Consider the following 142,186-nt stretch of genomic DNA (forward strand, 5'->3'; position numbering starts at 1 on the left):
AAGTGCAGTGGTGTTCGGGCAGTGTACGGGGTCATGCTGGGGGGTGTTTCAGGGATTAGGGCAGTGCAGTGGTGTTCGGGCAGTGTGAGGGGTCGTGCTGGGGCTGGTGTTTCAGGGCTTAGGGCAGTGCAGTGGTATCGGGCAGTGTAGGGGTCGACCTGGGGCTAGATTTTTAGGGTTTAGGGAAGTGTAGTGGTGTTCGGGCAGTATAGGGGGTCGTGCTGGGGCTGGTGTTTCAGGGTTTAGGGCAGTGGTGTTCGGGCAGTGTAGGGGGTCTTGCCGGGGGTGGTGTTTCAGGGTTTAGGGCAGTGCAGTGGTGTTCGGGCAGTGTAGGGTGTTGTGCAGAGGTTGGAGTTTCAGGGTTTAGGGCAGTGCAGTGGTGTTTGGGCAGTGTAGGGGGTCGTGCAGGGGGGTGTTTAAGGGTTTAGGGCAGTGCAGTGATTTTCGAGCGGTGTAGGGGGTCTTGCTGGGAGTGGTGTTTCAGGGTTTAGGGCAGTGCAGTGGTGTTCGTACAGTGTAGGGGGTCTTGCTGGGAGTGGTGTTTCAGTGATCAGGGCAGTGGTGTTAAGGCAGTGTAGGAGGTCTTGCTGGGGGTGGTGTTTCAGGGCTTAGGGCAGTGCAGTGGCATTCGGGCAGTGTAAGGGGTCATACTGGGATGGTGTTTCAAGTCAAGTCAAAAATAACTTTATTTCGGAGAAATTCTCCATAAAAGGTACATAAGATAGGAATATAAAAACGTTAAAAACATACATTGAATAGTTAAAAAATGGTACATAAAAACATACATTGGATAGTTAAAAAATGGTTACAACATTAAAAACACCAGGATTGCTATATGTCCGCTAAATCCAAAAAATCATGTGCAATTTAACCCAGCACAAGTTTAATCAGGTAAGCATTTTCAGGTACCGTTTTCTCATATGCCAGAAAGCCCCCAGAAATTTGGCCACAGCAAACACAATGTGAGCAGCCATTTCACTCCTAAAGATTCTGAAGGCTTCGTGACACCTAGTAAAACCCAAATTCCTACAAATGGGAATAATCCATTTTCTGCGCGCCTCACTATAGCCCGGAGAAAAAAATATAATGTGCAGCTCGGTTTCGTCGCTTACTCTGCATGCCGGGCAAGTGCTGGGTGTAGACGCAGACCAATGACTAGTAAGTGCACGTATTGGCAGGGACCCGTGCCTCCATTGTAGATAGAGCTTCCTAATTAATACAGGGTAAATATTGTCTAGAGTTAATTCCAAGTTGTAGACATTTTTAATACAAAGAAATTGATCCGTTAGAGTCCCTAGGGTTGTGGAAGGTCGGGATATGGGAGCCTTGGAGTTGTAGTGCAATTTAGTTAGGACCTTTTTTGAGAGCCTGGGGCAAGCATCCAGGGGGTCGTTCCAGAGAGCGTCAAGGCCTAAGCCCACCAGACTGTTCCTTACAAATTTGAACCAGGCAATGTTCCCCGAATTTGGAAGACTAAGGACTTCCTGCAAGCCCTGTCTATAGTGAATCAATTTGGGCACCGCCCACAATCTATGCCAGTAGATCAGAGGGCGGAGCGCCAATTCTTCTTCCAGGGGTCTAATGCCTAGGTCGAGTCTTAATGGCACTAGGGGTGTGCTGGGTGGGAGGGCTACTAGGCACCTAAGAAACCTATTCTCCTCTTTTCTCAGACTTGGCAAGACTTTATGACCCCATAGTTCGCTGCCATAAATAACGGCTCCTCTGGCTTGGACCCTGTAAATGTGGAGCGGAGGGCCTATGGGTTTGAGGGTCGACCTATTCTTCCCCGCCAACCTTAGTATCCCACCCACGTGTTGCGCTAGTTTCAGCCTTGCTTTCTCCTGGTGTGAACCCCACCCCATTTTCTCATTGAGGGTTACACCAAGATATTCAAAGGTGTTGACTCGTTCTAGCATGTTGTTCCCTATGCGTGGGATACGGTGAAACCTAGGTGGCGGATTGAAGGCCATAAATTTGGTCTTTAGAGTGTTAATCTCCAAACCGTGCTCTCGACAGAAGTCCCCAAAGCCATCTAACACACGCTGAATTCCCATCGGCGACTTGGAGAGAAGGAGGGTATCGTCCGCAAACATAATTGCCGGAACCCTCCTTCCCGCCAACTTTGGTATGTCGGAATTGGGGACCTCGTTAAGGTGATCAATGACCCCGTTGACAAAGAGGCAGAACAGGGTCGGTGCAAGTACACACCCCTGTCTTACCCCTCTTTCAACGGGAAACTTGTTTGATAAGGCGCCAAGCCTACCACACCTCACTTGAGCATAGGTGTTGGTATGGAGGCGAATGATCATTGACAGAAGATCACCTGGCACCCCAGCTCTAGCCAGCACTTCCCACAGCTTACCACGTGGAACCAGGTCGAAGGCCGCCCTTAGGTCCACAAATACAGTATAGAGGCTGCCACCCTCCAACTGTATTGTTTTCCAATATAAAAGGGACAGCCTGAAGACCTGGTCTATGGTAGAAGTCTTTTGACGAAACCCGGCCTGGAGGGGGCTCAAGATGTCCCTATCTTCGATCCAGTCCAAGAGACGATCCAACAGAAGCCTCGCAAAAAGCTTCTGGGGGACGTCTATCAGACTGATCGGTCTATAATTAGCCGGGAGTAGAGGTGAGCCCCTTTTAAAAATAGGCACGATCTCCGCCCCAAGCCAATTGGGGGGGACCGCCATACCGTGGGCAATGGCATTGAACAATACCAGGAAGTAGGGGGCTCAGATTCTAACCTCGTGCTTTAGAAGGTCGCCTGGGAGCTTATCAAGACCTGGCGCTTTTCCCGAGGAAAGGCGAGTAATTGCCATTTCCAATTCCTCCATATTGAAGTCTCCCATCGCTGAAGAGTTATCAGTTGTTAAGTAGTCTATTACCCCAGCCTGAGTTCCTAGGTGGTCCAGCCCAGCTGCACTATAGAGCGATGAAAAATGTTCCTCCCACACTTCAGGCGCAATGTTTCCCTCTATAGCCATAACAGGCTCAACTGAGCCATGTTTGACTATTTGCCAGAATTTCCTAGGGTCTCTGACATTGAGTGCGGATGTCATTTCTGACCAATTCTCCCTATCCCACGCTTTTTTGGCATTTTCAAGAAGGAGCTTATAAGCAGCCCGCTTTTCCCTAATTACCGAGGAGGCCTCCTTACTTTTAAATGCCTGGAGAAGGTCTGCCTTGGCTTTCCTAAAGCTAGAGTTGAACCATGAGGCTCTTTCTCTCCTCACTTTCCTGTCCCGGACCACAGGGTTCAATACCTCAGCGAGGTTATTGCACAGGTTCAGATGAATGTCCCCAAGAGAGATGCACCCATCAGGCGAGGGCAGTAGTGGGAGAAGTCTTCCCACCTTTTCAAGGGCTGATGCCACTAGCTCATAGATAGTCCTAATGCAGTTTGGTTTTTCTAAGAGTTTGTCCCACCTTATTCTTCGCCTATTGCTAGATAAGGTTAGACTTGGAGCGGATACTGTATTTTCTGCGGCAGCAGCATTTAGAAATCCGTCAGCAGCCAGGGAGAGGGTCAGGCCATTATGGTCACTGTCCAGCCTGGAAACTATTTTAAAATCTAGAACTAGTTTCCAGTCCTGAAGTTTGATCAATATATAATCCAACCGGGACTCCTGGCCTAATCTGTTGAAGGTTGGTTGCGGAGGTGTGTCCCCTTTGAACCTGCCATTGCAAGCTCTAAGTGAGTTTGCAAGGGTCATTGTTATTATTTGGAGTAGGAGTGGTGAGCATGACCTGACCGGCGGACCCACAATACTTGGGATATCCCAGAGATCATCCTCCTCGCTACTAACCCCATCTAAGTGAATCGGGAATGGTTCGTACTGGGTGTTGAAGTCACCTCCAACCAGGAGTGTTGCTGAACTAGAGAGAGAATCAAGGAATGTCACCAAGTCCTCCATTGTCCCTGAAGTACCCGCAACTCCAACCGGTCTGGAATATACATTTACCAGTGTTAGGCCCATCACGGTGGGCCAACGTAAGACCACACACAAGATGTCAACTGAATTGGTTTCTACAATCTCGGCCTTGCAGCCAAGATGGGAGCCAATCCATATTGACAAACCACCGGACGGGCGTCCCTTCCCTCCCCATCTGGCTAAGATATTGAAGGTTGCAAACCCAGGGTAGCAATAGTTCTCTCTAGCCCACGTCTCCTGGAACATGCATATATCATAATTCTTTATGAAGGTTGCCCATTCACCGCAATCTAATTTGTTGGGTAACCCAGCAATGTTCCAAGATAGGATTTCTAGCGACCTCAAATCCTTAGCTGTACTTGTAACAATCTCATCAGGAATACTTTGTGCTGGCCCTAAGGGGGCCCAAACCCCGATATCAGAGCATTCCCTGGCTGGGACAACCTGTGTTGGGAGGATCTGTCTTAGTAAGCGCCCACCCACCGCATTTTTCCTCTCCCCCCGAGTACGGGACTGGATGGATTTGTAGCTAGTCCCTCTGCTAACACAGAAACATGTTCATGGAGCAATACATAGGGGTCAGGTGGAAGTAGAGCTAGCCCAGAGGGAGTAGATTGTTGCGGGGAAGAAATCTGCAGTGGGGGAGTCAGATCAATATCCACAACTTGTTGCTCCAGAATACTAGACCCATTATTGGAGAGGCTCCTCTGTCAATCGCAATCATCAACGCCTGATAGGGCATCAAATCTGTTTACGACTTCCAGGGGGGTAAATGGTGATCTGTAGTTGACCCTCCTAGGGCCATGTCGATGGCTCCCGAGCGGCACTGTGACCCAATCTGGTACGTTTTCGTGGACTGCGGGAATGGGTGCATAAGTATAATGATGGTTAACAAAGGGTACGGAAAATGCAAGGGGGTATGTCGGCATTCGGGCGAGGGCCCTGGGATGTGCGTTGTGAGAGACTGGGGGTCTTGGATAAAAGTATGACAATTCGCGAGGTATAATGGGCCCACGAGTATTACCCAGAGGATAATCAAGGATGTGGATAACTGCTCTGGGGTCTCTAAAATTAATGATAATTATGTCCCCCTCAATATCCTTAGTTCTGCAACCCAACCAAGGGAGTCTCCGGACATGTAATATCTCCCCGTTGACATTAAGGGGAAGGGGCCTATTTAGCATGAGCCAGTGCATGGTTTTATTTTTAAGCTCATGGAAGCCTTCCTTTTTGCCCTTTTCCAGAAGCGGGACTCTTGTGAGCACTACCACATATGGGACTGCTTCTGGGGGTAAGTCAACTTGATGCCTTAGTCGATCTCTTGCCCTAACTAGAGGATGAATACCACCCCTCACATTTGGAATCATTCCTGGGGTAAGGTCTGGTATTTCCTTTATTGTTTCACCCGCATCATTTTGTACTTGGTGGTATTGAACTACATTGGAAGATGTGACCATAGACTGGCTATCAAGACCAACCAAATCGTTTTTCCTGGTGTAGATAGAAGGTGACACTGGTACCACGGGGGGGGGGGTAGGACTGGCTGTACGTTGTCTTTAAATACCCCCGCGTGTTTAGTGATAGCCAATTCTAAATCCCCTAAGCGTTGCTCAATATTTTTTAATCTTTCAATTAAAGGTAAAACAAGTGACCTTATCAGTTGTTCGATGCCCTCAAGAGGGGCTACCATCGAACCTTCTTTAGTTAGGCAATGCGGGGGACAGATCGGGTCAGAAAAGGAAGGTACCGATAAGGTAGAGGTACTTGTGGCCATGGTGTGTGCTGTGGATAAAATAGGTGTTACCTTTGGCAAGGATACAGATTCTAGAGTATGAATGGGTCCTTTGCCAAAATCAGAATGATTAATCTTATCCCTTGGCGGATCACCTAACCTCTTTCTTCTTTTGATGGGAGGGAGCCTTGGAGCCTTAGGCACCGCAACCCTCCCCACCTTCTTTTTAGTGACTTTAACCCCGGATTGAGAAGGGACAATGATCGTATCAGTTCCCTTAGTAGAAGTGCTAAAGGGAAGTAAATCAGTAGAAACATACGGACAATTAAGTTTATCAGGTGGAGATTCAGTGTCTCGGAGCAACATAGGAACATTGTCAATAGCTAATGCCTCCTGAGTAAGAGTGGGAGGACTCAGCACAAGCGGGGTAGTCGGAAGCTGGTTATCCATAGGCATCCTATTTTTTATATATTCTATGGACCGACGTCGCTCAGCCCTCCGTTCAGCTAACATAGTCTCCTTCCCAATGGCCGTAGCAGCCTTAAAAAAATAATCGTCCAGTGTACCTTGGTTTATACCACCAGTAATTATGGGCGTGTTTGTGGACAAAGTCTCGGCCATGATGTATAATACAATCAACTGAATCAGAACTCACGATTACTGGCAGGAAGAAGGGGTTCCCCCGGTCCGGTCTCCTCGTGCCTCAGAGGGCCTCAGAGGGCCCGCCCTTTGCCCGGGCTTAGCCCGGCGCCCGCCCGCGCGCGGTCCCCGCGTGGCGGTGGCAGGTCCTGGATTTAAGCGCCTCCTGGCGCGAGAACACAGTTGACAGGTTCCGGTTTGGCGCTAAGGCTCTCGGGAGAGGTAGTCCCCCACCACACTGCGGCCGCGTATTGAATGGCGGCGGCGGGAGGGAGACAGCGCTCGTTTCGCTGCTGTTCTGGTGAGTAGAGCGTCAGGGATTAATCACAGCCCTCATGTGCAGGAGTCAGCCTCGTGTGCAGGAGCTACTGCTGAGGTATGAGATGGATCAACAGGCACCCAGGTAATAGTGGACGCAAACATTGCTGTTGCTGATGGTGTTTCAGGGTTTAGGGCAGTGCAGTGGTATCTCCCCAATGTAGGGGGTCATGCTGGGTGTGGTGTTTTATGGTTTAGGGCAGTGCAGTGGTGCTAGGGCAGTGTGAGGGGTCGTGCTGGGGCTGGTGTTTCAGTGTTTAGGGCAGTGCAGTGGTGTTCAGGCAGTGTAGGGGGTCATGCTGGGATGGTGTTTCAGGGTTTAGGGTAGTGCAGTGGTATTCCCCCAATGTAGGGGTCATGCTGGGTGTGGTGTTTCACGGTTTAGGGCAGTGCAGTGGTGCTTGGGCAGTGTGAGGGGTCGTGCTGGGGCTGGTGTTTCAGGGTTTAGGGCAGGTCAGTGGTGTTCTGGCAGTGTAGGGGTCGTGCTTGGGCTGTTGTTTTAGGGTTTTGGGTAGGTCAGTGGTGTTCGAGTAGTATAGGGGTTGTGCTGGCGGTGGTGTTTTAAGGTTTAGGGTAGTGCAGTGGTGTACGGGTACTGTAGGGGGTCGTGCTGGGGTGGTGTTTGAGGGTTTAGGGCAGTGCAGTGTTGTTCGGGCACTGTAGGGGTCGTGCTTGGGGTGGTGTTTTAAGATTTAGGGCAGTGAAGTGGTGTCCGGGCAGTATAGGAGGTTGAGCTGGGGGATTGGTGTTTCAGGGTTTAGGGCAGAGTAGTGGTTCTCGGGCAGTTTAGGGGGTCCTTCAGGGGGTGGTGTTTCAGGGTTTAGGGCAGTGCAGTGGTGTTTGGGCAGTATATGGGGGTCGTGTAGGGGGTGGTGTTTCAGGGTTTAGGGCAGCGCAGAGGTGCTCAGGCAGTGTAGGGGTTCCTGCAGGGGGTGGTGTTTCAGGGTTTAGGGCAGTGCAGTGGTGTTTGGGGAGTTTAGGGGGTCAAGCAGGGGGTGGTGTTTCAGGGTTTGGGCAGTACAGTGGTTTTCGGGCAGTATAGGGGGTCGTGCATGGGGTGGTGTTTCACGATTTGGGCAGTACAGTGATTTATGGGCAGTGTAGGGGGTCTTGCTGGGAGTGGTGTTTCAGGGTTTAGGGCAGCGCAGTGTTGTTTGGGCAGTGTAGGGGGTCATGCTGGGGGTGGTGTTTCAGGGTTTAGGGCAGTGGTGTTCGAACAGTGTAGTGGGCATTGCTGTGGCTGTTGTTTCAGGGTTTAGGGCAGTGCAGTGGTGTTCGGGCAGTTTAAGGGGTCATGCTGGGGGTGGTGTTTCAGGGTTCTGGGCTGTGCAGTGGTGTTCGGCCAGTGTAGGGGGTCGTGCTGGGGTGGTGTTTCATGGTTAAGGGCAGTGCAGTAATGTTTGGGCAGTGTAGGGGGTCTTGCTGGGGTTGATGTTTCTGGGTTTAGGGCAGTGCAGTGGTGTTCAGGCAGTGTAGGGGGGCTGGTGTTTCAGGGTTTAGGGCAGTGCAGTGGTGTTCAGGCAGTGTATGGGGTTGTGCTGGGGCTGGTGTTTCAGGGTTTAGGGCAGTGCAGTGGTGTTTGGGCAGTGTAGGGGGTCGTGCTGTGGCTGGTGTTTTAGGGTTTAGGGCAGTGCAGTGGTGTTTGGGCGGTGTATGGGGTCATGCTGGGGGTGGTGTTTTAGGGTTTAGGGCAGTGCAGTGGTGTTCGGGCAGTGTGGGGTGTCTTGAGGGGGTGGTGCAGTGGTGTTTGGGCAGAGTATGGGGTCGAGCAGGGGGGTGGTGTTTCAGGGTTTAGGGCAGTGCAGTGGTGTTCGGGCAGTGTAGGGGGTCTTGCTAGGGCTGGTGTTTCAGGGTTTAGGGCAGTGCAGTGGTGTTCGGGCAGTGTGGGGTGTCTTGAGGGGGTGGTGCAGTGGTGTTTGGGCAGAGTATGGGGTCGAGCAGGGGGTGGTGTTTCAGGGTTTAGGGGAGTGCAGTGGTTTTCGGGCAGTGTAGGGTTTCTTGCTGGGGGTGAAGTTTCAGGTTTAGGGCAGTGGTGTTCGGGCAGTGTAGGGGGTCTTGCTGGGGTGGTGTTTCAGGGTTTAGGGCAGTGCAGTGGTGTTTGGGCGGTGTATGGGGTCATGCTGGGGGTGGTTTTTTAGGGTTTAGGGCAGTGCAGTCGTGTTCAGGCAGGGTAGGTGTTCGTGTGGAGGGTGTTTAAGGGTTTAGAACAGTGCGGTGGTGTTCGGGCAGTGTAGGGGGTCATGCTGGGGATGGTGTTTTAGGGTTTAGGGCAGTTCAGTGGTGTTCGGGCAGTGTGGGGTGTCTTGAGGGGGTGGTGTTTCAGGGATTAGGGCAGTGCAGTGGTGTTCGGGCAGAGTATGGGGTCGAGCAGGGGGGTGGTGTTTCAGGGTTTAGGGCAGTGCAGTGGTGTTCGGGCAGTGCAGGGGGTCTTGCTAGGGCTGGTGTTTCAGGGTTTAGGGCAGTGCAGAGGTGTTCGGGCAGTGCAGACGGTCGTGCAGGGGGTGGTGTTTCAGGGTTTAGGGGAGTGCAGTGGTTTTCGGGCAGTGTAGGGTTTCTTGCTGGGGGTGAAGTTTCAGGTTTAGGGCAGTGGTGTTCGGGCAGTGTAGGGGGTCTTACTGGGGGTGGTGTTTCAGGGTTTAGGGCAGTGCAGTGATGTTCGGGCATTGTATGGTGTCCTGCTGGGGGTGGTGTTTCAGGGTTTAGGGCAGTGGTGTTCTAACAGTGTAGGGGGCATTGCTGGAGGTTTTGTTTCAGGGAGTAGGACAGTGCAGTGGTTTTCGGGCATTGTAGGGGGTCATGCTGGGGGTGGTGTTTCAGGGTTTACGGCAGTGCAGTGGTGTTCAGGCAGTGTGAGAGGTCGTGCTGGAGCTGGTGTTTCAGCGCTTAGGGCAGTGCAGTGGTGTTCGGGCAGTGTAGGGGTCGTGCTGTGGTGGATTTTTAGAGTTTAGGGCAGTGCAGTGGTGTTCGGGCAGTGTAGGGGGTCGTGCTGGGGCTGGTGTTTCAGGGTTTAGGGCAGTGGTGTTCGGGCAGTGTAGGGGGTCTTGCTGGGGCTGTTTTTTTAGGGTGTAGGGCAGTGCTGTGGTGTTCGGCAAGTGTCGGGGGTCGTGCTGAGGCTGGTGTTTTATGGTTTAGGGCAGTGCAGTGGTGTTCGGGCAGTGTAGGGGGTCTTGCTGGGGGTGGTGTTTCAGGGTTTATGGCAGTGCAGTGGTGTTCGGGCAGTGTAGGGGGTCGTGCTGGGGGTGGTGTTTCAGGGATTAGGGCAGTGCTGTGGTGTTCGGGCAGTGTAGGGGGTTGTGCAGGGGTTGGTGTACAGGGTTTAGGGCAATGCAGTGGTGTTTTGGCAGTGTAGGAGGTCATGCAGGGGGTGGTGTTTCAGGGTTTAGGGCAGTGGTGTTCTAACAGTGTAGGGGGCATTGCTGGAGGTTTTGTTTCAGGGTGTAGGACAGTGCAGTGGTTTTCGGGCATTGTAGGGGGTCATGCTGGGGGTGGTGTTTCAGCGCTTAGGGCAGTGCAGTGGTGTTCGGGCAGTGTAGGGGTCGTGGTGTGGTGGATTTTTAGAGTTTAGGGCAGTGCAGTGGTGTTCGGGCAGTGTAGGGGGTCGTGCTGGGGCTGGTGTTTCAGGGTTTAGGGCAGTGGTGTTCGGGCAGTGTAGGGGGTCTTGCTGGGGCTGTTTTTTTAGGGTCCAGGGCAGTGCTGTGGTGTTCGGCAAGTGTCGGGGGTCGTGCTGAGGCTGGTGTTTTATGGTTTAGGGCAGTGCAGTGGTGTTCGGGCAGTGTAGGGGGTCTTGCTGGGGGTGGTGTTTCAGGGTTTATGGCAGTGCAGTGGTGTTCGGGCAGTGTAGGGGGTCGTGCTGGGGGTGGTGTTTCAGGGATTAGGGCAGTGCTGTGGTGTTCGGGCAGTGTAGGGGGTTGTGCAGGGGTTGGTGTACAGGGTTTAGGGCAATGCAGTGGTGTTTTGGCAGTGTAGGAGGTCATGCAGGGGGTGGTGTTTAAGGGTTTAGGGCAGTGCAGTGGTTTTCGGGCAGCGTAGGGGGTCTTGTTGGGAGTGGTGTTTCAGTTTTTAGGGCAGTGCAGTGGTGTTTGGGCAGTGTAGTGGGTCCTGCTGGGGGTGATGTTTCAGGGTTCAGTGCAGTGGTGTTTGGGCAGTGTAGGGGATCTTGCTGGGGGTGGTGTTTCAGGATTTAGGGCAGTGCAGTGGTATTCCGGCAGTGTATGGGTTCGGGCTGGGTGTGGTGTTTCATGGTTTAGGGCAGAGCAGTGGTGTTCGGGCAGTGTGAGGGGTCGTGCTTGTTCTGGTGTTTCAGGGTTTAGGGCAGTGCAGTGGTGTTCGGGCAATGTAGGTGGTCGTTCTGGGGCTGTTGTTTTAGGGTTTAGGGGAGTGCAGTGGTGTTCGGGCAGTGTATGGTGTTGTGCTGAGGATGGTGTTTTATGGTTTATGTTAGAAGGGCTAGCCCCAGGGGAGGACAGAATCTGTGCTGGACCACCCTGCGCCCACCCTTCCGGGAGAAATAGCCGAGCACCGGTCGGAGACCCCCTTTAGGACTGGGTCTCACACCTAGGATCGTACACGCTGCTTCAGCACCAGGTAACACAGAGACACCACAACGTAGATTCTGGAATACGTGTGCTTTATCTAGCAATATCAGGATCTTTATGATCCGCAGGAGTATGTACAAGTAGAGCAAGGGCTCACAAAGTCTCGGTTGGGGTAGGGGTAGCGGGACAGTCTTAGGATCTGGGTCAATGCGGAAGCGTATCTGGCGCACAGCTCTCAATCCTCGAGCCGGGAGATACGAGATGATCTTTGGGGTCCAGCCAGACCGGAATGTCTCTTGAGTGTGTCCGCTCTGCAGGACTCGAGTCTGGGTGTCGGAGGTCGGACAATCTTCCAGGAGCCACGAGTCACTCAGCAGGGCTCAGAGTTCTCTAGGGTGCAAGGTGAGCCGCGACCACGTCAGCAGGGCTCGGATGTCGTTAGGCAGAAGTCTGTCTCTGCCAGGTAGAGCCGCGACGCTGTCTGCAGGGCTCACCAAGGTTCCACGAATTCCGTAGGATGTTGTGGGGATGTTCTTCAGCCGCGACCACGTCAGCAGGGCTCGTTCGTTCCAGGATTCAACTGCCGAGGGTCCCAGGGCACCCGTTGTTATAGGTCGACTCCTCTTTGATGTCTGGAGTCCTCATGGGCAGGGGTCTTAGTGCCTGGGGGTCGTTTGTTGGGGGTTCCTGCCACGCGGCCCTTTGATCCTTTCAAAGCGGGGTCAGGAGGGATCCCAGACAAGCAGCAGGCATGGAGGCAGCCCTCAGGGTGGCCGGAGGGCGATCAAAACCATCTCTTGGGAGGAGGCCAGATGTGAATGAAACTACTCCTCCCTCTCCTGCTCACCAGGAGCTCTCTCTCCCCCCAGCCGACATGGCACGACTAGGCCGGGGTTGCGCTTGGGTCGAGGCGGCCATCGGGGGTGCTGGGCCGGGTACTGGAGGCCACGAGGCTGAGGGAATGGGAAGGGTGCCTGGTGTCGCTACGGGTCTGAATGGGCCACGCCACGAGGCTGGGTCCAACAGTTTAGATCAGTGCAGTGGTGTTCGGGCAGTGTAGGGGGTTGTACTGGGGGTGGTGTTTTAGGACCCGATTCACAGAACTCACTTAAGACAAAATCCTAGACTTACTACTTTTGGTATTCATAGAAGTTAGGATATTGTCTTAAGTTTATCTTAAAACAAACTTAAGACCGACTTAAGACAGACTTAAGACAAACTTAAGACCGACTTAAGACAGACTTAAGTTAAGACAGACTTAAGACAGACTTAAGACTGATTTAAGACAGACTTAAGTTAGGGTTTTGTCTTAAGTTTGTCTTAAGTCTGTCTTAAGTCTGTCTTAAGTTTGTCTTAAGTTTGTCTTAAGTTTGTCTTAAGTCTGTCTTAAGTCTTTCTTAAGTGTGTCTTAAATTTGTCTTAATTCAAACTTAAGACACAATTCTAACTTCTGTGAATCCCAAAAGTAGTAAGTTTAGGAATTTGTCTTAAGTTAGTTCTGTGAATCGGCCCCATAGGGTTTAGAACAGTGGTGCAGTGGTGTTCGGGCAGTGTAGGGGGTCTTGCAGGCGGTGGTGTTTCAGGGTTTAGGGCAGTGGTGTTCGGGCAGTATAGGGGGTTCTGAAGGGGGAGGTGTTTCAGGGTTTAGGGCAGTGGTGTTTGGGCAGTGTAGGGGGTCTTGCTGGGGGTGATGTTTCAGTGTTTAGGGCAGTGCAGTTGTGTTCGTGCAGCGTAGGGGGGCTGGTGTTTCAGAGTTTAGGGCAGTGCAGTGGTGTTCAGGCAGTGTATGGGGTTGTGCTGGGGCTTGTATTTCAGGGTTTAGGGCAGTGCAGTGGTGATCGGGCAGTGTAGGGGGTCGTGCTGGGGTTGGTGTTTTAGGGTTTAGGGCAGTGCAGTGGTGTTTTGGCAGTGTAGGGGGTCATGCTGGGGGTGGTGTTTTAGGGTTTAGGGCAGTGCAGTGGTGTTCAGGCAGGGTAGGTGGTCATGCGGGGGGTGTTTTAGGATTTAGAGCAGTGCAGTGGTGGTCTGGCAGTGTAGGGGGTCATGCTGGGGATGATGGTTCAGGGTTTAGGGCAGTGGTGTTTGGGCAGTATAGGGGCATTGCTGAGGGTGGTGTTTCAGGGTTTAGAGCAGAGCAGTGGTGTTCGGGCAGTGTAGGGGGATGTGCTGAGGCTGGTGTTTTATGGTTTAGTTTAGTGCAGTGGTGTTTGGCAGTGTAGGGAGGTGTGCTGAGGGTGGTGTTTTAGGGTTTAGGGTAGTGCAGTGGTGTTCGGGTACTGTAGGGGGTGATGCTGGGGGTGGTGTTTTAGGGTTTAGGGCAGTGCAGTGGTGTTCGGGCAGTATAGTGGGTCATGATGGGGGTGGTGTTTAAGGGTTTAGAGCAGTGCAGTGATGTTTGGGCAGTGTAGGGGCTCATGCTGGGGATGGTGTTTTAGAGTTTGGGGCAGTGCAGTGGTGTTCGTGCAGTTTAGGGGTCGTCCTGGGGGTGGTGTTTCAGGGTTTAGGGCAGTGCAGTGGTGCTCCCGCAGTGTGGGGTATCTTGCGGGGGTTGGTGTTTCAGGGTTTAGGGCAGTGCAGTGGTGTTCAGGCAGTGTAGGGGGTCGTGTAGGGGGTGGTGTTTCAGGGTTTAGGGCAGTGCAGTGGTGTTCGGGCAGTGTAGGGGGTTGTTCAGGGGGTGGTGTTTCAGGGTTTAGGGCAGTACAGTGGTGTTCGGGCAGTGTAGGGGGTCTTGCTAGGGCTGGTGTTTCAGGGTTTAGGGCAGTGCAGTGGTGTTCAGGCAGTGTAGGGGGTGGTGTTTCAGGGTTTAGGGCAGTGCAGTGGTTTTCGGGCAGTGTAGGGGGTCTTGCTGGGGGTGGTGTTTCAGGTTTAGGGCAGTGGTGTTCGGGCAGTGTAGGGAATCTTGTTGGGGCTAGCGTTTCAGGGTTTAGGGTAGTGCAGTGATGTTTGGGCAGTGTAGGGGGTCCTGCAGGGGTTGGTGTTTCAAGGTTTAGGGCAGTGGTGTACGAACAGTTTAGGGAGCATTGCTGGGGTTGTTGTTTCAGGGTTTAGGGCAGTGCAGTGGTGTTCGGGAAGTGAAGGGGGTCATGGTGGAGGTGGTGTTTCAAGGTTTAGGGCAGTGCAGTGGTGTTCGGGTAGTGTGGGGGGTCGTGCTGGGGGTGGTGTTTCAGGGATAAGGAGAGTGTAGTGGTGTTTGGGCAGTGTGAGGGGTCGTACTGGGGCTGGTGTTTCAGGGCTTAGGGTAGTGTAGTGATGTTCGGGCAGTGTAGGGGTCATGCTGGGGCTGGATTTTTAGGGTTTAGGGCACAGCAGTGGTGTTCAGGCAGTGAAGGGGTTCGTGCTGGGGCTGGTGTTTCAGGGTTTCGTGCAGTGGAGTTCGGGCAGTGTAGGGAGTCGTGCTGGGGCTGGTGTATCAGGGTTTAGGGCAGTGGTGTTCGGGCAGTGTAGGGGTTCCTGCTGGGGGTGGTGTTTCAGGGTTTAGGGCAGTGCAGTGGTGTTCAGGCAGTGTATGGGGTCGTCCTGGGGGTGGTGTTTCAGGGTTTAGGGCAGTGCAGTGGTGTTCCCGCAGTGTGGGGTATCTTGCGGGGGTTGGTGTTTCAGGGTTTAGGGCAGTGCAGTGGTGTTCAGGCAGTGTAGGGGGTCATGCAGGGGCTGGTGTTTCAGGGTTTAGGGCAGTGCAGTGGTGTTCGGGCAGTGTAGGGGGTCTTGCTAGGGCTGGTGTTTCAGGGTTTAGGGCAGTGCAGTGGTGTCCAGGCAATGTACGGGGTTGTGCAGGGGGTGGTGTTTCAGGGTTTAGGGCAGTGCAGTGTTTTTCGGGCAGTGTATGGGGTCCTGCTGGGGGTGGTGTTTCAGGTTTAGGGCAGTGGTGTTCGGGCAGTGTAGGGAATCTTGCTGGGGGTAGCGTTTCAGGGTTTAGGGTAGTGCAGTGATGTTTGGGCAGTGTAGGGGATCCTGCAGGGGTTGGTGTTTCAAGGTTTAGGGCAGTGGTGTACGAAAAGTTTAGGGGGCATTGCTGGGGATGATGGTTCAGGGTTTAGGGCAGTGGTGTTTGGGCAGTATAGGGGCATTGCTGGGGGTAGTGTTTCAGGGTTTAGAGCAGAGCAGTGGTGTTCGGGCAGTGTAGGGGGATGTGCTGAGGCTGGTGTTTTATGGTTTAGTTTAGTGCAGTGGTGTTTGGCAGTGTAGGGGGTTGTGCTGAGGGTGGTGTTTTAGGGTTTAGGGTAGTGCAGTGGTGTTCGGGTACTGTAGGGGGTGATGCTGGGGGTGATGTTTTAGGGTTTAGGGCAGTGCAGTGGTGTTCGGGCAGTATAGTGGGTCATGATGGGGGTGGTGTTTCAGGGTTTAGAGCAGTGCAGTGATGTTTGGGCAGTGTAGAGGCTCATGCTGGGGATGGTGTTTTAGAGTTTAGGGCAGTGCAGTGGTGTTCGTGCAGTTAAGGGGTCATCCTGGGGGTGGTGTTTCAGGGTTTATGGCAGTGCAGTGGTGTTCCCGCAGTGTGGGGAATCTTGCGGGGGTTGGTGTTTCAGGGTTTAGGGCAGTGCAGTGGTGTTCAGGCAGTGTAGGGGGTCGTGCAGGGGGTGGTGTTTCAGGGTTTAGGGCAGTGCAGTGGTGTTCGGGCAGTGTAGGTTGTCATGCAGGGGGGTGGTGTTTCAGGGTTTAGGGCAGTACAGTGGTGTTCGGGCAGTGTAGGGGGTCTTGCTAGGGCTGGTGTTTCAGGGTTTAGGGCAGTGCAGTGGTGTTCAGGCAGTGTAGGGGGTCGTGCAGGGGGTGGTGTTTCAGGGTTTAGTGCAGTGCAGTGGTTTTCGGGCAGTGTAGGCGGTCTTGCTGGGGGTGGTGTTTCAGGTTTAGGGCAGTGGTGTTCGGGCAGTGTAGGGAATCTTGTTGGGGCTAGCGTTTAAGGGTTTAGGGTAGTAAAGTGATGTTTGGGCAGTGTAGGGGGTCCTGCAGGGGGTGGTGTTTCAAGGTTTAGGGCAGTGGTGTATGAACAGTTTAGGGGGCATTGCTGGGGATGATGGTTCAGGGTTTAGGGCAGTGGTGTTTGGGCAGTATAGGGGCATTGCTGGGGGTGGTGTTTCAGGGTTTAGAGCAGAGCAGTGGTTCTCGGGCAGTGTAGGGGGATGTGCTGAGGCTGGTGTTTTATGGTTTAGTTTAGTGCAGTGGTGTTTGGCAGTATAGGGGGTTGTGCTGAGGGTGGTGTTTTAGGGTTTAGGGTAGTGCAGTGGTGTTCGGGTACTGTAGGGGGTGATGCTGGGGGTGGTGTTTTAGGGTTGAGGGCAGTGCAGTGGTGTTCTGGCAGTATAGTGGGTCATGATGGGGGTGGTGTTTCAGGGTTTAGAGCAGTGCAGTGATGTTTGGGCAGTGTAGGGGCTCATGCTAGGGATGGTGTTTTAGAGTTTAGGGAAGTGCAGTGGTGTTCTTGCAGTTTAGGGGTCATCCTGGGGGTGGTGTTTCAGGGTTTAGGGCAGTGCAGTGGTGTTCCCGCAGTGTGGGGTATCTTGCAGGGGTTGGTGTTTCAGGGTTTAGGGCAGTGCAGTGGTGTTCAGGCAGTGTAGGGGGTCGTGCAGGGGGTGGTGTTTCAGGGTTTAGGGCAGTGCAGTGGTGTTCGGGCAGTGTAGGGGGTCATGCAGGGGGATGGTGTTTCAGGGTTTAGGGAAGTACAGTGGTGTTCGGGCAGTGTCGTGGGTCTTGCTAGGGCTGGTGTTTTAGGGTTTAGGGCAGTGCAGTGGTGTTCAGGCAGTGTAGGAGGTCGTGCAGGCAGTGGTGTTTCAGGGTTTAGGGCAGTGCAGTGGTTTTCGGGCAGTGTAGGGGGTCTTGCTGGGGGTGGTGTTTCAGGTTTAGGGCAGTGGTGTTCGGGCAGTGTAGGGAATCTTGTTGGGGCTAGCGTTTCAGGGTTTAGGGTAGTGCAGTGATGTTTGGGCAGTGTAGGGGGTCCTGCATGGGGTGGTGTTTCAAGGTTTAGGGCAGTGGTGTACGAACAGTTTAGGGGGCATTGCTGGGGGTGTTGTTTCAGGGATTAGGGCAGTGCAGTGGTGTTCGGGAAGTGTAGGGGGTCATGCTGGAGGTGGTGTTTCAAGGTTTAGGGCAGTGCAGTGGTGTTCGGGTAGTGTGGGGGGTCGTGCTGGGGGTGGTGTTTTAGGGTTAAGGAGAGTGTAGTGGTGTTCGGGCAGTGTGAGGGGTCGTACTGGGGCTGGTGTTTCAGGGCTTAGGGCAGTGTAGTGGTGTTCGGGCAGTGTAGGGGTCATGCTGGGGCTGGATTTTTAGGGTTTAGGGCACAGCAGTGGTGTTCAGGCAGTGTAGGGGTTCGTGCTGGGGCTGGTGTTTCAGGGTTTCGTGCAGTGGAGTTCGGGCAGTGTAGGGAGTCGTGCTGGGGCTGGTGTATCAGGGTTTAGGGCAGTGGTGTTCGGGCAGTGTAGGGGTTCTTGCTGGGGGTGGTGTTTCAGGGTTTAGGGCAGTGCAGTGGTGTTCAGGCAGTGTAAGGGGTCGTCCTGGGGGTGGTGTTTCAGGGTTTAGGGCAGTGCAGTGGTGTTCCCGCAGTGGTGGGGTATCTTGCGGGGGTTGGTGTTTCAGGGATTTGGGCAGTGCAGTGGTATTCAGGCAGTGTAGGGGGTCGTGCAGGGGCTGGTGTTTCAGAGTTTAGGGCAGTGCAGTGGTGTTCGGGCAGTGTAGGGCGTCATGCAGAGGGGTGGTGTTTCAGGGTTTAGGGCAGTACAGTGGTGTTCGGGCAGTGTAGGGGGTCTTGCTAGGGCTGGTGTTTCAGGGTTTAGAGCACTGCAGTGGTGTTCAGGCAGTGTAGGGGGTTGTGCAGGGGGTGGTGTTTCAGGGTTTAGGGCAGTGCAGTGGTTTTCGGGCAGTGTAGGGGGTCCTGCGGGGGATGGTGTTTCAGGTTTAGGGCAGTGGTGTTCGGGCAGTGTAGGGAATCTTGCTGGGGGTAGCGTTTCAGGGTTTAGGGTAGTGCAGTGATGTTTGGGCAGTGTAGGGGATCCTGCAGGGGTTGGTGTTTCAAGGTTTAGGGCGGTGGTGTACGAACAGTTTAGGGGGCATTGCTGGGGGTGTTGTTTCAGGGTTTAGGGCAGTGCAGTGGTGTTCGGGAAGTGTAGAGGGTCATGCTGGAGGTGGTGTTTCAAGGTTTAGGGCAGTGCAGTGGTCTTCGGGCAGTGTAGGGGGTCGTGCTGGGGGTGGTGTTTCAGGGTTTAGGAGAGTGTAGTGATGTTCGGGCAGTGTGAGGGGTCGTACTGGGGCTGGTGTTTCAGGGCTTAGGGCAGTGCAATGGTGTTCGGGCAGTGTAGGGGTCATGCTGGGTCTGGATTTTTAGGGTTTAGGGCAGTGCAGTGGTGTTCAGGCAGTGTAGGGGTTCGTGCTGGGGCTGGTGTTTCAGGGTTTTGTGCAGTGGAGTTCGGGAGTGTAGGGATTCTTGCTGGGGGTGGTGTTTCAGGGTTTAGGGCAGTGCAGTGGTGTTCAGGCAGTGTATGGGGTCATGCTGATGGTGGTGTTTCAGGGTTTAGGGCAGTGCAGTGGTGTTCGGGCAGTGTAGGGGGTCATGCTGATGGTGGTGTTTCAGGGTTTAGGGCAGTGCAGTGGTGTTCGGGCAGTGTAGGGGGTCATGTGGGTGCTGGTGTTTCAGGGTTTAGGGCAGAGCAGTGGTCTTCAGGCAGTGTAGGGGGATGCACTGGGAGTGGTGTTTCAGGGTTTAGTGCAAGGCAGTGGTATTCAGGCAGTGTAGGGGTTCATGCAGGGGGTGGTGTTTCAGGGTTTTAGGGCAGTGCAGTGGTGTTCGGGCAGTGTAGGGGGCCGCGCAGGGGGTGGTGTTTTAGAGTTTAGGGCAGTGCAGTGGTGTTCGGGCAGTGTAGGGGTCGTGCTCCGGGTGGTGTTCGGGCAGAATATGGAGATGTGCTCCTGGTGGTGTTTCAGGGTTTAGGGCAGAGCAGTGGTGTTCAGGCAGTGTAGGGGGCCATGCTGGGGTGGTAGGTTTAGGGCAGTGCTGTGGTGCTCGCGCAGGGTAGGTGGTCCTGCAGGGGGTGGTGTTTCAGGGTTTAGGGCAGTACAGTGGTGTTCAGGCAGTGTAGGGGGTCATGCTGGGTGTGGTGTTTTAGAGTCTAGGGCAGTGCAGTGTTGCTCAGGCAGTGTAGGGGGTTCTGCAGGGGGTGGTTTTTCAGGGTTTAGGGCAGTGCATTGGTGTTCAGGCAGTGTAGGGTGTCATGCTGAGGGTGGTGTTTCAGGGTATAGGGAAGTGCAGTGGTGTTCTTGCAGTGTAGGGGGTTGTGCTGGGGTTGGTGTTTCAGGGTTTAGGGCAGTGCAGTGGTGTTCGGCCAGTGTGAGGGGTTGTGCTGGGGCTGGTGTTTCAGGGCTTAGGGCAGTGCAGTGGTGTTCGGACAGTGTATGGGTCATGCTGGGGTGGATTTTTAGGGTTTAGGGCAGTGCAGTGGTGTTCGGGCAGTGTAGGGGGTCGTGCTGGGGCTAGTGTTTCAGGGTTTAGGGCAGTGGAGTTGTGTTCGGGCAGAATAGGGAGATGTACTGGTGGTGGTGTTTCAGGGTTTAGGGCAGAGCAGTGGTGTTCAGGCAGTGTAGGGGGTCATGCTGGGGTGGTGGGTTTTGGGCAGTGCAGTGGTGCTTGTGCAATGTAGGTGGTCCTGCAGGGGGTGGTGTTTCAGGGTTTAGGGCAGTGCAGTGGTGTTCAGGCAGTGTAGGGGGTCATGCTGAGGGTGGTGTTTCAGGGTTTAGGGCATTGCAGTTGGGTTCGGCCAGTGTGAGGGTTCATTCTGGGGCTGGTGTTTCAGGGCTTAGGGCAGTGCAGTGGTGTTCGGGCACTGTAGGGGTCGTGCTGGGGTGGATTATTAGGGTTTAGGGCAGTGCAGTGGTGTTCGGGCAGTGTAGGGGGTCGTGCTGGGGCTGGTGTTTCAGGGTTTACGGCAGTGGAGTTCGGGCAGTGTTAGGGGTTGTGCTGAGGCTGGTGTTTCAGGGTTTAGGGCATTGGTGTTCGGGCAGTGTAGGGGGTCTTGCTGGGGGTGGTGTTTCAGGGTTTAGGGCAGTGCAGTGGTTTTCAGGAAGTGTAGGGGGTCATGCTGGGGGTGGTGTGTCAGGGTCTAGGGCAGTGCAGTGGTGTTCGGGCAGTGTAGGGGTTCGTGCTGAGGCTGGTGTTTTATGGTTTAGGATAGTGCAGTGGGGTTCGGGCAGTGTAGGGGGATGTGCTGGGGATGGTGTTTTAGGGTTTAGGATAGTGCAGTGGTGTTCGGGTACTGTAGGGGGTCATGCTGGGGGTGGTATTTTAGGGTTTAGGGCAGGGCAGTGGTCTTCGGCATTGTTGGGTTCGTGCTCGGGTGGTGTTTTAAGGTTTAGGGCAGTGCAGTGGTGTTCAGGCAGTACAGTGGGTCATGATGGGGGTGGTGTTTTAGAGTTTAGAGCAGTGCGGTGGTGTTCGGGCAGTGTAGGGGGTCATGCTGGGGATGGTGTTTTAGAGTTTAGGGCAGTGCCGTGGTGTTCGGGCAGTGTATGGGGTCATCCTGCGGCTGGTGTTTCAGGGTTTAGGGCAGTGCAGTGGTGTTCGGGCAGTGTAGGGTGTCGTGCGGGGTTGGTGTTTCAGGGCTTGGTCAGTGCAGTGGTGTTCGGGCAGTGTAGGGGGTTGTGCAGGGGGGTGGTGTTTCAGGGTTTAGGGCAGTGCAGTGGTGTTTGGGCAGTGTAGGGGTTCTTGCTAGGGGTGGTGTTTCAGGGTTTAGGGCAGTGCAGTGGTGTTCGGGCAGTGTAGGGGGTTGTGCCGGGTCTGGTTGTCCAGGGTTTAGGGCAGTGGTGTTCGGGAAGTGTAGGGGGTCTTGCTGGTGGTGGTGTTTCAGGGTTTAGGTCAGAGTAGTGGTGTTCAGGCAGGTTAGAGGGGTCATGCTGGGGGTGGTGGGTTTAGGGTGGTGCAGTGGTGCTCGCGCAGTGTAGGTGGTCCTGCAGGGGGTGGTGTTTCAGGGTTTAGGGCAGGGCAGTGGTGTTCAGGCAGTGTAGGGGGTCATGCTGAGGGTGGGGTTTCAGGGTATAGGGAAGTGCAGTGGTGTTCGGGCACTGTAGGGGTCGTGCTGGGTCTGGTGTTTCAGGGTTTAGGGCAGTGGAGTTCGGGCAGTGTAGGGAGTTGTGTAGGGGTGGGCGGAATTTGCGAAATCCACTTTCGCAAATTATCGCGAAAATGTTAAAAATTATCGCAAACACGGGGAAATATCGCAAAGATGCGGAAGGTTTTTTCCCGCATGTTCACGAGATTTTCTGCATGGTTGCGGCTCACCAACTTACCCATGTGGTTGCTCGGTTGCGCGGCCATCTTGTTTTCAGTTGTCTCACGGTGCATGATCGCGAGAAGAAAGACGTGATCGCGCGACGCATGACGTCACTGCGGGCGCGAACTGTCGCGAGACAGCGCAAATGGCTAAAAAGAATACAACATCTCATGGAGAACGCGACCGGATCAAGAAAACTTGTTGGCGAACGCAGGGATTCAAGTAAGGCGATCGCGCGTGCGTGAGAATGTATTATTTTACAGCGCGAGTAAGAAACAAATTATCGCCAAGCTGCAGAATGCTGAAATTTTGACATTTTTGCGCTTTCTGCGGAACGCTAAAATGTCAAATTATCGCAATTTCCGGGAACGGAACGAAATTTTAGCCCAGGCCTAGAGTTGTGTTGGGGCTGGTGTTTCAGCGTTTAGGGCAGTGGTGTTTGGGCAGTGTAGGGGGTCTTGCTGGGGGTGGTGTTTCAGGGTTTAGGGCAGAGCAGTGGTTTTCAGGCAGTGTAGGGGGCCTTGCTGGGGGTGGTGTTTCAGGGTTTAGGGCAGAGCAGTGGTTTTCAGGCAGTCAAGGGGGTCATGCTGGGGGTGGTGTGTCAGGGTCTAGGGCAGTACAGTGGTGTTTAGGCAGTGTAGAGGTTCGTGCTGAGGCTGGTGTTTTATGGTTTAGGGTAGTGCAGTGGTGTTCGGGCAGTGTAGGGAGTCGTACTGGGGATGGTGTTTTAGGGTTTAGGGTAGTGCAGTAGTGTTCAGGTACTGTAGGGGGTCATGCTGGGGGTGGTGTTTTAGGGTTTAGGGCAGTGCAGTGGTGTTCGGCAGTGTAGGGGTTGTGCTCGGGGTGGTGTTTTAAGGTTTAGGACAGTGCATTGGTGTTCGGGCAGTATAGTGGGTCATAATGGGGGTGGTGTTTTAGAGTTTAGAGCACGCCAGTGGTGTTCAGGCAGTATAGGAGGTCATGCTGGGGATGGTGTTTTAGAGTTTAGGGCAGTGCCATGGTGTTCGGGCAGTGTAGTTGGTCATCCTGTGGCTGGTGTTTCAGGGTTTAGGGCAGTGCAGTGGTGTTCGGGCAGTGTAGGGCGTTGAGGGTGTCGTGCGAGGTTGGTGTTTCAGGGTTTGGTCAGTGCAGTGGTGTTTGGGCAGTGTAGGGGGTTGTGCAGGGGGGTGGTGTTTCAGGGTTTAGGGCAGTGCAGTGGTGTTCCGGTAGTGTAGGGGTTCTTGCTAGGGGTTGTGTTTCAGGGTTTAGGGCAGTGCAGTGGTGTTCAGGCAGTGTAGGGGGTCGTGCCGGGGCTGGTGTTTCAGGGTTTAGGGCAGTGGAGTTCGGGCAGTGTAGGGAGTTGTGCTGGGGCTGGTGTTTCAGGGTTTAGGGCAGTGGTGTTCGGGCAATGTAGGGGGTCTTGCTGGGGGTGGTGTTTCAGGGTCTAGGGCAGAGCAGTGGTGTTCAGGCAGTGTAGGGGGTCTTTCTGGGGGTGGTGTTTCAGGGTCTAGGGCAGAGCAGTGGTTTTCAGGCAGTGTAGGGGGTCATGCTGGGGGTGGTGTGTCAGGGTCTAGGGCAGAGCAGTGGTTTTCAAGCAGTGTAGGGGTTCGTGCTGAGGCTGGTGTTTTATGGTTTAGGGTAGTGCAGTGGTGTTCGGGCACTGTAGGGGGTTGTGCTGGGAATGGTGTTTTAGGGTTTAGGGTAGTGCAGTGGTGTTCGGGTACTGTAGGGGGTCATGCTGGGGGTGGTGTTTTAGGGTTTAGGGCAGTGCAGTGGTGTTCGGCAGTGTAGGGGTCGTGCGCGGGTGGTTTTTTAAGGTTTAGGGCAGTGCAGTGGTATTCGGGCAGTATAGTGGGTCATGATGGGGGTGGTGTTTTAGAGTTTACTGCAGTGCAGTGGTGTTCGGGCAGTGTAGGGGGTCATGCTGGGGATGTTTTTTTAGAGTTTAGGGCAGTGCCGTGGTGTTTGGGCAGTGTAGGGGGTCGTCCTGCGGCTGGTGTTTCAGGGTTTAGGGCAGTTCAGTTGTGTTCGGGCAGTGTAGGGTGTCGTGCGAGGTTGGTGTTTCAGGGTTTGGTCAGTGCAGTGGTGTTCGGGCAGTGTAGGGGATTGAGCAGGTGGTTGGTGTTTCAGGGTTAAGGGCAGTGCAGTGGTGTTCGGGCAGTGTAGGGGGTCGTGCCGGGGCTGGTTGTCCTGGGTTTAGGGCAGTGGTGTTCGGGCAGTGTAGGGGGTCTTGCTGGGGGTGGTGTTTCAGGGCTTAGGGCAGTGCAATGGTATTCAGGCAGTGTAGGGGGTTGTGCAGGGGGCTGGTGTTTCTGTGTTTAGGGCAGTGCAGTGGTGTTCGGGAAGTTTAGGGTGTTGTGCTGGGGGTGGTGTTTTATGGTTTAGGGCGGTGCAGTGGTGTTCGCGCAGTGTAGGGGGTCATGCAGAGGTTGGTGTTTTAGGGTTAAGGGCACTGCAGTGGTGTTTTGGCAGTGTAGGGGGTCATGCAAGGGGTGGTGTTTAAGGGTTTAGGGCAGTACAGTGGTTTTTGGGCAGTGTAGGGGGTCTTGCTGGGAGTGCTGTTTCAGGGTTTAGGGCAGTGCAGTGGTGTTCAGGCAGTGTAGGGGGTCTTGCAGGGGGTCGTGTTTCAGGGCTTAGGACAGTGCAGTGGTATTTAGGCAGTCTAGTGGGTTGTGCAGGGGGTGCTGTTGCAGAGTTTAGGGCAGTGCAGTGGTGTTCGGGTAGTGTAGGGGGATGTGCTGAGGCTGGTGTTTTATGGTTTAGTTTAGTGCAGTGGTGTTCGGCAGTGTAGGGAGTCGTGCTGGGGGTGGTGTTTTAGGGTTTAGGGTAGTGCAGTGGTGTTTGGGTACTGTAGGGGGTGATGCTGGGGGTGGGGTTTTAGGGTTTAGGGCAGTGCAGTGGTGTTAGGGCAGTATAGGGGTCGTGCTCGAGGTGGTGTTTTAAGGTTTAGGGCAGTGCAGTGGTGTTCGGGCAGTTTAGGGGGTCGTCCTGGGGGTGGTGTTTCAGGGTTTAGGGCAGTGCAGTGGTGTTCCCGCAGTGTGGGGTATCTTGCGGGGCTTGGTGTTTCAGGGTTTAGGACAGTGCAGTGGTGTTTGGGCAGTGTAGGGGGTCGTGCAGGGGGGTGGTGTTTCAGGGTTTAGGGCAGTACAGTGGTGTTCGGGCAGTGTAGGGGGTCTTGCTAGGGCTGGTGTTTCAGGGTTTAGGGCAGTGCAGTGGTGTTCAGGCATTGTAGGGGTCGTGCAGGGGGTGGTGTTTCAGGGTTTAGGGCAGTGCAGTGGCTTTCAGGCAGTGTAGGGGGTCTTGCTGGGGGTGGTGTTTCAGGTTTAGGGCAGTGGTGTTCGGGCAGTGTAGGGAATCTTGCTGGGGGTAGTGTTTTAGGGTTTAGGGTAGTGCAATGATGTTTAGGCAGTGTAGGGGGTCCTGCAGGGGTTGGTGTATCAAGGTTTAGGGCAGTGGTGTACGAACAGTTTAGGGGCATTGCTGGGGGTGTTGTTTCAGGGTTTAGGGCAGTGTAGTGGTGTTCGGGAAGTGTAGGGGTTCATGCTGGAGGTGGTATTTCAAGGTTTAGGGCAGTGCAGTGGTGTTCGGGCAGTGTAGGGGGTCATGCTGGGGGTGGTGTTTCAGGGTTTAGGAGAGCGGAGTGGTGTTCGGGCAGTGTGAGGAGTCGTACTTGGGCTGGTGTTTCACGGCTTAGGGCAGTGCAGTGGTTTTCGGGCAGTGTAGGGGTCATGCTGGGGCTGGATTTTTAGTTTTTAGGGCAGTGCAGTGGTGTTCAGGCAGTGTAGGGGTTCGTGCTGGGGCTGGTGTTTCAGGGTTTTGTGCAGTGGAGTTCGGGCAGTGTAGGGAGTTTTGCTGGAGCTGGTGTATCAGGGTTTAGGGCAGTGGTGTTCGGCCAGTGTAGGGGTTCTTGCTGGGGGTGGTGTTTCAGGGTTTAGGCCAGTGCAGTGGTGTTCAAGCAGTCAATGGGGTCATGCTGGTGGTGGTGTTTCAGGGTTTAGGGCAGTGCAGTGGTGTTCGGGCAGTGTAGGGTGTCATGTGGGTGCTGGTGTTTCAGGGTTTAGGGCAGAGCAGTGGCTTCAGGCAGTGTAGGGGGATGTACTGTGGGTGGTGTTTCAGGGTTTAGTGCAAGGCAGTGGTGTTCAGGCAGTGTAGGGGTTCATGCAGGGGGTGGTGTTTCAGGGCTTAGGGCAGTGCAGTGGTATTTGGGCAGTGTAGGGGGTCGTGCAGGGGGTGGTGTTTAAGGGTTTAGGGTAGTAGAGTGGTTTTCAGAGAGTGTAGGTGGTCTTGTTGGGAGTGGTGTTTCAGGGTTTAGGGCAGTGCAGTGGTGTTCGGGCAGTGTAGGGGGTCTTGCTGGGGGTGGTGTTTCAGGGTCTAGGGCAGAGCAGTGGTGTTCAGGCAGTGTAGGGGGTCTTTCTGGGGGTGGTGTTTCAGGGTTTAGGGCAGAGCAGTGGTTTTCAGGCAGTGTAGGGGGTCATGCTGGGGGTGGTGTGTCAGGGTCTAGGGCAGTGCAGCGGTGTTCAAGCAGAGTAGGGGTTCGTGCTGAGGCTGGTGTTTTATGGTTTCGGGTAGCGCAGTGGGGTTCGGGCACTGTAGGGGGTTGTGCTGGGGATGGTGTTTTAGGGTTTAGGGTAGTGCAGTGGTGTTCGGGTACTGTAGGGGGTCATGCTGGGGGTGGTGTTTTAGGGTTTAGGCAGTGCAGTGGTGTTCGGCAGTGTTGGGGTCATGCTCGGGTGGTTTTTTAAGCTTTAGGGCAGTGCAGTGGTGTTCAGGCAGTATAGTGGGTCATGATGGGGGTGGTGTTTTAGAGTTTAGAGCAGTGCATTGGTGTTCGGGCAGTGTAGGGGGTCATGCTGGGGATAGTGTTTTAGAGTTTAGGGCAGTGCCGTGGTGGTTGGGCAGTGTAGGGGGTCGTCCTGCGGCTGGTGTTTCAGGGTTTAGGGCAGTGCAGTTGTGTTCGGGCAGTGTAGGGCGTCGTGCGAGGTTGGTGTTTCAGGGTTTGGTCAGTGCAGTGGTGTTCGGGCAGTGTAGGGGGTTGTGCAGGGGTTTGGTGTTTCAGGGTTTAGGGCAGTGCAGTGGTGTTCGGGCAGTGTAGGGGGTTGTGCCAGGGCTGGTTGTCCCGGGTTTAGGGCAGTGGTGTTCGGGCAGTGTAGGGGTTCTTGCTGGGGGTGGTGTTTCAGGGCTTAGGGCAGTGCAATGGTATTCAGGCAGTGTAGGGGGTTGTGCAGGGGGCTGGTGTTTCTGTGTTTAGGGCAGTGCAGTGGTGTTTGGGCAGTTTAGGGTGTCGAGCTGGGGGTGGTGTTTTATGGTTTAGGGCAGTGCAGTGGTGTTCGCGCAGTGTAGGGGGTCATGCAGAGGTTGGTGTTTCAGGGTTAAGGGCAGTGCAGTGGTGTTTTGGCAGTGTAGGGGGTCATGCAAGGGGTGGTGTTTAAGGGTTTAGGGCAGTACAGTGGTTTTCGGGCAATGTAGGGGGTCTTGCTAGGAGTGCTGTTTCAGGGTTTAGGGCAGTACAGTGGTGTTTGGGCAGTGTAGGGGGTCTTGCAGGGGGTCATGTTTCACGGCTCAGGGCAGTGCAGTGGCATTCAGGCAGTGTAGTGGGTTGTGCAGGGGGTGCTGTTACAGAGTTTAGGGCAGTGCAGTGGTGTTCGGGTAGTGTAGGGGGACGTGCTGAGGCTGGTGTTTTATGGTTTAGTTTAGTGCAGTGGTGTTCGGCAGTGTAGGGAGTCATGCTGGGGGTGGTGTTTTAGGGTTTAATGTAGTGCAGTGGTGTTCGGGTACTGTAGGGGGTGATGCTGGGGATGGTGTTTTAGGGTTTAGGGCAGTGCAGTGGTGTTCGGGCAATATAAGGGTCGTGCTCGGGGTGGTGTATTAAGGTTTAGGTCAGTGCAGTGGTGTTCGGGCAGTATAGTGGGTCATGATGGGGGTGGTGTTTTAGGGTTTAGAGCAGTGCAGTGGTGTTTGGGCAGTGTAGGGGCTCATGCTGGGGATGGTGTTTTAGAGTTTAGGGCAGTGAAGTGGTGTTCGGACAGTTTAGGGGGTCATCCTGGGGGTGGTGTTTCAGGGTTTAGGGCAGTTCAGTGGTGTTCCTGCAGTGTGGGGTATCTTACAGGGGTTGGTGATCAGGGTTTAGGGCAGTGCAGTGGTTTTCGGGCAGTGTAGGGGGTCTTGCTGGGGGTGGTGTTTCAGGTTTAGGGCAGTGGTGTTCGGGCAGTATAGGGAACCTTGCTGGGGGTACTGTTTCAGGGTTTAGGGTAGTGCAGTGATGTTTGGGCAGTGTAGGGGGTACTGCAGGGGTTGGTGTATCAAGGTTTAGGGCAGTGGTGTACGAACAGTTTAGGGGGCATTGCTGGGGGTGTTGTTTCAGGGTTTAGGGCAGTACAGTGGTGTTTGGGAAGTGTAGGGGGTCATGCTGGAGGTGGTGTTTCAAGGTTTAGGGCAGTGCAGTGGTGTTCGGGCAGTGTAGGGGGTCGTGCTGGGGGTGGTGTTTCAGGGTTTAGGAGAGTGGAGTGGTGTTCAGGCAGTGTGAGGGGTCGTACTGGGGCTGGTGTTTCAGGGCTTAGGGCAGTGCAGTGGTGTTCAGGCAGTGTTGGGGTCATGCTGGGGCTGGATTTTTAGGGTTTAGGGCAGTACAGTGGTGTTCAGGCAGTGTAGGGGTTCGTGCTGGGGCTGGTGTTTCAGGGTTTCGTGCAGTGGAGTTCGCGAAGTGTAGGGAGTCGTGCTGGGGCTGGTGTATCAGGGTTTAGGGCAGTGGTGTTCGGGCAGTGTAGAGGTTCTTGCTAGGGGTGGTGTTTCAGGGTTTAGTGCAAGGCAGTGGTGTTCAGGCAGTGTAGGGGTTCATGCAGGGGTTGGTGTTTCAGGGTTTAGGGCAGTGCAGTGGTGTTTGACCAGTGTAGGGGGTCGTGCAGGGGGTGGTGTTTAAGGGTTTAGGGAAGTACAGTGGTTTTCAGAGAGTGTAGGCGGTCTTGTTGGGAGTGGTGTTTCAGGGTTTAGGGCAGTGCAGTGGTGTCCGGGCAGTGTAGGGCGTCTTGCTGGGGGTGGTGTTTCAGGGTTCAGGGCAGTGGTGTTCGGGCAGTGTAGGGGTCTTGCTGGGGATGGTGTTTCAGAGCTTAGGGCAGTGCAGTGGTATTCGGGCAGCGTAGGGGGTTGTGCAGGGGGGTGGTGATTTAGGGTTTAAAGCAGTGCAGTGGTGTTCGGGCAGTGTAGGGGGTCATGCTGGGGGTGGTGTTTCAGTGTTTAGGGCAGTGCAGTGGTATTCCGGCAGTGTAGGGGGTCGGGCTAGGTGTGGTGTTTTATGGTTTAGGGCAGTGCAGTGGTATTCGGGCAGTGTGAGGTGTCGAGCTTGGGCTGGTGTTTCAGGGTTTAGGGCAGTGCAGTGGTGTTCGGGCAGTGTAGGGGGTCGTTCTTGGGCTGTTGTTTTAGGATTTAGGGCAGTGCAGTGGTGTTCGAGCAGTGTAGGGGGTCGTACTGAGGCTGGTGTTTTATGGTATAGATCAGTGCAGTTGTGTTCAGGCAGTGTAGGGGGTCATACTGGGGGTTGTGTTTTAGGGTTAAAGGTAGTGCAGTGGTGTTCAGGTACTGTAGGGGGTCATGCTGGGGGTGGTGTTTTAGATTTTAGGGCAGTGCAGTGGTGCTCAGGCAGTGTAGGAGGTCCTGCAGGAGGTGGTTTTTCAGGGTTTAGGGCAGTGCAGTGGTGTTCAGGCAGAGTAGGGGGTCATGCTGAGGGTGGTGTTTCAGGGTCTAGGGAAGTGCAGTGGTGTTCGGGCAGTGTAGGGGGTCATGCTGGGGTTGGTGTTTCAGGGTTTAGGTCAGTGCAGTGGTGTTCGGCCAGTGTGAGGGGTTGTGCTGGGGCTGGTGTTTCAGGGCTTAGGGCAGTGCAGTGGTGTTCGGGCAGTGTAGGGGGTCGTACTGGGGTAATGTTTTAGGGTTTAGGGTAGTGCAGTGGTGTTCAGGTACTGTGGGGGGTCGTGCTGGGGGTGGTGTTTTAGAGTTTAGGGCAGTGTAATGGTGTTCGGGCAGTGTAGGGGTCGTGCTCCGGGTGGTGTTTTAAGGTTTAGGGCAGTGAAGTTGTGTTCGGGCAGAATAGGGAGACGTGCTGGTGGTGGTGTTTCAGGATTTAGGGCAGAGCAGTGGTGTTCAGGCAGTGTAGGGAGTCATGCTGGGGTGGTGGGTTAGGGCAGTGCAGTGGTGCTCGCGCAGTGTAGGTGGTCCTGCAGGGGGTGGTGTTTCAGGGTTTAGGGCAGTACAGTGGTGTTCGGCCAGTGTGAGGGGTTGTGCTGAGGCTGGTGTTTCAGGGCTTAGGGCAGTGCAGTGGTGTTCGGGCAGTGTAGGGGGTCGTGCTGGGGTTGGTGTTTCAGGGTTTAGGGCAGTGCAGTGGTGTTCAGCCAGTGTGAGGGGTTATGCTGAGGCTGGTGTTTCAGGGCTTAGGGCAGTGCAGTGGTGTTCGGGCAGTGTAGGGGGTCCTGCAGGAGGTGGTTTTTCAGGGTTTAGGGCAGTGCAGTGGTGTTCAGGCAGAGTAGGGGGTCATGCTGAGGGTGGTGTTTCAGGGTCTAGGGAAGTGCAGTGGTGTTCGGGCAGTGTAGGGGGTCATGCTGGGGTTGGTGTTTCAGGGTTTAGGTCAGTGCAGTGGTGTTCGGCCAGTGTGAGGGGTTGTGCTGGGGCTGGTGTTTCAGGGCTTAGGGCAGTGCAGTGGTGTTCGGGCAGTGTAGGGGGTCGTACTGGGGTAATGTTTTAGGGTTTAGGGTAGTGCAGTGGTGTTCAGGTACTGTGGGGGGTCGTGCTGGGGGTGGTGTTTTAGAGTTTAGGGCAGTGTAATGGTGTTCGGGCAGTGTAGGGGTCGTGCTCCGGGTGGTGTTTTAAGGTTTAGGGCAGTGAAGTTGTGTTCGGGCAGAATAGGGAGACGTGCTGGTGGTGGTGTTTCAGGATTTAGGGCAGAGCAGTGGTGTTCAGGCAGTGTAGGGAGTCATGCTGGGGTGGTGGGTTAGGGCAGTGCAGTGGTGCTCGCGCAGTGTAGGTGGTCCTGCAGGGGGTGGTGTTTCAGGGTTTAGGGCAGTACAGTGGTGTTCGGCCAGTGTGAGGGGTTGTGCTGAGGCTGGTGTTTCAGGGCTTAGGGCAGTGCAGTGGTGTTCGGGCAGTGTAGGGGGTCGTGCTGGGGTTGGTGTTTCAGGGTTTAGGGCAGTGCAGTGGTGTTCAGCCAGTGTGAGGGGTTATGCTGAGGCTGGTGTTTCAGGGCTTAGGGCAGTGCAGTGGTGTTCGGGCAGTGTAGGGGTACGTACTGGGGTGTTGTTTTATGATTTAGGGTAGTGCAGTGGTGTTCAGGTACTGTGGGGGGTCGTGCTGGTGGTGGTGTTTTAGAGTTTAGGGCAGTGCAGTGGTGTTCGGGCAGTGTAGGCGTCGTGCTCCGGGTGGTGTTTTACGGTTTAGGGCAGTGAAGTTGTATTCGGGCAGAATAGGGAGACGTACTGGTGGTGGTGTTTCAGGGTTTAGGGCAGAGCAGTGGTGTTCAGGCAGTGTAGGGGGTCATGGTGGGGTGGTGGGTTTAGGGCAGTGCAGTGATGCTCTTGCAATGTAGGTGGTCCTGCAGGGGGTTGTGTTTCAGGGTTTAGGGCAGTGCAGTGGTGTTCAGGCAGTGTAGGGGGTCATGCTGAGGGAGGTGTTTCAGGGTATAGGGAAGTGCAGTGGTGTTCGGGCAGTGTAGGGGGTCATGCTTGGGTTGGTGTTTCAGGGTTTAGGGCAGTGCAGTGGTGTTCCACCAGTGTGAGGGGTCGTGCTGGGGCTGGTGTTTCAGGGCTTAAGGCAGTGCAGTGGTGTTCGGGCACTGTAGGGGTGGTGCTGGGGTGGATTATTAGGGTTTAGGGTAGTGCAGTGGTGAACGGGCAGTGTAGGGGGTCGTCCTGGGGCTGGTGTTTCAGGGTTTAGGGCAGTGGAGTTCGGGCACTGTTAGGGGTTGTGCTGGGGCTGGTGTTTCAGGGTTTAGGGCATTGGTGTTCGTGCAGTGTAGGGGTCATGCTGGGGGTGGTGTTTCAGGGTTTAGGGCAGAGCAGTGGTTTTCAGGCAGTGTAGGGGGTCTTGCTGGGGGTGGTGTTTCAGGGTTTAGGGCAGTGCAGTGGTTTTCAGGCAGTGTAGGGGGTCATGCTGGGGGTGGTGTGTCAGGGTCTAGGGCAGTGCAGTGGTGTTCGGGCAGTGTAGGGGTTCGTGCTGAGGCTGTTGTTTTATGGTTTAGGATAGTGCAGTGGTGTTCGCGCAGTGTAGGGGGTTGTGCTGAGGATGGTGTTTCAGGGCTTAGGGCATTGCAGTGGTGTTCGGGCAGTGTAGGGGGTCGAACTGGGGTGGTGTTTCAGGGTTTAGGGTAGTGCAGTGGTGTTCAGGTACTGTAGGGGGTCGTGCTGGGGGTGGTGTTTTAAGGTTTAGGGCAGTGAAGTTGAGTTCGGGCAGAATAGGGAGACGTGCTGGTGGTGGTGTTTCAGGGTTTAGGGCAGAGCAGTGGTGTTCAGGCAGTGTAGGGGGTCATGCTGGGGTGGTGGGTTTAGGGCAGTGCAGTGGTGCTCGCGCACTGTAGGTGGTCCTGCAGGGGGGGGGGGGGTGTTTCAGGGTTTAGGGCAGTACAGTGGTGTTCAGGCAGTGTAGGGGGTCATGCTGGGGGTGGTTTTTCAGGGTTTATGGCAGTGCATTGGTGTTCAGGCAGTGTAGGGTGTCATGCTGAGGGTGGTGTTTCAGGGTATAGGGAAGTGCAGTGGTGTTCTTGCAGTGTAGGGGGTCGTGCTGGTGTTGGTGTTTCAGGGTTTAGGGCAGTGCAGTGGTGTTCAGCCAGTGTGAGGGGTTGTGCTGAGGCTGGTGTTTCAGGGCTTAGGGCAGTGCAGTGGTGTTTGGGCAGTGTAGGGGTACATACTGGGGTGGTGTTTTAAGATTTAGGGTAGTGCAGTGGTGTTCAGGTACTGTGGGGGGTCGTGCTGGGGGTGGTGTTTTAGAGTTTAGGGCAGTGCAGTGGTGTTCGGTCAGTGTAGGGGTTGTGCTCCGGGTGGTGTTTTAAGGTTTAGGGCAGTGAAGTTGTATTCAGGCAGAATAGGGAGACGTACTGGTGGTGGTGTTTCAGGGTTTAGGGCAGAGCAGTGGTGTTCAGGCAGTGTAGGGGTGGTGCTGGGGTGGATTATTAGGGTTTAGGGCAGTGCAGTGGTGTTCGGCCAGTGTGAGGGGTCGTGCTGGGGCTGGTGTTTCAGGGCTTAGGGCAGTGCAGTGGTGTTCGGGCACTGTAGGGGTGGTGCTGGGGTGGATTATTAGGGTTTAGGGCAGTGCAGTGGTGTTCGGGGTTCGGGCAGTGTAGGGGGTCGTGCTGGGCTGGTGTTTCAGGGTTTAGGGCAGTGGAGTTCGGACACTGTTAGGGGTTGTGCTGGGCCTGGTGTTTCAGGGTTTAGGGCATTGGTGTTTGTGCAGTGTAGGGGGTCTTGCTGGGGGTGGTGTTTCAGGATTTAGGGCAGAGCAGTGGTTTTCAGGCAGTGTAGGGGGTCTTGCTGGGGGTGGTTTTTCAGGGTTTAGGGCAGTGCAGTGGTTTTCAGGCAGTGTAGGGGGTCATGCTGGGGGTGGTGTGTCAGGGTCTAGGGCAGTGCAGTGGTGTTTGGGTGGTGTAGGGGTTTGTGCTGAGGCTGTTGTTTTATGGTTTAGGATAGTGCAGTGGTGTTCGCGCAGTGTAGGGGGTCGTGCTGAGGATGGTGTTTTAGGGTTTAGGATAGTGCAGTGGTATTCGGGTACTGTAGGGGGTCATGCTGGGGGTGGTATTTTATGGTTTAGGGCAGGGCAGTGGTCTTCGGCATTGTTGGGTTCATGCTCGGATTGGTGTTTTAAGGTTTAGGGCAGTGCAATGGTGTTCGGGCAGTACAGTGGATCATGATGGGGGAACTGTTTTAGAGTTTAGAGCAGTGCGGTGGTGTTCAGGCAATGTAGGGGGTCATGCTGGGGATTGTGTTTTAGAGTTTATGGCAGTGCTGTGGTGTTCGGGCAGTGTAGGGGGTCATCCTGCGGCTGGTGTTTCAGGGTTTAGGGCAGTGCAGTGGTGTTCGGGCAGTGTAGGGTGTCATGCGGGGTTGGTGTTTCAGGGCTTGGTCAGTGCAGTGGTGTTCGGGCAGTGTAGGGGGTTGTGCAGGGGGTGGTGTTTCAGAGTTTAGGGCAGTGCAGTGGTGTTCGGGCAGTGTAGGGGTTCTTGCTGGTGGTGGTGTTTCAGGGTTTAGGGCAGAGAAGTGGTGTTCAGGCAGTGTAGGGGGTCATTCTGGGGGTGGTGGGTTTAGGGTGGTGCGGTGGTGCTCGTGCAGTGTAGGTGGTCCTGCAGGGGGTGGTGTTTCAGGGTTTAGGGCAGGGCAGTGGTGTTCAGGCAGTGTAGGGGGTCATGCTGAGGGTGGTGTTTCAGGGTATAGGGAAGTGCAGTGGTGTTCGGGCACTGTAGGGGTCGTGCTGGGGTGGATTTTTAGGGTTTAGGGCAGTGCAGTGGTGTTCAGGCAGTGTAGGGAGTCGTGCTGGGACTGGTGTTTCAGGGTTTAGGGCAGTGGAGGTAGGGCACTGTTAGGGGTTGTGCTGAGGCTGGTCTTTCAGGGTTTAGGGCATTGGTGTTCGTGCAGTGTAGGGGTCATGCTGGGGGTGGTGTTTCAGGGTTTAGGGCAGAGCAGTGGTTTTCAGGCAGTGTAGGGGGTCTTGCTGGGGGTGGTGTTTCAGGGTTTAGGGCAGTGCAGTGGTTTTCAGGCAGTGTAGGGGGTCATGCTGGGGGTGGTGTGTCAGGTTCTAGGGCAGTGCAGTGGTGTTCGGGCAGTGTAGGGGTTCGTGCTGAGGCTGTTGTTTTATGGTTTAGGATAGTGCAGTGGTGTTCGCGCAGTGTAGGGGGTCGTGCTGAGGATGGTGTTTCAGGGCTTAGGGCATTGCAGTGGTGTTCGGGCAGTGTAGGGGGTCGAACTGGGGTGGTGTTTCAGGGTTTAGGTTAGTGCAGTGGTGTTCAGGTACTGTAGGGGGTCGTGCTGGGGGTGGTGTTTTAAGGTTTAGGGCAGTGAAGTTGAGTTCGGGCAGAATAGGGAGACGTGCTGGTGGTGGTGTTTCAGGGTTTAGGGCAGAGCAGTGGTGTTCAGGCAGTGTAGGGGGTCATGCTGGGGTGGTGGGTTTAGGGCAGTGCAGTGGTGCTCGCGCACTGTAGGTGGTCCTGCAGGGGGTGGTGTTTCAGGGTTTAGGGCAGTACAGTGGTGTTCAGGCAGTGTAGGGGTTATGCTGGGGGTGGTTTTCAGGGTTTACGGCAGTGCATTGGTGTTCAGGCAGTTTAGGGTGTCATGCTGAGGGTGGTGTTTCAGGGTATAGGGAAGTGCAGTGGTGTTCTTGCAGTGTAGGGGGTCATGCTGGTGTTGGTGTTTCAGGGTTTAGGGCAGTGCAGTGGTGTTCGGCCAGTGTGAGGGGTTGTGCTGAGGCTGGTGTTTCAGGGCTTAGGTCAGTGCAGTGGTGTTTGGGCAGTGTAGGGGTACGTACTGGGGTGGTGTTTTAAGATTTAGGGTAGTGCAGTGGTGTTCAGGTACTGTGGGGGGTCGTGCTGGGGGTGGTGTTTTAGAGTTTAGGGCAGTGCAGTGGTGTTCGGGCAGTGTAGGGATTGTGCTCCGGGTGGTTTTTAAAGGTTTAGGGCAGTGAAGTTGTATTCAGGCAGAATAGGGAGACGTACTGGTGGTGGTGTTTCAGGGTTTAGGGCAGAGCAGTGGTGTTCAGGCAGTGTAGGGGGTCATGCTGGGGGGGTTGGTTTAGGGCAGTGCAGTGGTGCTCGTGCAATGTAGGTGGTCCTGCAGGGGGTGGTGTTTCAGGGTTTAGGGCAGTGCAGTGGTGTTCAGGCAGTGTAGGGGGTCATGCTGAGGGAGGTGTTTCAGGGTATAGGGAAGTGCAGTGGTGTTCGGGCAGTGTAGGGGGTCATGCTTGGGTTGGTGTTTCAGGGTTTAGGGCAGTGCAGTGGTGTTCGGCCAGTGTGAGGGGTCGTGCTGGGGCTGGTGTTTCAGGGCTTAGGGCAGTGCAGTGGTGTTCGGGCACTGTAGGGGTGGTGCTGGGGTGGATTATTAGGGTTTGGGGCAGTGCAGTGGTGTTCGGGCAGTGTAGGGGGTCGTGCTGGGGCTGGTGTTTCAGGGTTTAGGGAAGTGGAGTTCGGGCACTGTTAGGGCTTGTGCTGGGGCTGGTGTTTCAGGGTTTAGGGCATTGGTGTTTGTGCAGTGTAGGGGGTCTTGCTGGGGTGGTGTTTTAAGATTTAGGGCAGAGCAGTGGTTTTCAGGCAGCGTAGGGGGTCTTGCTGGGGGTGGTGTTTCAGGGTTTAGGGCAGTGCAGTGGTTTTCAGGCAGTGTAGGGGGTCATGCTGGGGGTGGTGTGTCAGGGTCTAGGGCAGTGCAGTGGTGTTTGGGTGGTGTAGGGGTTCGTGCTGAGGCTGTTGTTTTATGGTTTAGGATAGTGCAGTGGTATTCGGGTACTGTAGGGGGTCATGCTGGGGGTGGTATTTTATGGTTCAGGGCAGGGCAGTGGTCTTCGGCATTGTTGGGTTCATGCTTGGGGTGGTGTTTTAAGGTTTAGGGCAGTGCAATGGTGTTCGGGCAGTACAGTGGATCATGATGGGGGAACTGTTTTAGAGTTTAGAACAGTGCGGTGGTGTTCAGGCAATGTAGGGGGTCATGCTGGGGATGGTGTTTTAGAGTTTATGGCAGTGCTGTGGTGTTCGGGCAGTGTAGGGGGTCATCCTGCGGCTGGTGTTTCAGTGTTTAGGGCAGTGCAGTGGTGTTCGGGCAGTGTAGGGTGTCATGCGGGGTTGGTGTTTCAGGGCTTGGTCAGTGCAGTGGTGTTCGGGCAGTGTAGGGGGTTGTGCAGGGGGGTGGTGTTTCAGAGTTTAGGGCAGTGCAGTGGTGTTCGGGCAGTGTAGGGGTTCTTGCTGGTGGTGGTGTTTCAGGGTTTAGGGCAGAGAAGTGGTGTTCAGGCAGTGTAGGGGGTCATTCTGGGGGTGGTGGGTTTAGGGTGGTGCAGTGGTGCTCGTGCAGTGTAGGTGGTCCTGCAGGGGGTGGTGTTTCAGGGTTTAGGGCAGGGCAGTGGTGTTCAGGCAGTGTAGGGGGTCATGCTGAGGGTGGTGTTTCAGGGTATAGGGAAGTGCAGTGGTGTTCGGGCACTGTAGGGGTCGTGCTGGGGTGGATTTTTAGGGTTTAGGGCAGTGCAGTGGTGTTCAGGCAGTGTAGGGAGTCGTGCTGGGACTGGTGTTTCAGGGTTTAGGGCAGTGGAGGTCGGGCACTGTTAGGGGTTGTGCTGAGGCTGGTGTTTCAGGGTTTAGGGCATTGGTGTATGTGCAGTGTAGGGGTCATGCTGGGGGTGGTGTTTCAGGGTTTAGGGCAGTGCAGTGGTGTTCGGGCAGTGTAGGGTGTCATGCGGGGTTGGTGTTTCAGGGCTTGGTCAGTGCAGTGGTCTTCGGGCAGTGTAGGGGGTTGTGCAGGGGGTGGTGTTTCAGAGTTTAGGGCAGTGCAGTGGTGTTCGGGCAGTGTAGGGGTTCTTGCTGGTGGTGGTGTTTCAAGGTTTAGGGCAGAGAAGTGGTGTTCAGGCAGTGTAGGGGGTCATTCTGGGGGTGGTGGGTTTAGGGTGGTGCGGTGGTGCTCGTGCAGTGTAGGTGGTCCTGCAGGGGGTGGTGTTTCAGGGTTTAGGGCAGGGCAGTGGTGTTCAGGCAGTGTAGGGGGTCATGCTGAGGGTGGTGTTTCAGGGTATAGGGAAGTGCAGTGGTGTTCGGGCACTGTAGGGGTCGTGCTGGGGTGGATTTTTAGGGTTTAGGGCAGTGCAGTGGTGTTCAGGCAGTGTAGGGAGTCGTGCTGGGACTGGTGTTTCAGGGTTTAGGGCAGTGGAGGTTGGGCACTGTTAGGGGTTGTGCTGAGGCTGGTGTTTCAGGGTTTAGGGCATTGGTGTTCGTGCAGTGTAGGGGTCATGCTGGGGGTGGTGTTTCAGGGTTTAGGGCAGAGCAGTGGTTTTCAGGCAGTGTAGGGGGTCTTGCTGGGGGTGGTGTTTCAGGGTTTAGGGCAGTGCAGTGGTTTTCAGGCAGTGTAGGGGGTCATGCTGGGGGTGGTGTGTCAGGTTCTAGGGCAGTGCAGTGGTGTTCGGGCAGTGTAGGGGTTCGTGCTGAGGCTGTTGTTTTATGGTTTAGGATAGTGCAGTGGTGTTCGCGCAGTGTAGGGGGTCGTGCTGAGGATGGTGTTTCAGGGCTTAGGGCATTGCAGTGGTGTTCGGGCAGTGTAGGGGGTCGAACTGGGGTGGTGTTTCAGGGTATAGGGTAGTGCAGTGGTGTTCAGGTACTGTAGGGGGTCGTGCTGGGGGTGGTGTTTTAAGGTTTAGGGCAGTGAAGTTGAGTTTGGGCAGAATAGGGAGATGTGCTGGTGGTGGTGTTTCAGGGTTTAGGGCAGAGCAGTGGTGTTCAGGCAGTGTAGGGGGTCATGCTGGGGTGGTGGGTTTAGGGCAGTGCAGTGGTGCTTGCGCACTGTAGGTGGTCCTGCAGGGGGTGGTGTTTCAGGGTTTAGGGCAGTACAGTGGTGTTCAGGCAGTGTAGGGGTTATGCTGGGGGTGGTTTTCAGGGTTTACGGCAGTGCATTGGTGTTCAGGCAGTTTAGGGTGTCATGCTGAGGGTGGTGTTTCAGGGTATAGGGAAGTGCAGCGGTGTTCTTGCAGTGTAGGGGGTCATGCTGGTGTTGGTGTTTCAGGGTTTAGGGCAGTGCAGTGGTGTTCGGCCAGTGTGAGGGGTTGTGCTGAGGCTGGTGTTTCAGGGCTTAGGGCAGTGCAGTGGTGTTTGGGCAGTGTAGGGGTACGTACTGGGGTGGTGTTTTAAGATTTAGGGTAGTGCAGTGGTGTTCAGGTACTGTGGGGGGTCGTGCTGGGGGTGGTGTTTTAGAGTTTAGGGCAGTGCAGTGGTGTTCGGGCAGTGTAGGGGTTGTGCTCCCGGTGGTTTTTAAAGGTTTAGGGCAGTGAAGTTGTATTCAGGCAGAATAGGGAGACGTACTGGTGGTGGTGTTTCAGAGTTTAGGGCAGAGCAGTGGTGTTCAGGCAGTGTAGGGGGTCATGCTGGGGGGGTTGGTTTAGGGCAGTGCAGTGGTGCTCGTGCAATGTAGGTGGTCCTGCAGGGGGTGGTGTTTCAGGGTTTAGGGCAGTGCAGTGGTGTTCAGGCAGTGTAGGGGGTCATGCTGAGGGAGGTGTTTCAGGGTATAGGGAAGTGCAGTGGTGTTCGGGCAGTGTAGGGGGTCATGCTTGGGTTGGTGTTTCAGGGTTTAGGGCAGTGCAGTGGTGTTCGGCCAGTGTGAGGGGTCGTGCTGGGGCTGGTGTTTCAGGGCTTAGGGCAGTGCAGTGGTGTTCGGGCACTGTAGGGGTGGTGCTGGGGTGGATTATTAGGGTTTGGGGCAGTGCAGTGGTGTTCGGGCAGTGTAGGGGGTCGTGCTGGGGCTGGTGTTTCAGGGTTTAGGGCAGTGGAGTTGGGGCACTGTTAGGGGTTGTGCTGGGGCTGGTGTTTCAGGGTTTAGGGCATTGGTGTTTGTGCAGTGTAGGGGGTCTTGCTGGGGTGGTGTTTTAAGATTTAGGGCAGAGCAGTGGTTTTCAGGCAGTGTAGGGGGTCTTGCTGGGGGTGGTGTTTCAGGGTTTAGGGCAGTGCAGTGGTTTTCAGGCAGTGTAGGGGGTCATGCTGGGGGTGGTGTGTCAGGGTCTAGGGCAGTGCAGTGGTGTTTGGGTGGTGTAGGGGTTCGTGCTGAGGCTGTTGTTTTATGGTTTAGGATAGTGCAGTGGTATTCGGGTACTGTAGGGGGTCATGCTGGGGGTGGTATTTTATGGTTTAGGGCAGGGCAGTGGTCTTCGGCATTGTTGGGTTCATGCTTGGGGTGGTGTTTTAAGGTTTAGGGCAGTGCAATGGTGTTCGGGCAGTACAGTGGATCATGATGGGGGAACTGTTTTAGAGTTTAGAGCAGTGCGGTGGTGTTCAGGCAATGTAGGGGGTCATGCTGGGGATGGTGTTTTAGAGTTTATGGCAGTGCTGTGGTGTTCGGGCAGTGTAGGGGGTCATCCTGCGGCTGGTGTTTCAGGGTTTAGGGCAGTGCAGTGGTGTTCGGGCAGTGTAGGGTGTCATGCGGGGTTGGTGTTTCAGGGCTTGGTCAGTGCAGTGGTGTTCGGGCAGTGTAGGGGGTTGTGCAGGGGGGTGGTGTTTCAGAGTTTAGGGCAGTGCAGTGGTGTTCGGGCAGTGTAGGGGTTCTTGCTGGTGGTGGTTAGGCCTGGGCAAAAATTTCGTTCCGTTCGCGGAAATTGCGATAATTTGACATTTTTGCGTTCCGCGGAGAGCGCGAAAATGTCAAAAATTCCGGTTTCCGCAGCTTGGCGATCATTTGTTTCTTGCTCGCGCTGTAAAATGATACATTCTCGCGCGCGCGCGATCGCCTTACCTGAATCCCTGCGTTCGCCGACAAGTTTTCTTGATCCGGTCGCGTTCTCCATGAGATGTTGTATTGTTTTTAGCCATTTGCGCTGTCTCGCGACAGTTCGCGCCCGCAGTGACGTCATGCGTCGCGCGATCACGTCTTTCTTCTCGCGATCATGCACCGCGAGAACAACTCAAAACAAGATGGCCGCGCCCGCAAGCAGCCACATGGGTAAGTTGGCGACCCGCAACCATGCAGAAAATCGCGCGAACATGCCGGAAAAAAACTTCCGCATCTTCGCGATATTTCTGCTTGTTTGCGATAATTTTAAACATTCTCGCGATAATTTGCGAAGGTTAATTCCGCAAATTCCGCCCACCCCTAGTGGTGGTGTTTCAGGGTTTAGGGCAGAGAAGTGGTGTTCAGGCAGTGTAGGGGGTCATTCTGGGGGTGGTGGGTTTAGGGTGGTGCAGTGGTGCTCGTGCAGTGTAGGTGGTCCTGCAGGGGGTGGTGTTTCAGGGTTTAGGGCAGGGCAGTGGTGTTCAGGCAGTGTAGGGGGTCATGCTGAGGGTGGTGTTTCAGGGTATAGGGAAGTGCAGTGGTGTTCGGGCACTGTAGGGGTCGTGCTGGGGTGGATGTTTAGGGTTTAGGGCAGTGCAGTGGTGTTCAGGCAGTGTAGGGAGTCGTGCTGGGACTGGTGTTTCAGGGTTTAGGGCAGTGGAGGTCGGGCACTGTTAGGGGTTGTGCTGAGGCTGGTGTTTCAGGGTTTAGGGCATTGGTGTACGTGCAGTGTAGGGGTCATGCTGGGGGTGGTGTTTCAGGGTTTAGGGCAGAGCAGTGGTTTTCAGGCAGTGTAGGGGGTCTTGCTGGGGGTGGTGTTTCAGGGTTTAGGGCAGTGCAGTGGTTTTCAGGCAGTGTAGGGGGTCATGCAGGGGTGGTGTGTCAGGGTCTAGGGCAGTGCAGTGGTGTTCGGGCAGTGTAGGGGTTCGTGCTGAGGCTGTTGTTTTATGGTTTAGGATAGTGCAGTGGTGTTTGCGCAGTGTAGGGGGTCGTGCTGAGGATGGTGTTTCAGGGCTTAGGGCATTGCAGTGGTGTTCGGGCAGTGTAGGGGGTCGAACTGGGGTGGTGTTTCAGGGTTTAGGGTAGTGCAGTGGTGTTCAGGTACTGTAGGGGGTTGTGCTGGGGGTGGTGTTTTAAGGTTTAGGGCAGTGAAGTTGAGTTCGGGCAGAATAGGGAGACGTGCTGGTGGTGGTGTTTCAGGGTTTAGGGCAGAGCAGTGGTGTTCAGGCAGTGTAGGGGGTCATGCTGGGGTGGTGGGTTTAGGGCAGTGCAGTGGTGCTTGCGCACTGTAGGTGGTCCTGCAGGGGGTGGTGTTTCAGGGTTTAGGTTAGTACAGTGGTGTTCAGGCAGTGTAGGGGGTCATGCTGGGGGTGGTTTTTCAGGGTTTACGGCAGTGCATTGGTGTTCAGGCAGTTTAGGGTGTCATGCTGAGGGTGGTGTTTCAGGGTATAGGGAAGTGCAGTGGTGTTCTTGCAGTGTAGGGGGTCATGCTTGGGTTGGTGTTTCAGGGTTTAGGGCAGTGCAGTGGTGTTCGACCAGTGTGAGGGGTCGTGCTGGGGCTGGTGTTTCAGGGCTTAGGGCAGTGCAGTGGTGTTCGGGCACTGTAGGGGTGGTGCTGGGGTGGATTATTAGGGTTTAGGGCAGTGCAGTGGTGTTCGGGCAGTGAAGGGGGTCGTGCTGGGGCTGGTGTTTCAGGGTTTAGGGCAGTGGTGTTCGGGCACTGTTAGGGGTTGTGCTGAGGCTGGTGTTTCAGGGTTTAGGGCATTGGTGTTTGTGCAGTGTAGGGGGTCTTGCTGGGGGTGGTGTTTCAGGATTTAGGTAAGAGCAGTGGTTTTCAGGCAGTGTAGGGGGTCTTGCTGGGGGTGGTGTTTCAGGGTTTAGGGCAGTGCAGTGGTTTTCCGGCAGTGTAGGGGGTCATGCTGGGGGTGGTGTGTCAGGGTCTAGGGCAGTGCAGTGGTGTTTGGGTAGTGTAGGGGTTCGTGCTGAGGCTGTTGTTTTATGGTTTAGGATAGTGCAGTGGTGTTCGCGCAGTGTAGGGGGTCGTGCTGAGGATGGTGTTTTAGGGTTTAGGATAGTGCAGTGGTGTTCGGGTACTGTAGGGGGTCATGCTGGGGGTGGTATGTTATGGTTTAGGGCAGGGCAGTGGTCTTCGGCATTGTTGGGTTCGTGCTCGGGGTGGTGTTTTAAGGTTTAGGGCAGTGCAATGGTGTTCGGGCAGTACAGTGGATCATGATGGGGGAGGTGTTTTAGAGTTTAGAGCAGTGCGGTTGTGTTCAGGCAATGTAGGGGGTCATGCTGGGGATGGTGTTTTAGAGTTTAGGGCAGTGCTGTGGTGTTCGGGCAGTGTAGGGGGTCATCCTGCGGCTGGTGTTTCAGGGTTTAGGGCAGTGCAGTGGTGTTCGGGCAGTGTAGGGTGTCATGCGGGGTTGGTGTTTCAGGGCTTGGTCAGTGCAGTGGTGATCGGGCAGTGTAGGGGGTTGTGCAGGGGGGTGGTATTTCAGGGTTTAGGGCAGTGCAGTGGTGTTCGGGCAGTGTAGGGGTTCTTGCTGGTGGTGGTGTTTCAGGGTTTAGGGCAGAGAAGTGGTGTTCAGGCAGTGTAGGGGGTCATTCTGGGGGTGGTGGGTTTAGGGTGGTGCAGTGGTGCTCGTGCAGTGTAGGTGGTCCTGCAGGGGGTGGTGTTTCAGGGTTTAGGGCAGGGCAGTGGTGTTCGGGCAGTGTAGGGTGTCATGCGGGGTTGGTGTTTCAGGGCTTGGTCAGTGCAGTGGTGTTCGGGCAGTGTAGGGGGTTGTGCAGGGGGGTTGTGTTTCAGGGTTTAGGGCAGTGCAGTGGTGTTCGGGCAGTGTAGGGGTTCTTGCTGGTGGTGGTGTTTCAGGGTTTAGGGCAGAGAAGTGGTGTTCAGGCAGTGTAGGGGGTCATTCTGGGGGTGGTGGGTTTAGGGTGGTGCAGTGGTGCTCGTGCAGTGTAGGTGGTCCTGCAGGGGGTGGTGTTTCAGGGTTTAGGGCAGGGCAGTGGTGTTCAGGCAGTGTAGGGGGTCATGCTGAGGGTGGTGTTTTAGGGTATAGGGAAGTGCAGTGGTGTTCGGGCACTGTAGGGGTCGTGCTGGGGTGGATTTTTAGGGTTTAGGGCAGTGCAGTGGTGTTCAGGCAGTGTAGGGAGTCGTGCTGGGACTGGTGTTTCAGGGTTTAGGGTAGTGGAGTTTGGGCAGTGTAGGGAGTTGTGCTGGGGCTGGTGTTTCAGGGTTTAGGGCGATGGTGTTCGGGCATTGTAGGGGGTCTTGCTGGGGATGGTGTTTTAGGGTTTAGGGCAGAGCAGTGGTTTTCAGGCAGTGTAGGGGGCCTTGCTGGGGTGGTGTTTCAGGGTTTAGAGCAGAGCAGTGGTTTTCAGGCAGTGTAGGGGATCATGCTGGGGTGGTGTGTCAGGGTCTAGGGCAGTACAGTGGTGTTCAGGCAGTGTAGGGGTTCGTGCTGAGGCTGGTGTTTTATGGTTTAGGGTAGAGCAGTGGTGTTCGGGCAGTGAAGGGGGTCGTGCTGGGGATAGTGTTTTAGGGTTTAGGGTAGTGCAGTGGTGTTCGGGTACTCTAGGGGGTCATGCTGGGGGTGGTGTTTTAGGGTTCAGGGCAGTGCGGTGGTGTTCGGGCAGTGAAGGGGGTCGTGCTGGGGATGGTGTTTTAGGGTTTAGGGTAGTGCAGTGGTGTTCGGGTACTGTAGGGGGTCTTGCTGGGGGTGGTGTTTTACGGTTTAGGGCAGTGCAGTGGTGTTCGGCAGTGTAGGGGTCGTGCTCGAGGTGGTGTTTTAAGGTTTAGGGCAGTGCATTGGTGTTCGGGCAGTATAGTGGGTCATGATGGGGGTGGTGTTTTAGAGTTTAGAGCAGTGAAGTGGTGTTCGGGCAGTGTAGGGGGTCATGCTGGGGATGGAGTTTTAGAGATTAGGGCAGTGCCGTGGTGTTCGGGCAGTGTAGGGGTTCGTCCTGCGGCTGGTGTTTCAGGGTTTAGGGCAGTGCAGTGGTGTTCGGGCAGTGTAGGGCGTCGTGCGAGGCTGGTGTTTCAGGGTTTGGTCAGTGCAGTGGTGTTCCGGCAGTGTAGGGGTTTGTGCAGGGGGTGGTGTTTCAGGGTTTAGGGCAGTGCAGTGGTGTTCCGGCAGTGTAGGGGGCCTTGCTGGGGGTGGTGTTTCAGGGTTTAGGGCAGAGCAGTGGTTTTCAGACTGTGTAGGGGGTCATGCTGGGGGTGGTGTGTTGGGGTCTAGGCAGTGCAGTGGTGTTCAAGCAGTGTAGGCGTTCGAGCTGAGGCTGGTGTTTTATGGTTTAGGGTAGTGCAGTGGTGTTCGGGCACTGTAGGGGGTTGTGCTGGGGATGGTGTTTTAGGGTTTAGGGTAGTGCAGTGGTGTTCGGGTACTATAGGGGGTCATGCTGGGGGTGGTGTTTTAGGGTTTAGGGCAGTGCAGTGGTGTTCAGCAGTGTAGGGTTCGTGCTTGGGGTGGTTTTTTAAGGTTTAGGGCAGTGCAGTGGTGTTCGGGCAGTATAGTGGGTCATGATGGGGGTGGTGTTTTAGAGTTTAGAGCAGTGCAGTGGTGTTCGGGCAGTTTAGGGGGTCATGCTGGGGATGGTGTTTTAGAGTTTAGGGCAGTGCTGTGGTGTTCTGGCATTGTAGTGGGTTGTCCTGCGGCTGATGTTTCAGGGTTTAGGGCAGTGCAGTTGTGTTCGGCCAGTGTAGGGCGTCGTGTGAGGTTGGTGTTTCAGGGTTTGGTCAGTGCAGTGGTGTTCGGGCAGTGTAGGGGTTTGTGCTGGGGGGTGGTGTTTCAGGGTTTAGGGCAGTGCAGTGGTGTTCGGGCAGTGTAGGGGGTCGTGCCGGGGGCTGGTTGTCCCGGGTGTAGGGCAGTGGTGTTCGGGCAGTGTATGGGGTCTTGCTGGGGGTAGTGTTTCAGGGCTTAGGGCAGTGCAGTGGTATTCAGGCAGTGTAGGGGTTGTGCAGGGGGCTGGTGTTTCTGTGTTTAGGGCAGTGCAGTGGTGTTCGGGCAGTGTAGGGTGTCGTGCTGGGGGTGGTGTTTTATGGTTTAGGGCAGTGCAGTGGTGTTCGTGCAGTGTAGGGGGTCATGCAGAGGTTGTGGTTTCAGGGTTAAGGGCAGTGCAGTGGTGTTTTGGCAGTGTAGGGGGTCATGCAAGGGGTGGTGTTTCAGGGTTTAGGGCACTGCAGTGGTGTTCAGGCAGTGTAGGGGGTCTTGCAGGGGGTCGTGTTTCAGGGCTTAGGGCAGTGCAGTGGTATTCAGGCAGTGTAGTGGGTTGTGCAGGGGGTGCTGTTGCAGAGTTTAGGGCAGTGCAGTGGTATTCGGGTAGTGTAGGGGGTCATGTTGGGGGTGGTGTTTCAGGGTTTAGGGTCGTCTAGTGATATTCGGGCAGTATAAGGGGTCGTGCTGGGTATGGTGTTTCTGGGTTTTGGGCAGTGCAGTGGTGTTCGGGCAGTGTAGGGGGTCGTGCTGGGGCTGTTGTTTTAGGGTTTATTGTAGTGCAGCGGTGTTCGGGTACTGTAGGGGGTCATACTGGGTTGTGGTGTTTTAAGGTTTAGGGCAGTGTACTGGTGTTCGGGCAGTGTAGGTGGTCATACTGGGGTGCGTGTTTTAGAGTTTAGGGCATTGCAGTGGTGTTCGGGCAGTGTAAGGGGTCGTGCTGGGGATGGTGTTTCAGAGTTTAAGGCAGTGGTGTTCAGGCAGTGTAGGGGGTCTTGCTGGGGGTGGTGTTTCAGGGTTTAGAACAGTGGTGCAGTGGTGTTCAGGCAGTGTAGGGGCCTTGCAGGCGGTGGTGTTTCAGGGTTTAGGGCAGTGGTGTTTGGACAGTGTAGGGGGTTATGCAGGGGGTGGTGTTTCAGGGTTTAGGGCAGTGCTGTTCGGGCAGTGTAGGAGGTCTTGCTGGGGGTGGTGTTTCAGGGTTTAGGGCAGTGCAGTGGTTTTCGGGCAGTGTAGGGGGTTGGTGTTTAAGGGTTTAGGGCAGTGCAGTGGTGTTCAGGCAGTGTATGGGGTTGTGCTGGGGCTGGTGTTTCAGGGTTTAGGCTAGTGCAGTGGTGTTCGGGCAGTGTTGGGGCTCGTGCTGGGGCTGGTGTTTTAGGGTTTAGGGCAGTGCAGTGCAGTGGTGGTCGGGCAGTGTAGGGCGTCATGCTGGGGGTTGTGTTTTAGGGTTTAGGGCAGGGCAGTGGTGTTCAGGCAGGGTAGGTGGTCGTGCAGGGGGTGTGTTAGGGTTTAGAGCAGTGCAGTGGTGTTCGGGCAGTGTAGGGGGTCGTGCTGGGGGTGGTGTTCCACGGTATAGGGCTGTGCAGTGGTGTTCATGCAGTGTAGGGGGTTGTGCTGGGGGTGGTGTTTCAGAGTTTAGGACAGTGCAGTGGTGTTCGGGCAGTGTAGGGGTTCTTGCTGGTGGTGGTGTTTCAGGGTTTAGGGCAGAGAAGTGGTGTTCAGGCAGTGTAGGGGGTCATTCTGGGGGTGGTGGGTTTAGGGTGGTGCAGTGGTGCTCGTGCAGTGTAGGTGGTCCTGCAGGGGGTGGTGTTTCAGGGTTTAGGGCAGGGCAGTGGTGTTCAGGCAGTGTAGGGGGTCATGCTGAGGATGGTGTTTCAGGGTATAGGGAAGTGCAGTGGTGTTCGGGCACTGTAGGGGTCGTGCTGGGGTGGATTTTTAGGGTTTAGGGCAGTGCAGTGGTGTTCAGGCAGTGTGGGGAGTCGTGCTGGGACTGGTGTTTCAGGGTTTAGGGCAGTGGAGGTCGGGCACTGTTAGGGGTTGTGCTGAGGCTGGTGTTTCAGGGTTTAGGGCATTGGTGTACGTGCAGTGTAGGGGTCATGCTGGGGGTGGTGTTTCAGGGTTTAGGGCAGAGCAGTGGTTTTCAGGCAGTGTAGGGGGTCTTGCTGGGGGTGGTGTTTCAGGGTTTAGGGCAGTGCAGTGGTTTTCAGGCAGTGTAGGGGGTCATGCTGGGGGTGGTGTGTCAGGGTCTAGGGCAGTGCAGTGGTGTTCAGGCAGTGTAGGGGTTCGTGCTGAGGCTGTTGTTTTATGGTTTAGGATAGTGCAGTGGTGTTTGCGCAGTGTAGGGGGTCGTGCTGAGGATGGTGTTTCAGGGCTTAGGGCATTGCAGTGGTGTTCGGGCAGTGTAGTGGGTCGAACTGGGGTGGTGTTTCAGGGTTTAGGGTAGTGCAGTGGTGTTCAGGTACTGTAGGGGGTTGTGCTGGGGGTGGTGTTTTAAGGTTTAGGGCAGTGAAGTTGAGTTCGGGCAGAATAGGGAGACGTGCTGGTGGTGATGTTTCAGGATTTAGGGGAGAGCAGTGGTGTTCAGGCAGTGTAGGGGGTCATGCTGGGGTGGTGGGTTTAGGGCAGTGCAGTGGTGCTTGCGCACTGTAGGTGGTCCTGCAGGGGGTGGTGTTTCAGGGTTTAGGGCAGTACAGTGGTGTTCAGGCAGTGTAGGGGGTCATGCTGGGGGTGGTTTTTCAGGGTTTACTGCAGTGCATTGGTGTTCAGGCAGTTTAGGGTGTCATGCTGAGGGTGGTGTTTCAGGGTATAGGGAAGTGCAGTGGTGTTCTTGCAGTGTAGGGGGTCATGCTTGGGTTGGTGTTTCAGGGTTTAGGGCAGTGCAGTGGTGTTCGGCCAGTGTGAGGGGTCGTGCTGGGGCTGGTGTTTCAGGGCTTAGGGCAGTGCAGAGGTGTTCGGGCACTGTAGGGGTGGTGCTGGGGTGGATTATTAGGGTTTAGGGCAGTGCAGTGGTGTTCGGGCAGTGAAGGGGGTCGTGCTGGGGCTGGTGTTTCAGGGTTTAGGGCAGTGGTGTTCGGGCACTGTTAGGGGTTGTGCTGAGGCTGGTGTTTCAGGGTTTAGGGCATTGGTGTTTGTGCAGTGTAGGGGGTCTTGCTGGGGGTGGTGTTTCAGGATTTAGGGAAGAGCAGTGGTTTTCAGGCAGTGTAGGGGGTCTTGCTGGGGGTGGTGTTTCAGGGTTTAGGGCAGTGCAGTGGTTTTCAGGCAGTGTAGGGGGTCATGCTGGGGGTGGTGTGTCAGGGTCTAGGGCAGTGCAGTGGTGTTTGGGTAGTGTAGGGGTTCGTGCTGAGGCTGTTGTTTTATGGTTTAGGATAGTGCAGTGGTGTTCGCGCAGTGTAGGGGGTCGTGCTGAGGATGGTGTTTTAGGGTTTAGGATAGTGCAGTGGTGTTCGGGTACTGTAGGGGGTCATGCTGGGGGTGGTATGTTATGGTTTAGGGCAGGGCAGTGGTCTTCGGCATTGTTGGGTTCGTGCTCGGGGTAGTGTTTTAAGGTTTAGGGCAGTGCAATGGTGTTCGGGCAGTACATTGGATCATGATGGGGGAGGTGTTTTAGAGTTTAGAGCAGTGCGGTTGTGTTCAGGCAATGTAGGGGGTCATGCTGGGGATGGTGTTTTAGAGTTTAGGGCAGTGCTGTGGTGTTCGGGCAGTGTAGGGGGTCATCCTGCGGCTGGTGTTTCAGGGTTTAGGGCAGTGCAGTGGTGTTCGGGCAGTGTAGGGTGTCATGCGGGGTTGGTGTTTCAGGGCTTGGTCAGTGCAGTGGTGATCGGGCAGTGTAGGGGGTTGTGCAGGGGGGTGGTATTTCAGGGTTTAGGGCAGTGCAGTGGTGTTCGGGCAGTGTAGGGGTTCTTGCTGGTGGTGGTGTTTCAGGGTTTAGGGCAGAGAAGTGGTGTTCAGGCAGTGTAGGGGGTCATTCTGGGGGTGGTGGGTTTAGGGTGGTGCAGTGGTGCTCGTGCAGTGTAGGTGGTCTTGCAGGGGGTGGTGTTTCAGGGTTTAGGGCAGGGCAGTGGTGTTCGGGCAGTGTAGGGTGTCATGCGGGGTTGGTGTTTCAGGGCTTGGTCAGTGCAGTGGTGTTCGGGCGGTGTAGGGGGTTGTGCAGGGGGGTTGTGTTTCAGGGTTTAGGGCAGTGCAGTGGTGTTCGGGCAGTGTAGGGGTTCTTGCTGGTGGTGGTGTTTCAGGGTTTAGGGCAGAGAAGTGGTGTTCAGGCAGTGTAGGGGGTCATTCTGGGGGTGGTGGGTTTAGGGTGGTGCAGTGGTGCTCGTGCAGTGTAGGTGGTCCTGCAGGGGGTGGTGTTTCAGGGTTTAGGGCAGGGCAGTGGTGTTCAGGCAGTGTAGGGGGTCATGCTGAGGGTGGTGTTTTAGGGTATAGGGAAGTGCAGTGGTGTTCGGGCACTGTAGGGGTCGTGCTGGGGTGGATTTTTAGGGTTTAGGGCAGTGCAGTGGTGTTCAGGCAGTGTAGGGAGTCGTGCTGGGACTGGTGTTTCAGGGTTTAGGGTAGTGGAGTTTGGGCAGTGTAGGGAGTTGTGCTGGGGCTGGTGTTTCAGGGTTTAGGGCAATGGTGTTCGGGCATTGTAGGGGGTCTTGCTGTGGGTGGTGTTTTAGGGTTTAGGGCAGAGCAGTGGTTTTCAGGCAGTGTAGGGGGCCTTGCTGGGGTGGTGTTTCAGGGTTTAGAGCAGAGCAGTGGTTTTCAGGCAGTGTAGGGGATCATGCTGGGGGGGTGTGTCAGGGTCTAGGGCAGTACAGTGGTGTTCAGGCAGTGTAGGGGTTCGTGCTGAGGCTGGTGTTTTATGGTTTAGGGTAGAGCAGTGGTGTTCGGGCAGTGAAGGGTGTCGTGCTGGGGATAATGTTTTAGGGTTTAGGGTAGTGCAGTGGTGTTCGGGTACTCTAGGGGGTCATGCTGGGGGTGGTGTTTTAGGGTTTAGGGCAGTGCGGTGGTGTTCGGGCAGTGAAGGGGGTCGTGCTGGGGATGGTGTTTTAGGGTTTAGGGTAGTGCAGTGGTGTTCGGGTACTGTAGGGGGTCTTGCTGGGGGTGGTGTTTTAGGGTTTAGGGCAGTGCAGTGGTGTTCGGCAGTGTAGGGGTCGTGCTCGAGGTGGTGTTTTAAGGTTTAGGGCAGTGCATTGGTGTTCGGGCAGTATAGTGGGTCATGATGAGGGTGGTGTTTTAGAGTTTAGAGCAGTGAAGTGGTGTTCGGGCACTGTAGGGGGTCATGCTGGGGATGGAGTTTTAGAGATTAGGGCAGTGCCGTGGTGTTCGGGCAGTGTAGGGCGTCGTGCGAGGCTGGTGTTTCAGGGTTTGGTCAGTGCAGTGGTGTTCGGGCAGTGTAGGGGTTTGTGCAGGGGGTGGTGTTTCAGGGTTTAGGGCAGTGCAGTGGTGTTCCGGCAGTGTAGGGGGCCTTGCTGGGGGTGGTGTTTTAGGGTTTAGGGCAGAGCAGTGGTTTTCAGACTGTGTAGGGGGTCATGCTGGGGGTGGTGTGTTGGGGTCTAGGCAGTGCAGTGGTGTTCAAGCAGTGTAGGGGTTCGAGCTGAGGCTGGTGTTTTATGGTTTAGGGTAGTGCAGTGGTGTTCGGGCACTGTAGGGGGTTGTGCTGGGGATGGTGTTTTAGGGTTTAGGGTAGTGCAGTGGTGTTCGGGTACTATAGGGGGTCATGCTGGGGGTGGTGTTTTAGGGTTTAGGGCAGTGCAGTGGTGTTCAGCAGTGTAGGGTTCGTGCTCGGGGTGGTTTTTTAAGGTTTAGGGCAGTGCAGTGGTGTTCGGGCAGTATAGTGGGTCATGATGGGGGTGGTGTTTTAGAGTTTAGAGCAGTGCAGTGGTGTTCGGGCAGTTTAGGGGGTCATGCTGGGGATGGTGTTTTAGAGTTTAGGGCAGTGCTGTGGTGTTCTGGCATTGTAGTGGGTTGTCCTGCGGCTGATGTTTCAGGGTTTAGGGCAGTGCAGTTGTGTTCGGCCAGTGTAGGGCGTCGTGTGAGGTTGGTGTTTCAGGGTTTGGTCAGTGCAGTGGTGTTCGGGCAGTGTAGGGGTTTGTGCTGGGGCTGGTGTTTCAGGGTTTAGGGCAGTGCAGTGGTGTTCGGGCAGTGTAGGGGGTCGTGCCGGGGGCTGGTTGTCCCGGGTGTAGGGCAGTGGTGTTCGGGCAGTGTAGGGGGTCTTGCTGGGGGTAGTGTTTCAGGGCTTAGGGCAGTGCAGTGGTATTCAGGCAGTGTAGGGGTTGTGCAGGGGGCTGGTGTTTCTGTGTTTAGGGCAGTGCAGTGGTGTTCGGGCAGTGTAGGGTGTCGTGCTGGGGGTGGTGTTTTATGGTTTAGGGCAGTGCAGTGGTGTTCGTGCAGTGTAGGGGGTCATGCAGAGGTTGTGGTTTCAGGGTTAAGGGCAGTGCAGTGGTGTTTTGGCAGTGTAGGGGGTCATGCAAGGGGTGGTGTTTCAGGGTTTAGGGCAGTGCAGTGGTGTTCAGGCAGTGTAGGGGGTCTTGCAGGGGGTCGTGTTTCAGGGCTTAGGGTAGTGCAGTGGTATTCAGGCAGTGTAGTGGGTTGTGCAGGGGGTGCTGTTGCAGAGTTTAGGGCAGTGCAGTGGTATTCGGGTAGTGTAGGGGGTCATGTTGGGGGTGGTGTTTCAGGGTTTAGGGTCGTCTAGTGATATTCGGGCAGTATAAGGGGTCGTGCTGGGTATGGTGTTTCTGGGTTTTGGGCAGTGCAGTGGTGTTCGGGCAGTGTAGGGGGTCATGCTGGAGCTGTTGTTTTAGGGTTTATTGTAGTGCAGCGGTGTTCGGGTACTGTAGGGGGTCATACTGGGTTGTGGTGTTTTAAGGTTTAGGGCAGTGTACTGGTGTTCGGGCAGTGTAGGTGGTCATACTGGGGTGCGTGTTTTAGAGTTTAGGGCATTGCAGTGGTGTTCGGGCAGTGTAAGGGGTCGTGCTGGGGATGGTGTTTCAGAGTTTAAGGCAGTGGTGTTCAGGCAGTGTAGGGGGTCTTGCTGGGGGTGGTGTTTCAGGGTTTAGAACAGTGGTGCAGTGGTGTTCAGGCAGTGTAGGGGCCTTGCAGGCGGTGGTGTTTCAGGGTTTAGGGCAGTGGTGTTTGGACAGTGTAGGGGGTTGTGCAGGGGGTGGTGTTTCAGGGTTTAGGGCAGTGCTGTTCGGGCAGTGTAGGAGGTCTTGCTGGGGGTGGTGTTTCAGGGTTTAGGGCAGTGCAGTGGTTTTCGGGCAGTGTAGGGGGTTGGTGTTTCAGGGTTTAGGGCAGTGCAGTGGTGTTCAGGCAGTGTATGGGGTTGTGCTGGGCTGGTGTTTCAGGGTTTAGGCTAGTGCAGTGGTGTTCAGGCAGTGTTGGGGCTCGTGCTGGGGCTGGTGTTTTAGGGTTTAGGGCAGTGCAGTGCAGTGGTGTTCGGGCAGTGTAGGGCGTCATGCTGGGGGTTGTGTTTTAGGGTTTAGGGCAGGACAGTGGTGTTCAGGCAGGGTAGGTGGTCGTGCAGGGGGTGTGTTAGGGTTTAGAGCAGTGCAGTGGTGTTCGGGCAGTGTAGGGGGTCGTGCTGGGGGTGGTGTTCCAGGGTATAGGGCTGTGCAGTGGTGTTCATGCAGTGTAGGGGGTTGTGCTGGGGATGGTGGTTCAGGGCTTAGGGCAGTGGTGTTCGGGGAGTGTAGGGGGTCTTGCTGGGGGTGGTGTTTCAGGGTTTAGGGCAGTATTTTTTGGGCGGTGTCAGGGGTCCTGCTGAGGGTGGTGTTTCAGGGTTTAGGGCAGTGGTGTTGGGGCAGTGTAGAGGGTCATGCTAGGGGTGGTGTTTCAGGGTTTAGGGCAGTGCAGTGGTGTAGGGCATTGAAGGGGGTCGTGTCAGGGCTGGTGTTCCAGGGTTTAGGGCAGTGCAGTGGTGTTCGGGCAGTGTAGGGGCCATGCTGGGGCTGGAGTTTTATGGTTTAGGGCAGTGCAGTGGTGTTTGGGCAGTGTAGGGGGTCGTGCTGGGACTGGTGTTTTAGGGTTTAGGGCAGTGCAGTGGTGTTTGGGCAGTGTAGGGGGTCGTGCAGAAGGTGGTGTTTCAGGATTTAGGGCAGTGCAGTGGTGTTCGAGCAGTGTAGGGGGTCGTGCTGGGGCTGGTGTTTCAGGGTTTAGGGCAGTGCAGTGGTGTTCGGGCAGTGTAGGGGCCATGCTGGGGCTGGAGTTTTAGGGTTTAGGGCAGTGCAGTGGTGTTTGGGCAGTGTAGGGGGTCGTGCTGGGACTGGTGTTTTAGGGTTTAGGGCAGTGCAGTGGTGTTTGGGCAGTGTAGGGGGTCGTGCAGAGGGTGGTGTTTCAGAATTTAGGGCAGTGCAGTGGTGTTCGAGCAGTGTCGGGGGTCGAGCAGGTGGGGTGTTTGAGGGTTTAGGGCAGTGGTCGGGCAGTGTAGGGGGTCTTGCTGGGGGTGGTGTTTCAGGGTTTAGGGCAGTGGTGTTCAGGCAGTGTAGGGGGTCTTGCTGGGGGTGGTGTTTCAGGGTTTAGGGCAGTATTTTTTGGGCGGTGTAGGGGGCCCTGCTGAGGGTGGTGTTTTAGGGTTTAGGGCAGTGGTGTTGGGGCAGTGTAGAGGGTCTTGCTAGGGGTGGTGTTTCAGGGTTTAGGGCAGTGCAGTTGTGTAGGGCAGTGTAGGGGGTCGTGTCAGGGCTGGTGTTCCAGGGTTTAGGGCAGTGGTGTTTGTGCAGTGTAGGGGGTCTTGCTGGCAGTGGTGTTTCAGTGCTTAGAGCAGTTCAGTGGTGTTCGGGCTGTGTAGGGGGTCGTGTTGGGGGTGGTGTTTCAGGGTTTAGGGCCATGCAGTAGGATTCGGGCAGTGTAGGGGGTTGTGCTGGGTGTGGTGGTTCAGGGTTTAGGGCAGTGGTGTTTTTGGCAGTGTAGGGGTTCTCGCAGAGGCTGGTGTTTCAGGGTTTAGAACAGTGCAGTGGTGTTCGGACAGTGTAGGGGGTCATGCTGGGGGTGGTGTTTCAGGGTTTAGGGCAGTGGTATTCAGGCATTGTAGGGGAATTGCTGGGGGTGGTGTTTCAGGGTTTAGGGCAGTGCAGTGGTATTCGGGCAGAGTAGGTGTCATGCAGGGTTGTGATGTTTCAGGGTTTATTGCAGTGGAGTGGTTTTTGGGCAGTGTAGGGGTCGTGCTGGGGCTGGTGTTTCAGCGCTCAGGGCAGTGCATTGGTGTACAGGCAGTGTAGGGTGTCGTGCTGGGGCTGGTGTTTCAGTGTTTAGGGCAGTGCAGTGGTGTTCTGGCAATGTGAGGGGTCGTGCTGGGGCTGGTGTTTTAGGGTTTAGGGCAGTGCAGGGGTGTTCAGGCAGCGTAGGGGGTCGTGCTGGGGCTGGTTATTCAGGGTTTAGAGCAGTGCAGTGGGGTTCGGGCAGTGTAGGGGGTCATGCTGGGGCTGGTGTTTTAGAGTTTAGGGCAGTGCAGTTGTGTTCGGGCAGTGTAGGCTATCATGCAGGGGGTGTTGTTTCAGGGTTTAGGGCAGTGGTGCTCAGGCAGTGTAGGGGGTCTTGCTGGGGGTGGTGTTTCAGGGTTCAAGGCAGTGGTGTTCGGGCAGTATAGGGAGTCTTGCTGGGAGTGGTGTTTCAGGGTTTAGAGCAGTTTTGTTTGGGCAGTGTTGGGGGTCTTGCTGGGGTTGGTGTTTCAGGGTTTAGGGCAGTGGTGTTCGGGCAGTGTCGGTGGCCTTGCTAGGGGTGGTGTTTCAGGGTTTAGGGCAGTGCAGTGGAGTTCGGGCAGTGTGGGGGGTTGTGCAGGGGCTGGTGTTCCAGGGTTTAGGGCAGTGGTGTTCGGGCATTGTAGGCAGTTGTGCAGGGCCTGTGTTTCAGGGTTTAGGGCAGTGCAGTGGTGTTTGGGCAGTGTAGGGGTTTGTGCGGGGGCTGATGTTTCAGTGTTTAGGGCAGTGCAGTGGTATTCAGGCAGTATAGGGGGTCATGCATGGGGTGTTGTTTCAGGGTTTAGGGCAGTGCAGTGGTGTTCGGGCAGAGTAGGGGGTCATGCTGGGGTGGTGTTTCAGGGTTTAGGGCAGTGGTGTTCGGGCAGTGCAAGGGGTCTTGCTGGGGGTGGTGTTTCAGGGTTTAGGGCAATGGTGTTCGGGCAGTGTAGGGGGTCATGCTGGAGCTGGTGTTTCAGGATTTAGGACAGTGCTGTGGTGTTCGGGCTGTGTAGGGGGTCATGCTGGGGCTGGTGTTTCAGGGTTTAGGGCAGTGCAGTGGTGTTTGGGCGGTGTAGGGAGTCGTGCTGGGGGTGGTGTTTTAGGGTTTAGGGTAGTGCAGTGGTGTTCAAGTACTGTAGGGGGTCGTTCTGGGAGTGGTGTTTTAGGGTTTAGGGCAGTGCTGTGGTGTTTGGGCAGTGTTAAGGGGTCATGCTGGGGCTGGTGTTTCAGGGTTTGGGGCAGAGCAGTGGTGTTCGGGCAGTGAACGGGGTTGTGCTGGGGGTGGTGTTTCAGGTTTTAGGGCAGTGCAGTGGTGTTCAGGCAATTTAGGGGGTCTTGCTGGGGCTGGTGTTTCAGGTGTTAGGGCAGTGGTGTTTGTGCAGTGTAAGAGGTCTTGCTGCAGGTGATGTTTCTGGGGTTAGGGCAGTGTTGTAGTGTTAGGGCAGTATAGGGGGTCGTGCTGTGGCTGGTGTTTCAGGGTTTAGGGCAGTGCAGTGGTGTTCGGGCAGTGTAGGGGTCGTGCTGGGGATAGTGTTTCAGGGTTTAGAGCAGAGCAGTGGTGTTCGGGCAGTGTATGGAGTCGTGCTGGGGTGGTGTTTCAGGGTTTAGGGCAGTGCGGTGGTCTTCATGCAGGTTAGTGGCTTGTGCTGGGGTAGTGTTTTAGGGTTTAGGGCAGAGTAGTTGTGTTTGACTAGTGACAACGCATGCGCCGCGTCGCTAGGCGAGACCTAATAAGCATTGCACCAAGATGGCTGCCAACACTTCCTGGATTGAAGGGTTTGCAGCCAATTAGAGCCAAGCTCGTGCTTGTGTAGTTAGGTCCCGCCCAGATATATAAAGATATTTTTCCTTTAACCAAGCTCTACCTTTTTGCCAAATTTGGTGTAATTCCGTTCATGCCGTTTCAGCTGTAACCGTGTCTAAAGTTTCCTTTTTGAAATTGATTTTTTGACCTCTATTTTTTGAATTTCTCAGGAACTACTGAACGGATTGACACCATTTTAAAAAAGGTCTCGTTCTGAACCAAGGGCTACTTTTTTGCCAAATTTGGGGTAATTCCGTTCAGCAGTTAGGGCTGTAGTCGTGTCTAAAGTTTCCTATGGGAAATAACATAGAGAAAATGCGTTTTGGGACCCCCCTTTTTTCTCGGCCCCCGCTTTCCCTCTCTTTCCTCACTGGTTTCCAATTCTTGTTTCCTGTGAGTGGGCATCTGATGATGAGAAAACGTGGGCATACTAGCAAGAACCGGCTAGCAGCCTCCCTGGTGGTGCGTACGTGAGGGGCCCACTCACCTTTTTTCACTCTCACTTTTCTGTAAGTACTTGTGACTTTTCTTTGTGACGGTGTTGGTTGATGGAGGGCTGCTGTTGTTTCTAACGTTTGAGGGGAATAGGACCACAATTTTCTGGATATAACACCAGTAGTAGAAGACATACAAGTATTGTCTTGAAGCTTTGTGGGTCCTTAACACCGGAAGAAATTAGATCCCTCTTTAGTGCCTAACCCTATTTGATTTATTGATTATTGAGTGGAGGGCGGTTTGGCACTTACCCTCTACAGCTCCTTATTGTATTAAACAGTTTTTTAATTACCCAGATTGTTGGAAGTGGTAATTTTTTCGATTTTAACGATAACGATTTAATTGCTTTATTCGAGATAAAAAACTCATAAAAGCATGAAACATTTATAACATATTTACAATCTCTTATAAAATCTTTAAAATGATAAAACATCATGGCATCAATAATATTAAAATTCATCAATGAAAACTAAAAAATCATGTCAAATGCAGTTATTTAGCCAGTATAAACACAAAGAGACTAGGTTCTCATTGACTGGTGGAACGGGCAATGGGCTAATGTTCATTTCACCTAGCCTACTATTAGGCAAGAGATTTCCTTCAAATGGCCCAAGCCCAACCCAGAAATTTAGCAACTGCCACAGCCATGAATGTTGAAGAACTAGTGCGAATGATCCTAAGAGCGATGCCGCTCTCTCTCGTGCCTAGCTGTTTGCACATAGCCCTCAGCCAGACACGTCGGGGGACTGAATAAGCCCCACACACAAAGAGTAAGTGGGCAGTGGTCTTGGTACTTGTTTTACAGACTGGGCAGGCTTGGGAACTACCCTCTGCCCATCTTCCAGTTAGTGATCTAATTGGGAGAGACCCCACTCTAAGCTGGAAATATAGCTTCCTATCCAGGGGTTTGGTTATAGTATCCCAATAGGGCTCAAGGAAAGGGGAAGCTTTTACTTCAAGAAATAGTCCCTCCATGGTAGAAGAATCGGCTTCATTCCAATCCCGATGTTCTACCATTTCCCAACACTTTATTTTTATAACTGCTTTGGTCGGGAACAAGGCCTCCTCTGGATTCTCCCATAGCTCATTCATGCCTAGAATCCCCAGCATTCTGCGCAAATCCCCCAACCAACCTATTTTGTGGAACTTATCACAATTAATTAAATCCAGGAAGCCCCTTGCGTAGTGAGCGAGTTCAGGAGTGACCCAAATGCGCCGCCAGTATAAAATGGGTCTTAGTCTAGCCATATCTGAAATGGCTTTCCTGCCTAACTCACAACGCAGAGGCCTCATGGGTGTACTTTTGGGAAGGCCGATGAGGTTTCGAAGAAATTTGTTCTCGGCCAGCGTTAATGGTGCTAGATTGCCATTGCCCCAAAGCTCTGAGCCATTCAGCACTTATAACACCAGTGTTTTGGCGAAATTTAAGAGCCGCCACTTCTGTGTGTTTCCCCCACTTTGCGCCCTTGGCTATGTGGATGCCCAGATAAACAAAATCCGAAACCATTTCTACCTTTTGGCCATCCATGAAGAAGTTCCCTCTAAAGCTGGAGTGGGGATTGAGTGTCATGAGCTTTGTTTTGGCTACATTTACTTCTAGGCCTCGATCAATACAAAAGCCCTCGAAGATATTCAGGGCACGCTGCAGGCCGCTGGGAGTTTTGGATAGAATGAGCGTGTCGTCTGCAAATAATAGGATTGGCGTTTTCGCTCCATCCAATGTTGGAGCAGCTACAGAAGCAGACAACATACGCTCCACTACTCTGTTAATATAAAGGGAGAAGAGCATCGGGCCATGGCACAGCCTTGGCGTACCCCCAGTTCTACCGGGAACTCATCAGATATTTGCCCATGTCTCCCCCACTGGATCCTTGCAGAGTTTGACTCGTGCAATCTCATCACTAGCGATAGAATTTCAAGTGGCATACCCATCTCAGCTAAGACTTTCCATAACAGGGAGGGACTAGGTCGAAAGCTGCACGTAAGTCTATAAAGGCAGCATAAAGACTGCCCTTCGCCAGCTCTAGTGTCTTCCAGTGCAGTAGCATGAACCGGAAGATCTGGTCTATCGTACTAGTCAATTTGCGAAAACCTGCTTGGTAGGGAGATAGAACATTATTTTCTTCTTCCCAGGCTATGATTTTTGCCAAGGTCATTTTACCTACGACCTTCTGGACTGTGTCTATAGGGCTGATGGGCCGATAATTCCCTGGTAGAGTTTTGTCCCCTTTTTTGTATATAGGGATTATTACTGCCCCCAGCCAGGACTTTGGTACCGGAACCCCTTGTGCTACTGCATTGGCAAAATTCAAAATATACTGGCCCCAGCATGGTTTCTCAGAGAGAAATACATCTGCAGGCACCCCGTCAGGGCCCGGGGCCTTGCCCCGAGTAACTGAATCCAAGGCCGATGCTACATCCACGTTGTTAAAAGGAGGAACTTGGAATATAACATAGGGCACAGACTCCCCATTCCTGTCCTCCGGACGGCACCTATATTGGGGACCAAAATAATCCAACCAGTTGCTCTGTGAAACATGGTTAAAAGGTGGTTCTGGAAGACCCCCTCTCCCCCATTTAACAATATTCCAGAATAATCTGGAGTCTTTTGCGGAACTGGCAGTTTTAAGATCTTGCCAGTGCTGCTCGTCCCATTGTTTCTTAGCTATAGATACACTGGACTTATATTTCCGCCTTGCTTCCCTGACAGAGGCTGGATCTTTGGACTTGATGGCCATCTCCAGAGAAGTTCTAGCTGCCCTACATGTGGCGTTGTACCACCCCACCACATGAGGACAACTTTTCTTGCCCGAGTGCGAGCGTACTGCCCTATAGAAATTACCCTTTATCGAGCTAAAGAATTCGCAGTGCAGGTTGGTAATCTCAACCATATCTGATCTGCTCCTTGATCCCGTATTCAAAATTACTTCCATGGCAGAGGTAGTAAGATCCAGATTTGTGCCAATACTTAGTAGCACCTCGTGGTTAGCCACAATTTGGGGCCACTTGACTCGCCTCATGTCGTTCGTTGGGACGATCTCTGCCATCGCTTCTGTTATAATGTTTTGTCCCTCCTGGTCCCTCCCCCCACAACAAATGAGTGATACAAAGGGGATTGTGATCACTCTCTTGTCTGTTAACCACCCTCATATCTTTCATCAGGTGCCAGATCGTTAAGCTACAAATAACATAATCAATCCGGTTTTGCCAACGGCCATTATCAAATATGTTTGCCCCTTGTCCATCGCTCAATGTCCTACCATTCAAAGCGCTGAGCCCCCTTTCGCTACATATAGCGTTCATCTGTATTACTTTAGCTGACCATCTACTCACAGGTTTTAGGTCCAGCTTAGGGATTCCCCATTCGATATCTACATCATCTCCTGATTGCCAGTCTTCAACTGAAAGGGGCTCAAAGGTCATATTCATGTCACTGGCAATTAATATGTTGTTCTCGCTTGGCTGGGCACCGATCAATTGGTCAAGGGCAGCCAAGACTTGGGATTTCCCCCCATTATGACCTCTTCTATAGAGGTTATAAATATATAGGGGTTCCCCCGAAGGCAAACAAAGCCTAATCAGCTGCATGTCATTATTGCCTGTGGGGAGCTCTGCTATCTCATCGAAGAGTGCCTGCCGAGCCCAAATAGTTAGACCCCCTTTTGGTCTTCCCTTTGGCCCTTTAACGGCCGGAACAAAAAAATTAAGGAAGCCCAAGAGGAAGAGAGGCTCGCAGGCCCATGTCTCCTGGAACATACAGACATCAAAGTCATTTGTAAACAACATCCACTCTGGTGAGTGCATTCTAGGGCCCAAACCCGCGACATTCCACAAGACTATTCTGCCCCTAGCCCTACTGGGATCACCCCCCAGTACAGCGGTGGCTGGCAGCTGGACCCCTGGGCCACTAATATTTCACAGTTCACAACCTCCTGCTAGCTCATTAATGGCAATTCCTAATTCATTCCTCCCGCCTGGGCTGGCCACAACATCTTCTGCCAGAGGAAAGCCTACCAAGCCTGGAAGTTCAGCCCCCTCCACCCTGCTATATATATTAGGGTGGATCCTGCCCTTTGGCCCCTGTTGGACAATTGACAACTCTCCTAGCCCAATATGACAGGAATCGCTCACTGCATGCTGGAAACTAGTTTGGGTTAAAAGCGTGATGTGTGGTCTACCATTTGGTAAGGGTTCTGTGGTTATGAGAGGCACCTTTTGTGAGCTATCCTCGGCAGTATTTATTGTACCCCCGGAATGCGGTCAATCTACTCCCTCCAAGCCTGATAGGACCCCGTATCGATTGTAAACATGAGGGTAGCGATCGACCTGCTGGCGGGAAGAGTGCCCTGGATGGCCTACTTGGTATTGGAATGGTGCCCCAAAATGGTCTGCCTGATTTAGAGATAGAGGCCCAGTATGGCTGAGCTGGGATTGTAACAGGGGCATAACATTGATTACAGGGGCCACTAAACCTCTTGGATAAAAATAAGTCAGATCCTGGGTGGAAATAACAATACTGCCGTTTTGGGGGAACCAGTTTGTGATGTGTCTAACAGCTCTATTGTCACGGAAATTTATTATTACAATATCCCCTTTTATGTTCTTTGTGCTTTGGCCTAACCATGGGAGACGCCTGACATATAGGATTTCACCGCTTATATTTGGCGGTAGAGAGCGATTCTGTCTGAGCCAAAATATGGTCTTATTTTTCAGTTGGTAGACAGCTTCTCTTCTACCCTCCTCTAGGGGTGGCACACAATAAGAACCACCACATACGGAACTGATTCCGGGGGCAGTTCTACTGAGTGCTTTTTTGGTGCAGTAGACCTCGCCGGCTTATTCAAGCCGTTCAATTTTGGGAGGTTTGATGTTAGAACAGTTCTCGGAGGATTTATAATTTCACCTACTTGAGCCCCCATGTTTTTCCTATTTGCGTTTAACCCTATAGTTTTAGAGGTGGTTGCTTTCGACGGTTTTGTCTTGTCTACATTAGTTGTTATTGGTTCCTTTTGAGCCACGTAATTGTGGGCCGAAGCGGAATCAGAAGGGACTGGAGATGGCATATTTAGATCCTTGGTTGCCCCTTTACTTGCCCAGATAGCCTGTTCCAAACTATCCAATTGTACAGCAATTCTTTTTAACCTCTCTACTAACGGAGATATGAGTGATCTAATTAGCTGTTCCATACTGCCCATTAGGTCGGTAGTGGATGCATCTTTCAATGATACTTATGGAGGAGTTACTACTACGGGTATTGATGGTACATTGAGAGAGGGGCTTTGTAGGTTCCCAGAGTTAGAATGACTAAGCAACTTTTTCTGAGGACCATTCCCCCTCTTTCTCTTTTTCCCCGGTGGTGGACCTTGGGCGCGAGGGATTTTAGGATTTTTTTGGGGTTTTTGGACAGAGAGTACAGCTAAACTTTATATACCTATCCCTTGGCACTTTTACAGTATTGTTTACACAGGGACCAGGAGTCGTCACCGGCCAGAGCCCAGTCACGCACATTAATGTTGCATCCACAACACCCTCCTCAGGACACTTGTGGGACCTCATGAATAACTTTAAAGAATCAGCACCTGTTGTCTGTGATCCAAGACAAAGCCCAGAAAAGCTTTCCCTGCTTTGTCTTGTACCCAGACAAATAAGTCATGCTACAGGGACACAATAATCTCGAACAGAGCTTTTCCTTAGAGGACTCAGCTCGCCTGTGCTAACAGGACATGCAGGACCCTGCTGGTAGAGTCTATCTAATGCAATGAGTTTTTATCTTCAAGTGTAGTGAGCACGGTTCTGGACTCTTGATTATGTCAATATCTACTTCACTGATCACCCCTGAAAAGCTTTAAACTATAAATATGTTTGTCTCCTCACACCTCTAGGAGACCTGTGAAAAATCATGCCAAATCAGTCCAAACAAGGTGTGTTCCTGCTGATGTCACCATTCAAATTTCATACACACAGAGCTTTCTTTAATACAGCAAAAAAATAATCACAGGTAACCCAGTAAGCAGCTGTTTGATATCATACAGCCATACTCAGCTGCAGCGTGCTGCCTTGCCCCACAGAAGTGTATCACTTCAATGTTTTGAAATAAGTCTAAATTTGTACCTTCAGGCCTGTTTCAAGTTTTTTTCCCAGCTAGTCCACCTGCCACACATTATGTATTTTTCAATTTTGGAGTAGACCCTGGTCTAGCACAACCACGTTATTTATTGATGATCATTTAATTTTATGTTTGGTGCATTGTCATTTACTTTATAATTTTGTAATTTTTTTTCTATTTACGATTAGAAATTTCTTGTTGTCAGTTAGTAACTTTATATTGCTTTTTAAGAGCATTTTGACATTAACATTTTCTGAATGCTAAGGCTGTCTGCTCTTTGCTCCTAGGGAGTGAAGATGTGGAACCAAATTTATCAAGACTCACACAGTGCTGCGTGAACACCTTCCTGCACAAAAAGAATACTTAAAGGCATATTACTCTTTTTAGGTGTGCTACAGAATGCAGCACATGTGGAAAGAGAATATCAAGAAGTAAATAAAGATATATTTTGTTGTGGGCTCTCACTTGGGATGACGTACCATATTGGCACTTTCACAACAATATAAGTGTAAAATCATGGGTGGATGTGAGTAAACATCCATGCTCCACACATGGGATGCCTTCCCAGGGCGGAGTATGGTGAAGTAGGGAGTTGCGCTGCCTTGCGTTACTCCATATTTACCTTGTTACACAGAGCTACACAAGGTGGCTCTGCATTGCATAGTTAATCGTACATAAGGGCTTGCGTTGCCCTTGTTTCATCTTACATGAAGCAAGGGCAATGCAAGCCTTTGATAAATGTAGCCTGAAGTGTATAGTACCACATACAATTTGATGATATAGGATCACAACCCATATACTAGTGACCTGTGGTGCATTGTGTCCTGCCTAGTTACACATCTTACATACCTCAAACAAATCGGAAATGGGCTTGTATGTGTGTGCAGGATAGTGTTATTACTTCACAAAAGCCATATGTAGAAAACAGACACAGAGCCCATGATATTAACATCAGAGAGATGGCTTGCCTTATCCTCACACATGACACAGAACAGAACAATACATACATATGTCACTCGTCCACAATGTATGGATGTGTTTTTAATAACAAACATACTGGTTGAGATGTTTGTAATGAAAATGGTATGCTATTTGCATAGATGGTAAGTGAGGCAACATGTCCTCTCTATTTACCACACCTACATAAACATTATGTAGAATCCCTATGCATTTTAAGTTAAGTTGATCTCAATGTTGTGTAAATCGTTAAATTTGCTCTAAGATTTACAACTCCATAAAAAAAAACAGCACAATACATTGTCCCAAATGTATCAATATTCCAATGCAGCAAGACAACTTGCTGAGTGGCATCAAATGTTGACAGCAGCGATGCACTATATATACTAACATTTGAGCTATTTATGCTTTCTATCTGCGCTGTTGCACTGTGCACTTGCCTAGTGTCAATGCAGGTACCCATGGCACAAAGGTGCCTTCATTGCAAGCAGAATTGTCTTAGTGCAGGAAGGGACACCTACCTGCATAGATTTAATCCTCAGAGGCGTTTTCCTCCATTAAGTGTGCTGCATAATGCAGCACACTTAGAATGAGAGAAAAACAAGGAGGAATAAACATATTTCTCCTCATTTTGCCCTCATCTGAAAGGAAGACTATTTCAAAGTATTTCTAGGTTTACTTGTCTTGGTAATGCACGGGTGGTTTTGTGGGAACACACACTCTCCACTCATGTGACACCTTACCGGGGCACAAACTAACGCAAAGCAGTGACTTTCGCTTCCTTGTGGTTCTCCTTAATTAATAAGGCAAGCAGGGCCATGCCAGGGGTCTTTGCATGGCTTGGTAAATTTGACTTAAGGAGTGAATTGAACTTGCATCACCTAGCATCATGCAAGGGTATTGCAATATTTTGATAACTCTGACCCTTAGTGCTCCATTGCAGGTAAGTGTGTGGAGCTTTAGTTAGCACTGTAGAGCCCACAAGTATTAAAGGCTATCGTACATCGTGATGCATCTCTCTAGTGTGAAGACGGGTAAATGTAGTATATCTTTGTGATCCTGTTCTTTGTCTGTGTTAAATTCTGTAATGTATGTGGATGCCAATAATCAACTTATATTGCTGTGCAACTATGTTGAAAAGACATGTTGCCTAATGACATGTGAAAGCTACTCAATTTCATGCTAAAGTGAGGGTCCAATAGATGCTGGATAATAAAATAATGTCATGTTTTGGTAACATCTGGTGAATATGCATATAGTAGATATTTACCACCAATTGACTTTCTCATTTTAGCGATTTAAAGAAGTATACAAGTTTGTGTACTATTGTCTAAAAGCAATTAGGACAACTGAGAAGTGAAATCAAGGGTCAGATGTATCAATGTTTGATGCAGTGCAATGCACCAATGCAACGTGTTGTACTGTGTCAAATTGAGAGAGCAGGGATGCCACATATCTCCCAAGATATGAGTCATTTCTGCTCTCTCCCTGCACTGGTGCACCATGCAAGGCAACACATTACTTTGGTAAATCTGGGCACCAGTTTGAATCAAAATAGATCTTTACATGTTTTGTCTCAGAATGTTGTTTATTCCTTAACTTTGACCTATGTACTGAAGTGTTTGCATATCTAATATGTGTGTTTCAACATGTTATGTTATGTTGTTGCACCTACATTTTAACAATTTAGTGTACAAAATAAGGTTGTGAAACAATCCCACGTGCCCTTACTGGTGAATTTTGCCTACAACACAATATGCTCATGTTTACATGTTGGCATATAAGCTTGACAAATACCTGTGTAGGAGGAAGTGTAATAAATGAGTGACAAAATCAATGTAACTCATGGCTCTGTAGAATGCTAGCATATCCTACTTCCTTTCCAGAGAAAATTACTTCCTTTCCTGTACAACAGCCTGTCCATGACAAGCAACTTGCCCTCAACCCCCCACCCCCACCTTCAACCAACTCCTGGATACCTTTGGCACTTCTACTCCAATCTTGACAAGGGAAGATGTTGGGGCTCCAAGGGAACAAACCCAGACTGTTCACTAACATCTGTTTGCCACATTGCCAGCGAGGACTCTGGTGAACCCCTAATCCATGTTCCAATAGAGAGTGATAAGAGTGCAGCAGCATATGGTGGAAGAAGTGAAGTTGGGGATGGAGAGCATAGCGATCACTCTTGAAGGATTCCAGAGATGTTTGAGCCACAATAAGGGGTTGTCAGAGGCTATATGAGGCTCCCGATCTTTCCTCCATGGAATTGAAGGCCCCTTTGCTGACATTGCTGGTGAAATGCTGTTGAAGGACAAAGAAAACCAACCTTCAACATCTAATACCAGAAAAATTGTCAAACAGATTCCTTTTTTCATTCCTTGGAACAAGGACTGGAGGCCATAGGCAATCGACTGGAATCCAAGTTGGACTCCTTCATGGCAACAACTAGTGCACTCAACAGCAAAGTCATTGCTGTGTTGCAGAACAACCAAGCCCTGGCTAAGGAATACCATGCAGCCTTTGTGGCACTCACTAATTGTCTCGGAAAATTGGGCCATACATCTTCAGTCCCTGATAAATGTGCATTGGAGGCAAGTAACATCACTCCTCAGCTTCCTATTGCATCGCAAGTATAAGAAAAGAAGGCTGAACATTCATCAGAGGATTAAGGGGGACAGTTCCCATGTGTATGAACTCAAATTTCCAGAGGAACAGCAATGCGTGTATGTTGCCCAATTTTAAATATTGGCATGTATTTGACATTATGACATGTAATTTTCTAACAACTGAAGTCTTCAATTGGTAAGATGTAGTTGAACATGTCCATCTGTTCTTGTTATAAAGCAATCTACTTAGCTAATGGTAATGCTCTCTGGTGTATTTTTTGGTTCTATTTCCTTGATATATTGTTGATTATCTTTATTGTCATGTAATCAATTATCTGTTGTTTGGCTTTCCTCCTCTACAAAAAATGTATGCTTTTTCACATTCCATGTAAATTAATGTGGGGGACAAAAAAAGGTTTATATAATAAGAATGGTTATGGTTTATCTTAGTGATGTCATATATAGTTTCGGGTTCACCAATATGATGCTGTGATTCATCAGCAGAAGGTAGACTTTGCACACTACAATGTGACCCATGATTCATCCCCATGAAAAACATTTTCACACATATGTCAGTTCTAAGAGTCACTTCTACCTCAGGCTATTTATCATTACCTCCTCAACCATCTTCCTCTCCACAGTACTTCACGCATGAGGTTTAGGCTCCACAGAAACTCCAAAGTAAAAGTTACCTTACCAGCCTCCTATCCCTCCAATATGGCCACCTCCTCTAACAAGCAAAAACACAAGAACTACAGAGGGGTGAGAGGTAAATCCCTCTTCGACCTCCCGCTCAGAGAATGAATATCACAAAAAGAAGAGGGATAAAGAAACATATGTTATGTGGAGACCAAAAGGTGAGTGGGGGATACACCAAAATTGTAAAACTGCCCTCACACACAGCAAGCTGTGTCATGCTTCATCATAGGGCTGCTTCTACACCTCTGCGTCAGCCAAACGCTTGGAGGTGGAGCAAAAGGGGAGGGGAAAACAACACATACAAACAAAAAGATTTTTTGTGAGAACTAACGGTGAGTTGAGAGTGCAGAACCAGTGATAGACAGTGATTAAAAAACCAAAACTGGGACTACCTTGATCCAAATTTAAAATTAGGTGCCCAGTTTTGGATTTAGAAAAATCGTGGGTGTTCGGTTTGGAGAGCTCATGATGAGGTTCCAACCACCTCACTCTGCATAGGTGTCGACATGTTTCAGCCAGTAATAAGAAATCTATGACACGGCTTTCTTCAGGACTTCTCACCACTGTTGTTTCCCAATTTGTAAAAAACCTTCCTACTCCCAATTAGGGAAGAATAAGGAAGTATTACCTCAAATGAGGTCTCTCACCTTTAGGGAGGAACCTATTGTAATGACAAAAATATTAAAATGTAGAAGAAATGTTTAAATTCACCTTCACCTAGTAAATTAACAATCGTGATAAACCCACACTCACACAAGCAAGACTCCACACGAGCATACCCAAAACCTTCCCCATTCGGGATATAGGTGGTAGCTTTATAAAAACAACTAAACCCATAGAAATATTATGGTTGTCTACTACCTCCCTTGACAAAGCATGTAGGGAGGTATGTTTGTATCCAATAAAAATTGTAATTTTGCTCGAGAGACACCACAGCAACCAACACGATCGTCAACACACTACTTACCGAGTTTATTGAAATTATAAACTCGAACTAGCGGGGGAGTGAGGACAGCCGCCCACACTCACTCTCTAAAAACAAAGAGTTACCTGCAATGAAATATGACTTGAAAACAGGGAGAATATGTTATACACACGCAAAGAACGGTTATCTAGAGCTAAGTCAGTTAGTTTAGACGTGTGTTCTGATGCTAAGATCGTCTCAAATGAAATGATCGTCAAAAATGAGGGTTCTCTCCTCATCTCTTAAGTGGTATCTTAGCGTCGGTTTATGTTGCATCGCAAGAAATATCTATATCTAGAGGTATTGATATGTCGTTGCACTACGCCGCCAAATAGCCCGGGTCTAAGTGACTCTGCCATCAATGATTAGCTCCTCTTATCTAGTTCTAACTCAAAGGAGTGATAATCTCCTAACTGTGTACTCCTTCCAGACTCATCCCCCTCAAAGAGACCCCCTTACTGCTTTCCAGGGCTGCCGTCCGCCACCGAGTAATGCCTCCTTCTCCGCCGTGCAGGATGCTCCCGTGGCGTGTCCTCCATGCTTATGAGGAAATCTCTGTAAACGCCACTCTACGTGCGTCAACCCACGTGTTCCATCACATGTGATGCTGCTCGGTGCCAGATTTGGATGAGGTCTTGGAAGGTGGATGTGGCCCAGAGGGGCTTGTTGATGAAGTCCTGTTTTCTGGGGTTAAATAGTTTGGTTCCCTTTGGAGGATATGGTTAAGAAGACTGCAGAGGTTTGCAAGCTTCTGGCTCCTGAGAAACAGTCCTGTCCCGGATACTTTAGTTCCCAGAGTGCTTTTGGGCCTGCTGCTATAGGAAAGTAGCACCAGCCCTTTTGTGGCAGGGGACGTGGCTGGGGTGCTCCTTCCTATGAAAAATCCCAGTTCCCCCTTGCTTCTTCCTCTTCCCCTGCCGTCTTGAAGCCCTGACTATATGACAGTGAATCAAATTCAGGTAGGGGGGCATATTTCTCTCTTGCCCAGTCTTAGGCACCGATCAATTTCAGACATGTGGGTTCTTCATGTAGTGACGGAGGGGTTTTGGATTGGTTTTGGATTGGTTTCTTGGTGTAACCCCCCAGGCATTTTTCAGGTCACTCCTTGCCCTCGGGAAGTGTTGAAAAGACAGGCGCTTTTGGATGGAGTTCGAAGTCTCTTGGATAAAGGGGCAATTGTTCCAGTGCTTCCCTTGCAAAAACAGACAGGGGATTATTTGGTTCACTTTCTGGTCGAAAAGCATAAGGAAGATCTCAGGCCTGTGTTTGATCTGAAATGGCTGAACCAATTCATTCATAATTTCAAGTTCAAAATGGTTTCTCTTCAGCACATTCTGATGTTGATCAATCAGGGAGACTTTCTCCTTCCCTGGAACTGACAGATGCTTATCTCTATGTCCCAGTCCATCTGGAGAGCCAGTGTTTTCTGCGCTTCTGTGTCCTAGGTCATCATTATCAGTTCAAGGCATTGCCTTTTGGTCTTTGTTCCTCTCCTAGTGTCATTACTAAGGTGCTGACTCCCCTGATTGGTGTTTTGCATGGTAGGGGGATTAAGGTTTTTACACATTTGGATGATCTCTTGATTTCTGCCTCTTCCTTTGCCAAGGCAGAACGTCAAACCATGGAGGTCTTCAAGGTGCTAGGAGACCATAGGTTTTTGGTGAATCTAAGCAAGACCTTCCACACTACGACTCAGGATCTGACTTACATCAGTGCCAGGTTCATGACTCTGTTGGGGAAGGTATTACTGCCCCAAGCCAGTAAAAGTGACTCTGATATTGGAGATTCTGTCATTGTTGTCTCTGAAATGTGCCCCTGTGAGAAGTTGGTTGAGGGTGCAGGTGCTTATTTCAGATTCTCCGATGGTTCTTTCTTGGGCCCGCTTGCATTTGTACCCAGTAATCAACCGTGTTTTGTCTCACTGGCTTCCAGATGGTCAGGATTATCACCAGGAGGTGCCTATGATTCCCCAGGCCAGGGAGGATCTGGGGTGGTGGTTGGAAGAGGTGAATCTGTCCTGGGTCAGTTGTTTCAGACAGTCTCTACCTGTGTGGTGACTACTGATGCCAGTCTTTTGGGCCGGGGGCTACCTTAGGGGATTTGTTAGTTTGGGGCAAGTGGTCCCAATTTCTGGTGGCACGTTCCTCCAACTACAGGGAGCTGCAGGCAGCTCACTTCGGTCTCCTGGCTGTTGCTCCTCACCAGGGGGCTCAACATGTGCAGGTCAGGATGGACAACCAAGTTGTGATGAGTTACATGAATCATGAAGGGGGTTGCAAGGTGATGTTGCACATTTGTCTCAGTCAGATAATTTGTTCCTGGGCGGAGATGGAATTGGAGTCCTTTCTGCACTTTACTTACTTACTTGCCGGGCACGGAGAATGTGGTGGCAGACAGTCTCAGCATGGTGTTTCCGTCCATGAGTTCCTGTAATTGACGCCGGAGGTGTTCCTGCGGTTGCAGGCGATGTTTGGGTCTTCGGCGGTGGACTTGTTGACTCCCTGGACAATGCCTGGCTCTCTTATTTCTGCACGATTATTTCTTGCCTGTGGGCTTGGAAGGTGGATGCGATGTCCTTATGGTGGCCTTAGAGACTTTTGTATGCATTCCCCCCAGTTTCCCTGATTCCAGCAGTGTTGCAGAAAATCAGAAGGGAAATGGCTTTGGTAGTTACAAGGTTGTGACAAAGCCCTTGGTTTGACCTCTTGTTGGAGTTGGGGGTTCACCCATGCTGGGTGATTCCATATCAGTTTTATCCATTGTTTGGTCCCCCAATTCCTTTCCAGGTGCTTCAGTCGATACATCTTCAGGTTTGGCTCTTGAACAGCGATCTCTGATGCATAGGGTGGGTTCCCAAGAGGTCGCTGGGCTCATTCAAAAGTCTAGACGTCCTTCTGCTTTGAAGGCTTATGCCAAGCATTGGTCCAATTTTTCTAGTTGGTGTCTGAGGAAGAGGTTTTCTGTGAGAAGGTGGATCCTATCCAGATTCTGGATTTTTTATCAGAAGGTTTTTATCTGAATTTGGCCTGTTCTATGCTCCGGGCACAGTGGGCTGCTCTTCGGACATTCAGGTGTCTTTTTTTGACAGGGTAGAGCCTCTGGTTTCTTGTTTGTCATGGTTTTGAGGCGCTGTTGAACACTGTTGTCTCACCCTCTGTGGTATCTGACGTTAGTTCTGGAGGCTTTGCAGGAGTGTCTGTTCGAGCCTCTGGAGTCTGTGGACTTGAGGTTTTTGGCCTTGAATATTGTCTTTTTGGTGGTGATTGAGTCTGCAAGGCGTTTTGGTGAGTTTGGGGTCTTTCTTGAGATCTGCCCCATTTTTTAGGTATCTGGAGGATAGGGTGATGTTGAGGGCTCATCCTACTTTTGTGCCTAAGGTGGCATAATTTTTTCACACGTCTGCTGAGGTGGTCCTGCCTGTTTTCTTTCCCTTCGGTCTGAGGTGGAGTCTGAGTTGCATCTTTTGGATGTGAAGCAGATATTTTCTTGGTGTACTTGTCACATACTGGGCCGTTTTGTAAGGGGGCAGTTTGTTTGTCTCATTTATTAAGTGCAGGTCAGGTTTGAAGTCCTCCAATTCTACCCTTAGTCATTGGCTTAAGTAGGACATTCTGGTAGCCTATGGTTCACAGGACTGGGTAGTGGACCTCCTTGTTCAGGGGTGTTCTACTTGTTTAGTGGCAGTCTCTTTGGCCCGCTTTTAAGGGGGTGTTCATGGAGGATATTTCATATTTTCCAGGCAGCCACCTGGTCTTCTCCTCATACCTTTCTGGAGCATTACCACCTGGAGATTGGGGGTGGTCCCTCCATTTCTTGTTCTTCTTCGGTTCTTGGTGCTGTTGCATCTTGAGGTTCTGTTTTTTGTACCCCTGTTGTGTTTATATTAAACTTGGTGTTGACATCTCTCCTGTGTGTTGGTTGTCTTCTGTTCTCCATGAAGCCTATGCTTGCTTTGGTATCAGATCATGGGTGGATTACTGTAGCGAGGAAGATGGACAAGGAGGTAATGCCCTGGTACTTAATGGTAATCTACATTACTCTGAGTCCTAGTCTTCCTCACAACAGTATAGTTTCTCATCCCTCTTGGCCCTTGTTTTTGGGGCTTCATGTTTCTCTGTGGCTTTGGTTACAGGTCTTCTTTGTGGGTGGGCGCTCCTTCTATCTGGTTGGTTGTCGGAGGAGGTGGCCATATTGGAGGGATGGGAGGCTAGAAACCTAACTTTTACTTTGGAGTTTCTGTGGAAGCCTAAAGCTCATGCGTGAATTACTGTGGCAAATTGTTAGCAAATCACTTGTCCATGTTGAATTAATAACATCATGTACTACTCAGCATATATACAGGTCAGAATGTTCCTATAAATACACAAAACATGGAAAGTTGAGTACAATCAACAACCTATGATGACTATCTCAAATAAGGCCATTAAAAAACAGAGAGAACTAAATGTATTTTTAATTGACAGTGTAAACCTGTCTCATCTACACAAACCAAATATAGGAAAATATAGATCCATTAGACACATGTCAAATGAGGGTGGCAGTCTTTGCCAGTCATCAATTGCTCATGGCATGTCAAACAGTCACAATCGTTGTCCAAGTTTTATACCATGATGTGAACTTCCTACTTTTGATCACTCCATGTATTCGTTATGGCCCTTCTGAATATATCTGCAAAGGCTCAATGTCACAATACTCTGTAATAGTGTAGTACATTGTAAGTCACAATGTGTCATCAAATTTACAATGGAGGCAACCATGGTTCAAGAATGTAAGGATTTACTTTCATCTCTGTAAACGTGTGTAGTTTCGTTCAACACACATGATAACATTGTCATATTCATACCAAATGTGTCAGAACATTTATCAATCTCATCAAGAATAAACTACATACTCTTTAAACATTCACGGCACTGACAAATACCAACAATGAACGTTGGTTTCGCCACATCATATAATAAACATATAGCCCGTCCCCCCTTAATATACATGAACAGACACAAGACTTACATATGCTATTGGCTAAGCATATAATAACTAAACATTTATTACTAAACAAATATTATATTTTTTTCTTTTAATATATTTAGTTTTATTCCTAAATATATATAATCAATCTCCCTCCCACCAACATACCCAACACTAACACCTACCTATGTAATCCTACTATTAACCGATTACTAACACTAATAAATAACTAACTAACTAATTCAACATGCACACACAAAATACAAATAGGTATGGGGAAAAGGCAGAGGGAGATTCAATAAGTTGCAGCACATTTTTTGTGCAATCAAGTAAAGTGCCTCCATACAGCAGGTGATTGTTTTGTTTATAGAAGTCTGTTCTGTTTATCAATTTTTCCCCAAACAACTTTAGTGTTTTTGGCTACTTTGCAATAATGTCATATAGGCTCAGAGACAACTTTATTTTCTACTTCCTTTCCCTTTTGAGCTGGTGATGTGGTTCCATGTTTGGCTCCCATCTTCCTGCTACCATTGAAGGTAGCCACTCCAGTTGAGTTTGTTACCTGTTCTGTTGCACAAAAAGAAGTGCAGGTTCCAGCTGCCTTTCACTCCTCAAAGAGTTTGCCCATACATCTGTAGCCATGGATGGATTTCTGGATCCTAAAATAACAGCTATTTTTAGATGAAAATTTCTTTTTGGCATCAACATTCATATTAGTTACTCAAATTTTTGATACAAAAGCATTATTATACAACATCAACAAATAGCTATTTGTATAACAACACAATGTCAACATGCCAAATACATACTAGCTCTACCTTCACCTTTATGTGATAAACAGTCAAATGACAAACTATGCCAAGGTTTAGCCACAGTACTTTGCAAAGAGTACAACATGGTACACATTGGTTTGCTGTATTTGTGCTACTCACATTGCCATACCAGTAATGGTATGGCATATACATATATGTATGTAATCTACTGGCGGTCGCCAGTAGATAGTTATAGTTAGGACCTAGTTTCCCTAGGATAACCGTTTTTTCTTTTCCCAATAACTTTGACGCCGGCTGACGAATCTTCGCAGAATTTACAAAACTAGTGGCCTGCTCCAGTCAGCTCCTATCCTGAAAGTTTTGGGGTGATTCGATAAGCGAGGGCCGAGAAAAAGGGGGGTCACAAAACATGTTTTCTCCATGTTATTTTTTATAGGAAACTTTAGACACGGCCACAGCCCGAACTGCTGAACGGAATTACACCAAATTTGGCAAAAGTTATCCCTTGGTTCAGAAACAGCCCTTTTTGTTAAATGGTGTAAATCCGTTCAGTAGTTCCTGAGAAGTTAAAAAAAAAAGGTCAGAAACTAAATTTCCCATAGGAAACTTTAGACACGGCTACAGCTCTAACTGCTGAACGGAATTACACCAAATTTGGCAAAAAAGTAGTGCTTGGTTCAGAAAGTGCCCTTATTTTAAATGGTGTAAATCCATTCAGTAGTTGCTGAGAAAATCAAAAAATAAAAGTTTTGATATCTAGAGGCACGAAAAACAAGAAAAGGGGGCAGGGTAGAAACTCCCTGACCCCCTAGGCTCAGGGGGTCCCACAAGGAACTCCAGAGCCCAAAAAAGCAATTTTTTTGACAAACAAATCGGCCAAATTCGCGCTGGGTGAGCGAATCCAGCTGGGAAAATAAAAAAAAACAAAGCGTGGGCAACCGCGCTTTGCTGTATTGAGGCCCCCAGGTGGGCCAGGTCCCAGGGCACTAAATAAATGTGTGGGGGTGCCCAATCCCCCCACACGGTTTGATTTATGAGTTGCGGGGCTGTGTGCCCACCCGCAGACCTGGGGACCGTCACCCCCTGGGGCTAATTTTTAAATGTGTGTGGGGGCCTCCAAGGTCCCCCCAAGCCCTGGGAAACCACCTCCCCGGGGTTTTCATTAATTATTTGTGGGGGACACATGGCCCCCACACAGCCCTAGGGACCGCTACCCCCGGGGCTTGTTTTAAAAAAAAAAAACCTGTGTGGGGCAGCTCGAGCCCCCCCACATGCCCCGGCGAACGTCACCTCCCCAGGGCACTAAAATGCTAATTTGGGGGTCCGTTACAGACCCCCGAGCCCCGGAGTCCACCATCATGCAGCCCCCCTCCTGGAGCCCATGATGGCCCTGGGGACGGTGATCTCCACCCCCCAGGGCAGGCTCCTCCAGTGTCCTGGGGTGCCCACCCCAGGACACTGCTGTTTGCTATGCTAGGGCAGGAGCACGGCTACCGCCTTGCTATAGTAAACCCTGCTTTACTTCATTGAAACGAGAGCAGGGACGCAAAGCAGAATTGCTTTTCCACACGGGGAGCTGCATGTTAACAGCTCCCCATGTGGAAAAGCAATGCCGACTCCCACAGGGAACATTGGGGGCATTGGGGTGCCCCCCACGGTCCCCAAAGGAGAGGGCCGGCACCGGGGGATGGGGCCCCCGGTGCCAGAAGTGGCCCAGGAGGGGAGCCACGTGGCCCCCCTCCCCAGTAACATAAAAAATAAAACGAGGCAGAGCCCTGGGGGATGGGGTCCCCGGGGCAAACAGAAGCCTCAGGAGGGGCGCCACACAGCCCCCTCCTTTGAAAATATATTAAAAAATATCACTTTTTATATTTTTTGGGCCCTGGGGGATGGGGCTCAAAAAATAGGAAAGGAAGGGGGGCCACACAGCCCCGTTAAAACATTTTTGTTTTAAACGGCATCGCGCCGGAGGCCCCGCCCCCTCCCAGCAACACTATGCAAACGTGCCCTGTAGCGCATTTTAAGTTGGGGAATTAATTCCCCTTGTGTCCTGAGGGTCATTGGGGCCAACTAGCCCACCAGGTACCTCCAGTTAGCGCCACAGGGCTGTGTTGCAGAGAGGTGGTCTGAGGCCACACCCTTTTTACACCTCTCTGCAATGCAGCTCTGTGGTGCTTACTGGACATGACATGCAGCTCCCCTTGGCCTAAAGCAATTCTGCTTTGCTTCTTGGAAGCAAAAGTAAGTTTCCTGCTCTCGCTTCCAAGAAGCAAATGAGTGTTCGCTATGCTGTGCTCCTGCCCTGCCATAGCAAATCGCAATGTCCTGGGGGTGGGAACCCCGAGGCATTGCAGGAGCTGGCCCTGGGGGATGGCAGTCCCCCGGGCCATGAAGGGTGTTGAGGTTCCGTGGGAATCGTAATGGCACTTTTTGGGTGTGCCACTATGTACGGTTCGTCTCATTCCTGGGTATGTCCATCCGAACCCTCGGGTTCCATTTTAGATGCGGCATCCATTTTGTTTCTTGCCCTCAAGTAGCCAGCGAACTGACCTTGTCCACTTTGTGACCCTGGGATTCCCAAGCTTTCGTGGAGGACACGTGTTCCTTTGAAGGTGTCTTTATGATGAGGGGGATGATACGACAAAGGCAGATGGCCCCGCTCAAGGCTCATCTTGCCGTACTAGTCTATTGTTTCAGTCATGCATGCATTAGGCACTAGTCCCTTGATCCTGCAATCAAGTTTCCGACATTGCCCTTTTCACTCTTTTCCAATTGTTTTTCCTTTACATCTGTTTCTGTCCCTTCTCCTAATTCGTTTACAGTCGGAATGGAATGTGCTTAATGTGGGGATAATGTGCTTTTACAGTTGGGAACCGGCAATGCTGCTGTAATTATGTTCCGGGCTTCTGAAACATGAATGCGACCCTTTTGAAGTTTTCTGTGGGAACTGAGTTGTAACCTTTTGTTCGCCATGTTGTGCAATGACAGAAATGTGTTTAAAAGGAGCGATCCACTTTTGCAATTCGAAGCAGTCTCTCAGAACCTACACGTTGTGTACTTCTTGCGATTTCTGTATCCCTGCAGTAAATAAACGCTGATCTTTGATGCCGCAGGAAGTGTCCCGTGTCTCTGTGTTTTGTACGCCGGAACAGGTAACCCACGAAGGTTTCAGGTGTTGTCCCCTGGCACCGCTGGGCCTTAGAATAGCCCAGTCCTTCAGTTGGCGCCCAACGTGGTGCGACATCAGCGGTACCAGTCCAAAGCCCGACGATCGTGAGGAACTTCGTGTGAAATCTCCGAGGGAAGGTGCACCCCGCTTCATCGATCCAGTTGTCGAAATAAGTGGCCCGAAGACTTTTCCCGCGAAGATTCCCGCCTCCTGACGGCTGCGACGGACTGATGCCCTGACTGTCAACCTGTTTTGGCGCCTGGCGTAGTTCTTTGTACGGCGAGACGACAGACGGGCCTTCCTGGTGACGCCATTGATCTTTCAGTTAAGTATTTGTGGGTCGCTCCCAGAGTTCATGGTTTTGTAGTTCCTCTTTGGGACGGTTACTTTGTTGTTTGCATGGTTCCATTGCATTTGTGGTTCTTAGTTGTTGGTTCTTAGTTGTTGGGTTTTATTTGACGATTGCAATTGCCAAAAACCGAGGGTCTTGCATTTTTTTTGCGAGGACATCGTGATTCGATAGCCCTTGAAGTTTGTAAACTCGGTCAGTGTGCACGATGCCTGGCCGTAGTACTTTGTTTGGTTTCCTTAAATGTTGCAGCACGGATTCCCGACTGGAGGATTCATGTCCGATACCTCCAGTTGGAACTCCAATTTATGAGCTCTATAGTCGCCATGGAGTAGGTCCTATTGTATATAATGAATATTGGATTCGTTACACTAAAAATGATGGTGTTCTTAGTTGGCCCTCACATGGTAGTTTCGAAACTGCAATATTAGATAATCTTGAAGCTAAATTGTTTAAAAAGAAGGCTAGGCCGGCCATGTTTGATTCCTTTCGGTTATGGCGCAAAGAGGCCAAGCAGAAAGAAATCAAACAGAGTAGGAAAATAAGAGAGAAGGTGTTATTACAGTGATGCGAAATGCAGAACAGTATCAGCGAGACAAAGACGAGAAGGAGCAGGAAGTTTGTGCTAGACTTCATCATATGGCGGTGGATAAATGTTATCCGGTTTTACCGTCTAGTCCAGATAAGACGGGAGAAGAAGTGGTAGAAGATCCCATATTGTCTTATCTATTGAAATCACCACATCCCTATGCTCCAGATACTGTGGGTCCTGTGATTCCTCCTGTTCCTCAACCTGCTGTTTTGGCGGCTGCTGGTCAGCCTGTCGTTCCTCCTGTTCTTCCGAATCCCCTTGTGCCGCAAATTGTTCATCCTCCTTTACCCGCTCTTTCTCCTACTGCGCCTTTGCCAGTATCTCCTCAGCCCAATCTGACTACTACTCCTGTTACCCCGACTACCGCTACTGTTTCTACGTTAACTCCCAATGTCGTTGATCCTGTGCTTCCCTCTTCTTCCCCTTCTGTTCGTAGTCGCATATTTAATGCTGTCGCTACTCTCTATTCTCCGTTTTTTGGACCGGTACCCGGGTCAGATCTTTCTGATGTTGCTCAGAGGCGCAGTCAAATTCCTGATGGTAGGGAACGTGAGTCGTTAGTGAAAATGGCGCGTAAATGGATTAGGCATCCTGCGAAGTACTCTTCGCGTATAGTTTTTGAGACGTTTTCTCAGTTTAATGAGCCCACACAAAGATTCGTGTTCGAGGAAATGTGTAAATTCTTGAGAGAAGAGTGGGATAATGAGGAGGTAGATAATGTACCGCCCGAGATCACTGAGCTTCAGAATCAATTTTGGACTGGTATGATTGTGGGTGGTAATGTCCGACATGCTTTAGAGCGTCTGTTATCTTTTCGATCTACAGTGCAACCTCGAGCATTGTTTAAGGACGCCACTGAGGAGTGGATGGCACAACCTGGTCAGTATCCTATGCGGGAAGTTCCCCCAGTATGGATGCCAGGTGATCCTGCTGCTAATCCTGTTGTTCCACCACATTTTCAGAGAGTTTGGATACACCTCCCGTGGAAGCGATCGGAAGTTTTGCAGGTAAAGCAAACCTTGCCTGACCCCCGCAAAAATCCTGCAGGTTATTATAAGGAGTTGTCCCAATTAGTGGATGCTACTGTCATGAACCTTGCCGATATTGATATGTTGTTTGGTAATGTAGTACCTCAACCGATTTGGGCGAAAATCCGTCAAGAGAATCACGCAGCTGAGTTAGGCGGTGATTGGGCTGCTCTTGCGGCGGATGACGGACGGCAAGTTGGTGGGGCTAAACCTGAACAAATCATTGAGAATCTGCCCCAGAGGATAATTACACTTATGAAGACACTTATGCCAGCCATACGCGTTAATTGGGACAAATTGTCTGCGTGCAAGCAAAAGAAGGGCGAGAGTGTCTCCGATTTCTTTACGAGATTTGAGGAGGCATCTATTGATCATAGTGGTCAGGATATGAGCTCTGAGGGAGGTCAGCGGTTGTTCGTTGATACATTTGTAACAAATTTGTTGCCTGAACTAAGCAACAAGTTGAAGAATTCTGAAAGTTCGTGGGCCGTTTCTACCACTGCTCAGATATTAGCCACGGCCCAATACTACGAAAATAGAGAGAAAGAAGAAAGCGAACGCGCAGATAAGAAAATGAAGGATCTTAAAACAAAGGTCTTATTGCAGCAAGCATATCCTCCGCGCTCGAATGAAATTGACTCGCAACAGCCAAATCGCTTACAATCGCAGTTTTCTAGATCGCAGTCTCGTACTGACTCCTCTACACCTCGCTTTGTGTTGGGGTATAATCAATGCGCATATTGTAGGGGTGAGGGCCATTTGAAGTTTAATTGTCCAGTTTTGCGTGACCGGAACAATGGTGTTTCGGCTCGAGGAGGTCGTAGTGGTCCTCAACAAGCATCACGTGGTAGAGTTCGCGGTGTTACTCAGAATCAGATTGAGCGTCTTGCCACTTCATCAGATTCGCAAAATTGCTTTGATCGGCGCGATCCATCGTCTGGTAGATCTGCACAGTATCATGTGGATGACTATTATGTCGAGCATGATGTTGATGCGGACGGTAATTACTAGGACAGCCGTAGACAAAGAAAGGGAGTAGTATCAGTTCCGGTTGATCAGAGAGGGCCTTATGTCGCAGTTGCCACATTGGGCGTAGTTGAGCCTTTTCTGTTGGACACTGGTGCAGCGAAAAGTTCCATCATGCATTCGAAACTCCCTGGCGCGCCTTTGTCTGGCTTAACGAATGTTTCCGTTGGATTCTCCGGCGCCCCCGTTAGCAATCCAGTTTCTAGCCCTTTGCCCCTTACAATTGGGTCTCGTGAGTTAGAAGCTCCTTTGATTTTGACTACTGGTTGTGGTGAGAATCTTTTGGGCTTGGATCTGTTGAAGCGGTTATATGCGACTTTGTACTGCTCTCCTGCGGGAGTGGAGCTTACGGTGGGTCAGAGAGTGATCTCTCCTATGTATTTGTCGACTGATAAGCTCCCACCGGAATTGAGTTCTCTTCCTGATTCTTTGTGGGCGACAGGTCCCAATGACGTGGGCCTGCTGGATATACCACCTTATGTTGTTCAATTGAAATCAAACGTGCGACTGCCACGCATTCCCCAGTATCGTATCTCTCTTGATGGAGAACGAGCGCTATTAGCGATCATTTACGATTTGATCGATAAAGATGTCATCGAGGAAACACGGGGTAACGTGTGTCATAGTCCTGTGTTACCTATTTTGAAACGAACTGATCCATCCAAGACTCCTGTGTATCGTTGTGTTATTGATCTAAGGGAGGTGAATAAAATTGTTGTTCCACAGTTTCCCGTGGTGCCTGACATTACGGCTTTGCTGACTCTGATTCCAGCTTCTGCCTCATGGTTCTCGGTAATCGATCTGAAGAATGCGTTCTTTAGCATTCCGATTGCTGAGGAAAGCAGAGATTTATTCGGTTTCTCATTAGGTGGTCGCAGCTTTAGGTTCAAACGCGCACCTCAGGGCTACTGTGAGAGTCCATCGATCTACAGCCAAGCTCTTAAGAGTCAACTTGATGCGTTTGTGTTGCCGGCTGGTGCGGCTTTGATTCAGTACATTGATGATCTGTTGGTAGCTGCTGACACTGAACAGATTTGCAGAACAGCTACGGTATCACTGTTTCAGCATCTATGTGACTTACATCACAAAGTGTCACCTTCTAAACTACAATATTGTTGTCAAGAAGTAACCTATCTAGGTCACTTATTGTCAAAGGCGGGAAGAAGGTTGACCCCTGAAAGAATTGCAGCAATTGCTCGAATGACTGTGCCAACAACTCAGAGAGATGTGCGTGCCTTTCTAGGTATCACGTCATACTGCAGGCAGTGGATTCCGAACTTTTCACTGTTAGCGAAGCCATTGATAGCTCTCACATGCAAGGATGTTTCGACTCCTTTGCCATGGACGGAAGAATGTCAGAAAAGTTTTTCTGAACGACGTGATGCGTTGTGTTCGGCTCCTGTGTTAGGTACTCCCGATTACAGTAAGCCATTTACACTATACGTTCACGAGAGAGAGGGTTGTGCATTGAGTGTTTTGACGCAACAATTTGGTGGTAAGCGGCGTCCATGTGCATATTTTTCCTCGACCTTAGACCCGTTAGCTAGAGCGTTGCCGAGTTGCTTGAGGGCGACAGCGGCAGCTGCGGTGTCTATTCGACAATCCGCAGGTCTGGTCATGGATAATATGCTTATAGTGATGGTTCCCCATGCAGTTGACACTCTCTTGAATCGGACAAAAACTCAACATCTGACGAGTGCAAGGTTGTCCGGATATGAGTTGACACTTTTGGCAAGTCATATACAGATTAAGCGTTGTAATGTACTGAATCTGGCGACATTGTTGCCGACTAATATGGAATCAGATGATGTACCACCACATGATTGTTATTTACGAACTGAGGAAGAAACAAAGGGTCGTGTTGACCTGAGAAACACTCCGTTGACAGATCCCGATGGCACTTTGTATGTTGATGGTTCATGTTTTAAGTTGCCGAATGTTGATGTGACGACTGCGTATGCTGTAGTGACGTTGAGCACGGTTGTGGAAACCGCGAGATTGAGTAAGAATTCAGCGCAAGCGGCAGAATTGATTGCGCTGACAAGAGCGTGTGTTTTGTCTAAGGGAAAGCAAGTGAATGTGTTTACCGATAGTCAGTATGCATTCGGTGTTGCACATAGTTTTGGTCGATTGTGGAGACAAAGAGGATTTATGACATCGCATGGTACAAAGATTCAACACGGGCAGCTTGTGAATGATCTTTTGGATGCACTTACATTGCCTAAACAGGTAGCGATCGTTAAATGTAGTGCGCATCGAAAGGTTACGGATGACGTTGGTCGTGGTAATGCATTTGCGGACGAGATTGCTAAGGAAACGGCTAAGAATCGTGCAGCCCGAATGTATGTTACGAGTTCAGTGAGGTGGCCGACGGAGACTGGTATGTGTGAAGACACTGTTGAGAGTGTGAAAGCAATTCAGAATGAGGCCACTGAGACTGAAAGGACCAAGTGGAAAGAAAACACGGGAAAGTTGGACATGCATGGATGCTGGGTTGACTTGTCGGAACGTCAGAGGTCGATGTTACCGGATGCGTATGTATTAGCCGTCGTGACTATGGCTCATGGTTTGTCACACATTAGTGCGAAAGGTATATGCAAGTTATTGTCCCCTGTATGGAAGAACGATGGTATTGCTAAATGTGCTGAGAGGGTGGTTAAGAATTGTATGGTGTGTTTGATGCATAATCCTGGCAAGGGCACCCCCACTCCACCCGGTCATTTTGCTCCTCCTACCTGTCCCTTTGAGGTTATCCAACTGGACTTCATTCATATGGAGAGATGCAATAATCTGAAGTACGTTTTAGTTGTGGTTTGTGCGTTCTCCAGATAAATCGAGGCCTATCCTCTGAAGGATAATACTGCCCTGTCCACAGCGAAAGTCCTACTGAAGGAATACTTCCCTCGGTATGGAATGCCATGGATTGTGTGGTCAGATAATGGAAGTGAGTTTGTGGGAAGCGTGATGCAGAGTGTGTGTAAGGGCCTTGGAATTCGACAGAAATTCCATAGCGCCAATCATCCCCAGGCAGCGGGTTTGGTTGAAGGGTACAATGGTACTCTGAAGCTGAAACTTGCGAAGATACAAGCTGCGACTGGTTTGTCATGGCCTGATGCCTTGCCTCTGGCTCTCTTATCGACCAGAGCGACTGTGCACTCTCGAGTAGGGCTCAGCCCATATGAGATTGTGTTCGGCCGCCCTGCGAACATTTGGGGAGTCCGGAGACCTAAGGCCTTTGATAGTCTTCAGTATCCAATGCTAATTGATTATCTTCATGATCTGACTGCTAAACTGAGGTTAATTCATCAACAGGTCTTTGAAGCTTTGCCGGCACAGACAGAGGGTCCTGGACATCGGCTCCAACCGGGTGACTGGGTTGTTAGCGCAATTTTGGCAGAAAACGTAACTTGGAGCCGAGATTTGTGGGACCCTTCCAAGTGCTGCTGACTACAAGGACTGCAGTTCGGTTGGAAGGCAGAAAGAACTGGGTACACGCCACCCATACCAAGAAGGTTCCGATCCCTTCACCAGTAGACAGTTGGGTGAGAACTGGTATTGCGGCAACGGAAACCGAGACCCCTTTATGCTTTGTGCCGTTTAGTGATGCTCAACCTGTAGGAGACAATTCATTGCAGCCAGACACATCTGTTGGGTCGTCAGTTGTGGAGAACTCAAGGTCTGAGTTGTCATCTAATCGACTGAACACTGTTTTACCAGCTGAACAATTATTTGAAGAGCAGACTCGACCTGGAAGAAATCGATACTTTCTTCGTCCACGTAACAAAGACTAATAAAAAATGTTCTTATATTTCCCTTTACTGTTGCCACGAACATTAAGAATAATTACATCCTTTTCTGATTTTTTGAGTTTCTTTTTATGTGTGCTTTTCACAGCTAAAGAGATTTGTATTAAGCTGAGTGTTTAGGAAAACCTATCATCCGGGTTAACCGTAGGGCCGTGCGGGTACTCCCTTCTGTTTAGCAGGTTTCTGACACTAGGTCGGGTACTTTTTGTCGACTCCTGGGAATTCCTGGGAATTGATAATCGCTACTCAGAACGAAGTGCGTCAAGTACGTCACGGACGGTTTTTAGAGGATGGCATTCTCTAAGCTGCTGGAAGTAGAAAGGATGTTGGCGCAAAGATCAAAATTGCATAAGATTGTACGAACAAAATGTTTTTTGTTTCAGGTATTCCTGCTGTTTCTGACTGTATCGATGCTATTGGTGGGTGGAGTGTATTTTGGAATACAGTCGTTATTGCCTTCCATTTCACCTACTTTTTCTCCTAAACTAAGCTCTATTACCACTGTTTCTCCACATTCCTTTCATCCTCTGCCCCAACATGAACAGGTTAGACGTGCGGAATTCATGAATAACTCCTTCGTTCAACTCCTACATCAGCATCAGTTGGTGATGAATACTACCAACTGTTGGGTGTGTGGGTTAATGCCACATACCATGGATAGGGGTATTCCGTATCTGGTTCTTCCTTATAGCTCCCAAGGGTCAGCTCGAGCATTCCAAACTATGTTCCGTAGTGCACTAGATTCCTACCCCAGTCGAGAGCCACGCTCTGCAAACTTCGGTTCTGGTCCGTACCACAAGCCTTTGGCGATAGCGATTGCTGATCTAGATAGAGATATTTTTGATGCATCGCTTATTCCAGATGAAGAGGTGCAAGCCTATAAGGATCTGAGTGAGGCTGAATATAGTATGTCAGTGGGTGATAGACAGCTTAAGAGCTCGTCTCCAATATGGATCGTACCCCACCTCGGTAATGTCTGCTTGAAAGGTCTGGGTCGAAATCCGAGAGCGCAACTTGGGAACAGTGCTTGTATTGATACATATGTTCTACCGATGCTCTCTTCCCCTGTTTTTCTGACTGCCAAGGGTACCTATTTTGTATGTTATGAACGTGCATATACATGGTTGCCCCGTGACTTCTCGGGTACCTGTTATATTGCGAATCTTTTGCCACCGACTTTTACAGTTGCCTCGGACTATCACAAAACTAGAATTGTGAGAGGCGTTATTAGCGAAGAGGACACTGCCGGTCAAGAAGCAGGAGACTTCTTTAAGGGTTTCTTGCCGTTTTGGGGACCTATGGTTAATAGTAGGAACCTAAGACAGTTGACCCGTGTGGTAGAGTCGACTGCTAACATAACTGCGAGTGCTCTTGGTAATTTAACAGCAGAACTTCAGGCGGATAGACTTATGTCGTTGCAGAACCGTATGGTTCTAGACGTTGTTCTTGCAGATAGAGGTGGTGTGTGCAAAGTGATCCATTCGAGCTGTTGCATTTTCATCCCTGACAACGCTCCAACTGTTTACCAAGCCATCTCGAAGTTGCATAAGATTTCCGAGTCCATACACGTGGACGAAGGTGGTTGGACACTTCTAGGATGGTTTTGGGGCTTGATATCAACTTGGGGTTGGAAGATTCTGATGATCGTAGGGGTTGTTGTAACGTTTCTGTTCACGTGTTGTCTTTGTGTGCAGTGTGGTCCTGCCTTATGTGGCCTCTGTGCTACAACGTGTATAAGACGGCCATCTGTTACCAAGGAGACATTGATGGATAGAATGATGTTCCAGCAATAGCTGAACGATTTGATGAATATCGAAATCGATTCTGATCTCGACTAGTGCTTGCCTACATGACGGCAAAAGGAGCGTCTGAGGTTCCGTGGGAATCGTAATGGCACTTTTTGGGTGTGTTCGAATATGGACGAGTTTGGTATCTACGAACCGCAAATGACGAGTTTAGTGGGTGTATGCGTTTTCGCTACGCTACTATGTACGGTTCGTCTCATTCCTGGGTATGTCCATCCGAACCCTCGGGTTCCATTTTAGATGCGGCATCCATTTTGTTTCTTGCCCTCAAGTAGCCAGCGAACGGACCTTGTCCGCTTTGTGACCCTGGGATTCCCAAGCTTTCGTGGAGGACACGTGCTCCTTTGAAGGTGTCTTTATGATGAGGGGGATGATACGACAAAGGCAGATGGCCCCGCTCAAGGCTCATCTTGCCGTACTAGTCTATTGTTTCAGTCATGCATGCATTAGGCACGAGTCCCTTGATCCTGCAATCAAGTTTCCGACATTGCCCTTTTCACTCTTTTCCAATCTGTTGTGTATCCTTGTTTTTCCTTTACATCTGTTTCTGTCCCTTCTCCTAATTCGTTTACAGTCGGAATGGAATGTGCTTAATGTGGGGATAATGTGCTTTTACAGTTGGGAACCGGCAATGCTGCTGTAATTATGTTCCGGGCTTCTGAAACATGAATGCGACCCTTTTGAAGTTTACTGTGGGAACTGAGTTGTAACCTTTTGTTCGCCATGTTGTGCAATGACAGAAATGTGTATAAAAGGAGCGATCCACTTTTGCAATTCGAAGCAGTCTCTCAGAACCTACACGTTGTGTACTTCTTGCGATTTCTGTATCCCTGCAGTAAATAAACGCTGATCTTTGACGCCGCAGGAAGTGTCCCGTGTCTCTGTGTTTTGTACGCCGGAACAGGTAACCCACGAAGGTTTCAGGTGTTGTCCCCTGGCACCGCTGGGCCTTAGAATAGCCCAGTCCTTCAGTGTCCCCCCTCCCATCTCATTTGAAGTCCCCGGGGCTTGGAGGGGCCCTCGAGGTCCCCCCTCCATATTGAAGAAAGCCCCATGGAAGTGGTGGTTCTCGGGGCTTGGGGGGCCTGTGAGGCCCCCATAAATAATTAATTAAATCCTCGGGGAGGTGGTGGTGCCTTGGGCTTGGGGAGGCCTGTGAGCCCCCCACCCACAATTTGACATGGTGGTGGTCCCCAAGGCTGCAACGGGTCACATGCCCCCGTACATAATTAAAAAAGCCGGAGAGGTGGCAGTCCCTGAGGCTTGGCGGGGGCTGGGAGACCCCCACTCCTAATTAAATAGGCCCGGGGAGGTGGTGGTCCCTGGGGCCTGCGTGGCCCCTACATATATTTACACATTGCCCCCGGGAACTGGCCCACCGGGGGGCTCATTAAAATGAAGCATGGGAGCCCGGGCTTCATTTTCTCCGCCGGATTTGCGCACCCATCGTGAATTCTGCTGATTTTTTTTATTTGATTTTTTTTGCCCTGGGGGCTCTGGTGGGACCCCCTGAGCAGGCCTGGGGGATCAGGGTGTTTCTACCCCACCCCTTTTTCTTGTTTTTTTATTTTTTTTAACTGATTTCTTGTGACTTGGTTTTACCGAGTCAAAAGATGGCTGCCAACACATTCTGGTTTGGATTGTTGGCAGCCAATCAGAATTAAGCTCGTGCCCCGGGAGGGTTCGCGAATCCTCCTCGGTGCTCAGATATCAATATTTATATTTTTTTAATTTCTCTGGAACTACTGAATGGATTTTGCTGTTGAGAGCAGTTGATCATATGATGCCACAGACATACAAGACATACTTCAAAGCCAAGAGGGTTACATTGCGGACAATTGCCAAATGATAATTACAATTCTTCCTATGTTGTTCTGATGAAATCTTTTGTTTTTATAGTTTATATTGTTTGTTCATTTTTTTTCAAATATTTCTTTAACATTGTAGACATCAGTTCTTTTACAACAATTGTGCTTCTATTTGTACCAATTATTCCTGAAAACTTCTTTGTTCTCTAATGCTCAATTGCCATTCACGTTCACTATGATTTCAAAAGTGCAAGTGCTTAAAGGTCCAAATTGCTCAATTATTACACAAATAAATTACAATTCATATTTACAAAGTGCACATGCAAACAGATATACAAGAACTTCCAGGCCCCAACATTTGTATAAATAAGAACTCATATTTGGATATTGGTGCTATGTCAATATCACATTCTCCATAAAGTGCTTTGTGCAAGTGCATGATACAACATTCCTCAAATTTTATTTATAACCATGCACCCCATCAAGTTACTGCTAAATGCCCATATCACTCATATTGACTTCACTCATCAGGTTTAAATTGCAAGTGCCCATACGGAGATGAAATATCACCATATTACACATATTACCAAATTCATGTGCATGTGTCTATAAAAGTAGAATGTTATACAATTATATAGTATGTCTCCATATTTTAAATCTAAGGACCTTGTACAAAGTAGAAGAGGGGTGAAGGGAGATAAAGTGCCAGTGCATTATTGCAACAAACCAAATTCTGTTTTAATTGCCTCAAACATGCTAGTGCACATAGCTATTAATCATCTAATTCCCTTAACGATAAATACGTTCTGAGACAACAAATACATATAGTAAGTGAGTACCTTTTCCTGTTTCATTTATATGTAAAACCTCATTTGATATCCTACTGTAAATCACCGGCCCGGGGAGAGGCTGCCGTCATATGTGGACATGCATGTCTGATTTGAGGAATACCTATGGATCTTGAATCTAGCTGCCTGAGTTTTAATTCTCGGTTTCCCCCTCTCCTGTTCTTAGGGACTGGGTCAATTACAAAGTTAAAGAGCTCATTAATGTTTCCACCATGAACTTCATTAATATGTCTTGCTACGAGAATAGTCCTGTCTTTATATTTCACAGTCCTTAGGTGTTGAGGATTCTTATATGCACCATATGGATCGTACTCCAAACATATACTTTGCAGCACGTGCATTGAAGGATGTAAGCCACATAATCGCTTCTACAATTGAAGACGAGAGGCGCCGGCACCTAAAAAATAATTTTGCATGCATTTCAAAGGGGAAGGGGTCCCCTGGGGACCCCTTCCCATTTTCAAATGCATTACAACCTACTTGAAGTAGGTGGTAATTGCGAGTGTCTTGCGACGGCAATTGCGGTTGCAAAACATCAGTACATGGGTTTGAGACTCGCTATTTGGAAGGGAACGCCCCTTCCAAATAGCAAGTCTCTAAAAAGTTTTTTGCGCATCTCAATTCATTTGCGACTTGCAAACTTGTGTTGGTACATAGCCGTGACAATTTTTAGATGCGCAAATGAGTCACTAACCCATAGTGCATGCTAACATTGTTCGTACATCTGGCCCTATGATTCAGACCATCAGTCACATACAAAATGCAGCTTTAGATGCTGCAAGACTTAAACCATGTACCTATACTGCCTGTTTGTGGGTCGTGCAGCATACTGTTATGTTATGTTATGTTACCAATTCTTATAGAGCCCATGGCTACCCAGAAACATGCTTCTCAGCACTAACAGGAGTCGTGAGATACATAATACAATGTTTATGTAAACAGATGGGTCTTTAGTTGCCTTCTGAAATTGAGCAAACTACCATTAGCTCTTAGGTGAATAGGGTTGGATTTTCACAGCCTGGATGCTTAAGAGGCAAAAGACCACCTTCCACTTTTAGTCATTTTGATTCTGGGGGTGGCCAGAAGAAAGTGATTGTTTGACCTGAAATCTCATACTTTGTTATGCGGGACGTTGAGGTGACCAAGGATGTATGGTCCCTGGGTATATTTTACTTTATACACAATGTAGAGTGTTTTAAATTCTATTATTTTCCTTACCGGTAGCCAATTAAGGCTGATCAGATCCGGATGTGCAGACTGCATTTTTGGAAATCTTAGCAGAACTGTGGCTGCAGCATTCTGAATAACCTACAGCCTCCTGATAACATACACAGCTCTGCCAAGGTAGAGCGAGTTGCTGTAATCTAATCATGACAGAATGAAACCTTGTACCACTATTCAATGGGTTTCCACAGGAAGCCATCTGATCACCTTCCTGAGAGATCTTAGAAGACTGGTACATGTTCCTGCCACCTTCTTGTCCTGTGAGGCCATGATATGGTCTTTATCTAGGAAAAGCTCTGGCTCTTCCATTTTTAGGGAAAGACGGTCAGCCAGGCACGAGTACCAGGTAAGATGGTACCAAAGGGAGGGGTTGTTCTCAACCACCATAACCTCTGTCTTGTCGCCGGTTAGTTTAAGGCAACTGGTGATCATTTGATCACTAGCTCCAGCAGCTGGACAGATTTGCTGCAGTTTGGCTGATATTAGATGGCAAAGATACAACAATCTGGGTTTCGTCTGCATATATCAACCATAGTAAAACTGACTGAGCAAATGATATTAGCAAAGGGACGTACATACACGTTTAAAAGAGCGGCACGCAAAGATGAGCCCTGGAATCCTCTGCACTTGAGCTGATGGGTGTGTGAAATGCAGGGTCTGTCCTGAACCCAAAAGATTTTTTTTATTCAGAAAGGAGGTCAGCCTTTTTAATGCATTGCCTGTGTTCCCTAGTGTCTTCAACCTATATCGAAGGATAGAGTGGGATACAGTGTCAAAGGTTGCTCTCAAATCAAGTAGGATGAGCACAACCAAGCCACCTTGATCTAATGTTTTCCTGGGGTCTTTTGTGGCCAGTAAGAGAGCTATATCAGTACTTTATCCAGGAAGGAAACCGGTTTAGATCTGATGTAGAAGGTCATGAGTGGCCAAAAAATTGGCAAAATAACCATTGACCAGTTTCTCTTCGATCTTACGAACACCAGGGAGCAATGATATAGGCTGGTAATTCTCTACCTTATCAGGATCTAAGTAAGGCTTTTTTAGACGTGGGCTGATGATCACATGCTTCCAGCGGTCAGGCATGTATCCCTTTTTCAGCAATAGATACACAGGGTGGTCACGACTGGTATCAAGATAATGCCTCCTTTTAGCAAAATGTCAATGAGCGCTGGATCTAAGGGGAATCCAGATTTGATTGTGTTGCTACTTCCCTTATGACATTGCAGCTTAGCTGGGGGAAAGTTGATACAGTCAGGATTACTTTGCTGTCTAAAGTACATCCATTTGCAGCAGGATGCAGGTCTGAGTACCCTCCCAGAGAATCATAAATGAGGCTGATCATACTAATAAAAAATGTGGCAAGTTCCTTGTAGTCATCCTTGGAGGGGCAGGACCAATTCTTGCAACTTTAGGTTTCAGGAAGGAGTTTACAATCATTAAGATTTATTTGGAGGCTTGAGGGAACTGAGAGACCCCGTCAACAAAGTCTACTAGTCTAGCTTTCCTGATTGCGTGCTTTTTTAAAGATGGTCTTCCTTTCTTCATAGTAATGTACCCTCCATTTTCTTTCCTCCCTCTTACATCAATTCTTTAACTCACTGATCTCAGGTGTGAACCATGTAACACTGGTTCTGGTTATGGGGACCTCTGATTTTTCCTTGAGATCAACGTCTCTAAAGATGACTAACAACCCCATCCTGAATCCACAATGGAGCCTCAAGTACTTCTATCCACCGAGTAATGTCAGGTTTGGAGCACTGTCTGGTAAATTTGGAGCAAGGGGCACTGTTTGAAGATGTTTCTGTCTTTTTGATAGAAAATAACTAGTAAGTGGTCTGACAGGGTACATGTTGTGAGTCATGTACCAGTAAATTGGCTAATTTGGTAAACATGGGGTCCAGTGTATGGCCTTTATTGTGTGTGGGAAGCATAACTAACTGTACACACTAGATTGCTGTTAAATAATAATAATAATAATAATAATAATAAAGCCATTTCTAAAGCGCCTGGCTGCACTAAAAGTGTGTCCCCGCGCTGGAATGAAGCCAAAACAGAAGAAGCATCGAGTTTTAAGAAGGAGTGAGGTAAAGTAAGGGGAAGAGGCAGTTAGTTGGATGGAAACAGGTAAGTTTTAAGTTTGCCACGGAATCTGGATTCTGAAGGTTCCATAAGTAGGTCCAGTGGTAGTTCATTCCAGTGCCTGGGAGCCAGGTTTCTGAAAGAGCAACCTCCCATTCTGGCTGTACGCGTGCGGGGGAGTTTGAACAGCATAGCTCCGGACGACCTCAAATTCTGGGTGGGGCGGTGCATAGTAAGGAGCTTATGCAAATATCTAGGGCCTTTGCCATAGGCAATGCGGTGCGTGAAGCATAGGGCTTTGTATTTAATACGATCCTTGACCGGTAGCCAATGAAGTACTGTTAGGGCATTCTTCCCAGATGCTCTGCGGGGCAGGTTAAGTACTAGGCGAGCAGCAGCGTTTTGTACGCACTGAAGATGGTGCAAGCCTTTTTTACTTAAACCTAAGAGCAAAACATTGCCATAGTCAAGGTGGGGTGTGACTAAGGCGTGGACGAGTGTTTTTCTGGCATTAATGGAGAGCAGATCAAGGATTTTACAGAGTGTTTTTAATGTGCTGAAGCACCTACCCGTAGCTTTTCTAACCTGGGTCCTGAAAGAGAGATCCGAGTCGATCATTACTCCAAGGTTTCTGACCGATGAAACGGGAGTGGGGGAGATCCCTAGTTCTGCGGGCCACCACATATGCGACCAAGCATTTGGGGCTTTTCCGACAACTAGAAGTTCAGTTTTCTCGCCGTTGAGGCGATGACAGTTGTTATTCATCCACGATGCCACTGATGACAGGCATTTGGAGAAATTAGTGGCATCTTCCGTGTGGTCAGGCGTAAGCTTGATCGTCAATTGGGTATCGTCAGCGTAGGCGACAATATCCACCCCGAAAGCTTCGACTATGTGGGCCAGGGGTTCCATATAGAGATTGAACAGGGTAGGGCTCAAGCTGGAGCCCTGTGGAACCCCATGGCTCAGCTTCCGGGGAGAGGATTTAAAAGGGGGACAAGGCATTCGGTGGAATAGAGGACGGCTGACTCCGTCGAGTAGCTGGCTCTGAACCCTGATTGAGTAGGGTGGAGAAGGGATTCCTCCTCTAGATATGCCATGAGTTGCCCGTTGACCACTTTTTCCAATATTTTTGAACAAAAAGGAAGAAGGGAGATGGGACGAAGATTTTGCAGTTGAGAAATGTGAATATTGGTTTTTTTTTTCAGAGGGATAACCTGGGCTATTTTCCATACATCAAGCACATGGCATTCTTGGAAAGAAAGGGTGGTAATATGAGCAATCTGGTCAATCATACTTTCCAAGACTCCTTTACAGCGTTTGGGGGGGCAAACGTCACTGGGGAGCCAGATTGTATGCTGTAAGCTATCTTCAGCAGTTCCTGTCTCTCAGGTACTTTGAAGCATGTTAGGAAATGTTTAGTGGTGGGGTTGTCTCTGACTTCCACAAGCATGCTAGAGGGATCTATATTGTCTGTAAAAGTAGCATGGATTTTATCAACCTTGCCAACGAAATAGTCAGCTATAGAGTCACATAACTCGCTGGAATAGGTGTCTTGCACTTCGAGTCTGGTTGGAACCGTAAGCTCTTTATAGATAGTGAAGAGTTCTCTGGTAGGGTTGTCGGCGGATTCTATTCTACCTTTGAAGTGGGCGCCTTTCACTATTCTGATAAGTTTGTGATATTTATTGAGTTCGGTTCTGTAGAGTGACTTATTATTTTGGTTGTAATTTTTCCTCCATTGTCTTTCAAGGTTTTTGCATTTGACTTTGGCTATTTTGAGTTCCGCGGAGAACCAGGGGGCAGTTTTGGTGTGTCTTGCGGGCGGCTTGTGTGTCCAGGGTGCTACCGTGTCTAACGCATTGGACACCCAACTTTCGTAGCTATCCCAGGCCTTTTGTAAGGTGTTGCTAGGGGGTAGGGGTTTTTCAAGAAGGGCAAGTTTAAATGTCTCCTGATTAAATTTTTTACAGTTTCTGCGTTTCAGGGGTAGAGGTTTATTAGATCTGAATTCTAAGAAAGTGCATTCAGTTTCAAACGGAATGATGAAATGATCTGACCAAATAATTCTGATCGGGGGGGAGACTTTAACACCTTCCCAATTGGCAAAGATGGGGTCGAGAAGATGGCCTAATTGGTGCGTAGGGGATTTGGATTGTAGGTTAAGCTCTAGGGCTTTCAGTGCGTCTGCCACGTCTAGTGCCTCCCTACAATCAGCGCTATCAAAGTGGAGGTTAAGGTCACCTAAAATGAGAAATTTTTTGTGACAAAGTGCCGGTTGAGTAATTAGTTCTATGAGTTGGTCGCCGAACTGGGCTGACCCTCCGGGTGGGCGATATATGAGTAGACCGTTGATAATGTTTTTAGGCCCAGCATTTATTGTGAAGAAACCGCTCTCGCTGATAGGTAGCGAAGCCTTCAATAGGGTGCATTCTACGTTAGTTTTATAGAATAGGGCTAGCCCCCCACCCCTCTGTTCCTGTCTGTCTAATCTGAGTAGGCGGTAGCCTGGAGGGGTGGCTTCGAGAGTTTCGGGTGACGACGTTTCGTCTAACCACGTCTCGGTGAGAAATAGAACATCCGGACAGCTCTCCGTCAATAGATCGTGTATCTCTGTTTTGTGTTTTTTAAGGGATCTGCAATTTAGTAACAGCATTTGTAACTTAGCCGTCGCCCTCTGTTCCTTCTTCAGGGGTGGAAGGTATGATTGCAGGCTCCGCAGACGGAAGGTAAGGAGTCCGCTTGTGAGATGTGGTAGCAGCTATGTCTGAGTGTCGGGCATAAGGATAGTAGTTCGGGTTTAGTATAATGTAGCTCCTGTCTGTGGGTTACCATAGGATCCAGGGGGGCAAGAGAGCCAGGGGGTATGGCCCCGAGCCCCGATCGGTTGCGGACGGGCGCAGACGGGCTTGCCTTTAGCACGCCTTCGGCGCGCTTCCGGCGCTCCCGCTGCGCTCGCCCGCTGCGCTTCCGGCAGATACACATGGATATAGGAAGGTGGGGGGTGTGGCTTCCAAGTGATCGGCGTGGCCCGAGGCTTGGCGCGTGATGGTGCTGAGTGATGTCCCGCTCCCTCGTCAGCGCTAAGATCCGCTGTGTGGGGGGAAATGAACAGGCGAAAATCGCAGGGAAGTGCTCAAGAGGTGAGTAGCCTCAGAATAAAATCAAGTACAACAGTGATTAAAAGTAAAGATTATGCTTTGTCTGCAAATTTCTCCCGGCTTCCGCCTCAGGAGAGTCTAGTTTCAATGTTTAACAGGTGTATTGACTGTGTGCAGGTGCTGTCGTCCAAACAAACATTCAGATCCCCCAGCAGTGGGAAATTTGCTGAGTGAAGACTGTGGAGTGCTATGGTTTCCGGAATGATCTGTACAAATCGTATGGCAGACCGAGGAGGCCTAAAGAGGAGCACACCTGAGAATGTAAATGAGTGTGAAAAGTTGATGGAAAACATCAAGTTTCACTGCCTGCAATGATTATTGGGGTGGACATACATTCAAAATTGTCTTTCATTATAAATGCTGTTTGCTCCCCCATACTTTCCCACTCGATAATTTCTTTCAATTGTGGAGGAGGGAGCGCAGCTGCAATGTCTTCCCTCCGTCCTTGTTCATCCAAGTGTATGTGAGAAACAATACTGCAGGTTGTTGGTCTTCCAATAGGGTGAATATATACAAACCTGCAATTAGGAAGGAACATGAGCCAAGTGGTGTTTGGCTGATGCCGGGTGCCCTTATTCTCCAGTGAGACTGTGCATTGAGGGCTCTCTGCTGCAAGGGTGACCTCTGTGGGTTTATTGGGGATACCAAGACTGTATCCACATGTTTGGCATGCTTGGCATGTTTGACATGTGCAAGGCAGGGTAGCAGGTTCCATCAAATGATAGCATGCTTTCCTGGGTGAGTGGTTAAGGCTCTTAAGGTCTCCATGGTGTAAATCATACCATCTTGGCCAAGACGGACAAGGGTATGGCCCCCAGCCACAGCCTGCCCCAGATGGGCACAAACAGGCTTGCCTTTGGCGTGCCATAGGGGCACCTGCTGGATGTTCGTATACCAGGCCTCAATAAATAGAGTACTGGGCATGACGCAAGAAAAGTGGAGCTTAAACCAAAATGGTGCCCACTTCTGTGCTATCAGTCTGGCTCTAGTTATGGCCAAGGACAGCCTACCTCCTGTACAGCACCACATGATAAAGTGATGGATGTGCAAATAAACAAAACATGCAGGTAGATGTAAAACAAGTATTGCAAAAAAGTTTCAGGCTTCTGGAATTGCTTGACCTTCCTCTTGTTCTCCTGCTGCCTTCCGCTATTGCAGTAAGTTCAACAGAACGATATTAACAGTACAGCATCTACAGTACATATCATATGGTACACACATCATTCTAACATCTAAACCTCATATCATCTGAAGAAATGATGCTAGAATAAAATAGTTCTAATATGCAGGATGTTGTATAGATCTTCACACATACAGATGATTATTACTTCATGTCATAATATTGGCGTATTACAATAAGCAGTACTGCTACAGGCTGTGTGTAGACATGTTAGGAATTTGCATTGGAGAATGCATAAAGTTTACATATACTTGTCTGTGAATAATGGAGAATAATGTGGCCACTACTGGCAAGGGTGACTTTGAGAAATTGGGTTATTGGGTGACAGGGGTGTGAGCCCTTGTCTAGCAACAACCACAATCCTTGTCAGGGTGAGGCACAAGCCAACCCTAAAGTAACCTGTGCTCAACACTCTGGTAGCTTAGCACAGAGCAGTTAGGCTTAACTTAGAGGCAATGTGTTAAGTATTTGTGCAGCACTTCAAATTTCAAACAGTAATGAAGTGAGAACACCACACAAAAAGGATCCCACTTCATGTTAGAATAATAGAGATTTTCTTTTATAATTTAAACAAGACAAAAAATCACAAAACTACAATCAGTAGCACCATAGATATTTAAATTTAAAGATATTATCAAAATAGAACCAAAAAGCACAAAGTGCCAACTGTGAATATTTGGCCACACTGTACAGGGTCAACGTCACAAGTTCAGGTTGGCCATGATGGAGGGCTGGAAAGCTACAGAGACCCAGTTATACCTGCTGAACAAGGTACCTTTTATCCTGGTTTGTGGAGCCTCACGAAGATCTGTGACGACAATGCGTCATGCAGTTAAAGCGCTGCATTGGTCCTGGGATGCAGGAAGACTGTGATGCGAGGAACTGAGTCCTCATCGAGGATCCCATTGATGGAGCTTGTCATGCAAACTCTGGTGTCCAGGATGCAGCCACAGTTAGGATGATGCATTGGTTCTGAAGAGTTGTGAAGGTATGAGGCGGAGTTCAGTGTCATCATCAAGGCTGCTGTCGACATGCAATATGAGGGCCTGCGCTGAGGATACGTTGCGCAGTTGGGGGGATGCACCCATTCCAAAGAGTTACGATGCTATGCAATGGGCACAATCCACGGAGCTGTGGCCTAATGTTTGTCCTGCTTGGGTTTGCGCTGCGTCGCATAGATGTTTTGGTACCACTGGTTCCACTGAGGCTGAGAGAACACATTAAGCCCACTTTCAAGAATCCAGGACTGGAACGGCACCACTTGGCAGGGTAGACTCACAGACAGCAGAGTCCAGGTGCAGATGCAAGTTTGGAAGCCTGTTAAGTCCCTGAGGCTTCAGATCAGGAGGCCATCAAACTAGGCCTTGGAGTCACTCTGGGTTCTGCGTTCAAGAGATGCAGGTCTAGTCCTTCTCAACTAGGCAAACAGGCAACAGGTCAGCACAGCAGGGCAGAAGTTTCTTCAGAGCTGCTGTCCAACAGAGTAGCAGTCCTGATGGCAGCACAACAGTCTTTCTTCCTGGCAGAGAATTCACAGGTCCAGAAGTGTACTGAAGGAGTGGCATCTGAGGTCCACTATACATACCCAGTTGTGCCCTTAAAGTGGGGAGAAGATTCTAAATTCATACCTTTGAAGGGCACAGGTTCCCTGCCTTCCTGGCCCTGGCTCAAGTGCTGATTAACTACAGGGGATGTGCAGCTCTTTGTGTGGAGGCAGGGTACAGCGTATTCAAGAGTAAGTGTTGCTGAGTCCAGCTCCTTTCTCCCATCCTACGAACGATGGCCAATATACTCACACCTAAGCTCACCATTTTGTGTTGATGTCTAGGAGGAATGCACAAAGCCTAACTGTCAACTACACCCAGTCATGTGACACAGAGACAGTCTGCTAGCACCAAATGGCTATGGCAAGGAAATGCCAACATTCTAAAAGCGCATTTTTCAGAATTGAAATTTAAAATCCTACTTCACCATAAGTTAGGATTCTGATTTGTGATTCTAGAGACAGCAGACATGAAGGGTTTACCTGTTCCCGTTTGGAAATTGCACTTATATAATGTAATAAGGTAATTCCAATGTTATCCTACAGGAGTGGTAGGCCTTGCAGTAGTGAAAAATGAATTTAAGAGTTTTTCACTACCAGGGCATATAAAACTTAAAAGTACATGTCAAACTTTTTAGAAGTCCAAGGCCTATCTTAGGGCTGACATATGTGTTTAAGGCTTGTTAGGTGAACCCCAAGACATTCACAACATATTTATGAGCTGCAGCTTCCCTTTGCACAACATTGCAGTGAGCCAAGGAACAGAAGATGGTATGAAGACATTGTGCTCTCTATTTCCTGAAACTTTAAATGTGCTTTTCCTCTACTTGTGACTGCCTTTTTCCCACTTGTTTTGTTTGTCAGCTTTATAGTTTAGTATTAAAGTTTTACCTGTGTAGGACTGTCTCAATAAATCTGTTGCATTGTGGGCTTTGTTGCTCAAAGTCTGTTGTTTTGCACCTGCATGTGACTGCTTCAAATTCAATTGTGTGTGGGCTATTTTAGAGCTAAATCTATTGTTTTCACATGCCGTTGACTGTCTGATTTTCCCTCCTAGTTTCTCCCCTAATCTGCGTGTAAGCAATCCACCACCAGCTCCCTTTTGTCTTAGTAAGGGAGTGAAACAAGATTACCCCCGCACCCTCTCATAAACAGGTATATTATACCTCAGAGTGTGCTCTCAGACTGCAGTAATCTGCTCTTAGTGTATACAATGTCACTCCAGAGTGCGGATTGAGCCTGTCTGCCTCCAAGAAATTTCTGAATTGAGGAGCAGCTCCCAGCCTCCGGCCCAGAAGCCTGCGCTTGAGGTCACAAATACCTTATATAAGCTGCTATTGGATGTTACATATGTGCACTGATTGGTGGCTGTATTTGGAGTTTCCATTTGGCTAAGGGTTAGTCTTCTGATTGGATGATAAGCCTAGGGTTCTGATTGGTCTCTGGGTCAGTGATACTATTGGATTTAGGGCTTAGGGCTAGAAGTCTGATTGGTGGACAGGTTTAGGGTTTTTTGTTTGGTTTCCAGGTCTAGGGTTTCTATTGAAACTAGGGCTTAGGGTTTGGTGTCTGATTGGCTGTTAGGACTAGGGCTGTGATTGGCTGTAAGAGCTTTGTCTCATATTTGTCCTAGGGCTTAGGGCTAGTGGTGTGTTTGGCTGGGGTTAGGGCTAGAGTTTCCATTGGCTGCAGGGATCACATGATCACTAGGGCTATTTAAGGTCAGGGTTCAGGGCGTCTCAGCCCGGGCATCAAGGTTAAGAGTGGAAAGGACAAGGTTAGCTGTCTCTTTTGGCCTGTTTGGTATGGACTGGGTCTAGGACCAGAGATGCTGCCCAATTTCACATTCACCAGCACCCTCCTACCCCATCCACAACCAGAATAACATAAAACAAATGTACTCTACTCATTTACTACAAACTAACCCTACACAAATGTCAATGTCTCAGCACCTCACAGGCCACAACTCTACATACTTCTACCCCAACTATCACACATTAGCCCCTTCACTTGCACACAAAACACCACTCTATCCCATATCACAAACCAATCAACTCATCATAAACACATCCCAAATCCACACCATATCGAATTATGTTCCATCCAGACACACACACTCCGCTCTAATTACTCCTAACAGATACATTTCTGTCACCAATAAACCTATACTCAGCCTTCCATCTTTTCATCCACCAAAACCCTCCTCTTCCCTTTACCACAATAGCACAACCACACAACATTTAAACTCCAATGACCCACACATATTACCTTTTTAGCAGTCAAATTTAACACTAAGGTTCTTAACTCTTGTTCATCTCCTCTCACACACCACATGCACTCTTTTTCAAAATACATCACCCCACTTTGCTTTGCAGCCTCCACTCACTAACAATTCTTTGCATATATTTTCTTCTCAGAAAACTAATACATCATCACTTCATTTCATTACTCCTCAAAAACAATGTAGAACACACACCAGCGCAACAAAATCTCTCGCACACAAAACCTTATAATACTTTCCATCACAAACTAGAAACATACACCCACTTCCACCTTCCTGACTACACAAATAATACACACCCTGCACCAACTCCACTGCCAAGCTTTTTCTCTTCCCCAACACATAACACATATACAGCAACACCACAACTCTCTTTTAACCACCTCTCATCCATTAGCCAATTTAGAAATTTACAAAATGACCCACATGCTGCACCACCACCCCTAACCCATACACCTTCCACCCAAAACAGACCCAAACAAAATAGGCAACATGCCACTCTTCACAAACTTGCATCTCCATTTCTACTGCACAACAAGGCTGCTCTACAAAAACAGAACAGCTCAACAAATCACTCTCAACCACCATCTCCAACACCTACACATGCAGACACATCAAAATGCCTTCTTAGCCTGCTTGACAAGGAACACGATACAGAACAGCTACACTATTGTAATCCTCTTACTGCTATTACCAGCACTAAGGTCACACCTGCTACAAGCCCATGTAATACTGCTTACTCTTCTACAAAATAAAGTCACACCATCACCAAAGCACATTCTCTAAACTGCCTACTAATAAATATTCTATCACTCTCTAAAAACAAGCATCACATCTACAACCTTCTCACTGACACTTAACCTGACCTACACTTCATAACTGAATCATGATTGGGAGATCATATGATGACTCCAGCCTGGCATGAAGACATTCCTCTAGGCCACTAAACTATCACATAAAATCATATAGGCAAAGGAGGAGGTGGCTTATCTGTTTGGTTTAAGCAAGCATTAATTATCACTAAAGCTGATAAAGTCTCCATACAAGGTTGTGAGACCCTCTTCACTAGATGCAACCCAACACCATCTTCCTCCTTTCACTTCCTACTCCTTTACAGACCTCCACCTAGCAATGCAACTTTCCCAGACACACTTTTAGACACAGTCTCAAACCTTATAACACAACACAACATATGCATTCTTGGTGACCTAAACATTTGGTTTGACAAACTCAATATGTGCTATACAAAAACAATCATCACTGGCCTATGCACATTAAACCTACCTCAGTTCGTCCACTAAGTTGCACACATCGCTGGTCTCATCCTAGAATTCATTTCTGAAAATACATAACTAGATACCTTTCAAATAATAACTCCAGTCACATGTTCAGACTACCATTTGCTTGATTTCCAACATAAAACAACACAAAGCAATCTACCTAAAACCACCTCAATTTGGAACAGTTACAAACACAAATAACATCCAGTACAGATCTTGCCACAAAAACTTCAATTCAAAAACGATATGAGTGGCTATAGGAAGCTTTTAATATCCTAATACCACTAAGAACAACACAACAGAACAAATTAAATCAGGCACCCTTTAGAAATACAGAGCTAAACGAGACAAAACAACAAATTAGAAAGCTACAATGTATCTGGATCGAAACAAACACCAATCATGACAAACTTTGCCTACAGCGACCTAACAGATTATAGAAGTCAGCAATCAAAAACACTAAAGAAACATATTAATCAGACAGAATTCAAAATGCTAAATGTGCAAACAAAGAATTCTATAAATTTCTCACCGAATTTCATTAACCAAATTTCCTAGAAGGAGCTCATCCCATTACTCAAGAATTCACAGGCAAACTGGCAAATCATTACATAACCAAAGCAGACATATTGGACTCCTATATAAAACAAAGAAAACCACCAACACCATCCCTTTTCCGAAACAACAATCCAAGAGTACGCTAGTGATGCAGTGCGGAAAACTGGGTAACGGGAATCAAGACAAAAACCCCGTACCTAATATTTATCCTTCCTTCGTCACACGCCAAATATCACATTAACACATTCACTCGCACAATCATTGGTGGGGCCCATAACACCAACATTCACACTCTTCTTCTCCACTGGCCTGTGCCTTCAGGAGGGATGGCTGTTTCCAAGCGCTGACATGAAAGGAATACCTTATAACCTATAGCGAGAGAACTTATTTACTCTAATATACACTAATACCCTTATTACTGCACATCGTAATCCTAAACATCAAGATACTCCTTCCACGTGAATCGACGGATCAATTTAGTTGGATTGAGTTTTGATGATTTAGTCCCGTTTAAGCATACTCAGAATTCCTGATCTATTCCCCTTCAATAAACGCCCAAACACATTTCTTGTTAATCAATATTTTGTTTATCTAAATAATGCAAGAATTTTAGTTCCATCTAGTAATTTATTAATCATTACCCAAATCACAGAACATTATATTTACCTATTCTGGCTATCAGTTGTCCTCTAAGTCATCAAATTTAGTTGTCAGCACGCTACAGTCCCAAAGGTCGGGTCAAGGACCAGAGACGTGCAAATATCCATCAGTGCCCATACAATGTTCGAAAATCTGTAGTTCATCAAGAAATTGGGCAGCAATTCAGTCTGTCATAGATTCAGCAACTCAGCCGTCACGTGGCGTCACTGTCGTCTCCGTCAGCATGGATGTATGTCATTCAGATCAGCGCAAGAAGAAGAACTATTCCCTCTCTATTCTACCGTCTTTTATAATAAAAGTAATGGCAAAATGTAACACTTGTTTAGTTTGGGCTCTTCCAATTGGTTGGTCATGATCGTCCGTTTCGGTTTCACACAGTCTATGAAGTCATATTGTCAGACACGATCCATCCGGTTTTGTAAATGTCTATTGTCAGAGCTCTTGGCAGACGTCCCGTGGTGACCTTGATTGGGTACAGAGAGTGTTTGGTCATCCTAAGGCTACTGGTACGGAAGCTTGGGATATGCGCACCTGGTCTGAAACCTCGTGGAATGGTAGCCGTCACGTCGTGTATGTCAGGTGGCCATCTTGTCTTTAGGCCCAAAGGATAACTTAAGCAAAACAAACACAAAAAGTAATTAAAACATAGAAATAACGAATAAAATGTTAAACCCTCACTAATTCCCCTATGTGCTTGTAATTATCTAGCATAAGGCAACATTTAAAGCGTTCATATTCACCCCGTGATGTCATCTGGTGCAACATACGAAAACGTCACAAAAGCAACATATATCATGCGATATTCTATTTTTCTAATATTAGTATGCGTACATAGGTTAGTTACTAATTATTTTAGCCATGCAAAATGCAAATCCCACATATGTTTTGTAAATTAATAAGGTTGATTTTTTGTCACTCAAACACATTAATATTATTACAATTAATAGATTATTCTAATTAGTATTATTAATACTATGAAAATCACACATGTTAATGGAAATAAGATTTTACCTAAAAAGGTACTATCTAAGTTTACTAAGAAATTTTTAATAGCAGATATTTTCTTTCCAATCCTTTCCCAAACACCTTCAACCTCCAGTGGTACAATTTCGTCTTGCAGTTCAGTTATATTTTCAATATGAATTTTCAAATCTTTACTTTCGTCTGGAATGTAAGTACAACAATGTTGAACTTTCAGCATTCCACAGACTCCACCCTCTTTTTTTCCAATAATATATCAAGGGTAAGTCGATTTTGCATTACCATGGCACGCATGGCAACCATTTCAGTGTTCACCAATAAAAATCCTCCAGCGGTGCTTGTTGACAAGCGATCCACTACTGTTGAAAGCCTTCTAATTTTGTTTGCATTCAGAGATATTCCCACTGCTGGTATCAATGCTCCAAAGATATCACCCACAATTTCTGACCAAGATTCTCTCTTACTACGTGCTAAATAACTACCTAAATTATGTACACCATCTTCTCCTCTTTCCATATGAAACATCTTCGGGAAAACCAGGCCTACATATCATGTGCCATACCAATAGTCTGGCAAATGATAATATGCCTTGTTCCCGCAAATGAAGTATAACCCAGGAAAAACTGGATCATTTCCACCTTTAAATCCCCATCCACCCATGATTCGGTATGTATCATGGCACTCACTATTACCTACAAAATAATTATCATATGCAGTTTGATTCCTTCTAATACACAATTTCCCTTTCTGAGGCCAATCTAAAGCCATAGTTGGACTAGCTTCACCTTTCAAGTGTTTTTCCATTTCTTCATCCCAGACTGTCTTCTCCACTTTTCCTTCAGATGCCTTTCTTTGCATTTTCAGTCTCCTTTCTTCAACCATATCTAAAAATGTCTTTTCCTCTTTCTTTAAACTGCAAGTCAAATTGTTTTTAAATATATTTTCTAATGTTAGTTCTTTAGTCTCTAAGAAAAATTCACCTAATACTTTTGCAGGTTTTACCTTGTTTAGCTTGTCAATTGATGGTACTTGTGAAAATATATTATCTACATCTAAAAAATAATATTCTAATTTCCCTGTTTGGTAAAATAAACTAGCTATTACACTACATGTTATTCCATAAGTTACTGGAAGGTGGTGATAAGTCACTCCCTCCGATACAGAGGCAGGTAACTGCATACAAACGTAGCAGTCCCTTACGTCCATTGTCTTTACATATTCATACAACAATTTCGAAAACACACTATTAGAAAAATCAGTTATAGACCTGACTTTATGTAAATAGTTTTCATCTAATCTAGTCGGAACTACCCTTTGAATCTTTTCTATATTAGTTTTGTTTTCACTATGTCCTTCTATTGTATCTATAGTAACCTTACATGAGATCAGTAGAGCAAATACACATTTTACACCATCTTTTCAAAAACATACATCTACCTTTTCTACTCTCTGTGTTTGCAATTTTGTTAAAATGGACAGTGTCTTTTTACTTAGCCTCTTCTACTTCACAACTAGTTTTTCTAACCCAAGGCTCTAAGCAACTACGAGTTTTTGTCTTTTTCCCGTATTTAATTATCTTTCCATTAGCAGCTTTCTGGTCTCATTCAATTTGGCATCTCATCATCTTTCACTTTTCCTTCGTGATCTGAATACAGAATGTCCTGAACGTCCGATTCTTCTCCAATATCGGACAAGATAACTCTCAGGCTTTCCGATTCTTCGTCCTCCTCAACCACTTCTGGTACAATCACCTCTGGATTTCCTTGGCTATCCGCCTCTTCTTTTACTTCAGGCAGGGCCACATACAACCATTCTGGTGACTTATACTTCTGGTTAGGTTTTCTCGTTCTTTTGCTTTCTTTAATTACAATGATTTCTTCGTCTTTTGATTTCTCCTGACTCCTCATTTCATTCACCTGTTCGGCTCTTGGTGAATTTACTCGTTTCAGTCGATATCTCAATCTTTTTATTTTATTCGGCCAAACATCGTCTTTTGCTGCTCTTTTCAATTTACTTCCTTTATCATTCTTTTCAGTTCTCCAAGCTCTCTTTATTAGAACTCTACCTTCAGGTACTTCGTCTTTGCTTTCCTCCGATTCTGTTTCAACTTGCTTTGTACTTTCAACAACTTCTTTTTCCACCACTTCTTTTGTTTTCCCTACTTCTGTCCCTCCTCGTATCTCCGGCACGCAATCTTCCTGCTGACTACTTGTCCCTACTTCTAACTGGATGTTGGAATTCCCTAAACCTCCTTGGGGGTCTTTCGCAGAAATCTCTCCCTCTCTCTCTATATCTGGCACCTGTCCATCTAAATGTGTTATTTCAGGTGGAATTTCTCTCAATCTTTCATCCGGAACTTCTCTTTCAGTAATTTCTTTTATTATCTCTTTATTGTCTTTTCCGTATCTTTTTCTAGAACATTGAGTTCCTTGTTCAGTCTCTGAATCTGAGCTGGTATCAATAACTAGAACATATATCAACCTGTTACAGGGAGGCATCTCAATGAAATCCACTTGCATTCTGGTAAAAGGTCCTCCTTCTCGACCTATTGTTCCTAGGCTCACTACTGTTTTTCTTCCAGGGTTGTATTGCTGACATATTAGGCATCTTTGACAAAGACTTTCTGCTACAAGTCTGAATTTTGCATTGTACCAGGTCTATTTAAATGACCTGATCATAGCATCTCTCCCTATGTTTCCCTGACCATGATACATCCGTGCCATGGCAGACATCATGCTATCAGGCATAATTGGTCTTCCATCCCGATAGACCCACACATGATCCTTCTCTCTTGGTGCACATCCTGCTTTTACCCACTGTTTCATTTCCTCATCTCCTGCTTCTTCTTGTAATTGCCTCACTTCTTCCCAGGTACCCACAGTGTTAGTAAACATCAAAGAGCAAGAAATCACTTCTTTCTCCTTTGCCCTGTTTATTGAATTCTGGTTACGTGCACAGTATTGAGCCATATCGTTGGCATACTTATTTCCAATGGCGATATAATCACCACTCTGACTGTGAGCAGCACACTTCACAACAGCCAATGGCCTAGGCAGCTGTATCGCCTCAAGCAATTTTCCAACCACTTCAGCATTCTCATTGGGAGTTCCACTTGATGTCAAAAACCCTCTCTGTAGCTATATTTGACCAAAGTCGTGTACGACTCCGAAACCGTACTGGCTGTCAGTTATCACAGTCACTTTCACACTTTTCCCAATCTTCATGTTCTAGTCAAAGCAACAAGTTCAGCTACTTGGGCCGATTTTACTCCTTTCAGGTAGGATGCTTCCATCACTGCTGCAACTGTGCATACCGCATCTGCTGCACTCAACATTCCATCATCTGTTCTCAAACAAGACCCATCTATAAACATGACGAAATCACTTTCTGGTAAAGGTACATCTTTTATGTCAGGTCGTGGTTTTGTACAGAAATCGAGTACATCCAGACAGTCGTGATCTGCTTCATCTCTGACTTCCACATTCTTAGCATCAGGCAGCAATGTTGAAGGATTCAAATTCAAGCATCTCGCAAGACTTACATTCGTTGCACCTAATATGACTTTCTCATACTTAGTCAGCCGACTATGTGTCATATACTGAGTGCGACTCCTTGTTAATAGGATTGCCACATCATAAGGTACAAACACTTTCACAGGATATCCCATCACAATTCCTTCACTCTGTTCCAAACTCCGACAGATAGCTGCCACTGCTTTCAAACACCCAGGTAGGGCTACAGCTACTGGATCCAACATTGATGAGAAATATGCAATTGGTCTCCTCAGTTTTCCATGCTTCTGTATTAGAACAGAGAGTGCACATCCATTCCTCTCACTGCAATACAACTCAAACTCTTTTTCATAATCAGGCATACCTAATGCAGGTGCTTCACACAACACATTTCTCAATCGCTTAAAAGCTGCCAATTCCTCTTTGCTAAGATCAATGGGAACTCTCACATCACTTCTTGTCAATCGTACCAAAGGCTTTGCAATCAAAGAGAAATTGCTAATCCATTGACAACAGTATCCAACCATTCCAAGAAACATTCTCCCCTCTCTTTTGGTCATGGGGGCTCTCATTCCTTTTATGATCCTAATTCTGTCTATTGTTACCTTTCTCAGTCCTTTTTCAATATTATGGCCTAAATATTGTACTTCTTTCTTGCAAAATTGTAATTTTGATGGCAACACTTTAAGTCCTCCATCTGCCAGATGATTCAACAAGGCTATAGTATCTATCTCACAAGCTTCACGGGTTTTCGATGCCACAAGAAGGTCGTCGATGTATTGAACTAACACTGAATTTTCAGGCTTTTCTAGACTTTCCAAAGATTTCTTCAATATCTGATTAAATATTGAGGGGCTTTCTGTATACCCCTGTGGAATTCGGCACCAAGCCAAAATACGTTCTCCAAAACGAAATGCAAACATTTGCTGACTGTCATGATGCAATGGGATGGAAAAGAAAGAATGGCATAGATCAATCACTGTATACCATTCTGCATCATGGGGAATCTGATACAAAATCACAGATAGAGTTGGTACAGTGGGACATCAAGATACAACAATTTTGTTTATTTTTCTCAGATCTTGTACTATCCTGAACTTTCCATTAGGCTTTTTCAGACCCATAATTGGGAAATTACATGGACTACTCAATATTTCTCTCAGAATGCCTTGTTTTATCATCTTTTCAATTACAGGAGTAACTATTATTTCAGGTGTCAATTTATATTGAGGGACATTTGGATAGCTTACTTCTTCTTTTACTGTTATTTTTACATTTCTCATTAGTCCCACATCTTCTCCTGTGAAATCCTAAACTTCTGCTTTTACGGACTGATTCAATTCTTTAGGTAGTTCATCAGGGTTAAATACAGCATAGGTTTCAGTAACCTCATTTTCCCTGTTTGCGAAAGTCATTTTATACAACACATCTTCATCTGGGGTCTCAAAGGCTATCCCATCAGGAGTACAGAATATAGTGCAATTCATCTTACACAGCAAATCCCTACCTAACAAATTCACAGGACTGGTATCGCACACGACAAAGCGGTGCATTTCTGAAAAATTCCCTATGCTAACTTTCACTGGTTCTGTAAGATAAGTTTTAATCTGTCTGTTGGATGCACCAACTACTTGGATCGTTTCATCCGAGAGAGGAAGGTTCTTAACATCAGCTGACCTGACAGTTGATCGAGTAGCATGAGTATCAACTAGGAAAGTAATACTTTCATTATTTATCTTCCCATCTACAAATGGGCCTGTCTAGTCTACTTCTAGAGTTGCGCCAAGTACGCACTCTTCTTCCTCCCTTTGGCACCGTCAATAACCCTCTTCTGAATCACTCTCATCGCGTTATAGCCAATACTGTGAAACAGCGCTAGCGCGCAGCAGCTTTGTTACCTCTTCTTCGTTGTAGAATCCTGTCTCATTACTGAATTTCTGTGAGTTTTTGCTCTGTGGAAAAGGCGGTTTTGGCACCTGATTCTGTTGGGTAACAACCTGCTGCTGTCGCTGCGGTTGACCACTCACCTCATTCTGCACCTGTGGATTCAATGATGCATTTTCATTGTTAGTACTTGGGGGAAACTTACACTCGGATTTCCAATGCCCTATTCTACCGCAATTATGACATGGGAATTTCTTTTTAGTTTCTTCTATATTAAAATTTCCCTTACCTTTCCCGGGAATGAACTTTTGTCTCTGGCCTGTATTATTAGCTTGTTCCGCTAATTGAGCTTCCTGTCTCTCTGCTACTTTTACTTGTGCCGACATAGCTTTCTCTTTTAATTTTCGCTGTTTTGCTTCAATCTCATCACTGAAATATTTTGCATGTCACCCCAGGACGCCTAATGACTTCTGCAATATAGTCGGGGCATTTTTTCAGTCGAAAGTGGAAACAATTTTCCTTTCTTTGTCAGAATTGATTGATAAAAATCAGAATGATTTAAAAGTGAAAATCTCTCATCTTCCTGGTAGTACCTTGGACTATTTTTCCCTTTGGATAAGGAGGACACTGTGAAACTTATGAACAGTATACAATCTGGTGCCCCGAGTGATCCCTGCCCTACATGGATCATTAAGCAGATTGATGATACTACCTGTAGGGTTCTGACACCTCTGTTTAATGATATATTTTTATCTGGAATCTTTCCTAATCTTTGGAAAAAAGCTTCAGTGCTTCCGCCACTGAAAAAACAGTCTTTGGATCCCAAGGACCCAATTAACTATCGTCCTATTTCCAGACTATTTCCAGACTTCCCCTGCCAGCCATAATACTAGAAAAAGCTATAAACAGGCAACTTAGTGATTTTCTCCAGTTCAATAACTCTCTGGACTCCTCACAATACGGTTTCAGAGCTTTTCACAGCACTGAGCTGGCGCTTCTTAAATCTACAGAGGAAATTAGAGAGGTGATGGATAAGGGAGGGAATGCGATGTTGATCCTATTAGACCTATCCGCGGCCTTTGATACCGTTCATCATAAGGTATTACTTAATCGGTTATCAGAGATCGGGATAGGAGGTCGAGCATGGAATCTGCTAATCTCCTTTCTGAAGTATAGGTCACAAACAGTCGAACTTAATGGCAACATTTCTGAACCCTTTTCTTTGTCATGTGGGGTGCCGCAGGGCTCATCTCTTTGCCCTACACTTTTTAACATCTATGTGGCACCCCTGGCTGGCATTATTAGATCTTTCGGGTTTCAGCTCACCTCCTACGCGGACGACACAGAAATTGTGTTGTCAGTAATGGAGGGAGCTGAAAAGGAAACGGGTGCGCGTTTCTCAGATTGCATGGGATGCATTTCTAGGTGGATGTCGGCAAATTGCCTCAAGCTGAATTCAGCTAAAACGGAGGTTCTGAGATTTGGCAACAATCCTCTGATGTGGACACCTGATTGGTGGCCTGATAATCTTGGTCTTTGCCCCACACCTTGTAGGAAAGTCAAAAATCCGGGTGTCGTGGTAGATGACTAACTCAATATGGGGGACCAGGTGAGTAAGGTGACGTCGGGATGCTCTATGGTGCTTAGAATGATCAGGAAAATCAGGTTTTTATTATCCAAGGTGAGTCTGTGAACGGTGGTGACCGCACATATATTATCACGCCTCGACTATTGCAACAGTCTTTATGTTAATTTGCAAATACAACATCAAAACAGGCTGCAGGTATTCAAAATGCTGCTGCCAGACTGTTGACCCGGACTCCTAGGACAGTTTCAGTCAAAGGAGAACTAAAGAAGCTGCACTGGCTCCCAACTCATTTGAGATCTCGTTTTAAGGCATTGTGTATAGTGTTTAGAGCCTTGAACGGGACTGGTCCAGAGTTTCTAAAAAATAAGTTTTTTTGGTACATCCCTTGTAGACCTCTTAGATCTACTGGTGCTAAGCTAGTGAAAACTCCCTGCTTTAAAAAAGTAAATTGGGGAGGTAGAAGCTTTGTAAATAGTGCGTCGAAAATCTGGAACAAACTCCCTTTCATGCTGAGAAACACCTCTGACTTCAGTTTTTTTTAGGAAAGGTCTTAAAACATGGTTTTTCTCTCAGTTTTAGCTCTCTGTTATCTTAGGTTATCAGTGCTTAGCGCCAGGACACCGTATGGTAATCGTGCGCTCTATAAGTCATGATAACATAACATAACATAACATGTCTCAATACTTCATCTATTTTCTTATTTTGCCAATCTACCGTATGTTGTTTGCTCATTTCACTAATCTCTGGACGTAAACCATATACAAATCTGTATACAAAATGACTTAAATCTTTTTCACTCAAATTTTCATCACCACTGAACTGTTTAAAGGCCAAAATCAACCTTTCGTAAAATGCATGTACTGACTCTTTGCTTTCCTGATGAGTTCTGTCAATTTTCACCCAATCTGTCTCTTTAGGAGGTACTTTATTTTTCAGAAAGGCAATAACCTGTTCATATTTCTTCATTACCTCGGGGTCTGGGGCTCCTGTCTTTGGATCCCTAGGGTATTCTTGTCTTGGGCAATTTATCATTAGGCCTGGGCGAAAATTTCGTTCCGTTCGCGGAAATTGCGATAATTTGACATTTTCGCGTTCCGCGGAGAGCGCGAAAATGTCAATATTTCTGGTGTCCACAGCTTGGCGATAATTTGTTTCTTGCTCGCGCTGTAAAATAATACATTCTCGCGCACGCGCGATCGTCTTACCTGAATCCCTGCGTTCGTCGACAAGTTTTCTTGATCCGGTCGCGTTCTCCATGAGATGTTGTGTTGTTTTTAGCCATTTGCGCTGTCTCGCGACAGTTCGCGCCCGCAGTGACGTCATGCGTCGCGCGATCACGTCTTTCTTCTCGCGATCATGCACCGCGAGACAACTCAAAACAAGATGGCCGCGCCTGCAAGCAACCACATGGGTAAGTTGGCGACCCGCAACCATGCAGAAAATCTCGCGAACATGCGGGAAAAAAACTTCCGCATCTTCGCGATATTTCCGCTTGTTTGCGATAATTTTAAACATTTTCGCGATAATTTGTGAAAGTTAATTTCGCAAATTCCGCCCACCCCTATTTATCATGAGTTTACATTCTGTCCAAAAATCTGCTGGTACTATTATGTCAAATAGGCTATTCAAATCAATCCACAGTACTTTAGATAACTTCACAAATCTGTCCACTTGCCTATACCACTCGACAGGCTTTTCGCGTAGTTGATTGAAATCATTTGTAAATGACAAAATATCTTGTCTAGTCCATGGAACATGTACATATCCTCCTCCTGGAATTTCTCTCATGGGGCATTCTGTCACTACCTTTTCTTTTTCTCTCACCGGGAATGCTGTGAATGTTTTATCTGAGGCATCATTTTGTTTTCAGTACCACCTGCTTCTCCATTTATCTACATCTCCCCATTTTCTCAATAAAATAATTATTTCCTTAATCTGACTTATTCGTCCTGTGGTGTTCAAATTTTCAATATCTTTTTCTGTGAAATCTATTCGATATGGTTTTTGTAAAGCCTTTACCTTTTCGATATCTATACCCATTTCATTTGCTACTTCTTCTAGTCTTTCATGCAGATTTTTCGCTCTCCATGTTACACTTTTACACAAAAATAACAATTCCTTATCCTGATAAGTTTTTTATTTCTCAGTGGGGATAGTTCCTACTATTAACTCTTCCAATACCATTTGTAATTTGGCCACATCTATTGATTGGGACTCTTTGGGCCCGATTCACAGAACTAACTTAAGACAAAATACTAAACTTACTACCATTTTGGTATTCACAGAAGGCACTTACTCATTTTGGTATTCACAGAAGGCACTTACTCATTTTGGTATTCACAGAAGGCACTTACTCATTTCGGTATTCACAGAAGTTAGGAGTCCTAACTTTAGGACTCCTAAATGCCTTCTGTGAATACCGAAAGTCTTAAAATTAGGATTTTTCTCAGTTTAGTAGTAGTATAGTTAGGACTTCTAACTTTAGGACTCCTAAATGCCTTCTGTGAATACCGAAAGTCTTAAAACTAGGATTTGTCTCAATTTAGTAGTCCTAAGTTTAGGACTCCTAACTTTAGGACTCCTAAATGCCTTCTGTGAATACCGAAAGTCTTAAAATTAGGATTTTTGTCAATTTAGTAGTAGTAAAGTTAGGACTCCTAACTTTAGGACTCCTAAATGCCTTCTGTGAATACCGAAAGTCTTAAAATTAGGATTTTTCTCAATTTAGTAGTCCTAAGTTTAGACTTAGGACTACTAAATTGAGAAAAATCCTAATTTTAAGACTTTCGGTATTCACAGAAGGCATTTAGGAGTCCTAAAGTTAGGAGTCCTAACTATACTACTACTAAACTGAGAAAAATCCTAATTTTAAGACTTTCGGTATTCACAGAAGGCATTTAGGAGTCCTAAAGTTAGGACTCCTAACTTCTGTGAATTCCGAAATGAGTAAGTGCCTTCTGTGAATACCAAAATGAGTAAGTGCCTTCTGTGAATACCAAAATGGTAGTAAGTTTAGGATTTTGTCTTAAGTTAGTTCTGTGAATCGGGCCCTTTGTCTTTTCTCTGCAAGCCTCTCAACCATTCACTTAATTCTTCTGAAGATGGACCTACTGGTTTCTCTACATTACCTCGTTCTCAATCCTTTTGTATCTCCAATATTGACTCCATTGTATGTCTTTCTGCTATATTTGGGCCAACAAATGGGTTACTCGAAACATTTGGTTCGATCATACTCATTGTCTGTCTCCATGGATTTTCATTTTGGCTCTGCTTCGGCTTCTCAGCCTGTTTATTGCTATTATAAGGAACTGTTAAACAATGTTCACTATCTTTCTGTTTATCAAAAATAGGCATCACAGGGCCTATAGTCACTGGAACAGTCACAGTTCTAGATTTTTTGTCAATTCTCTTATCTTTTCAGTTAATTCTAAGGTTGTTTTCGCTAATTCTGCCGAATTTTCACTATTTACCTTACCATCTGACTTTCTCTCTACCTCTCTAATGGAATTATTTTTCTCTAAATCTTGGGACACTAGTTCTGACTTAATGATTCGTAAAGTTTCTCTCATTGGGGCACTTGGTGTCAACATTTCTGATTCTGGTTGATACGGAGGTGGATTTTTATAAAACATGTCATCAAGAACATCATCCTCCGATTCATTCACTCAATACCCTCTTGATTCAACATTATGTCTTTTTTCTGTGCATTTTCTACCTCCAACTTTGTCAGCAGTTCTTACGGGAAACAGACCTTCAGTCATACTTGCATTCCACCACCTTCTCATTCTCTCATCATGAGTGTCAAGCCCATATCTACCAAACATGTACTTATATCTTTTTTTTTGTTTTTTTTAATAGAATTTTTCAATAAACATACATTATGGTTGTCTCATACAGGACAGTTTCCACAGAAATAGTACAATGTGAGGATCTAGACATCATGTCGCCCAAGATTACACAGTGGGGTGGTCATCCGCACATTAATATTACATATACAAGGCAATTGTCAAGTCAGCAGGTCTCTTGGAGTAAGTTAGTATTATCAAGCAGGTAGGCCGTAAAGGGCTCCCAAATATCTGATGGCTTCGACATAATCGGTAGTTCTTCAGCATATAATATAAAATTGTCTCTACAGTGTGTGGCATCTTGCAACCAATTCGCCAACGTGGGGGCTAGTTTACTGTCCCGGTACATAGACACCCTACATTTTGCGAGGAGTAGCAATATAGCAGTCAGCTTCTTTTTCTTTGAGTTCATCAGTATATTCAGCCCCAATAAACACAACTGTGGTGTACACTCCAATGTGCAGGAGGATAACATACCCAAATGATGAGTTACAAGCTCCCAATATTCCCTTATCCTATCACAATACCATGCTAGGTGTATGAAGTCCGCTCGGTCCACCCCGCACCTCCTACACCGTGCATCGTCCCGCAACCCATATTTGTGTAATTTGGTCGGCGTGTAGTAGGCTTGATGGATATATTTGTAGTGGATAATACGGAGATTACCGTTAGGTGTAAGGAGCGTGATTAACGCACAGCATGATTCCCAATCTGCATCTGTCAGCGGTGAGTCTACTAGTGTGTTCCATTTATCCCGGGCCTTATGTGTCTGCGTATCAATTTCGTCTTGAACTAGCTTGTATAGTCTTGATATTATGTTAGTATGCGTGGGCGTGTCTATTAATATTTGCAGTGACTTCAGCACGGGGGGTTCTGCTGGAAATGTAGGATACAGCTCTTTTATAGCTGCCCTCAGTCTGTGATAGATAAATATGAATAGTAATGTTTGATTGCTAATATATGATAAGTCCTCTAAAGAGATAAAACAGCCATCTTGATATAGATCACCCATCCGTGTAATCCCTATTTCTTCAAGGATCCTCATACTATTCTTTTCCTTCGTTGCTGACAGTGTAGGGTGATGCGCTAGAGGCAGGCCCGGGGCATATATCGGGGTTTTGTCTGCTTTTTGGCTTATGCTGCGCCAGGCTTCCGATGTCGTCCTCACTGTGTTTATTTCACGCGGTGATAGGTGTTGCCGGGTGTGTGTGACTATGCTAGACAACAGTAATGGGTCTGCGTCACCTTCCTCCACCGCTAAGTGTTGCAAATATCTCACCGGGTGATACCAATTAGGCCTGGGCTAAAATTGTGTTCCGTTCGCGGAAATTACGATAATTTGACATTTTCCCGTTCCGCGGAAAGCGCAAAAATGTCAAAATTTCCGCATTCCGCAGCTTTGCGATAATTTGGTTCTTGCTTGCGCTGTAAAATAATACATTCTCGCGCGCGTGCGATCGCCTTACCTGAATCCCTGCGTTCGCCGACAAGTTTTCTTGATCCGGTCCATGAGATGTGTATTGTTTTTAGCCATTTGTGCTGTCTCGCGTCAGTTCGCGCCCGCAGTGACGTCATGCGTCACGCGATCACGTCTTTCTTCTCGCGATCATGCACCGCGAGACAACTGAAAACAAGATGGCCGCGCCCGCGAGCAACCGCATGGGTAAGTTGGCGAGCCGCAACCATGCAGAAAATCTCGCGAACATGCGGGAAAAAAACTTCCGCAACTTTGCGATATTTCCGCGTGTTTGCGATAATTTTTAACATTTTCGCGATAATTTGCGAAAGTGGATTTCGCAAATTCCGCCCACCCCTAATACCAATAATGTGCATATTGTGCTTGAGTGCATAAATAGTATAAATAAATATCCGGGACTTCGAAGCCGCCTGATTCGTATGGTAGGGACATGATACTAAGACCGATGCGGGCCCGTTTCCCGGCCCATATCAGTCTGCTGAAATTAGATCGTATCCATCGAAATATGGGGGAGGTGGCCTTATCGGTATATTAATGAAGAGATATAGTAGCTTGGGCAGCAGAATCATCTTTATTAGTGATATTCTATCCGCTAGGGACAAAGGTAGTGCGATCCGTCTTGTTATTTGTGTTTCTATGCGGTCTATTGTGACTCCATAATTGTGTCTCAGCACCAATTCCGCATCACGATGTATCCAGATCCCTAGATATTTGATTGGGTCATCATGCCAAACAAGGGGAAACTCCAGTTGTGGCGCTTTAGTGTTTACCGTTATTGGCATTACTGCTGACTTGCTCCAGTTAATTAGTAGACCTGAAATACGACCATATTTTGTATATTCCCGCAGTATTGGCGATAGTGTTTCTTCCGGGTCGCGCAGGTATAGCACCATGTCGTCTGCATATAGTGATATGATAATAGGTCTCTGACTGAATCGCAAAGCTGCATGCGCATATTTTTGACGTATTTTACAAGCTAAAGGCTCCAATGTGATGGCAAAAAGTATGGGAGACAGCGGGCAGCCCTGTCTAGTACCACGTAAATGCATATTTACTTTGACCTGGGCAGTCGGTTTGCTATAGAGCAGAGCGGTCCCGTCTATGAGTCTGGGTGGTAACCCTATTGCTCTTAATATTGCAAACAGATGCGACCATTCATCTGAGTCGAAGGCCTTGGCTCTGTCGAGGAGCACCGCCGCTGCCTGCATCTTCGGATTTAACTGATGGAGTAGTGCAAAGATAGTGCGGAGGTTATGAGCAGTGGATCGCGCTGGTATAAAGCCGGATTGGTCAGGCAGAATTATCCTAGGCATCAGTGGTTGCATTCTCATGGCGACAATTGTGGCTAGAATTTTTGCATCTGTGTTTATCGGTAATAGGGGCCGGTATGATTCTGCCTTCTCCGGGTTTTAGTCTGGTCTTAATAGGGCTACAATGAGCACTTCGCGCAGCGTAGGAGGGAGGAGCTTGTTTTGATAGGCTTCACCGTACATTTCCAGCAGCGGTGGAATCAATAGGTCTGGGAATGCTTTGTAGAATTCCGCGGTGTACCCATCAGTACCAGGCGATTTACCATTAGGTAGTGATTTGATTGCCGATAATACATCCTCCTCCGATATGGGCTTAGCAAGGTATTCTCGATGTGTATCAGATAGCCATACCAAGGCAATGTCTTCAATATATTCTAAAATATCAGCCGTTTGTGCCGTGGTCTGAGATTTATAAAAATCCCGGTATGTGTCTACAAACAAGTGGAGTATACCCTGAGTGTCATAATGCAGGTGCCCGCTGTCGTCCTCTATCTGGGTTACCGTATGTTGCCTGCGTTCCGCACGCACCTTATGGGCTAGCGTCCTTCCCGCTAGCCCATAAGGTCTGCCTCCTTCACTCAACCTGCGTGCTACCTGGCGCCGGGAGATGTATTTTATCTCTTCCTCTGCCAATGCATTATATCTATTTAATTCCTCCCGTATGTCACTGAGGATACTAGTGCTGTGAAACACATCATACTCTGTTTCTAAGCCCCTTATGTGATCCTCACTCATCTTCAGCTGTGTTCTTATATCCTTCAGGATACCGGCATTCGTGCTTATGAAAATGCCTCTCAGTGTGGCCTTAAATGCCTCCCACAGGGTACCAGCAGTGTCTACTGATTTTGCATTTTCAGCAAAGTAGTCTTTAATCGCTTTTTGTATTGTGTCTTTATATAGGGGGTCAAGGAGCGCCTTCGCATTAAATAGCCATACAAATGGAGGGGATATTTAAGTCAGAATTTGTAATGTTAGTAGGACGGGCTTGTGGTCAGAGAGTGTTTTTGGGAGATGCGTTATATCTACATCCCACGTGGATGCTTTCCTCGTGATCAGCCAGTAATCCAATCTCGACCAGCTATTGTTTGCTGTGAAAGAGTGGGTGCTATCTTGAGTCAGCGGATTCCGGGCACGCCAGATATCCAGCATTCCGAATTCCTCCATGCCCTTCTGAATGGCGGAAGCAGCCCTTATGTGTCGCTCCGTAGTATTCTGGGATCTATCCAATTTAGCATCCAGCGCACCATTTATATCCCCACCCCACATTAATTCCATGTCTTGCAACGCATGTATGTGTGCCCTGAGTTGCTCATAAAAGACAGGGTCATCAGTGTTCGGCCCATATACATTGATGATTCCAATTTTGGATCCTCTCAGGACTCCTGTGACTATGACATATCTACCAATGGGTCAATTATTGATTGGTGCAAATGAAAATGTGTCCCTTTACGTACTATTGTAGTAACTCCCCTAGCATAGGAAGAATATGTCGCAGATATCACTACGTCCGCCCATTTTTTCCCTAGGGTATCTGCTCTACTTTTAATTAGATGCGTTTCTTGAAGCAACGCAATGTCAATACGTTGTCTATCGAGGTAAGCAAACACTTGCCTAATTTTCTTCGGGTTATTTAGGCCTCTGACGTTCCACGTTAGGATCTGCAGAGGTGTTGCTTTAGCCTTCATGTTCGTGCTAGACATTGTCATGTGTCCTCAGTGAGTTGCCAGCGTGTGCGCTATTCTGCCGCGATATGTGACTGTGTGTATTCTCCAGGGTGGCAATGCACATTTGTGCGTGTATTAGTGGTGTCCTGATATGTTTATGACCAACAATAAAACAAATTCCCTCCCGGATCCCCCCCACCCACTTCACCACCCCAATCATGGCAAAGACAGATTCCCCCAACCCCTTCCATCAATCCCACCCTATAATTCGTTTCCCAATATAAACACGTTCAAAAGACAAAAATGTGTTATACACAGGGGGGACGGTCGCCACCAGCAAACTACCCCATTCGGTGAATGGATGGGGGATCACGCCACTACCCCCTAATCAGTTAGATATCCTAGGATTCCTTGGAACCACCGAGCTCTGAAATTTAAGTAAACCTTTCTCATAAGGTAAAACCAGGATTATACAGTATCTAGCCCTACATGAAAAGTCCCAGCGTTTCACTTACATATCCTTTAGTAGACAAGAGGGCCTCATTTTGACTTGCGAGAGTCCTGGGCGTTCTGCTAATCCTACCGATTCACATCTAAAGATGGAGTTTCAAGTTCATGTGGATACTCCTGTCATTCTACATCCGACGTTTGATCTTGTTCTGTGTCGACCACTTTCTGGGATTTACGACGCTTGGTCTTAGGGTGTTTGAGCTGTAAATATCTCAGTACTTCCTTAGGGTCATTGCATATTATGGTCTTGCCATCTTCCGTGATTTTCAGATGCGCTGGGTACAGCATGGCATATGGAATGTTCATGTCTCTTAACTGTTTCTTTACCTCCAGGAATTTCTTGCGAGCTTCTTGTACTTGCGAAGTAAAGTTCGGGTAGATTGAGATATTCATTCCCTCATAGTTTAGTGTGCCTATCCCTCGTGCTTTACGAAGGGCTGCGTCTCCGTCTCTGTAATTGAGTATCTTTGCTATTATAGGACGAGGTCTTGCTCCAGGTATCGGCGGAGGTGCGAGGGATCTGTGAGCTCTTTCAATAATGAACACCTCCGAGAAGATCTCTCTGCCCAGTAGAGTGGTTAGAAGCGTCTCAATGTACCTCTCCATATTTCCTGTTCGTGTCGATTCCGCCACACCCATTATCCGTAGGTTACTTTGACATGAGCGAGCCTCCAAGTCCTCTGTCTTTATCAGGAGCGACTGTATGACCATGTCAGCTTTAGTTTGTTTCTGCTCGACTTGGTGGTGTGAATCTTCTACCTCTGATATGCAGCGTTCCGCCTCATCTAGCCGCTCTGTGTGTTTGTCCAGCCTTTCTGACATCCTGTCAACCCGATATGTTAGGGAGTCTATTTTCCCGTCGATGTTGGCCAGCGTTGCTTGTATGGTGGTAAACATTGCTTGAAAATCCACCGTGGAGTCAGAGCCCGCCGTGGTATTGCCAGCGGGGTTCGAGTCGTGTGACTCACTGCTCGTATCCCCAGTCTTTCGATGCTGGTCAAATTGCAACTTGGGTTGATTTCTATCCTGTTTCCCCATCGCAGCTCCCCAGTCGATACAGCACAGCAAGGGGATGGCTAAGTTTCTGTGTTATGGGCCTAGAATAGCAGTAGACCCCAGTGGTCAGGTCGCCACGAACATATCAGGGGCCTCTCTCCCCCGTCACAATCTAGGGGTGGTGCGTCCCCCTCTCAGCAAGTTGCACCACTTCGAGTTCGCGGCGTCTGTATTAGGTGGGTATAAAGGCCAAACCGGTTTATTCTGGGCATACAAGCAGCAGATCCATTTCACACACAGTTGCGCCAGCTAGGGTATCCCTGCTATCGCTAGAATAGGCTACTTCTAGTTGTGCAGGGGGGCCCCTTGAATGTGGCACTGAGCAGAGCCCCGTTGTGATTCGCGCTGTTGGAGAGACACGCGGCGCCTTATGCCGCATATCCCGCAGATTTGCGTACAGTACCAATCCCGCGTCACGGTCTCCGAGCAGATTCTCTTTGTTGCCTCTTCGTGCCCTCTCAGCTTGTGTTATAAGCAGCCAACCTTATTCCCTTTGCGATATGGTCTTAGCCAAGCACAACTGCTGCACGCGGTATCTCCTCAGTGATACTGCTAACTTTCACCTTCCATGTGCAGTGCCTATATCATCATGCCTCCCGCACCAGCCTCTCCCTCTGGAAAGATGTCGCCAGGTCGTCGCTGCCTCCCTCGTGCCCCTGGGCCGCCACTTACTTTGCTAGCGTCTCAGTTCCCTTTTGGTGGCACAGTCAGGGTGTTTCAAGGCAGAGGGCCCGCTGTATGTCTCACACACCACAGCCTGTATTGGATGATGGCCTCCGCTTTTACTGCGTGTCCCAGGCAGGGCAGCTCAGCGACAGGAGACGTGCCACAGATCGGCGCTGCCAGAAAGGATCCCTCACCGTACCATGCACCCCGAGTCTCAGCCAGGGCCTGCCTATCTACGATGCCGCATCGGGCCCCCAGTACGCAAACTCGGTTCGGCACACGTTCCCCTGCCAACGTCGCAGGCTCTGCATGGCAGGATTATTAGGCTCTCCACCGTCGGCCGTGCGCCCCCTGTCATCCTCCACCCCGACTTCACCGCAAGGCCCAGCCCAGGCCGCGGCTCCGCGGGCTCGCGTAGAGAGCACACCCTGCTGGAAGCAACGACCGGATCAGCACCGCCATCCCGCCGAGTTTTCAGCCCTCTCCACTCTGACTCAGCCTTTCTTAATAGCAATTAACTCGCCCACAGCTCATCACAGGGAAGTCGGTGGCATTATTTCTTCTTTAGTTGTAAGATTTGCTCAGCATGGTATGCAGGATAAGTGCAGGATTGCAGCGTGATCGGGAGAGCCGGCTTAGTGCGCGGCCATTTCCTAGCGCGGCAAGCTCTGCCCCCACATGTACTTATATCTTCCGCCACACCTCTGTTTCTCTCTGTCATGCATTTCATCTTCCCATTCGGTCAATGCTTCAAACTGTGTCGGTCTTGGTCTTGGTTCTAGATTCATCATCCTTTCTCTCAAAATTCTCAAAACTGCTAAACTAAACGAACGATGCTCTGGAAATGCCAAGACTCCATCATCTCTAGTGTATTTTACCCAATTGTCTAACCAAATACAAGTATGATATCCGTATTTCGCAACCATAAAGAATGCAGGGGTTTTTGGTGGAGGAAATAATTGTCCTTCCCTAGTCACAATCGGTTTGTCCTTTTTAAACCACTTCTTAATTTTTCCAAACCAGGACTATTTTTTTTTCCTTTTCTGGTGGATCGTAATACATTTTTTTTTTCTCTGTCTTCTGTGTATCGCTGGTCTTTCCTTAAGACTGTACTGTTGGTTTTAACCAATCGTAGCACGACTCACACTAACGCACCAACCAGGAGCGTCTACGTCACTTCTGTTATTTTCCAATCCCAGCGCGACTCACACTAACACACCAATCCGGAGCGTCTACGTCACCCTGTAATTCTCCACTCCTAGCGCAGCACACACTATCACACCAACCAGGAGCGTCTGCGTCTCTAGCTGACTGGCCAATCCCAGCGCGGTCTTTCTGACGTCAGCAGCCGCTGCCTCAGCTCCTGCTCCTGTTGACACCTCCTTTACAAAATTCTCTCGGTAAGCTTTTTACGTTCTTCAAATTCACAAATTTGTTAGTAACAGCATAAAAACGCCACCATTGTCTGCTTCACTAACCAAGTATAGTCAATGACCTTTCTCACAAGAATTCCGTCTTCCCCGAGTGCCGCACTTACCTCTGCCCTACTACGGAATCGTTACTTCCGTGGATAAAGTAGCACATCCCTCTACCTTACCCTTCCAGCAAGCATTAGCAAACCGTTTCTCCAGAATTAAGACACCTAGTTGGAGACCCAATGCTCCTGAGAAATAAAATCAGAGTTTCACAATTAACCCGAATGCCTTTCCATTCACGCACTTTCACACGGAAAAATGTAGTCCATTCACACAGAATTCTGTCTTTTCCGAGAACAGCGAACAGTCTGTCCTACTTCAGAATTATGACACACGTTAATAAAGTAGCACTTCCCTCTACTTTATCCTTCTAGCAACCTTAGGGAACACCTATTACCTTTCCAGTGATAAGCGTTATCAGAGCTCTTTCTGAACTGCTGGTACCTAAGACCAAAATTTCACAGGTGACCTTCGCTACCATACACTTCTTTCATACAGAAAATATCCCTAATGGCAACACACGACGATGTTACCAAATCAAACCCATACAATGCGTCGTGCAACTCCAATCGTCACAAGTTTTCCATGTGTACCTACAGGGCAACAACAATTCCGTCTTTCCCAAGAGCAGCGCTTACCTCTGCTCTACTATGGAACCGTTATAAACTTCCGACTTCCTACATCCCAGAAGCCGTCAAACAACATAGAACTCGACGTGACTCAACATAGAGTGTTATTACATAAACCAATACCAATCAATAATCAATAGCAATTTACAAGCAAATAATCACCAAACCAAAACAATAAAAACCATCATCTTGCTACCAGAAAAACCGATGCAGCGCGGAAAACTGGGTAACGGGAATCAAGATGAAAACCCCGTACCTAATATTTATCCTCCCTTCGTCACAGGCCAAATATCACATTAACACATTCACTCGCACAATCATTCAACATTCACACTCTTCTTTCTCTACTGGCCTGTACCTTCTGGAGGGATGGCTGTTTCCAAGCACTTACATGAAAGAATACCTTATAACCTATAGCAAGAGAACTTATTTACTCTAATATACACTAATACCCTTATTACTGCACATCTTAGTCCTAAACATCAAGATACTCCTTCCACGTAAATCGATGGATCAATTTAGTTGGATTGAGTTTAATGATTTAGTCCCGTTTAAGCATACTCAAAATTCCTGATCTATTCCCCTTCAATAAACGCCCAAACACATTTCTTGTTAATCAATATTTTGTGTATCTAAATAATGCAAGAATTTTAGTTCCATCTAGTAATTTATTAATCATTACCCAAATCACAGAACATTAGATTTACCTATTCTGGCTATCAGTGGTCCTCTAAGTCATCAAATTTAGTCGTCAGCACGCTACAGTCCCAAAGATCGGGTCAAGGACCAGAGACGCGCAAATATCGATCAGTGCCCGTAGAATGTTCGAAAATCTGTAGTTCATCAAGAAATTGGGCAGCAATTCAGTCTGTCATAGATTCAGCAACTCAGCCGTCACATGGCGTCACTGTTGTCTCCGTCAGCATGGAAGTATGTCATTCAGCATCAGCGCAAGAAGAAGAACTATTCCCTCTCTATTCTACCGTCTTTTATAATAAAAGTAATGACAAAATGTAACATTTGCTTAGTTTGGGCTCTTCCAATTGGTTGGTTATGATCGTCCGTTTCGGTTTCACACAGTCTATGAAGTCATATTGTCAGACACGATCCATCCGGTTTTGTAAATGTCTATTGTCAGAGCTCTTGGCAGACGTCCCGTGGTGACCTTGATTGGGTACAGAGAGTGTAGGGTCATCCTAAGGCTACTGGTATGGAAGCTTGGGACATGCGCACTTGGTCTGAAAACCTTGTGGAATGGTAGCCGTCGCGTCATGTATGTCAGGCGGCCATCTTGTCTTTAGGCCCAAAGGATAACTTAAGCAAAACAAACACAAAAAGTAATTAAAACATAGAAATAATGAATAAAATGTTAAACACTCACTAATTCCCCTATGTGCTTGTAATTATCTAGCATAAGGCAACATTTAAAGCGTTCATATTCACCCAGTGATGTCATCTGGTGCAACATACGAAAACTTCACAAAAGCAACATATATCATGCGATATTCTATTTTTCTAATATTAGTATGTGTAAATAGGTTAGTTACTAATTATTTTAGCCATGCAAAATGCAAATCCTACGTATGTTTCGTAAATTAATAAGGTTGATTAATTGTCACTCAAACACATCAATATTATTAGGCCTGGGCAAAAATTTCGTTCCGTTCGCGGAAATTGCGATAATTTGACATTTTTGCGTTCCGCGGAGAGCGCGAAAATGTCAAAAATTCCGGTTTCCGCAGCTTGGCGATAATTTGTTTCTTGCTCGCGCTGTAAAATGATACATTCTCGCGCGCGCGCGATCGCCTTACCTGAATCCCTGCGTTCGCCGACAAGTTTTCTTGATCCGGTCGCGTTCTCCATGAGATGTTGTATTGTTTTTAGCCATTTGCGCTGTCTCGCGACAGTTCGCGCCCACAGTGACGTCATGCGTCGCGCGATCACGTCTTTCTTCTCGCGATCATGCACCGCGAGAACAACTCAAAACAAGATGGCCGCGCCCGCAAGCAACCACATGGGTAAGTTGGCGACCCGCAACCATGCAGAAAATCTCGCGAACATGCCGGAAAAAAACTTCCGCATCTTCGCGATATTTCTGCTTGTTTGCGATAATTTTAAACATTCTCGCGATAATTTGCGAAGGTTAATTCCGCAAATTCCGCCCACCCCTAAATATTATTACAATTAATAGATTATTCTAATTAGTATGAACATGCAGAAATTGGGGGGGTATACAACATTTTGTACTACCCGCTCCATCACTAGCCAAGGCCTCTCCGTTCATTCTAACACATTTCACTCAATTAATTTATAGACCTGGTCAAAGCAGGCAGGCCTGCCGGCAGCCCGTCTGACCCATGTCCACCACAAACCTTCAAGACAATTCTTCTAACTACCTCTGCTGCCAAAACAGTAAGAACAATTATAAACAATTCCTTAACTACCAGAATCTTTCCACAGAATCATAAAAAGTCATACAAATACCCATTACTAAGGAAAACAAACCTGGAGCCACTTAACCCCTAACCTAAAGACCAATTACAAATGGACCTTTCCTGGGCAAACTGATAGAAAGAGCAGCATTCACCAGGATGTCATAATTAATTGAAGATGATTCTATACTTTTAGCCTTCCAAAAGGATTCCGTCAAGGAAGAGGCACAGAATCTGCCCTTGTTGACATCAAGGATGTCCTTAAGAACATAGTTGACTGGAACGAGTTGCTACACTACTTCTCTTGGACTTCTCAGCTGCCTTTGCCACAGTTGACCATGACACTCTAATGCAAAGACATAGAGGACACTGCTCTTGACTGAATCTCATCCTACCTTAAAAACAGAAATAATGTAATCCATACCCTCCCTTTCTCATCCAAACCGTACATAACAAAAGCGGGGGCCCCTCAAGGCTCCATCATCTCACCTATGCTTTTCTGCATTTACATAAAGTCCTTACCTGCACTGAGCAATACATTTCCCCTCACATTTTTTAACTATGCAGATGACATACAAATACTCTTTAAACTGGAAAGCCCCAAAGACATTGGAAACTCGCACATTTTCAGTTGTCTCAGAGCCGTGGATCAATGGATGACATGGAGCCATCTCAAATTGAATGCTTCCAAAATGGAAATACTCATGTGTGGCAATTGGAAAAATTATGACCCAGTCGCCGCCTGACCTGGTGATCTGGGAACATCGCCTAAAGTATCAAAGGAATTAAGAAACCTCAGAATTACAATTGACTCAAAGCTATAAATGAATGCCCAAGTGGACAAACTAGTGAGATCATTCTTCATTCCTATAAAAACTCTGTGAAGCATCTTCACCCACCTGGGATTTCCACACAAATTCCAGGCTACTATCTCTCTTGTTCTTTTTAAACTTGATTATGCCAAACGCCTCTACCATGGATCATCTTTAAAAACTATGAAAAGACAGTAAAGAATTCAGAACTCTGCTGCCGGACTACTCTTATAGATAAAGCCACAAGTCCACATCTCTCTGCCTTGAAGACCCTACATTGGTTACCAGTTGACAGAAGATCCATGAACAAACTGCTTTGTATCACCCACAAAGCGATACATTGAACAGGACCACTCTTCATCAGGAATAAAATCACCATTCAACAAAGGAACCTCTGCTCTAGATTGGCACCGCACCTCAAAATCCCACCATACAAGAAAAAAACACAAAGGTGGCACATCCTTCGTAGTTCAAGCTGCCAAGCTATGGAATTCTTTACCCCCAAACATAAGATCCATGGATAACTACATTATCTTCAGAAGACTACTCAAGAGTTGGCTCTTCCCCACATAACCACCATACGCAAACATAAATATACAGCATATCTATCTGTTTATAATTATTTATTTGGACTAAAGATGTGTACCTACACATGTGTATTGCTTTGCATAAATGTGTATAATAATTATGTTTTTAATTATAGATATTGGTTAGTTCTGCTTCACAAATGTACGTATTACTTGTGGTTATATTATTCTATGTTTAACATGTATATAGGTGTTAGAATGGGGAACCTCTGGATGGCACAGGTAGGTACTTGTGACAAGCAGCGGTCCCTTCTTCTATTCAGGGCGAGGGAATTACCCCTTCAGAACAACCCCTGCTCACCCTATAGGTAGTGTGGCGCGAGCAGTCAGGGCTAAACTACAGGGCGCTAGTCAGTTAAGCATTTATGATCACACACAGTAAACCACAATGATCCCCCACAAACGGACACCAGGCGTAAGTTGTATCAAAAATACGGATGCTTTATATAAAAGATTCTTTGTTACGCAGGCATGTACAAGACCATCAATAACGGTTGCGAAATGGAAGCCACAAGATGATAATTAGGCACTGTTCTTGTCTTTGGTAACTTATTCGATCACGAGCGCTTCACAGGGCTCGGTTGAGTCGGTCCAGTCACGATGATGCGCAGTGCACCCAGGGTACAGTGATACGGGGAAATCAGAACGTTGCGGACCCCGAGTCCGATAGAGAGTTCACTGTACCTGGGAACGTGCGATGTGCTTGGACGAGTCTTCAGGAGAGATGCAGGTTCTGCACCTCGTGGGTCTTCCGGATCAAGAATTCAGCGGGCGGCTCTCGGTAGACAGGTGCGGCCCAGGGCCTCCGACACGGACTGTGCGGGAGGTCACTGCGGAGGGCGGCACGGTCAGACTCAGGCTGGGAGGTGAAGCGGGGCGGCCGGATACGTTACGACGTACGGGCGGCCGTCCGAGGCTGGATTTCACTTCCCCACTAGAAATCCGGCGGGAGGGCGAAAGGGCACCAAGCGCGCTCCAGTAGCAGGCAGGTGACAGGGAAGCGGGACGGCCAGACTCGATGGGTCCAGAGCGACTCAGGTAGAGCGGGGCTCTCGGCGAGTGGAGGCGGCCAGGCTTCTGGGTGTCACGGCCCTAGAAGGGATGCGAAGGTGCGCAGGGCACTCCGGCGGGAGAAAGCACACGGCTCGAATTCTCAGACGAGCGGAGACACGGTGAACCCACTGGTCCTGGGGTTCAGTTCAGGGGGCAAGCTCTTCTTCCAAGCCCTTGGAGATAGTTGAAGAACAAAGTGCAAAAGTCTCTTTCAGTCTTTTTCCTCTCCTTCCTTAGCAAGGCACCTACTGCAGGCCAGTCCCTCAGGTCAGGGAAAGTTACTCCTCCTTCAGCTTCTTCCAGGTCCTTCTAGTCGGGCAGAGTTCCTTCGGGGTTCAATCTGGATCTGATTTCTTAGGAGCCAGGCTCCTACTTTTATACAGGGATTCTTTTGTTCTTTAGCGCCAGGGGGCCGGGGCCCGGCTCAGTCCAGTTTTGGAGCACTCTGTTGTGGTGACTCGGCTTGTTCCTTTCAGCAGCAGGGCAGAGACATCAGCCGCTCCACAGGGGGCGGCGCCGGCTTTGTGGTGGCAGAGCACAGGTCTATTCAAGAGTCAGGGTGCACTCCTCCCACCCATCCGGGTGTAATCTCTCTACCCACCACCTGGCAGCCAACCTGTCTCCTGGAATCCCCCAGCCCTGCTCCTGTACTGTTGCTAGGCAGAACACACACACACAGCAGAGGCGGACTGAGATGGTTAGGCACGCAAAGGCTAACTTTCTAAAAGTAGCATTTGCAAACCCAGGATATTAAGATAACCTTTACTAAAAGACGTATTTTATTATCCTGAGTTCAGGCATACTAAACATGACTTTCTACCATGCTCTCTGAGTCCACTGGGGTCACAGCGTGTAGCGATCCCAGCAGCCCATTCTGGCCTATGGAGAGCAGGTAGCCTTCAATAGTGAAAAACGAAAATGGCTGTAATTCACTATTAAGACATGCCACACACATCAGGGCATGTCCTACCTTATACCTACAATGCACCCTGCGCTCAGGCCTACCAGAGGGGTGACTAACATGTAGTTAAGGGAAGGTTTAGGGACTGGTAAGTGGGGACACTTGCTCAGTCAGCGCGACGGTACCAGACCGCGCGCAGGGTCTGCAGTGGCAGACCCTAGACACATTTTACCCCGCTGCTTCGGTGGGTGGCACAACCAGTGCTGCAAGCCCACTAGCAGCATTTGGATATACAAGCCCTTGGCACCCCTGGTGCACTCTACTAGGGACTGATAGTAAACCAAATAAACCAAACGTGGAAGTCAATTCACATAATACATTTTACCATAGGGAGCACTTGCACTGTGGCACTGGATGGCAGTGGCACAGCGCCCTGAGCAGCTAACACCAACACAAAAACACATTGAGGCACAGACAAAAATGGAAGGGTGACCCACGCCAATGGTGCCAGGTCTAACACGTGTCCCCTCCAGCTGAAAAGTGGGGAGAACTACCCTACCCCAGGGAGTTCTGCATCACTAAGGCGGAAAAACCTGGACAGACCGTCAGCGTTGGCGTGATCTGTGCCAGGGCGATGCTCCACCGTAAAGTCCATACCCTGTAGGGAGATGGACCACCTCAACAGTTTTGGGTTCTCACCCCTCATTTGCATCAACCATCTGAGGGGCCTGTGGTCGGTCTGAACCCGGAAGTGAGACCCAAACAAGTAGGGTCTTAGCTTCTTCAGCGCCCAGACCACAGCAAATGCTTCTCGTTCTATCGCACTCCACCTTTGTTCCCGGGGAAGTAGCCTCCTGCTAATAAAGGCTACGGGTTGGTCAAAGCCCTCCTCAGTGATCTGTGAGAGAACAGCCCCTACACCATGCTCTGATGCATCCGTCTGCACCAGGAACTCTTTGGAGAAGTCAGGAGCCAAGAGCACGGGCGCCGTGCACATGGCAGTTTTCAGGGTGTCGAAGGCTTTCTGACAGGTGTCAGTCCATATCACTTTTCTGGGCTGCTTCTTCGAAGTCAGCTCTGTCAAGGGGGCAACGATGCTGCCATACCCCTTGACAAACCTCCTGTAGTACCCGGTGAGTCCTAAAAAGGCCCTCACCTCCGTCTGGGTCTTTGGGGGCTCCCAAGCCAGGATGGTTTCAACTTTGGGTTGGAGGGGCGCCACCTGGCCGCTCCCCACTTGGTGTCCCAAGTACACCACTGAACCCTGCCCGATCTGACACTTGCTTGCCTTGATCGTGAGGCCTGCCTTGCGCAGCGCCATCAACACTTCCCAGAGATGTTGCAGGTGTTCTTCCCATGTGCCGCTGAACACTGCGATGTCATCCAGGTAGGCGGCGCTGAACTCGGTCAGCCCAGCCAACACCTGGTTGACCAACCTCTGGAAGGTGGCAGGGGCATTCTTCATCCCAAAGGGCATCACCCGGAACTGGTAATGCCCATCTGGCGTAGAGAATGCGGACCTCTCTTTGGCCCCATCAGTCAAGGCGATCTGCCAGTACCCAGACGTTAAGTCAAACGTGCTGAGGTACCGTGCAGCCCCTAACCGATCGATGAGCTCATCAGCTCTGGGGATGGGGTGCGCGTCAGTCTTCGTGACTGAGTTGAGTCCTCGGTAGTCCACACAGAACCGGAGTTCGGGCGTGGCACCCGGCGCTGCAGCCTTTGGGACCAAGACCACTGGGCTGGCCCAAGGACTGCTGGAGGACTCAACCACCCCTAGGGCAAGCATCTTCGAGACCTCCTCTTTGATGCAGGCCCTGACCCTGTCAGTTACCCGGTAGGCTTTGTGCTTCACAGGTAAGCTGTCTCCCGTATCCACATCATGGACGCACCAATTTGTGATACCGGGAACCAGGGAGAACAGGTCAGGAAACTGCCCCAGCAGCTGGCGGCAGTCACCCTGTTGCTCAGGGGTCAGGGTGGGTGAGAGGTTTACTCCATCCACTGACCCGTCTCGCTCTGAGGCTACCAAGAGGTCAGGAAGAGGCTCGGACTCCTCTTCCGTCCCATCATCGGTGGCCAAGAGCATGCCCACTTCGGACCTCTCCAAGTGGGGCTTCAGTCGATTGACATGTAGGACCCTTAAGGGGTTCCTAGGAGACCGCAAGTCCACCAAGTAGGTGACAGAACTCTTGCGCTCCACAATCTCAAAGGGTCCTGTCCACTTGTCCTGGAGTGCACAAGGCTCCACAGGGGCCAGGACCCACACTTTTTGGCCAGGTTGAAGCTCAACCAGAGTGGCATTCTGGTCGTACCACCGCTTCATTTCCTCCTAGCTGGCTTCCAGGTTTGCCTCAGCAAGTTGCCTGAAACGCCTAGTCTGGTTCCGGAAAGCCAGCATGTAACTGTATACATTCTGGGGAGGTTTCCTGGGAGATTGCTCCCAGCCTTCCTTGACCAGACTAAGAGGTCCTCGTACTGGGTGGCCATACAACAGCTCAAAGGGACTGAACCCTAGAGACTTTTGTGGCACCTCGCGGTACGCAAAGAGAAGGCATGGTAAGAGGACGTCCCACTTACGCCTCATGGGTTCCTTGAGACCCATAATCATGCCCTTCAGGGTTCGGTTGAAGCGCTCAACCAACCCGTTTCCTTGGGGATGGTAAGGTGTGGTGAACTTGTAGGTTACACCACACTCTTGCCAAAGGGACTTCATATATTTCGATATGAAGTTGGTCCCCCTGTCAGACACCACCTCTAGAGGGAATCCTACTCGTGAGAAAATTCCCATCAGTGCCCGTCCCACCACGGGGGCCGTCACTGTCCTCAGAGGGATGGCTTCAGGGTACCGGGTGGCATGGTCCACCAAGACCAGGATAAACCTGTTGCCCATGGCTGTCTTGGGGTCCAGTGGCCCCACAATGTCAATCCCCACCCGCTGGAATGGGGTACTGACCACAGGGAAAGGTTGGAGTGGAGCTCTCAGCTTCCTTCCACTCTTGCCACTCGCCTGGCAAGTCTGGCATGTCCTGCAGTGAGTGTCAGAACTCCTGCGCATTTGGGGCCAATAAAAGTGGGTGACGAGCCTTTCAAAGGTCTTGTCCTGCCCCAAATGTCCTGCTAATGGTACGTCGTGAGCCAGCCCCAGTAGGAAGGCTCTGAACTTCTGGGGTACCACCAGCGCACGGGCTGACCCAGGTTCAGCAACCTTAGGCTCGGAGTATAGGAGGTCGTTCTCCCAGTAGATCAAGTGAGTTCCGGACTGATCACCATTGGCCTGGGCTGCAGCCTGCTGCCGCATACCCTCTAGAGAGGGGCACTCTCTCTGCTCCCTGCAGAATTCCTCCCTGGTGGGGCCTCCCTCTTGCTGCCAATGGGTCAGCTCAGGCAGGTCCCCCAGTTCAGCTATCTGTTCCCCGGTAGGCTCCAGGGCATCCCCCTCAAGGTCTGCTTCCTCCTGGGCCGTGGGAACTTCAGGAGCCGGATTCCCGTGCCTCCCTCGCCCTCTCTCTAAGGCCGGTTCCTGGGCCTCTCCCTCAGGCTCCAGGGTTCCTTCAACACCCCTACTGGCTGCCATCGACCGGGTGGTCACGCACGCCCAATCAGGCAAGCCCACCATCCGCAGGTGAGTTGTCTTCTCCACCTTTTCCCAAGGGGAGCTCTCCAAATCGTTACCTAGGAGACAATCAACAGGCATGGCCTCTCTCACAGCCACTTGCAGAGTACCAGAGACCCCCCCCCCACTCAAAGGGAACCTGAGCCATTGGACACTGACTCTCTGTGTTGTCAGCGTTGACAACACGGCAGAATGCGTGCGGGACAACCTGCTCTTGAGACACCAGGTGTTGCTTGACAGCAGTCACACTGGCTCCAGTATCTCTAAGAGCCCCCACCCTCTTGCCATTTATGGTCACCCACTGCCCATACTTTTGAGTATTGGGGGGCAGCTGGGCCTCAGCGACCATCTCACTGTCTCCTAATGAGACTAGGGTCATCTGTACGGGATCCCCCGCCCCTTGGACGTCTATCTCCCTCCCCAAGGCTACACTATTCACCTGCTTGGGGGGTGGAGCACCAGAGGGTGCTGGTTTACCATACAGGGGGCACTTGGGATCCACGGAAATGTGCCCCAGGTTGTTACACTTGTAACATCTGAGGGGCCCTCTTTGAACAGGGTTACCTGTCGGGGCCCCGGTCTGCTTCGGGGGTGGGGGTGGCTGAGAACCTTTCCCTTGGTTCCCTTGGGAATTACTTTGGGGCCCTTTGTAGAACTCCCTCTGTTTACCCTTGTCCCCCCACTCTTCTGCTGGGGACCCTGAACACCCTTGGCGGGGCCTCCCACGGGACCCTTGTGGACCCTGGTGCTGATCCAGCGGTCCGCCTCCTCAGCAAGCTTCCTCGGGTTGGACAGCTTGCTATCGATCAGGTGTTGGCGTAGCTCAGGAAAACAATTATCCGACAAGTGCTCCCATGCGATTAAATCAAACAGCCCTTGGTAATCATCCACCTTGCTACCCTTCACCCAACCATCCAGCGCTCTGCAAAAAAAGGTCACATATTCTACATAAGTGGTACCAGGTTTCTTGGTGCAATCCCTAAATCTCTGTCTGTACAATTCAGGAGTCAACCCATACCTTGTCATAAGAGCCTCCTTCATGTGTGGATAGGATGTGTGGACATCAGAGGGGAGGTCTAGCAGTGTGTCCCGCCCCTCACTCAGGAACCTTCCCCACAACCCCGCTCCCCAATCCTTCTCAGGGACCCGGTGGGAGGACATGGCTACTTCATAGGCCCTAAACCACTGCCCAATATCATCCTGTTTATAATATTCTTTGACTACATCTTTAGGAATGTGCACCCTTGACTCTGTTAAATTGCTGCCACCAGAGGGTGAGTTGTCTAAACTCCTGGCCTTGAGATCCAACTCCCTCATTTTTACCTCATGCTCCATGGCCAGTTTCTGCCTTTCTCTCTCCATTTGCAGTTTTGCCATCTCCACCTCATGTGCTCGGGCGGCACTCCTGTCGGCCAACTCCTCTGGCGACAGGCCTCTGCTAGGCTCAGAAACACCTTCTGGGGGTATCACCTCCCGGGCATTCTCTGGGAACTTTGATTCGTGCCAGGCTCTCAGCGCCTTTACGTACTGATCCTTAGTGGTTGGTCCGCTTTGTTTAATTCGGTACTTGGAGAGATATCCTTTCAAGATATCATTGTTGCACTTCCGCAGTGCGCCTTCCTCCCAATCGATGTCATCAACTCCAGAGAATACGGAGGACGCTCTGCTCCCACTGACTGAGCTAGGCATGGTTTCTTAAGGTGGAGATTCTTCTTTAGCAACAACTGTCAATCAATCTGTGGCTGCGTTATAGGTCTGCTCTACGTGGTGATCAATAATTCACTGTATGTAAATCATAAATGCAAATTCGAAATCCCACCGCTGCCACCAATGTTAGAATGGGGAACCTCTGGTTGGCACAGGTAGGTACTTGTGACAAGCAGCGGTCCCTTCTTCTATTCAGGGCGAGGGAATTACCCCTTCAGAACAACCCCTGCTCACCCTATAGGTAGTGTGGCGCGAGCAGTCAGGGCTAAACTACAGGGCGCTAGTCAGTTAAGCATTTATGATCACACACAGTAAACCACAATGATCCCCCACAAACGGACACCAGGCGTAAGTTGTATCAAAAATACGGATGCTTTATATAAAAGATTCTTTGTTACGCAGGCATGTACAAGACCATCAATAACGGTTGCGAAATGGAAGCCACAAGATGATAATTAGGCACTGTTCTTGTCTTTGGTAACTTATTCGATCACGAGCGCTTCACAGGGCTCGGTTGAGTCGGTCCAGTCACGATGATGCGCAGTGCACCCAGGGTACAGTGATACGGGGAAATCAGAACGTTGCGGACCCCGAGTCCGATAGAGAGTTCACTGTACCTGGGAACGTGCGATGTGCTTGGACGAGTCTTCAGGAGAGATGCAGGTTCTGCACCTCGTGGGTCTTCCGGATCAAGAATTCAGCGGGCGGCTCTCGGTAGACAGGTGCGGCCCAGGGCCTCCGACACGGACTGTGCGGGAGGTCACTGCGGAGGGCGGCACGGTCAGACTCAGGCTGGGAGGTGAAGCGGGGCGGCCGGATACGTTACGACGTACGGGCGGCCGTCCGAGGCTGGATTTCACTTCCCCACTAGAAATCCGGCGGGAGGGCGAAAGGGCACCAAGCGCGCTCCAGTAGCAGGCAGGTGACAGGGAAGCGGGACGGCCAGACTCGATGGGTCCAGAGCGACTCAGGTAGAGCGGGGCTCTCGGCGAGTGGAGGCGGCCAGGCTTCTGGGTGTCACGGCCCTAGGAGGGATGCGAAGGTGCGCAGGGCACTCCGGCGGGAGAAAGCACACGGCTCGAATTCTCAGACGAGCGGAGACACGGTGAACCCACTGGTCCTGGGGTTCAGTTCAGGGGGCAAGCTCTTCTTCCAAGCCCTTGGAGATAGTTGAAGAACAAAGTGCAAAAGTCTCTTTCAGTCTTTTTCCTCTCCTTCCTTAGCAAGGCACCTACTGCAGGCCAGTCCCTCAGGTCAGGGAAAGTTACTCCTCCTTCAGCTTCTTCCAGGTCCTTCTAGTCGGGCAGAGTTCCTTCGGGGTTCAATCTGGATCTGATTTCTTAGGAGCCAGGCTCCTACTTTTATACAGGGATTCTTTTGTTCTTTAGCGCCAGGGGGCCGGGGCCCGGCTCAGTCCAGTTTTGGAGCACTCTGTTGTGGTGACTCGGCTTGTTCCTTTCAGCAGCAGGGCAGAGACATCAGCCGCTCCACAGGGGGCGGCGCCGGCTTTGTGGTGGCAGAGCACAGGTCTATTCAAGAGTCAGGGTGCACTCCTCCCACCCATCCGGGTGTAATCTCTCTACCCACCACCTGGCAGCCAACCTGTCTCCTGGAATCCCCCAGCCCTGCTCCTGTACTGTTGCTAGGCAGAACACACACACACAGCAGAGGCGGACTGAGATGGTTAGGCACGCAAAGGCTAACTTTCTAAAAGTAGCATTTGCAAACCCAGGATATTAAGATAACCTTTACTAAAAGACGTATTTTATTATCCTGAGTTCAGGCATACTAAACATGACTTTCTACCATGCTCTCTGAGTCCACTGGGGTCACAGCGTGTAGCGATCCCAGCAGCCCATTCTGGCCTATGGAGAGCAGGTAGCCTTCAATAGTGAAAAACGAAAATGGCTGTAATTCACTATTAAGACATGCCACACACATCAGGGCATGTCCTACCTTATACCTACAATGCACCCTGCGCTCAGGCCTACCAGAGGGGTGACTAACATGTAGTTAAGGGAAGGTTTAGGGACTGGTAAGTGGGGACACTTGCTCAGTCAGCGCGACGGTACCAGACCGCGCGCAGGGTCTGCAGTGGCAGACCCTAGACACATTTTACCCCGCTGCTTCGGTGGGTGGCACAACCAGTGCTGCAAGCCCACTAGCAGCATTTGGATATACAAGCCCTTGGCACCCCTGGTGCACTCTACTAGGGACTGATAGTAAACCAAATAAACCAAACGTGGAAGTCAATTCACATAATACATTTTACCATAGGGAGCACTTGCACTGTGGCACTGGATGGCAGTGGCACAGCGCCCTGAGCAGCTAACACCAACACAAAAACACATTGAGGCACAGACAAAAATGGAAGGGTGACCCACGCCAATGGAGCCAGGTCTAACAATAGGTGACTGCATAAATAAGAAAATATTTTATAATAAGTATTTATCTACAATTGCTTCACCAATGAATAACAACAACAAAAAATTACTTAAAGTACAGCAACACTTAAAAGTCTGAGTTTATTAAATACAACTTAAATCTAGAAATATAACCTTCCTAAACATATATACCTTCTATTTACTTATGTATCTTTATATTTATTACTTTGCTTCTCACTCAGTATCTCAAGTGCACTACCCTATATCTCACCCTATACCTCTCTCAATATATCATCTACCTCCACTCAGAGTCATCTCAAACCTCATTCTACTACTCTCTCAAATGCATTACCCTATTTCTCACCCTATACCTCTCTCACTATATCCTGTACTTCCACTTAGACTAATCTCAAATCACATTCTAGTACTCTTTCCAATGCACCACCCTATTTCTCACCCAATGCCTTTCTCAATATATCCTCTATCTCTACTCTCTAACTCATCCCGAACCCAATTCTACTACTATGACCCCAAAATAACCTTTCTAGACTATTCCCTCCTCTACCCCTCTTTGAATAATCTCATACCTCTTTTACTATTCAGATGTACCAAACAATTCTTTCTATACCCTTCTCTCTCTCTCTTCCCCCTCCAACTCCCCTTTACTCATCCCAAACCTTCTCCTACTGCTATGAGTTCCACTAATCCAAATAACAGACTAACATGTCCACCCCGCAAATTAAAATCATATTTCCCTATTATAATTCCCTACTGATTCTGTTTGTTTTCCGGTGTAGCATGCTACCTGACGAAAAGCACTTCAACACCTCATCATGAGTAGCAAGTGCTATATAAATGCAAACAATTCTCTCTCCTATCCCTCCACTATCCTTTTTCAATACAAATAACAAACTCACATGTAGACAGCTCAAATTAATTTCATATTCTTTTACACTAATTCCCCACTGATCCTATTTGGGTTCCAGAGTAGCGTGCTACCCGCTGAAAAGCACTTCAACACCTCATCAGGAGTAGCAAGCACTATATAAATGCAAACCCTTCCCTCTTATATCCCTCCACTATCCTTTTCAATCCAAATAATAGACTAACATGTCTACCACTGAAATTAATTTCATATTTCCCAATACTAATTCACCACAAGTCCTTTTGGGTTCCTTAGTAACGTGCTACTCTCCGAAAAAGCGATTTGACGCCTCATCAGGGGTAGTCAGTGCTATATAATTGTCATTAAAATTACAATTAAAAAGGAAAGTGTGGGCCAGGCAAAGTGTTTATTTTGCCAGGACAAAAGGTTCGTTTAAAATAGCCCACACAGGCTCTGCAACAGCAGGCCTGAGCCATGTTTAGAGTGCTACTTAAGTGAGTGGCACAATTAGTCCTGCAGGCCCACTTTTATATTTCATTTACAGACCCCGGGCATAGTAAGTTCCAGGTCTAACAGTGACTATATGATAAGTAAACATACGTTATAGTGGCCAACATGATAGCGGGTGAATGCACAGTACATTTTATAATTCTGACTATCAGGGTATGTGCATTCCATTAAGTTAAAAATGTTTAACTGTTTACAGGTTGAGATGCAAACGATGCATTGTGACTGCCTATACAAAAATTGTTACTGATAGTAGTAATGACATCCTGTCAACAATTACTATAGGATACATATATCCGCTAAGCATCTACAAATGTAGAGGCTGGTATGCTTTGTCATAGTTAGTGAAGGATTTATTACTCGACAGAGGTAACATTTCTGTTAACAATATAATTTTCACTCCATGGAACACTACAGGGCAGATTTACTAACCTTTTTTTCAGAGTTAGCATAAAAAAGAGATTCTAACCAGCACAAAATACTTTTTTCCTAATTTACTTTCCAGCACAAAATATGTTTTGTACTAGTAAGTACCCTAAAAGTAACACAAAGCAGCACGTAGTACTGCTTGGCATTACTTAGCTCCAAGTGGGTGTGACATGGGTGGTGAAAGGGCGTTCCATGCAACAAGGGCCGGCTTTAGGGCAGTGCGATCAGTGCGGCCGCACTGAGCGCTGGCCTGTGGAGGGGCGCTGACCTCTGGTGGAGGAGCTGAATTTGGGGGGCACTTTTGCCCAGTGAAAGTGAGGGAATCAGAGGAGAGGGTCATGGGACATGGCGGTGCCAAAAATGATTGTTGCACCGGATGCCACCAGTACTAAAACCGGCCCTACATGCAACAACCCATGACTTCTGATGCAAAACCCTTTCTACCAACAATAGTAGGCAAGGTTTAGTGCCAAAAGTTAGCTCCATTTCAAAAGAGGCTTTAAAAGGAGAATTGATTTTTTTCACCTTTCTTATCCAACTTTGCACTGTGCAGCACACATTAAAAAGTAGGAAAAGTGTTTAAACTTGTCTAGACATGGTATAAAGGGTACCCTACCTTTACAAAACCTACGGTAGACCCAGGCACGCAGTCTAATGCTGTGGCGCTAAGGTGTGTGCCTGGTGCACTGCAGCTCAAATCAGCACCAGCGGTAGGGAGAAGGAAGGAGAGAGACATTTCACTTTAGATACGGTGCTCTCCTACTGCCACCCTGTCACACAATGCATCACAGCATTTTTGGCTGCTGCGCTGCATCGGCTGACAGTTTTGAAAATGTTCCCCTACAAGTGGTGGGAGAGTGCTGGAGGGTGCAATAGAATGCTCAAAAGGTGCATGAAAAGGCCCTTTCAGTGTTGGCCAGCGAGGATTGGCCGCAATGTGGGGAGGGATTGCCAGGATTGAGCGCACCGAGGGAGGCAGAAGTAGTAGTGGTGGAAGGAGGAGGATATGGAGTCCTGCCACTGGGCACAGTTGGGGAGCATGGAGGCTCATACAGGTTTGTGTTTGGTGTATCTTTGAGGTGCCAGTGAAGTGCCTGTGCTATGGCTGCCATTAGGTAGGGGTGTGAGGGAGAGTATCTTCATTAGCAGTGGGTGAGGCTTTCGAGTGATGTGGATCAGTAAAGGAGGCAGGGCAGAAAACGCCAACGTGGGGTGAAAAGGGTAGCAGATGAGAGAAAAAGAGTGGGAAAGAGAAGAGGGGGTAAGAGGCCAAAGTAGAAGAAAAAACATCCAAAGAAACATCACGGAAAGAGAAAAGAGAACAAAAGTGGGCACAGAAAGGTGGAAGGAATGGACGAGTTAGATAAGTGAGAGATCACCCAGAAAGCAGAAGAATGATTGTGAGGTGCTCAAGAGATGTTAAATATTGAGTGAGAGAGTGGAAAAATGGTAACAGAAAGTGTCAGAACTGTGCAAAAAGGGGCTTGAAAATTGTGAAAAGTTGGAATACCAGTGCAGAAAGCAGCAAAGAGAGAAAAAGGTGTGCACACAAAAAAGAGATTAGGAGAGTGAGAGAGAGAAGTAAAGGAGTAGAAATAGAGAGAGAATGACATGATCAGACCTGGGCGTAGTTCGCTGAGTTTTGCTATGCAGAACTCCGCAAAGTGAAAAAAAAACCTCCGCTCTGGTAGAAATTCTACCCAAGCGGCAGGTAGCGCTCGCTAACTTACCATTCTAGTGCGAGCATGGGAAAAACTCAGCTGCACTACCCAGAGTAGAGTTTTCTACACTACGCGAGCTTTGCAGAGCGTGGAGTGCAGAAAACTCTGCAAATGGAGCGGAGTTCACCGGCCAGGCCTAGACATGATGTGGAGCCTCGAACAACATTGAAGCTGGGCCTGAAAAGGCTATGACTGCTCAGAGGACAGGGAACAGGCAAGGGGGTAGGCACTAGACAGGAGCCAGGCAACCCCTGCTTAGCAGCAAGGCTGCTCTTCAGCCACCATTATGTAGGGGTGGAAGTAGCTTGGCGGCGATTGGTGGGGCTTATCAGGTGGCAGATAGCCTTAGATGAGCACAGTGTGGGAGTGGTGTCAGAAAAGGTCTCTGCGTATTAAAAGGGCACAAAGAACAGCAAAATAACAGGAATAAGGGTGGAGAGGGTCCACAGAAACATCAAAAAAGAAGAAAGTGAGCCAAAGAAGGACTATGTGAGAAGAGTGAGAGATTACCCAGAAAGTGGCAAAGAGTGATAGAGAGGCGCTCGAGAGGTGTCAATATTTGAGTATAGAGAGTGGGGGAAAAAGCAGCAGGGAGTGGCAGAAATGTGGAAAAGATGTCAAAGAGAGGCTTCGAAATGCAGAAAAGCCAGAGTGCCTCTGTTGAAAGTATCAGTAAGAGATAAAACAAAGTGCAAAAATGCGGAGTGGAGAGAAAAAGTGGAAAGAACCTACTATACAGGTGGCATCAACAGAATGTCAGTTTGCAAAGAGAGAGTGGAAACAGGAAAAAGGGAGCCTGAAAGTGAGCAAGAAAGAGGCGAAGAAGTAGAAATAGAGAGAGAGACAGGACTAGGCAAGAAGCCTTGAATAATGTTGGAGCTAGGCTCAAAAGGGCCATGCCCTCGGACGACTGAGCGCAGGTAAGGGCGAAGGCGCGAGCCGAGGCCCAGGCGTTTTTTTTTATTGTAATACGATAAACACATATACGACGATAAATACGATTTTTACTGTAATCCGATAACGATATGTGCCCACGCGCATTCAAATGTTATAGTGTTAAAACAGAGTTGTCTTGAAAAAAAATTGCTAATCGGCACTTATGAGTTAACTGTGCACTAGAAGTCACGTGAAAGAAAGGGTGAGGAGACGATGCCGAGCAAGCGCTGTTCTCCACTGCGCATTATTTCGTGGCACATACAATCACTCCTCTCACACCTTTGACAAATACATGTTAGAAAAGATGGTTGTCAGGGTTACCAGCGCCCTTCAAGGATAAAGTAAGAAAGCTTTGTTTGCTGAGAAAAAGATCACAGTATGACGAGAAAAGAATTTCGTGGATGGCCGCCAGGCTCCGTAATCTACAAAATCTGTGAATATATTAACATTTGCAAATAAAATACAGTAAGGGCTAGACCAGATACCAGCATTACTGTGGGGGGTCACATTGCGCTATTTCTTCTTTGCAATTTGCCTTATATGAACTTCTTGCAGAGAAATAACAAAGATCGCCTGAGATCTCTTTCAAGAAAGTAGAGGCGCTCATTCATTATTTCCTATGTAATTTGCTAGACAAGATCCCGCCAAAATCCGACTTCCTATCACCTTTCTTGAAATGATATAAAAACAAATGCGTAATAATCATATTCATCAGCGATAGTGTCTGTTTTTGTAAAGTACAAACGAGTTTCCATTGAACAAGCAAAGCCTGGTTCTCCTAGGATTAACACGGGCTAGAGGGCATATTATCAACGGCCAGCGATAATTATCGCTGGCCGTACATAGCGATAGAAATATTATCACCGGATATCGCTGAATATTATCACCATGATAACGCTATATTTACAATGCATAGCGCTATGGCGATAATATTTCAGCGATAGCGGTGCTTTCAATGGAACATCGCTGGTTTTCCAGCGATAACATTGATGATACGACCCTGTGGTCCTATCAGCATAATCCATCTACCATTAAAAGTATGCGTTAGTCAGGAATTTAACAGACGTTCAGGTGCATATCAGCAACAACCGGCGATAATTATCGCTAAGCGCACTTAGCGCTAGGATAATTATCGCCGGCTAGCGTGGACTTTTATCGCTGAGATAGCGTGCTATTAGCAACGCTTATCTCAAAAACGATAAAGATCCTAGCACTAACTGCCAAACGTGAGATTATCGCTGAAACCCAGCGATAATCCCACGAAGTTTGGCGATAGCTTGCTGATAGGGCCTCACATACTTAGCTGTGGTATCCACCTTACATAGGATATCATGGCTAAGTCAGTTTCAAAGCAGGCGTAAGGAAATTAGCGATAACAGAGGTTATCGCTACTTTTCTTGTCGCTATGCTGCTTTGCCTGAGGCTTGATAATAGGAGAAATGTCGCTTAGCGACATTTCTCCCCTTATCCTGGGGAGGAATGCCCACTTTGCATCTCATTAGAGATGCAAAGATGGGCGTTAGGAATTCAGGCGCTAAGGCAAGGTTTCACGCGATAGAGTGACCTTGCTAATATAGCGATAAAATTATCGCCGCTTTTCGGCCGAAAACGGCCACAAAAGCGGTGATAAATTTATATCGCTGCCTTGTAGATATTAGGGGTGGGCGGAATTTGCGGAATTAACCTTCGCAAATTATCGCGAGAATGTTTAAAATTATCGCAAACAAGCAGAAATATCGCGAAGATGCGGAAGTTTTTTTCCGGCATGTTCGCGAGATTTTCTGCATGGTTGCGGGTCGCCAACTTACCCATGTGGTTGCTTGCGGGCGCGGCCATCTTGTTTTGAGTTGTTCTCGCGGTGCATGATCGCGAGAAGAAAGACGTGATCGCGCGACGCATGACGTCACTGCGGGCGCGAACTGTCGCGAGACAGCGCAAATGGCTAAAAACAATACAACATCTCATGGAGAACGCGACCGGATCAAGAAAACTTGTCGGCGAACGCAGGGATTCAGGTAAGGCGATCGCGCGCGCGCGAGAATGTATCATTTTACAGCGCGAGCAAGAAACAAATTATCGCCAAGCTGCGGAAACCGGAATTTTTGACATTTTCGCGCTCTCCGCGGAACGCAAAAATGTCAAATTATCGCAATT

This window comes from Triturus cristatus, chromosome 3_1 (genome assembly GCF_964204655.1).
Source record: "Triturus cristatus chromosome 3_1, aTriCri1.1, whole genome shotgun sequence".
Classification (NCBI taxonomy): Eukaryota; Metazoa; Chordata; class Amphibia; order Caudata; family Salamandridae; genus Triturus; species Triturus cristatus.